Source organism: Pseudophryne corroboree, chromosome 2 (assembly GCF_028390025.1).
Source record: "Pseudophryne corroboree isolate aPseCor3 chromosome 2, aPseCor3.hap2, whole genome shotgun sequence".
Lineage (NCBI taxonomy): Eukaryota > Metazoa > Chordata > Amphibia > Anura > Myobatrachidae > Pseudophryne > Pseudophryne corroboree.
The window spans coordinates 529143809-529287987 of NC_086445.1; the positions used below are offsets into that span (position 1 = coordinate 529143809).

General features: G+C 44.1%; 1 protein-coding gene across 1 annotated transcript; it reads right to left on the reverse strand.

The window, feature by feature from the left end:
- Positions 1 to 7477: 7477 nt before the first annotated feature.
- COL9A2 (collagen type IX alpha 2 chain) lies at positions 7478 to 116937 on the reverse strand. The gene is made up of 32 exons (XM_063954207.1): positions 116706 to 116937; positions 112116 to 112190; positions 87922 to 87954; positions 87426 to 87488; positions 83366 to 83419; positions 80828 to 80863; positions 80705 to 80728; positions 80551 to 80604; positions 76899 to 76952; positions 72159 to 72206; positions 68264 to 68320; positions 68004 to 68057; positions 65096 to 65149; positions 63502 to 63555; positions 62843 to 62896; positions 62416 to 62469; positions 34060 to 34113; positions 32716 to 32769; positions 32571 to 32624; positions 31260 to 31304; positions 28696 to 28749; positions 27132 to 27185; positions 26903 to 26956; positions 23586 to 23657; positions 23332 to 23367; positions 22889 to 22933; positions 18124 to 18156; positions 17893 to 18039; positions 17643 to 17697; positions 12925 to 13113; positions 12574 to 12651; positions 7478 to 12404 (listed from the first exon to the last, which is right to left on the reverse strand). The coding sequence occupies exons 1-32, from the start codon at positions 116775 to 116777 to the stop codon at positions 12208 to 12210; spliced, it is 2061 nt and encodes a 686-aa protein (XP_063810277.1). The 5' UTR covers positions 116778 to 116937; the 3' UTR covers positions 7478 to 12207.
- Between the last annotated feature and the right edge of the window lie 27242 nt (positions 116938 to 144179).

A 144179-nucleotide genomic window follows, 5' to 3' on the forward strand; every position in this document is an offset into this window, starting at 1 on the left:
TTTAAATGCCTTTACAGAGTCTGCCATTACCACCTTCCCTGGCAAGGAATTCCAAATCCTTATTGCCCTAACAGTGAAAAACCCTTTCCTCCGTTGCGTACGGAATTTTGTTTCCTCCAGCCTTAGCGAGTGCCCACGTGTCCAAAACAGAGTTCTTTTAATAAATAATTCCTCTGATAACTCTTTGTAGTGCCCTTTTACATATTTGAAGACATTAATAATGGCTCCTCTTAGACGCCTCTTTTCCAGTGTATACATATTCAACCTAGTAAGTCTTTCCTCGTAATCCAGTCCCTCAAGCCCTTTAATCAATTTAGTAGCTCGCCTATGAACCCTTTCGAGTTCACCAATATCTTTTTATACAGGGGTGCCCAAAATTGAACACAATATTCCAGGTGCGGACGTACCAATGATTTGTACAGCAGCAGGATTACATCCTCGTCCCTTGTCTCAATTCCCCATTTTATGCACGCTAGCACCTTACTTTCCTTCTTTACTGCACTTTGACATTGTATACGGTTAATAAGCCTATTATCAATGAGTACCCCCCAAATCTTTTTTCAAAACTGTTACCCCTAGACTTTCCCCATTTAATATGTAGGATGCAAGTTTGTTTTTAGTCCCAAAATGCATAACCTTGCATTTTTCTATATTTAACCTGATTCTCCATTTAGACGCCCATATTTCAAGTTTAGATAAGTCATTCTGCAGAGACTTCACATCTATTTCTGAATTAATTACCCTACACAGTTTAGTATCATCAGCAAAGATTGACACTGTGCTTTACAGGCCTATTTCTAGGTCATTGATAAATATGTTGAACAGTAGTGGCCCGAGTATATACCCTTGTGGTATTCCGCTGACTACTGGTGTCCAGCTTGAGGACTTCCCATTGACCACTACTCGCTGTACCCTGTTATCCAGCCAGTTACTTATCCATGTACAAACAGTTTTTCCTAGGCCAAGCTCCTTTAATTTGATGATTAGTCTCCTGTGAGGCACTGTACCGAAGGCTTTTGCAAAATCTAAGTAGACCACATCCACTGCTTTTCCCTGGTCAAGATTGTCGCTCACTTCCTCATAGAAGTTAACTAAGTTAGTTTGACAAGGTCTGTCCCTCACAAACCCATGCTGGTTCTTGTTAATAATCTTAGTGGTCTGCAGATACTCCTGTATGTTATCCCTTAGAATTCCTTCCAATATTTTCCCCACTATAGATGTCAAACTAACTGGTCTGTAGTTACCTGGATGATTTTAGGATCCCTTTTTAAATAATGGCACTACCTCAGCTATACGCCAATCCTTCGGTATCATGCCTGATCTAATTGAACTATTGAAAATCAAGTATAGGGGTCTTGCTAGTTGTTACCTAAGCTCTATAAGAACCCTCGGGTGAAGTCCATCCGGGCCAGGTGATTTATTAATCTTTATTTTGCATAATCTCTCCCTGATTACTTCTTCACTTAAACAAGTATCTAACCACGAATCATTACTGTCACTATCGCTATGCACTACTCCCACTGTCAGTTCTTCTCTGGTGAACACTGATGAAAAAAATTTGTTCAGTATTTCCGCTTTTAATTTGTCATCATTTATCAATACTCCATATTCATCTTTTATTGGACCTATGTTCTACTTTTTTAACCTTTTACTGTTTATGTACTTAACAAACTTTTTAGGATTGGTTTTATTCTCTATAGCGATTTGCTTTTTGTTTTCAATTTTAGCTGCTCTTATTGCTTTTTTGCATCTTTTATTGCATTCCTTGTAGTACTGGAATGAATCCTCCTTTCCATTAGATTTAAATGCTTTGAAAGCGCACATCTTTTTATCGATTACTAATCACACACGGCAGCACTTGGCTTTTCCAAATGTAAAACTACGATCTGTATTTGCAAAGTGCCCCAACCCATATAGGGGCCCTGCTGTCTCTTATGCTTTCTTCATTTATTTTAGATATATTATATTAAGATGTACTTTGATGCTCCCCAGATGATAAGCAACAGGCAAATGCCTTCAATGGAATAAGTGCTTTTGCTGTACAGTATGCAGCTCTTTTTGCTAATTTGGTTCTGGATTCACAATTCCAAATTTGATTGGCAGACAAAATAGGTGACAGATGACGGATGTGTGTTATGAAAGATGTATACTTGTCACCTTTCATGAAACTGGCTCCACAAGGGTAACGTCAAGTTGGGAGAAAAGGGGACACAGTGTTGTTAATTGCATCATCATGGATCCACCTCCTTCTATCCAATGGTGAATGTGTAATGAAGCGCTCAGGTTACTCACTTTACTGGGGATGTGATCCAGGAAGCTTATCTACATGCCTAGGTGTCCAAAATGTGAGGGTTCCTGGACATTCCAGGAGAGTAGACAAGTATAGAATGGTTTGGCATGAGAGAATAGGAGTATGGATAAGAACAGGATAGAAGGTAGGAGTCTGGCCTGGCCTACCCATGTAGAGGGATGGACAGTACATGCCACCTTCAAGTGTGTGTATCAAATAGTGTTTTACACTAAATTAAATGTAGACTGACTGAAACATCATAGGAAATCTTACAGGGGTGTCAGCTTTGAAGCTTTGGTGCTAAACATGTCATTTGTGTACCTACCCGCATTTTACTAAAAATGTCCGGGAATTGTGAGGTGTTGATCAGGAATTTGGGAATACTGAAGCACTTAGTGCACCTATAGAAAATACTGTAAATAGATACGTAGCATGGAGAAAATGTTTTCTTGAAAATAAAAACACCCTCACTTACCTTCATTGTCCATTTTATTGTTCTGGGGAGATCCTCATTGCTTTCTGTTTGTGGTCCAGGTGTAAAAAATTGAAATACAATTGGAATGATGATATCCTGCTCCGCAAGGAGATAACATACAAATAACAGGCTGGACACCCTGTCAGCTTCTAATACAGAGTTGCTTCTTATTGGTCAGAGCATTGGAACATCACTCAGTACTGGTCATTGGTGGAACTCCACTAACTAAAGTCAATGACATTGAATCAATGAAGGTCATTGTATACATGGAGTTCATTGGAAAAAAATATAGTGATGGGAGTCATTAATACGTTGTTTATTACCCCACAACCACTACTCAAATTATGTTTGGATAGCTTCCTAGTGCTTAAGAGCTGGACTATAGTTTTCCTGCGGGAAAACTATAGGAGAAAACGAATGATGTTCTCTACATTATATGGTGGACATATATGTAGAGGATGACTACTATTCACTGGGGTGGAGTTGGAGTGGGCGTCCATCTTAGTCTTTGTCCCCAGGTTACAGAAAGCCCTCCCACCCAATAGTTTCTTCTTGCTTTTCCAGTTTCCTCACCCTAGATCAAGATATGCATGAAAGTTAATTAACTTATGACTAAAGTGCTACTGTGCTTCTGATAGGAGGCTAGAGTGTAAACTCCACTGCCTGAACTAGTAGCATACATTTCTACTGTTCCAGAACAATTAGGAGACTCCCAAATGTTGGGTAGTATCCACAGACACCTGGGAGTGCAGGTCATGATAGATGTAAACAAACATTAGAGATTCTTATATAACAACACAGTCATGTGTGTGTGTATGGATAGGAGCAATGCAATGTAATATGTTCACGTATATATAAGTGACTGGGTACTGCATCATTACAGATCAGGGTCAGATTTTCTCATAAAGTCAATTACTCAAGGTGCCACATGGAGCAATTTATTTTACATACACATATTTTACCTGCACTCTCATTGAGCCGTCTTTATCCTATTAGTGTCAACCCCAACATTGATATTCTTCCTGATGGTGGCTCATACCTCCCCAGGGGCCAACCAACTTACCACACAAGCAGAGCAGATGAACCCAGAACAGATCTGTCTCTCCCCTATCCTCCCCAATAGGTCATCCATTGTCCGCTCCTCTTCTTTGCAACAAACAGTGCTGCCTACAGAGGAAATCACCCAGTGATGGGACATTGGAACAATGACCTAGGAGTATGCTAGGAGTGGCTCTGAGCCAGTAATGATGATATACTGTAATTTGCAAGTGGAAGGTAAGGCAGCAGTGGGCTGCCTTATTTACCAGAGGCTGCTTTTTCTGGTGCCACATCAATCAGGGGTTCAGATACATGGAGATAGGATTGGGGCTATAAGCCATTACTGTTAAAGAGGAAATGATTAGGCTCATTTAATTGTTGCTATCACCAGTAACTGTACATACCACCCTGTGCCATTAGAAAATAACCTACATACAATATCTATAATACTAGCCATTGTCTTCAAAATATACCTGTAACAGTGCGCTCAGGTCCCAACCTGTGTCCCCAGAGTATACAAACACAAGTGTACACATACCAACTCTGGATCCACAATGTATATTAACCTGTTCTCACACCTTAAAGCAATTGCTCACCAATGTCATACTTAAACTCTTCCCTGTGTACTATTAATGTGATAATTATGTATCTAAATTAAGAAAAAAATAGCAAGAACAAGCATCAGTGAATAAGGATATATTTGTCCATGTGGCATTCATATTGTTCTGTTGAGGAACAATTTCCACCCATTATGCATCTCACCTTTCTCACCACCTTTGTATGTGTTTTATGATGCTGTCAACTAGGGTGGCCAATCCCGGGCCATTTTTTCAATCCCAGCAAATGCAGCAAATATCGGGAATTTGCTGCATTTCAATATCCCACCCCCCCTGGGGTACGCCTGCCCAGCTGCCGGATCGTGTAGGTCAGCCGGGGGAGGTAAGCAGAGAGAGCAGAGGATGCTCAACACTGCCCGACATACCCAAAACTAGGTTGCTGGCCAATCCCGAAATCTCCGGGATTGGAAGCTCCAATCCTGGAATTGAATCCTGGCCAATTTAGGCCAGGATCCCGCCGACCCCGATCCCGGGATTGGCCACCCTATTGTCAACCATTGTAAGTACATATAAGTAATAGGTAATTGTCCCAGACAAAAGACACTTTAGTCACGTGGTCTCACCTATAGTTCTGGTCTGCTGGGCTGCATGGCCAAGTCATGTGGATACTCTTTGAACTGTATGTTGGTCCTTAGGATGTTCTCTGTACTGTATGGCAGTCACTGGGATGCTCTTTTTTGTTTGGATGTCAACAGAATGCTCTCTGTAGTGCATTTAAATCAATAGGAGGATCTCTGTCTTTGTATTGGGGTCATTGGGCTACTTTCTGTATTGAATGGGTGTTACTGGGATGCTCACTCTATTGTATGGCCATCACTGTACCGTGTTGCGGTCACTGCTTTCTATAGTGTATGGTGGTCACTGGGAAGCTCTACATATTGTTTTGTGGCTAGAGATAACTGGTTGCTAACAACACTTATATTTGTTTGGCCTCATCCACAGTTGAGTTTGCGCCACCTACATAGGGTCACTTTCAGAATATTGTCCAAGGGAAATATTAACTTCCCAAACCCTCCTTCCATTAAAGAACCTGGTAAATTTCCATCATTGAACTATACCACAGTATATTGTACTGGCTCAGCCACCCCCTCTCTCAGAAAGAATCACTTTTCTTAAGATAATATTCCTTCCAAAGTATTATTTTCTATATTTGTTTCTTTATGCTTAGGCAGACCCATCACAAGTAGTGTATGCATTGCTTACCATAGTCTGTGTGACAAATACTCTGTATAGGAGGTAGATATTGGCTGTTAAAGATAAGTAGTGGGAAGATATGCTGTAACATTCACTATACACTCACTTCCCTAGTGATTCACAGCATTTTCCCACAGGTAGTGAGGCCATACTACAATAATAGTATAGCCATACTCCCCATAGTGTACGTGCCACTTGGACTTGCAGGATCTCACCCAGGAAAGGTCTGATTAGTCAATAAATATGCTTTATACATAGGGCTATTTCACTGATATGAGAATGGCACAGCCACCTTTATACTTACTTAGAGTTATTTTGAAGTTGGTACCTTTCATTTTCACATGGGTCAACTCCCAGCTATGGATTTGGGAAAAGACAACAAAAGGATTTCCTCTACCATAAACCGCCTCCATTTTATTACATTTACATAGTTACATTTTATCTTTTGTTTAATTTGTATAAAAGGCGTGGATCTCAGTTAAAAAAGAAAAATATATGGAACTCAAAAAATATATCACATACTAGATGCTGGGAGGACATAAGATGATCTTTAAACTTTAAAGATTATGAGGCCAAAAGTGCACTCATGTAGTTATGTGCCACCTGCCATTGCACTCATTATTATGTTGATCTAATTGGGCTGGGCAGCCTAGATAAATATGGGGTTATCTGGAAGGGGTTGGGTACGGTATCCCACTGAGAATGCCGGCGTTCAGAAGACCAGCACCGACATCCCGGCAGCCACATTACCAACAGTTGTAGGGTAAGTATTGTAACCTTATCCCCTCCCCCACCTTAACCGTAACCCTCCTTTCTGCAGACTAACCCTAACGTCCCCTCCCGCAGTCTAACCCTAACCTAACCCTTATACTTATGTTCGGGATGTCGGCTGTCAGGATTCCGGCGTTGGTATTCCGACAGGTGTAGGGATTCAAGCGCCGGTGTTCTGTCTACTGGCATCCTGAGTGTCGAGAAGCCAACTACATCCCTCTGGAAGATGATTGCGATTGTCAATTTAAAAAAAAAATCAATATTACTGCTCACAGATTATACTTATAGATTCCACAGAACACATAGTCGGCGGGATTCAAACCTTCTGTCCCCCCCTTCCGCCCCCATCGCGCCCGCCGGCAGTATTCAAATGTTGCTGCCGATGGGTGCGATATCAGCATTTCAGCTCACCACCCCAGGGGTGGTGAGCTGAAATGTGCAAAAAGTGACCCGTTTGGATGCCCAAACGGGACTTTTCACGATCGCACCCATGTCTTTAGTCAGGTTTAGCTGCTTTACGCGGCTAAACCTGTCTCTTATGGGTGTGATCAGCGCGATAACGGGGGTCATTAGAATATCGCCCCGCGATCTCCCGTCACTGTAGACGGGAGATCGGGGGCAATAAAACATATGAATCCAGCCCACTGATTGAAAATGTCTGTAAGCAAGCAGAGCACAGTAATTCTTTCATAATCTTTTATCAGACTTTTGAGATTTTTGTATCAATTTATTTGTGCACTTAAATTTCAGTTTGCTTGTGTAATGATTAATTTTGTTTTGCTTTTTGTTAGTAAGCCTGCAAGTGTCCAGTAAAACTTGGGGGTATATTTACTAAAGGTTGATTATTCATAGTTGTTTTTAATCGATGGAAATCAATGTAAATCGATTCTGAATTTCTGGGGCTATAACATACATGTACTAAGAGATGATTTTTATATTAGTACATTCAATGTTAGTACATTCTCCGGAAACACAACATCGATCTAGATTGCCCCCCTCCCCCTTTTCGATTTTAGATCGAGCTTTAGTAAATATACCCCTTGGTATCCAATTACATAAAATGTGTAAAATAAAACTCATAGCAGTCGCAGGACAACTACACCCCAACTTTGCTTTATTCTTCATTTTAGGCAAAAACTATTTTCAGTTATTTATAAAATAATCATTTACACAGATTTACATGAGGAGGAACATTATAGCTTGTCAATAGCCCCATGACACCTCAGGCCAGAGTGAATTTGGTTAGTGTATGTCAGCCACAGACAGGTTAAGGATTTGGGCTTAGAAAGAAAACACAAATAGACTTAATTTACAGTTTAACAAACCAAAACTTTGTCAGAAGCATATTACCTGCAATTTAATTTGGCTAACTAGAAAAGGAAAATAGGATGAGGTAAAATTGCATAATGTGCAGCGTTTAGAAAACACAAACATCTAAAACAGTAAGTTCCAATGTGTGATAAATTTTAAGAATAGTAAAGAACATATACTGACCCCCTAAAGCACAGACTAGCCTCCCATCGCTTCCTAGAAAACAGTATATAGATATATAGTTCACTAAATGACCCCTTCTTATTATACAAGGGCACAGACAACTCCCAGAGTCCCACCTAATACACAAAATAAGCCCTATCCCTATGCCATGCCTAGCATTCATGCATAGGACATGCATTAGTTTACAAGAGACAAAAATGTATCAAGGCCCACATGGGCAGACCTATAATACAGTACCTAGAGTATTTCTAGATGGAGAAGCCATCTTTCAGCATGTTATGCATTTTATTATAATCATTTTCTTGATGACTGATCTCATATAAGCAGATGGTTCCTTATTATGCAGCATATATGGACAGACAGATGGATTACAAAGGAAGCATGGTTCCTGTCTCTGGCATAACACACTTCATATGCACCACATGGCAAACAAACAGGACACATACATGTAACAAGATACTAAAGCAATTTCATGCAAACTCATGGGACTTGTATGTTTAACAATAAACCAAGGACATAAGCGTCAGCACAGAGACATGACGGACAGGTAGCCTACCAAGAGTAGGGGTAGAAACAAGCACAATGGATATATATTTTTACCATATAGACACAAGCGACATGCTAGAATACATTAAAACTGAAGAACACATACATACAGTATAGCAGAGACACAAGAAATACAAATAAAGAGGGGGCCTATTGTATGTAGTTAAAACGTGATGTGGCTAATATACCGCCTGTCGGGATCCCGGCATTCAGGATACCAATGCCGGAATCCTGACGGTGTAATGCCAGTGGTCAGAATCCTGACCGCAGCTCGGTATTCTCGCTACCACCGGAGTGGGAACATAACCTGTGCAAAGCTCGCCACCGGGCCCAAAGCATGGCGAGCACACGTGGGCACTCTCTGCTGGGATTCTGACTGACGGAATGCCGACTGTCACTATATATCTGCCGGTCTCCAGTATGTATTTCATTAAAACAGCTGCTGGACATTTGCCAAAGGTATTACATACTCCAGATTAAATACATACATTATATATATCTTAACAAGCGAGCAAGACATATATCACATATAAAACAAAAAAAATAAAATAAAGACATAATTGTGACAAAGAAATACAACTTTACACTTCTTGTTAATAGAGACATTAGGTACATGCATTGGTGCAATCTCTGTGGGTATTTGTGCTGCCACAGTTCATGACTATGAATGCCATTTCTCAGTCATGTGGGGAAATGGAGGTTACTCAAGCACCCCTATCATTTTAAAATGTTAGTTCCTATATAGATCAATGTACTGTACCACATGTATGTGACATAGAAATAGAATGGACCACATAGCATATATGAAGAATATACAGAGACATAAGGTGAATGCAACGCAAGGCGGACCATAGGTGCAACATATACATGCAGGCAAGAATAATTCATAACTATATACACAAAGGTAGGGGAATGTATGATATTACACACAGACAGGACAAACATAGAATTCTAACAACCAAGGTGAACATACTACATCAAACAACACATCTAATCACTCACAGATTTCAGACATATACTTTTACCAAATTGCACAAAGAACACCACATAGGTGAACACAGAGAAAAGAAGGAAATGGAACATGAACAAATGGGAAGCACACACACCGCAAACAAAAAGAATGTTAGCATCCCTGCAAGCACACACATTAGAGACACACGCTTGTGGCATGATAACAAGAAAAGCCAAATCTCTTAGAAAAGTCATGCAAGAAATGAAAATAGGGGCACATACTGCTAACTCCTGATTCTGTATAATCTAAATCACAGTTCAGGATATGTTCAAAGCTTATTTTGCTAAAGGCATTGGAGGACATTACTAAAATCTGGTGCACAGGAAAATGTTGTTGTAACCCATAGAAACCAACCATGGCCCTCATTCCGAGTTGTTCGCTCGCTAGCTGCTTTTAGCAGCTTTGCATACGCTAAGCCGCCGCCTACTGGGAGTGAATCTTAGCTTTGCAGAATTGCGAACGAAAGATTCGCATAATTGCGAATAGAAATTTCTTTGCAGTTTCTGAGTAGCTCGACACTTACTCTGCCACTGCGATCAGTTTAGTCAGTTTCGTTCCTGGTTTGACGTCACAAACACACCCAGCGTTCGCCCAGACATTCCCCCGTTTCTCCAGCCACTCCCGCGTTTTTCCCAGAAACGGCAGCGTTTTTCCGCACACACCCATAAAACGGCCAGTTTCCGCCCAGAAACACCCACTTCCTGTCAATCACAGGAAGTGGGTGTTCGTTAAGCCGTGAGTAAAATACCTAACTTTTTGGCAAATTTACTTGGCACAGACGCACTGCGAACATTGCGCATGCACAGTTTGCGACAAATCGCTCCGTTGCGAAAACCACTAACGAGCGAACAACTCGGAATGAGGGCCCATGTTTGCTTTCCTTTCATAAGTTAAATAAATGACAGAATTTGCTTGCTATTGTTATCAGCAATTTTTTTTTTCTTGTGCACCACTTTTCCAAAATATCCTCCCATGCTGTAAACTCTAGATACAGATATATGATATAACCATACTTGCCTACTATTGGATGGAGGTCTAAGTGGCAGGTGCAGGGGGGCATGGTGACAAGATTCACTTCATAATTAGGCTTACCATACAATCCCTTTAAATTGGGACACTTATGAATTACACAAGTTCTGTGGCTGGTTTAATTCAAGCCTGCATTCCACCTGGTTTTAATCAGCCACAGAACCTGTGTAATTCATAAGTAGCCCGGTTTAAAATTATAATATGGTAAGCCTAGTCATAATGGCCCGCCTCCCCTGTGTAAAACTGTGATTTGTGGTACAGTATCACAGGGTGCGGAGTGGGGTTGTAATGACATGATTTGTCTCAATATGAGACTCCCTGTTCTCCCCATTTCAATAGGGAAATGGGTGGAATCTAAAATGGTCCATTAGAACTCCTCAAAATTTTGGATACTCCCTTTTTTTAAGAGGATTCCCCTGGACTCCTGGGAGATTAAGTAACCCTTCTGCATCTTGCCTACTTGGTAATGAAATGCATCTGCCGGGGGTTATGACACAATTCTCAATAAATCACTTAATCAGCCTCATCCCTTCTGCTTGATGTTGTGACTGTCAGTATTGCACTGCAGGGGCAGGCAATTATGACATGATTCACCCAGAGACAGAAAGAAGGAAGGAATGAGAGTAAGCTAGTATGGATATATAACTGACTGAGCAAGCAGTAGGAGTTTGTTCGTACTTTTTAGGTTTAGAGTCCATGCAAATACTAGCAAGTAAGTCCCCGATCTGCAGAGCTATTGTGTCCCCTAAACTTGGATCAATGGGAACTCATACATACCAGTAAAAATCAGACTGTGGTGCTTTCAGCTACGTCCACTAGCTGTTATCATAAAGATCTATTATATCTGTAGGAAACGTGTCCTTAGTGCTCACACTGGACAGACATTTCAAGTTACTTTTCTGGAATGTCTAGTGCTTCAGCCTGTTCTGAGTACATGTTTACCATAGAGAGTTTGATGAATACAGTTTCGCAAGGGTGGTATCTGCGAAGTGATTGCAGCTACTGGAGATGCGTCACTGGACATTCTGCTGATTTGTGATTAGTGTGTATGAGTCCTGTGTTTACATGAAGGTGCGTGTGACCTGACTGCCTGGGCCAAATCACTTCAATAACCTGAACACTTTGATGGATGCTCCACGTCCCTGGACCTCAAACACCTAACTTATGTCTGATAGAACACAATACATATTATGACACTATATTTAAACATTTTTCACAAAAAAAAAGTCAAATCACAAATCTTTTTTTTTTTTTATGAAAACTGTATTTCTGGCCAGGTCCTGTCTGGATAAAGGATGAATCTGTAAATGCTCCAGAGCTTCACTGAGGTGTTCCAGCACAATATGTCACACATGTCCACATTATTGCTCTATCTATCCAGTGGTGGCTATGATTCACTGACTATATCTTCTTCAAAGGCAGCAAAGGAGTCAAGCAAGATTCCAATTATACAAAATATATGGAATAGAAAGGACAATGTTGAGGTCAGAGTTTAGGAGGAAAGTGGTTGACTGTGCACTGTAGGCTGGTTGACACATTATTTCCGAACTTCTTTCCCTTGTTCCTCCTTTGGCCATGCCAATTCCAATAACCTCCTCGCTGCTGGATGGACCCTTGGAATGGGAATGATGTATTTGGGGTGTGGGCCCAAGTAGCAGAGAATGGGTTCCTTTTCATGTTACTTTGTATTTTTCAGTTTGTCACGTGTCCTGGGGAGTATTCAAAAGGAACAGTGGAATATTTAACCCTTGACAGCACCAGGTTCAGTCAGAGAGGCTGGAGCATATGCAGATGCTGCCAAACATGCTGCTGCCTCACAAAATCCTGGGAGCCCTGCGGGCCCAGGCAACCCAGGTCGTCCAGCTATTCCTGCTGCACCCTCCGGACCTCTTTCTCCGTCCTTTCCATTGATGGCCTGACCAGGGATGCCAGGAAGACCTGAGGAAGATACACATTTTATATTAATGTGCCAATCAGTTTCTTCTTACTGACCAGTTATTAGTTCTTGGGAATTCTTATTTATTCTTAAAGTGTAACATACATAATAACAATATGAAAAAAAAAGTCAGTTTGAGAACTTACGATACAATGTGCATATTAGTCTCACCTGGAATTCCAGCTGGGCCAGGCAGACCCTGATGACCACGACCTTGTTCCCCTTGGTCTCCCTTTTCTCCTCGTTTTCCTATAAGAATACAGAGAAACATCCTTAATTGTATTTAGTTACATTGTTGTCCTCACTAATAGTATTGTTGAAATAAGAAAATTGTATATACTTGCCTTAATACACTGTTCCTATATAACCTTATTAATTAATTGCACCCTTTACACACTTCTACAAGTCCACTTCATTTCAATGTTATTGATAAATATAACACAGTCACGGTACATTTTGCAGTGATCTTTCCTCTAAATAGATGTATATGTTCTTAAAGTGAATTTTCATATACTCACTAACCTTTGGGTCCTGTATTTCCGATTTGGCCCATGACCCCCACTATGCCAGGGATACCACGTGGCCCTATGTGTCCATGGGGACCCTGTTCTCCAGGTGGTCCTGGTGGTCCAGGCGGTCCGGGTGGTCCCATAACGCCAGCTCCACCTAGGGCTGCTCTCTTAGCACTGACAGCCACATCTGCCAGTTTCTCTTTGATGGAGACAAGAAGAAGAGTTTTACAATTGAACAAAAATTGTTTTTAAAATGATAAAACAGTACATTAATCAACATACAACAACAAGGATGCAAGGTAGTTACCGTCATCTTAAAAATTATCAATATTTTTAATGTGAAACATAGATATAAAACTCTGCCATACATATAGGAAATATATTGGCATGGATAAATCATTAGGAATTGTATATCCTTGTCAGAGCTTCAATGTGTTAGCTGGTCCAGGTGACTTCATAATCTACATCCAGCTATGGAATAGTAATCATTATACAGTGCCATAAACATCTTTACAGCATGTAGATTTTTTAGGTACTGTATATGAGTATAGTAAAACTACTTTCAGCCAGAAGGCACTGACTACAGTGTTCATCCTACAATTTGAATTTGCGGTATGGCCTTTCTGAGTTGAAGGTGGTAAAATTGACCATAAATAGAGATGTGGTTGTGAGCCTTGCTATATTCTACTATACTATCTGTTTTATACTCCTGCAGTGACATTAACACAAAGAAGTGGAGAATCTATAATGGATACAGGCTGTGAGGTGCATACAGGCCCAGGGGAGCCCACATTGCACATATGTATCAAACTCATGTCTCCAGAGTCACCAATCACAGAGAAACAGGCTTGGTGGCCATTTTCCCATAAATTTGTGCATTGCGCAGTAGAGAAAGCACTGGGAACATGGCATAAGTGTCATGTTCCTGGAGACCTCCGCATGCAGATTTCCTGGGTCTGCTCACCTGTGCCATCATCAAGACAGTCTCCGTGCCACCCCTGGCACAAAGGTTCACTAATTCTGATATTACCTCTGAGGAAATTTCAGACATGATTTAATTTGACAATTATTTACTGCCTAATCTACACCACAGATACAATTCACTAGCTTTAACCTTTAAGCTTATATGACTTTAATTCTGAAGCCAAATAAGGATCCACTTTTACTCTCATCTTTTCACCCAATTGCTTTGTTAACTGTCCATTTTAAAATATTTTCTAAAATGAAAGCTAAGAGGTGGCAACAGATTCTTCCACCTTTACTAATGGATCATCAACTATGGTTTGTACATGATTCTCAGCCAGAGGCACACTATCTACATTACCATCTACATGCTTCTCATGACTGGTATTTGGTGGTCTAAGTGGGTACCAGTCAGAGGTACTACATGTCTCATGTCACCAAATCAGGGGATTTGTATATGAGGTCAGTGATTAGATTCCTGTTGCTGAAACCCAGAGTAGACAGAGAAGTGTAGGGAATTATGGATAAGTCAAGTAAAGATAGAAGCAATCCGGAAGTTGAACCATGGAAGGCAGTAGGGTTGGTACATAATGAGTCCAATAAATCAGAGGTACAGGCAAGTATTAAGGATTTCATATGATCAGCAGCAGAGTCAGAACATGGAGAGTCACATAAATCCAGGCAGGGCTGCAGGTTAATCCAATAGCTCAGAATAAATTTACCATAATCAAGCCCAGGTTGCTGGGCTATAATCCCTTAAATTGGGATAAGGTTGTGAGGTCAAAGAGCAGGCCAAAGCAAGCATGAATAAACAGCTGCTGGAATAACCACTGTCCCTATCTTCCTTAGTCTTTAGCAACTCATCCAAGAAGGTGAGTGGCGCTTGTGGCTTCTTCCCTATTGGTTTACTTATCTTTAGATGCATTGTTGAGGGTTTTGCCGGGCTTGCCACTTTTTTGGTTGTTCGGATAGAGATGTAATTAGTTAAGATTTTGAAGATGATCTTTTAATATACATGGTTGAGTCACATTACAGAGTACCCGCTGTGTGCAGCATTGACAGAAGCTAGATGGGTTGATCTGTCATTTTAGACACACGTCTGGTAGCCCCCAGGTTCATTTTGACGGTGAGCTGCTCCACTGTAGAGTGTTGGTCAGCTCTCATGCATCTTCGTAGCCAACGTTCACCTCTCACATCAAATGGCACGTGGTACCCTGTTTCCACATCGGTTATTCACAATGGTGCATCTTGTCCTGTCCCGCAACACCTTCCGTACGTGAACAGTTCACAAATTGCGCTGTTAGAGAAATACTGCCACCCTAGGACCAAAACCCAATAATCATCCCTTTTTGCAACTCGGATAACTCACCCCTTTTACCCATGACAGCGACAAGTGATATATGTGTACTGTGCAGATGGGTATGGAACTGTCCATATATCTGGGTGACTGGGTGAGGTGAATCTTCTGAACATGACATAGTTTCCAAAACTGTTATATCCCTTGCAAATATTACCTCTTCTGCTGTATTGGAAGGATGCTCAGCATATTAATAACTCTTTTTGTGTATTCATACGGTGGAAAAAAAAAATCTTCTGCATCAGTATGACTAAGATACAACAATGTGTTGCAAATGGGGGAATCAACTTTCCAAATATTGTTACTAGTCACGTTGCACATTTTATGCTATTTAAGGGATTGACTTTTCAATCAAAATATGTGCATGTATATGAATACCTATTTGAATGGAGTTTCTTACTGAACATTAGCTTTTTACATGTACATGATCAAGAACTCCCTCCGTGTTGGATAATCCTATTTTAATGTTGGGTCATAAACTCTGGTTTGTTTTGAGATGTACATACATCTTACCCTTACAAAGCTTCCATTTGACTTCTTAGAACAACCCTAACATCCAGCATTGCCTGCAGCCCACCCAATTACTTTGTATATTTCTCAGGGATTGAAAATCGGTAGGTCAACTGCTGGATTATTCACAGAGGAGGCTTTTGTGATATCCACAGGCTATAGAGTGCTGGTATCCTGATCCTATACTTAACCCACATGATCTCGCTTTTTAACATGTCAAACAGCATATTCACAGCATTTTGAATTATTACTTTCAATGTGATTGGAAAAAATTACTTTATACCTTCTTGCTGATGTTGCCAGGCTACAGTATATCTCTGCATTATAATTTTTTTTTGTGACCCCTTAGATCATGCAGAGGTCATGTGAGGTTTGCTGCAATGGCAGGATTATTTTCCAGATTTTTTGGCGGATGGCTTGGTGAGACACTAATATCCTCTATTAAATCACTCCTCGCTCTTGCATAGGTGGATATCTGTATGTGGGCATGTAATATTGTTTGAGGATTTTGGAACCATAGGGCTGATTCATAGTTGTATCTAACGCATTTGCAGCTCCGATCCCGTGTGCAGATACTGTGTAAAAATAGGCAAATGTCTTAGCCGGCAGGATTTGTATTGAGGTGCCCACCGCCTCAGTACAGAGACGCAGCACAATTGCAGATCCTTCGATAATCAGTCTTCAGAGTAACTATATGGTTATGCAGAATGGCCATTGGAAAGTAAGACGCTGGAGCCATCTTTAATGTGTGCAGAATTAACCATTGGACGCACCATCGAAACTTGTAACTGTCCCATGCTATGTGCAGAATCTATATGGCCTCCAATGTAAGCATTTAGGTGTCTGAGTTTGCAACCATTTATGCAACACTCCAATAACATGGCCATTAGACAATGCATCTCTGTGTAACAGAATAGTCACCACCCTGGAATGCCCAATACATTTCTGAGACCATGCGTCTCAATCGCTACATCGAATGTGCGCACACACTATGTGATGCATGTGCTCTGTGATTTTTTAGCTAATCAGACACATCGGCCATTTGTGTGAATATCGGCACTGCGTCCTACTCAGGATCAGACTTTAATTGCTATGTGTTGTTAGATTGCTATCTTATATTTCTCTGTTTGTTCTGAGCATTTCCTGGCTAATAATGACTTCATGCCCCAACTTCAAACTTTCATATTTCCTTATTTTTTAACAGTTAGTTATCTATAATTTTTTCTTGTCATTGCGTGTATTCTACATTGGAACTTGCTCTTGTTTTGTAACAGTAATTGTGATTGTACTTCTCTAGTTTCTAGGTAAAGCCCCATACACACTAAACGAGTCCCCGCCGACGCCGATATTGATGGCGGTGGGGACCCGGTGGGTTTCAAGCATCGGCAAGTGCATATACACTTGTTGATGCCAGCAGGGAAGGGAGCGACAGCGGGTGGGCGGCAGGGGGGGAACGACGCCCATGCTGCATCTGCTGCATGGCTGTCTTTAATGAGGACCTCCCTTGTCTGTTCATGTTCAGACAAGGGAGGGGGTCATTAACGATGCGTGGGAGCATTGAGTTTACACACTACACGAGATTGTAAAAGATCTCGCCCAGATTGGCCCTTCTGAGCGAGATCTTTTACTTTCTTGTCTAGTGTGTATGGGATATAAGAAGGACTGCAATAAAAATGTTTTGTGTACTGTACATATATGCTGATATTTTTAAAACAATTGTCCCACCCATAATAAATATTTAGTGGTAATCACCTCCCTCTTTCTTCCAGACTGAATAGCAGATACTCACGGCCAGATACCTCTGCATTAGCTCAGTCTACTAGAGCTCTCAGTGCCACCAAGCCGGTCAGTACACTACACTGCATCTAGCTTACATGACTGTTCTCATACATACTAACCTTGCAGCATTTTCAAAACAACGTCAATTATGTGTTGATCCCCAGCATCTCTTCCCTGCAAAAACATATAGAAACATTATCAGGCAGAATGTTCAAAGGCAATATCTCACCTTCAAATGCACTTACATGGAAAGATCATTTATTACACTGTTCTAGATGTGATTGCCTGTCTATCTAACGTTTTAATAGCCAAATTAATAGTAATAAATGCACTGATCATTTCTATTGGTGTCTTCTTGGCACTACTCACTGCAACTCCTGGTCGTCCGGGCATTCCAGGGACTCCCCTCTCTCCATTAAGTCCACGTGGGCCTGGTGGTCCTGCTAATCCTTGAATTCCGGGCTGGCCAGGATCTCCAGTGGGACCTGTGTAGCCCAATTCTCCATATACACCTTGCTATGAAGAGACACAAGAAAAGTTTGAACTACAAAGTATTTGATACTTACAGAGAACACGTTTTATCTATGTAGACAAACTTACCTGTCCTTTAGTACCTGGTTCACCAGAATCCCCCTAAAACAGATCCACAAATGTAAAAACAAATATAAGAATACAGAAGTGATATAAAAGATATTTATGATATATGGGCAGTAGTATAATTGGAAATATTTCAAATTAGTCAACCTATTAATGCATACATCCAGCACCTGAATAAGCAGTGCTTAGGGAGGTGCAACTGAGGCCGCCAGGCTCTATCTACCAAGATTCAGTGTAACCCTTTCTGCTGCAGAGATAGGTTGTTGCCAGGAGACAAGTATGGGTGGGTGGAAGGATGGAAGAGCCCATTAAAATATAAGATGTCACCTTGACATATGAGGTTTGTCATGTGATGGGAGGGGGCTTCATGGTGACATGACACAGGTTACCTATAATAGGGATACTGCACTCACAATCTAATGGAGGGAGTGGGTGGTAGGTGGTCACTGAGGGCAGATATGCAATATGAACAGCATTGTAGTCTTCTCTGTGGATATGATCTCTATCTATATGGTTCCATATATGGATATTACAAACACAAGCAACTCTATTACATGGAACACTCTCTGTATTGTGTATTGTGAATTGTTCTCTGTAATGCTCCCTGAACAGTGGATCTCATTATTATTTTCATATCTCAGTAATATGTTGTGGTGTGAAAAGAAAGGCATTTTAACTTGGAAATCAAACCATTTCCATGGGGCTTATTTAATACTAGTTACCAGCCCATCAAAATGCTGGAACAATATAAACGTAATGTCAGTACCAGCGGCTGTGTGCGCCCGAACGGAGCAACACTTGAATTGCTCTGTCGGAGGCCATCTAGTGGCCACCATCATGCAAAACACTTGATTTCCCGCCATAGAGGAGAGGAGTAGCATTATCTTTTTAAAATATAGGATTATGGTTGCTATGGGGTACAGCATGTCATTTCTCTTTGCATAGTGCTATAAAATAAACCTCTATATATAGCAATAACAAAACTTTTCAATGTGTCCTGGAAATATTTTTTCTCATTAAGCATTTGGCTGCAAATTGCTTCATGTTTTATTGGTGGGATTTCTCCTTACGCATTCCCAGTCCTACCATAACTACAGCACACAGAAGAATGAATTTCCCAGCTCTGGTCTTAGCCCATAAAATCTGCGTAATGAATTGCGTCCGCAAAATGATCACTGGAAATAGCTTTTATGCCACAAAACATTATTCAGGTAAACTGTCACTGCATTTATTGTGTTGCGTAATTTGTTTTACACCATGTAAGAATGTTACGATGCACTTGTGTAATACACTATGAGATACAGAAACAGAATGCAGTTACTTTTCCTATAGGCAGATATTTAAAGAAATGTTTTGTGCCAGTAGCAGTAAAATGCAGTATACCTGTTGTAGCATTCAGTGGGATACACTGTTCCCCTGTCATTTAAGAATCACTCAGATAATACATTTGCAAAAATACTTTGTACAGCATTTAAAAATTATCGGACACTATGGGCCTCACTCTAATAGGCCCTACACACTGGGCGATATGAGTGAAAGATATGAACGATCTTGTTCATTAATGAACGAGATACCATTCATATCTTTCAGTGAGGAGGCACCAGCGATAAACGATGCTCGGCTCTGCGCTCGTTCAACGCTGGTGCCCCATCGCTTGTGCATGCAAGCCAATAAGGATGATCTCGTCCATATTTGCCTGCACTGCTATGGAGCCAGGTGATGGGGGGAGTGAAGAAACTTCACTCCCCCCGTTACTGCCCCCCGCCCCCCTGCCGCATTGCCCATCGGCCGTATCCGCCGCCGTGCAGCTCGGCGGCGGATCCCGCAGTGTGTAGGGCCCATAAGTTATCATGCAGAAGCGTCTATTGTTGGTCGCCCGTCTGTAACTTTACACAAATGACCTACAGACCCTTTACTTGAGTACATTTGTGCAACAAAACGTGCAAAGACTGAGGTGCCCACCTTTAGTGTCTGTGCGCGCAGTATTACCATTAGGTGCATCCATTTGGGCTCACCAGTGGCGGCTGCTGCTCCTGGGTTGCAGTGCAGACCATAACTAGCTTGTAGGGGCCAGTTAAAACATATAAACATACCTTTATGGTTACATGTAATATGTGTGTTGGCTGCCTGAACCCAGGGATCCGCAGTGCCGCTGTGTTTCACAGCTCATACTGCATCCGGGATGCAGTGCTCAGCTTCAGTTCACCTCTCTGTATATGCCCCCCCCCCCCCTCCCCAGACTCCCATGGCTAGTTACACAGGAGTCTGGGTACAGGCTTATACAGGACACTAGAAGCTGAGTGCTGCATCCCGGGTGCAGACACGGCTGTAATACACAGAAGCCTTGCTGATCAGGTAGTCAGCACATGTTACAGGTACGTGTAATAATAATAAAGGTTTGTTTATATGTTTTAAATCCCCTTCCCCCCCATGCTATGGGCGACCTACATTGCAACCCAGGGGCAGCAGCCACCACTGGGTCTCGCCATTGAAAATGGCACCAGTCAATGGCAGTTGCAGTTCCTGAGTATGACCAGGGGCTCCTATGCGTGCGACACTGCCTCACCTGCCATATACTTTTTACTCAAGTGTTTTGACTAAAAAAATATGAAAATAATACAAAGAAGATTTTTCTAATATATTTTTTGTATTTTTCATAAACTTCATATAGTCAAAACTCTGGCGTTTACATTAGTATGACAAGAAAGGCGCTGCCTCACCCCACCGCATGACACTGCAGCAGTTAGTAGACACAAGAGGCCCTGTAAGTCTGCAACACATGGATAAATGCTGGACATCAAGCATATTGAAATCAAGGGCTTCCCAAAAAGTGTGGCTCATATATTAATTAAGCAAATACCACAATAACACTTTGGCATAGACAATGCCATAGATAGATAGATAGATAGATAGATAGATAGATAGATAGATAGATAGATAGATAGATAGATAGATAGATAGATACACATCCCTCTCTTTTTCTCTCTCTCTCTATATATATATATATATATATATCACTCTAACCCTTACCTTAATCGCTCCCTCCCGCTCCCACCAAAGCCTAACCCTAATACTAACCAGCAAAATATATGTCAGTAATCTGACTGTCAGGATACCTCTGTCGGTAATGTGACCGTTGGCATCCTGACTGGTGTGATGCTGGCTACATCCCTCTGTAATAAATTTCAACCACCATCAAACAAGTGTCAGATCAGTGATTTTCTCATGAAAGAATGGTGCTGCATCCATCTCCATTCTGGCTGCGCACTGTGGCCCAAGTGACTTTATACTGGTGCTTCCATTAATTTGGCTACTGCCTGTACATATTTCAAAACATCTGTCATCATACATTTTAGAGCAGTAACCATAATATCTGAAACTTCTAATTACCTAAAATGTCTGTTTATTGATGGGGTACTAATATTCTGTATAGACTGATGATGGATATTAATGTTATGTGATTTTTTTTTTAATGAGGAGACTTAATGAAATGTGAGTTATTGGCTTCAATATATTCAACATATTGAATGGGTTATTAATGTCATTTGGAGACTATTCAAATGGGCTTCATATTTTAAATGTGAGTAATCAATGGATGAAATTGGCCTATTTATTAAAAATAAAATGTATTAATGTTGGACTTATTAAACATAGCTGCTACTGATTTAATGTCTATTTGTTAATCAGTTTTCCAGCCGGTAATAACTACCTATCCATTATCCCAACAGGGCTCTAGCATTCAAGGTAAAAGACAAGCATCTATGGACACCAGCAGTAGCAGGAGGTCCAAGCTGAAAGTACAGATAGCAGAACCTTCTGACAACTATGCAGAATCTGGTGGAAAAGTGCGAATTTTGGGGGCTGTCCCATACTGTTATGACTGTCCAGGCTGCATTGACAGACTGGAGATATGCCCCATTTAAAACTCATGTGAAGTGGGAGCTATATATACAGTATCTAACAGTGGTTCATTCCACGTTATTTCTATTCTTGAAGAAATGAAGTGGAGTAGTGAAAAATGGGCTGCAGGACTGCAGCCCCCCCTGGTAAAATCCACCACCCAGCTCACTGTCAGTGAGCCAGATGCAGTCCATGACTGCACTGATCTCACTGTGACTGGCAGTGACTTCCTATTGGAAGTCCTACCTATCAGTCATAGACATTACAGGCAGTCCCGCTGGGAAGTGTTTCTTCCCTCTGGCACTGCCAGACCGGGCTGCAATAAGCTGAGAGCAAACATCCTGTAGGAAGCCACTCCTTGCCTTTCGCACAGCCCTAGCCGGCTTCTAAGGGCTGCAGGCGATGCTGTCCATAGAAGCTGGGGGTTTGCGCATGTGCATTTGCACTGTGGCTTCTGCGCATGCACCATTCCTGGTGCCTGCCAGAACCATTCTGCAAGTGCCAGGACCTGTGGCTGGCTGTCTCCTCTCCAGACACAGTGGTAGCCCTCTCCTAAAAGTGAGTAAGAGCCGCCACTGGTTAGGGGTGGCAGGCTATCACTGTCATAAGAGATAACTATATCTGGCCGTGCTGACCATCCCCACAAAGGCTGTGTGATGTGGTTGTGTGAAGGCATATGCGAGTCCCTACCTAATGATCACATTCATACAATTTTCTATGGGCCCATTTATATACCCAGTATGCTAACGGTTGCACTATTACTTTTATGTATTCTAAACTATGGAGTTAGATTAATATACAAAGATTAAAATACAATATGTGTGTTATATATTGGAGCGATATTAACAGAGAAAGTCAATTTACTCACCTTTTCTCCTTTCTCCCCAGCCAATCCTTCAACTCCTGGATCACCCTAAAACACACACGTTTTCAGGATACACAGCATTAGAGTAATATAAACAAAACTGGACATAGAGTATAGAAAATATATAAATCATATTTTTCTCATATTCTGTAGTTGTTCACACATAATGTCATACCCTCCAACATTTTACACATAAAAATCGGGACAAATTAGGAAAGGGGGCGTGGCCACGGGTAAATGGGGCATGGTCACGTCCCCGTTCCTATACTTTCAATGGGAATTTGGAGAGTCAAAAATCGGTATAGACCATAAACAAAAAAAGATACTATACCTTCCAAAAAGGTACAGCTGGAGGATATGGAATGTATAAATTCATGTGTGTTGTTATTTTATCTGTATGTACAGAAGGTAACACAACAATCAGTAAGCATATAAACCTCACTTACCAATTCACCCTTTGACCCGACCTTTCCTGGGAAACCCTGTGAAGAGCAAGAAACCATGAGTGAGTCTGTTGTGGTAACCCATCACTAACAGCCAGGGTCTGATTATAGCTATCACCTTCCATGGTCCTCTGGGACTGATATAATGCTTATTTATACAGTATATGGAGCTCACAGACTGAGACAAATGTGAGAGCCAAAGTCTATTTTGCTAGTGTTTTTTGTGACTGAATAATCCCAAATCACCAGCTTCTTACCTTGTCTCCTTTTATTCCAGAAATACCCTGTGGTCCTGGTATGCCAGGAGGTCCTTGTTCTCCCTTAGCCCCCTGTTAAAAAAATAAAAAAGTTTAAAGCTCTGTATGCACATATCTATTTTATTCTTCCTTAGACCACTCTAATACTAGTCATAATCTGATCCTCTGATCCTTTTGTTCGTGCCGGCAACAAGATACTTTTACAATTTTGCCACATGTGGGTGGACATATTGCACAGATCAAGCCATATAGCACTTATGCTGGGTACGCAAGATCCGTTCAATTTGCTGGCTGTCGGGATCCCATCGGTCAGGATACCAAAGCCAAAATCCCGCCAGCCAACAATGCCTCCAGCCGGTATTCCGGCAAAACAAGACTATTCCTACCGGTGGGTGTCCACAACACCCATAGATTGGGAACAGATCCTGTGGCGAGTGCAGCGAGCCACCGAGCCCTCGAGGGGATTCTTTACGCTCGCCCTACTGTGGGTGGGATGCCGCTGTCGGGATATGGACAGACGGAATCCCGCCCGCTGGTAAATCATACTGAATCCGGGTACGCTCTAGAGCAATGTGTACCTGGCCTATGTCACGGACCCTGCATTGGCAAGTGAATATACACTTGCTAATGCAGGTGGGCAACAGGGCAACAGGGGATGCTATGCTGCATTTGGCAGCATGGCATTGCTAGCAATGTCTTCTGACTGACCATGCAGCAGGGCCGACCAGAAGACCAGCGTAGAAATCAATACAATCAATCTGCAGCACTCACCCATGGCAAGCAACATGTTTAAAATAAATCTTATGGATAATTCCCACCTAAAAACGCAGATGCCTGTATATATTGTTAGTTCCACTATTGTATGTGTCAAGTTGGTCAACTGCCAAAAAATGGCATCAAGCTGCTTCTTATGTTGTACCAAAACGATGGCGATTACTCAGACACATTGGGCCTGATTCAGAGATGGACGAAAATGCAATGCTGCATGCAAGCAGCTTTGCATTTCCATCCAATCTCCAGGAGGAGTGTGCAGGAGACGTCTCAGCAGAAGAGATGCCTCCTGCATGTAACTGTGATCCCAACACTGCAACCAATGTAGCAAGCTGGGATCCAACATCGCGGAGTCGGCCAGTTGAGCAGCTGATGGACAGAAGCGGAGGCTGCAAGGCCAGGAAGTCTGCAAGGTAACATGCAAACCCCTAGCTCTCCCGTCCTAGAAAATGAGGGTGACACGATCCCATTTCTAGGAACACCGCCCTTCCTCTGCCTCTTCCCCACCCCCTCAGAGCCACTACCTGTCAATCAGGCAGAGGGGAACTGCAGGCAACAAAGCAAGGCCCGCATAACAGACCTCGCATTCAAGACAATCAGGAATCTGGTGTTCATTCCGAGTTGTTCGCTCGCTAGCACTTTTTAGCAGCCATGCAAACACTATGCCGCCGCACGAATGGATCGCAGAGCGGCGGCAAACTTTTTTGGTGCAGTTTTAGAGTAGCTCAATACCTACTCAGCGCTTGCGATCACATCAGACTATTCAGTTCCTGTTTTGACATCACGAACACGCCCTGCGTTCGCCCAGCCACGACTGCATTTTTCCAGGCACGCCTGTGTTTTTCCTGGCACGCCTGCGTTTTTTCAAACACTCCCTGAAAACGGTCAGTTGACACCCAGAAATGCCCTCTTCCTGTCAATCACTCTGCGGCCAGCAGTGCGACTGAAAAGCTTCGCTAGACCTTGTGTGAAACTACAATAGTACGACGCGCGTACGCATTGCGCTGCATAAGCTTGCGCAGAAGTGCCATTTTTTTGCCTGATCGCTGCACAGCGAACGAATGCAGCTAGCGATCAACTCGGAATTACCCCCATTGTCTGTTATCGCCTGATCACAATAGTTAAGCTTCATAGATTTAGCAAGAAAAAACAAGGGACCCTTGAAACCTATTCAGTCTTTCCATCCAATAATTACTGTCCAATGTGATCAAAGCAAGTGTGGCACATACAGATCTATACTAGTTGCCACAAGTGTGACTAGCTTGAGTTCAGGGAATGTTCTGCTACAGTAAGTGTTCATCATTCAGCACTAATATGTATTAGTGTCAGAAATTTGCCACTTATCTACTTTTTACGTTTTTCTATAGTCAGTAAGATGATGGATGTGCACAGTTTGTGTTGGAGAGGTGTAGTGTCTTATACAGTACCAGCAGGGGCGTAGCCATAACTTTGCGGCCCCCGTCCCAATGCTTCTGGAGAGACACTTCTCTGCCGCAGTTGTTAATTGTATGCCCTATAATAGTGCCCTAGTTTATTTTCTGAACCATAGTAGAGCCTTATTTAATGTTATGCCCCATAGTAGTGCCCTAGTTTCTTTTATGAGTCGTAGTAGTGCTTGCATTCAGCCTATGTCACATTTCAGAGCTGCCAGTACATATGATGCCGCACAGTACCCCCAATTCAAATTATGATTATATAGTGCTCCCCATTCATATTGTGCCTCATTACAGTGCCCTGGTTCATATTATATAACATTAAAATGCCCTTAAGTTCATTTTATACCACACTACAATGAGCAGGTCCAGGGGCATACATAGATATATTGCAGGCCCCAATGAAAAAGTTTGAAAGGACCCCTACGTACCACTCAATGGCGAAAAATGTATATAACACATGTAACTTTGACAGGGAAGGTGGCCCCTCTCAGCTCTGGGCCCCATAGCAACTGCACTGCCTGCACCTATGGTAGCTACGCCCTTAAGTACCAGTTTGGCATGTAAAAGAATTCTATATCAATCATGCCCAGTCATGAGTGTGGATGATGTGCTCATGCGCTACTCATCTATTCACCGCTGCTCTGCTATGTAGAACAGCAGTGTCAGAGTGTTTCCCCAACCTCCCCATTGCATGGGGGACACTGCGGCCAGTGGGAGGGACAGCTGGACAGTGCCCAAAAAGCGTGACTGTCACGCTGAAAAAGGGACAGTTGGGAGGTATGCCATATACTTCTACAGGTTGGAAGTTACCTCATGAAAGACGGCCTGGCAAATACAAAAATGCTGTAAATTAAATCAAGATAACACAACCGTTGTGTATTGCCTTTTTACAGTGTTTGATGATTATTATTGTTCATGTTCATACACCGAAAGATTTTTGCCAGTGTATGGCTAGCTTAAAAAACAGTATACTTCAATTCATTATACCTCCTGATCATACTCTTTTTCGATGTTAATATCATTAAATTACATTTAGTTTGTGCATATACATTTACTACCATACATAAATTACATACCACTGATTGTTTCACGAGGCCACAGGGTACTCACCACTTTTCCCACCACCCCAATTGGTCCAACTGGTCCTCTTTCTCCACTGTCCCCCTGCAGATATAAAGTGTCACTTATTATAAGAAAATTTATCACAACAATATGTTCTTCTATATTATAAATACAAATCTTATTAAGTAACAAACTATGAAATGTCATTTTAAATTAATATATTGTACATGAATATAGAGTGCATAATAATAAAGAGAGCAACAAGACAGGCACTTACTTTGACACCTACAAGGCCTCTGGGACCAGCTTCTCCAGGCGGACCCCTTTCTCCCTGACAAGCACAGAAGAATTAGAAGAGTACTGCATACAGGAAGGGAAACAGAACGTACAATATGAGTGTGTGGGCAGACATTTTTCAGGTAGGAGTATGTTGAATGTTCTGTAGAAATAAACCATTAATTATAAGAAAACAATATGCTTTGTATGTCTGGCTCTGCACAGAGACATTTTCCATGATAGATAATTGGTTACTAGGTGGCAGGTCTATTTCTGTGCTAGCAGGAGCGTGCTACGCAGCACTTTACAGGTGCTATTTTTCTCTTACTTTATGTGTTCAGTACGGAGAATTCAGCTCCCTGCAACACTATTAAATGTAAAATCAGCAGGTCCTATAGTACAGTATATTGGCTTTTTTATTGTTTTATAACATAGGGCTAGATTCAGAGGTGGACGCTAATCCCTTCGTGACTGTGTCTTTATACACAGGAGAACATGATGCTAATGGTGTAGACTATGGGGTATATTCAATAAGAGTCGGGTCCATTTCGACATGCAGTTGTCGGAATGGACCCGACAACCCCTATTCAAAGAGCAGCCAAATCCGACTGTCGGATTTGGCCGTTCCCTGTGTCCTGTCCTGCCGGGTGTGCTGACAGCAGCGGTGGGAGGAGCAGAGAGCGGCGGCCGGAGCAGCATGCGGCAGCAGGGGTGATGTCTGCGGTGGCGGGGGAGGAACTACAGGGAGAGAGGTGCCTGGCCGGGGGAGGGACATCAAGGTACCTCTCATCCCCATAGCCCGCCGCAGCGCTCCCCATCTCCTCACCTCAAGCCGACTTGTTTTCAAGTCGGATTGAGTTTGTCAGAAAGGGTGCCAAAACCTGTCGGATTTGGCCCCATTTCCGACAGCAGCAGGCAGATCGGAAGGTATGCCACCAATCCACCTGCTTTCCGCCAGCATTCCGACAAGTCGGGTTTCCGACAAGACGGCAGTTTCCGACTCTTATTGAATATACCCCTATATGTTTTGTAAAGAAACAACTACTGGATGCGCCTCCGGTACGCCACTTGCGTACTAAACTGCACCATCGGTAGCACAGCGGTCGCACCAGGAAACACAAGAGCAAGCCTATAGCTGCTTAGAATGTGTGTCAGAACTAAGACGCCAGAGACAGTGAAACTGTGTCCAAAGACGAAGTCACTGGCTGCGACATGCCCACAAGCGACAAGCGTGCATTTGCCTAGCCATCCCGTTAAACACTCAGCGATTGTCAATCACTCTGCATCCAAATTATCACTATAACGATCACTGGTAACCCATGACGACACATTCACAGTGCGATTCAGATGTATGCACAGTGCAAAAATATATTGGCCAATTGTGCAAACATTGGCACAGCTCCACCTCTGAATCAGGCCAGTAGTGTCATATGAAGAGGGTTTCCCTCACCACGCTCCTAATTACCCAGGTGAGAGTTCATAATATGGTATGTCCTGAAGCTGATATATCTACTTACAAGAACAGTCTGTTGTCCTCCATGCACTTATGCCAGATCAGAACGTACCTGCTTTCCAGGAGCTCCTGAGAATCCTGATTCTCCGCGAGAGCCTGGCTCACCCTGTGAGAAACAAGCAGGTTGCTGGTTATAAGAAGCAGGGACATGTGGTGAGGTAAATGGCTCAGGAGGCATTGGCTAGCACCAGAGCCAGATTTTCATACAATACATGAGCCCAAGGGTGTATGTGGGCATTATACACAGGTGCAGCAGTATATACTGCTGGAAATTTGGTGAGTAATTAACCTACCGCAAAGCCTTTAGACTGTGGGACGTTACTAAAGCCCACAGAGGAAACCCACACATTTACATAGAGAACATAGAAACTCCACACATAACATATGAATCGAAACTCACAGCAACAGCACAGTGAAGCAGATATACCAACCACTGTGCAACTTGCACCATTTAAAAAGGTTGTATATCTAAAAATCTTTTCACAAAATAACACATTTCCATTGGATTTTTAGCAGGTCCGCAAACCACAGTGAGTGTTCAAGGTAGAAATAGCTAAATCTCAAGGCAATGTCATTGAAGCCCCCTACTAGTGCTAGATACGGATTGTGAGGTGAAAGGGGGTAGTCTTTGCTATACTTTGGTTGCCTTACTAAAATTCAGCTTTACATCAAAATATAGAAAGCGTGGTGTGGTATCTGTAATATCCATTACATTCTGTGTTACTTTGTTATCTTAAAAAAGGTTTGCAAATGACCATAACATTATAAATTAGTGACATTTGTGAGTATATTAATATTAATGTGATATTTATTCACAATGTGTTAAGCATTCATCATAATTCAATGACATTATTAATATTTCCAGTGTACTCTAAATCTATAAAAAATAACAGAAAAAAAAAATAACCAACTACAATGCAGCATAAATTTAGAAGCAAGGAGTTTATCTCCATTGATGAAAACAAATTTACTGTAGGCAAAACCCGTAAATCATGATGAGTAGTAGGGTTAAAAACGTTTTTCCCACCGAAAGCCTCCACATTACCTCTACTTTATGACGTTGGTTAACTCAGAAGGACAGATTTTATATATATATATATATATATATATATGTATATAAATATATATATATATATATATATATGTGTGTGTCCATATAACATTCATCTACCTGTGTGCTTGTGCTCGTTCCATGTAGTCCACGTTATGAAATATGCATGTTACTCCAGGAATTTTTCATAAGAATTTTTTTTTAATTCAATGTGATGGTGATATAATAAAACGTCACAAAGTACAGCAAATGCTTATAGCCAATGGCTCGTTTCCGGACCGGACCTATGCTGGTCCCGTCATCAGGACTAAACAGGTGCTGCTGCTGCAGTATATAGTAACTGCTATGCTTCACAGTAAAGAAAATACTTTGAGCGTGATGTATTAAAATACATCGCCGCCCCTCGCAGCGATGTTGATCGCATATGTATTAACATATGCGATTAATATCGCAATGCGGTGACGGAGGCCCCCCGCGATACCTGTGAGGTGGTCTGCGGGGGGTCTCGTCACCTCCCAGGGGTCTCCACAGTGCCCGCATGCTGGGAAGCAGCAGCAGACTGTCCCCGGCACCTCCTCCTCCCCCCTGCAGCCGGAAGGACCTCTGGCTGCGCTGCTAGGGGGAGGTGATGACTACCTTCCGGGTCCACGGCTGCCTTTAGGAAGGTATGCCGGGGGGAGGCGTCTGCGGCGGGTCGGCGATAAGAAGCCCATAGGCTTCTATAGGGTATCACCAGAGATGGCGATACCCTGGACGGCAAAAAAACGGCGGTGGGGTCTTAGTACATTTAAAAATGTTGTACCGCATTTTTCCTTTAGTACATCCCACCCATACTGTGAAGCATAGCAGTTACTGTATACTGCAGCAGCAGCAGCAGCAGCAGCGCCTGTTTAGTCCTGATGACGGGACCAGCATAATACAGACCAATTCATTCAAATAATTGTCAACACTGATGTAAATAGTGCAGTAATAAAAACAATGAAATGGTTTGTTTTTTTCATTAATAACATTTCATATCATATATTCTGTAGTTCTAGTGAATACTGCTAATTATTTTTTTCATTCAATTTGTACATTTGTATTGCATTACTAGAGTTATGTTGCTCTTATTTGCGACCTTTGCCGAGAATGCCATACCACAGCACTTCTGTGCTCTGGGCTACACCCCTTCCCCCGCCCCCCCCCCCCCCCATCCCCCTCTTCCTTCCATGCGTCCAGCACAAATAGGGGGGGATTCAAGTAGCTCCGATTTTGGGTGGCATGACAAATGGGAGGTTTCTGCAATATTTAAAAAAAAAAATCTAGGCTATTCAATTACTTTTGGTTTTTGTGCCTGAAAAAGTATAAATGTTCATGTGAAAACACATAGAATCTCATTTGTTTTCGCTTCTGGATTGGCAAAAATTGACGTTTTATTAGGCATTTTTTTCGGTGCTTGCTGATAATAGCGGCCATTGACCACGCTTTGGATTAACCCTGGAGAATCAATTAACTCATTGTAAATTAGCATGGCTAATTGAATCCCCACCCCCATAAAAGTGAAATTAAATATATTAAATACAAACTTTTTGTCCACTTCCTCCTTTAGCACCAGGTTGACCAGGTAAGCCCTGAAAAAGACAAAACAAGGAACACATGCTGTGTAATCAAGAAGGGGATTCACATCTTGATTCCTCAGTTCATTTTAAATGAGTCTGGCACTGATGCAGTGACGTGCGGTGGGGTGAGACAGGTGAGGCAGAGCCTTTCCTGTCATACTAATGTTTGATTGATGTGTGTTGTGAAATGATTACTGTACTGAAATTGGCTCTCAAAACTTTGCAATGTACAATGGGGTACCTAGTAACTATATGCCCACAGTTAGGATGTACTATGTTTTCCAAAAAGAAAGTAATGCATTCCAGGAATGTTATAATTTTTATATCTACTTACAGAGTTGTGACTGTCTTATCCAATCTTGTTGATAAATAAGTTGAATAAGTCACCTGAATGCAAGTGTACTTCATTATTGTAAGAACAGACAGTTTATTACACTATTTTATATATTTGGATAGTCCTTCATTTCAAATGGTGTGCCCTTTAGTAACTGTTGATGACTAGACAATAACAGCAGACACTAACCAATTTTATTTTTAAATGTTACGATTACCAGGTGAAGCTATTTTAACACAAGACCATGGGGGTTTTTCCGAGTTGATCACTAGCTAAAAATGTTCGCTGCGCAGCAATGATGCAAAAAAATTGCACTTCTGCGCATGCGTATGCGGCGCAATGCGCACGCGCGACGTACTATTACAACGGCCGATGTAGTTTTACACAGGGTCTAGCGAAGCTTTTCAGTCGCAATGGCAGCCGCAGAATGATTGACAGGAAAGGGGCATTTCTGGGTGTCAACTGACCGTTTTCAGGGAGTGTTCGAAAAAACGCAGGCGTGCCAGGAAAAACGCAGGCGTGGCTGGGCGAACGCAGGGCGTGTTTGTGACGTCAAATCCGGAACTGAACAGTCTGAAGTGATCGCAAGCGCTGAGTAGGTCTGTAGCTACCCTGAAACTGCACAATTTTTTTTTGTAGTCGCTCTGCGATCCTTTCGTTCACACTTCTGCTAAGCTAAAATACACTCCCAGAGGACGGCGGCTTAGCGTTTGCACGACTGCTAAAAACTGCTAGCGAGCGATCAACTCGGAATGACCCGCCATATTCAAACATGTGGTTTCATGTCTATGGGTTGTCCAAGTGTTATTAATGCAGAAACTGCTCCAGTATTTTATATACTGTTTGCTGGTAAGTCCTGGTCAAACCCGACTAAGTGCCGAATATTGTAGCATTGGAGGCAAACAAAACCCATTCCAAGCAGTAAGAACATACAGGATACTTACAGATAACCCTTGATGACCAGGAGCACCAGGAATACCATTTTGGCCAGGGCTGCCCTAGACATAAGAGATTTAAGAAAAAAGGGATGACATGAAGACCAGTGTGAAACATGCTGGAGGATAAAGCAAAGACCACACAGGTACTCACCTTTATACCAGGAATACCCGGGGTACCATCCTTGCCATCAATACCGGGGAGACCCTGCAAGTAGAACAGACTTAGAACACAGGTAGAAACTGAAATATTGTCAGACAAAGCAATAGTGAGAATGTTGCTTGTATGTATGCATGTATGTATGTATGTATGTATGCATGTATGTATGTATGTATGTATGTATGTGAAAACAGCTTCTACCAAGCCACCAATGTCATTCATTGTTAATACTAGATATTGACAAATGATATTGTAAATGTTCAATGCCTCACCTTGCAATTACATTGTTCTGAGCAATACAAAAGAGAAAAAAAAAAGCAACAAAAAACCAATTAATTAACTACGGTAGGTATATAAACTGCTGCGCTTGATTGGAACTTTGGAATGGAAGATGTGCCCTCTGGAAGACAATGTCTAGCCACTACTTGCTTTGGCTTCTCCCCTTCTTATACCTCCTCTTGCTTCTCTCCTAGGGGATCTATATACGGGATGCGGTTATGTGACATACTATGTCCCTGCAGCAAATAGCATGATGTACAGATGTACTTTATAAACTTTGCTCAAATCACACCAAACAGCCACAACAGCAAACAGACTTTGTGACATACTGTAGGTGCAGCAAGTGCACTGCCAGAGACTTTGTCTCAAAATATGAGTGTTATTCGCATCACTAATGCAATAAAAGTACAATGCAAGCATACACTGGCAATTGGCGCTGGCACTTCATGTAGATCTGTGTGTGACTAAGTCACTACAAATGGCAAGAGACAGGGTTCCGATACGAGCTACCACACCACGCCTAGGACCACATATAGTTATGCTTAATCTGTGAGTTTCCTTTGCTGCAAAGACACTAATCTAGTGTGCCTGGTACACTGTGCAGGGCTTTGCATGTGGCTACTTTGAGAATAAGATTCAAACAATTATGAATCATTACCCGTGACACCAAGCAGCTCTTGCCATATGGCACAGAAACATGAGGGCAATGAGAACACATCTGTACCGCTGTATACCGCACCAATACATTATGTTCACATACTGCAATTTTACCATGCTGGGGCTCCTCTGGTATGGTTTTCTCCTGCTTACCAGCAGCCTTACTCTGCCAGCAAATGCTTAAGGGATATGAGTATGCATGACTAAAGTCCAAGCATGCGCATATTCATTTTTAAACCAGATGGAACTCAGCAAAGTCTTTCTGGTTTTGCTGGTCCCCAGTGCTGAGTATTGTTAACGCCTGCCTGAGAAAGCTTCAGAAATAGACCCCTAATCTCTTATCACTCATTTTTATTATTCTTTGTTTTTTTTTCTGTATAATATTATACAAGCAAAACTTACATTGTTGCCCTTTGGACCCATTGCTCCAATTTGCCCTGTAATGCCACGTGCCCCCTGCAATAGAAAGAATTGTGGATTAGATGATGACACTCATACTAAACATTTAGGGTACGCCATTCTTACAAAAACAATATGCATGCAAAACTAGGCCTAGCATTATTGTACTCATAGGTGAGTAAACCCTGAAAGTAATTCACTCATTGTGCTTAGGTTGGTAACGTATTAGAGACTGACAAGGCCCTAACCCTATGTGTCCTGTTATGTAAAAGCACTGGTGGTTCTCCTAGGGCAGACTTAATATAAAGTGGATTTGTTACAGCAGACTTGTGACTATTTCCTTTTGACAAATTACCATTGCCAAGTTATACTATTTCTGCAGGTGTGGGGATACATCCTGTGCCCCCCACATTATCTCTTTTCAAAAAGAAATTGTTTTACCTTTTTCATATGGCATGGGTGAAGGTAGTACAAGAAAGGAGGCAAAACCTCCAAAAATTGTTGAAATGTGGGAGAGTTACACATTTACATATTGTGACTCTCTCCACAGATATTCAAACTAAAATGTGAAATTCCATGTGTAACTCTTCCTAGTATCTTCTGTGGGTGGTTGAAGGTGACCCTCCAATTTCACTGTAATCGTGGGGGGAAGGGGAAGCGAGCGAACCTTATTTTTTTAAGTCCCAATTTGATTTAATTGTAACTTTTGTACTTGTTTGTTTGTCACCTATTGGGCCTACTTATGTTTGCTTTTTTCTGTGACTGAATCACCATACATCCATCTATCAATATAACACTCATGCTTAATTGGTCTGTTGTACTCCACCATATTGGGCCTTCCTATCTGTGAAAATGTACACTGTATTAAGTTCAGTGTACTATGATTTATACATTGCTTCAATAATATATATTTTAAAAAATATATCACTTACAGTATGTTTCATTTTGTTTTGCTACAAACTACAGCAAGCCTTATGCCGTCAGACCGACAGATGTTTTATCTGACAGCCTGTAACCCACCAGATACCATGGCCTTACACTGTGATATATCTCACAGTGTAAGGCCACAATATATGTGCTCTTTCCCTGTGGAGGAAACATTTCCCCGGTTAAGGAACAGGGGAAATGTTGTGGAGTCGGCAATGACAGATGTGGAAAACTAATTATCGTATCTTTTGGACATGCTGGACAATTTAGGGATGATCGACATCAATAACACACTGTTCAATTATTGGCACAACCAGCTAATGCTGCTCGAGCTGAAAATAAACAGCGTACAGGTGTGTCCAGCATAAGCAGAATTGTAGCTTAAAAATTAAACATATATGTTCTTATATATATATATATATATACCAACAAATATAAAACCACAGCACTCACCACCTTAGAAGCGGGGTGCAGTGTCTGCACTCACCACTCATAGGGTGGGGTGCATGTAGCCCATGGTCACCTATTTAAAAATATACAAACAGAAAGTTCAGCACTCACCAAAGCAAGCTCACTTATTTTCACAACATCAATAATTAAATGATGGGGGTTTAGTTAGTGAATTGGCCAATGCACGGAAGCCTGCAAACCGCTCGCCAAGGTACCCCATCTTCATGCAGGTCCTACATATATATATATACACTGTATATGTAGGGTTCAGTATGATATCCCTGCTGAAGGGATGCCGGACATCAGAATCCCGTCACCGGCATCCCGACAGCCGCAAAACAGGCTCGCTGCACTTGCCATGCTTTGGGCCTGGTGGTGAGGTCCACGGGTTCTATTCTCCCTTGGGTTGTGGCGTGGACCCACCACCCTAGTAGGAATACCGGGGAGTGGTCGATATTCTGACCGACGGCATTTTTCCACCTGTCGGGATTCTGCCGCCGGGATCCTGAATGACAGGATACCGACAGCCGGTATATATATATATATATATATATATATATATATACTAGGTGGCTCATCGCGCCCTACGGGCGCTCTTCACACCGTCGGAAGGGGCTACGCCCCCTTAACCCTTGCACGCCCTTTGGGTGTGCAACATTTTAATTATATGGAGTATTACCAGCAATTATAATTTTGTGATTGCTTAAAAATTGCAAGGACAAAGGGCGCGTGATGGTTAAGGGGCCTTAGGCCGTTGCGATGGCGTGAACATCGCACGCAGGGCATGATTAGTCACCTAGTAGGTGCTGTGGTTGGGGGAGTGGCGGGTGGGGTAGGGGGTGGGGGAGGGGCGGATGGGGGGGGTGCCGCGGTGGTGGGGTGGGTGTTCCGCGGGCAGGGTAGGGAGTCCGAAGCGGCCGCGGTTTGGGAAGGAGCAGGTGCAGGGTTGCGGCGGATGGGTGAGGGGGTCCAAGGGTGCTGCGGGTGGTGCAGGTGCGGGGGTCTCGGGGGTGGGGTACTGTATTTACACCATACCATTCACACAGGATAGACTATACACATACCCCATGCACACACTGGACACACGACACTACACACACACACAATCTGCTGGAGCTGCAGCAGCAGTGCTGTAGTAGAGTGTGCGTGGTGGGCTTGGTGGAGGGCTGGGTGGAGTGTTTCTGGCTGTGGAGAAGAGGGTGGGGTGGTTGGTGAGGGGGTCAGGTGTGTTGGTGGGACTGTAGCATGTGTGGGCACTTGTGCGCTAGCTGCCTACCTGTTGTAATAATTTGGCTGCTGAGAGAGGGCGCTCCGGCTCTGCAGCAATGTGCCGTGAGCCGTCCTGTGTCAGTTCAGGCCGCGATAGCGGAGTGTGTTGTGGGTCTGGCGCTCGTGTCCCGCTCGTGTTCCCGGCGGTGTGGTGTACTGTAAAGGAGGATGGTGTGACAGACGGAGCGGGCTCCGTCCGAACAGCAAGGGGGATCGGTGAGTGGGTGTTCCGTGTGCCACCACACTGAACATCTTATAGGCCGCCTGGCTGCCAGCACGAACCCCCCCCCCCCCCCCACGTGATACATGCGGGTGCGTTGCCTGGCGTGGGGTGTGCTACCGTGGAGAAGGTGCGGCTGCTGCTTCAAAGTACCCACGCCTCTGTTCCTCTCCCTGATGATCGTGGCCGGAACAGTGTATGGTGCTACCACTGGGCATGATCTAGGTCAGTGTACCTGAATGTGCTGCTGGCTTTGTAGCTTTGTATCTCCGTCCAGATGCAGGTGACTCCACCCAGGTTTGTGACTCCGCCCAGCGTTACGGCCAGCACAGAGTCACAGACTTGGGCTAATATATAGGAGATATATACATATATATATATATATATATACATTTATATCTATATGTATTATATATATATACATAGATACACACACACACACACACACACACACACACACACACACACACACACACACACACACAGTACATGTCTATATATATGTTACTAGTTGATGTACCCAGTTTCAACCAGGCAAAGGTTTGCTGGGTGGAACATTTTACCCCTTTTCACCCCCTTAGGAGTAGAATTTCAAAAAGTCCTTGCTTAGTGAGTGTCTGCAAATAACTGTCACAGTTTCCAGACCACTCAGCAGGTCACATGTTCCAGGTCACCCAGCAGGTGCACAGGGAGAGTTCACAAACATCCACATTTTCCAGAGCAAAATGGTGATGCATTCTTATTGGCAGGTAAATGTTTTGCCACATAACTCCGAAACGAAGCAACCAATTAAAACATCAATATTTTCTGAAAATCTACAGACCGAGACATTTAAGGTGGTAGATGATGTGTCCTGCTCAGATAATGGCATCATACAAATAATATGTCACTCAAAAAAGTCTTCCATCAGCTATTAATATATAGATAGATATTATGTATATTTCTTTCTATTTGGATTGAATAACATAAGAACAGAACTGCACTTACTGTTTTAAACATACAATTTTCATGTCAGATTATTGATTCCAGCAGCACCTCAGCATGACTGGCTAATTATTTTATTTCTATGCATTTTTTACCACAAGACCCAATCATTTTTGATGCCTCAAAGCACTTTTTTCTGTTAGATAAACAGTTGCACAAGTGACTGATCTAATGACTATTCAGTAATTGATGCCACCTCTCCCCCCATATTGACAATAGGGACAGTACGTGCCAAAGGCCTGCATCAAAAAATATTGTGGTGTGACTTTATGGGGTAGGAGCGCGGTCACAGAATAGTACCAATTCACATTACACCGCACAGTAGCGTTCATTAGTCACATTACACGGCACAGTAGAGCCCCTTATACATGTTTCACCATAATAATACCCCTTATACATGTTACACCACACAGTAGAGCCCCTTATACACATTACACCACAAAAGTAACCGTTATACACTTTACATCACAGTAGAGCCGCTTATACATATTACTCCACAGAAGAGCCTCTTATACACATTATAGCAGGTAAAGCCCCTACACATTATGCCATGTAGAGCCCCTATACTGCTACCTGTTTCCTCAGGAATATCAATCCTCTCCCCCAAACAGGGTGCACTTACAAGGTGTACTGTGTGTGTGTGTGTGTGTGTGTGTGTGTGTGTGTGTGTGTGTGTGTGTGTGTGTATATCCACCTGCTGACTTACATTACTGCTGTGCACTCTACATTATCAGCCAGCAGATACCCGGAGGTCCCTCTTCAACACTTCAGAACACCAGGAGGTGGTAGCCGAGCATGGGGCATACACTCCTACCCAGCAGTGCCTACTGTGATGTCTGCAGTGTTGCCATAGCAGGAAGGAAATACGTGCTGCCTGCTGCAATGTTTGCAGCGACGCCAGAGCGCGGGGGGGGGGGGGGGGGAGGGGAGAGAAGGGGGGAGGCAACCACATGAGAGATATACTCTGCTTGCCCAGCACTGCCTGCTGTAATTTCTGCAGCGAATAGCGCTGCAGCTTACAGCACATATGAAGGCAGCCAATCAGGGTGGATGCAGATAGGACAAATGCGCTGTGTGCAAAGCACCGTCTGAACCACACTAGTTACGCCCCTGTTTGGAACTTTAGCATACACCTGTAAGTGCATGCATGCCTTGAACCTTTGTGACATTAACCTTATGTTACGCAGTTACATGTCACCCATAGTAATCAGAACGCCAGCAGCTGCACGGCTCACTTTGATAGTCTGCCATTATCTGCACGACATCAAACTTTCTTGAGCCCCCTTAACTATACCTGATTGGCTAGCACCTATAAGCATACAAAGTAAGGTTTGAGGTAAAAATATGGTAAAAAAGGGGCAGACTAGATGGTCCAAGTGGTTCTTATTTTTTAAATTCAATAACTTTTTATTTGAGTTTTTGATTTTGCATTAACAAAACACACAAAACAAACCTAAGACTACAAACATACACAAAGTACACATAAACAGCTGTACATTCACGAGGCACATGGTACAACAAGCGGATAACATATCGCATAAATCACACAGTCGCAAATCGTCGGCGTCTGGGAGTAACATACCCAAACACATCACTTCCCATGTAAACATAAGCTTAGCAGAGTAAGCGCAGTATATCGAAATACAGCATAGCAAAGCAAGGCCGGCCGCGAGGGTATCCACCTCCAAAACATCCCAGAATAAAATAAGAAAAGAAATACAAGTCTAAACATTATCTATCCTGAAAATATCTAGACTCCAACCACCTGCCCCATATTGTAAACAGTTTCCTCTCCACCTTCCTAGCCAGGAACACAAATTGTTTGTGTGCAATAGTTTCGTTGACCAGGGATATCCAAGCCTTTGGTGCCGGGGCCTCACCAGCCAGCCACAGCCGGGCTATGCAGACCCTAGCCAGGGGCACATAAATTGATGACATATCGCCTGCTGGGCGGATCTAAAGCTTCCTCGTCCACAACCAGCAATGTACACAGCACAGGCGTACATATAGAAGAGGGAATACCCGTATCAATTATGGTACGTATAACAGCCTTCCAGAACAGAGACACGCTAGGGCACAACCAAAGCAGATGCCAGAAGTCGGCACCCATGGCTCCACACTTAGGGCACCGTGAGCTATGAGACCCCCCAGTATGCGCTAGCCTCACCGGGGTCATATACACCCTATGCAGAATATATAATTGTATTTGCTGGTATCTAACAGAGGAAGTGGAGATCCGATGGGATCCCAAAGCAGTGTTCCATGCATCATCAGATAACACACCCACATCCGACTCCCATCTACCCCGGAGACAAGTTAGAGGGTCACTATGGTGCATCTGGAGAATGCGACCATATATCTTAGAAACTAAGTGTCCCGAGTCCAGTGTCCGCAGCATTAATTTGACCGGGGAATCAACGAGGACCGGAGGGCCATTCGGAAACTGGGCGGCGAGAGCGTGTCTCAGCTGAAGGAATCGAAAGAAAAACCCAGAGGGGACATTGTGCGCCTGTTGAAGTTGTTGGAATGAGTTAAGGGTCCCATCGCTATATAAATGGCCTAAAGAATACACTACCCAATTTCCCAAGACCTCCCGGACTTGAAGTCGACACAGCTCCGGCAGCCCATGAGCATTATCCAGTGGGGTATCAGGATCAACACCGTAGCCTCGCATCACAGAGTGCACCAATTTCCATATTAGGATGGATTGTTTAATCAGTGGCAGTGAGGACATTTTGACGCTACCGCAAAGGAGTAGCTGTAATGGGGAGCCACCAGGATAGTCATGGCGCATCATCAGCGAGTGTAAGGCCAGGGCATCGAGGTCGTTAACCCACTCCCAGACATGTGTCAGTTGCGCTGCATAGTAATAAAAACGGAAGTTGGGGAGGGCCAAACCCCCCAATTCCCGTGACCTGGTCAGGGTATCCGGTCTCAAACGTGCCCGCTTACTAGCCCACACCAGGGAGGAAAGCAACCCATTTATTTGTTTAAAAATCTTCTGTGGAATGTAAACGGGAGAGTGCTGCAGAACATACAGAAGTTTGGGCTGAAAAACCATTTTTACCATGTTAACCCTTCCCGTGACCGTTAAAGGTAACTTCCACCAGGCCTTCACCCGGCTACGGAGATACGTAATTTGAGGAGTAATATTGAGGGAGGAGAATTTCTGAGGATCATTAGACACCCAAATGCCCAGATATTTGAAAGAGTCCACCCACCGCAACGGGAGAGCTACTAACGGGGCGGAAGGAACTTCGCCCCGAAGTGGGGTGATAAAGGATTTCTCCCAATTAATCAGGAGCCCAGAGTATCGCCCGGACCCAATAATAATTTCCAAAATCCTAGGCATAGACTCAGCATAACGATCCACAAACATCAAAATATCGTCGGCGTATAAGGCCACCCTATCCTCACGGGCACCTACTTTAAAGCCAGAGATCCCCATGTCCGCCCTCAGGAGGCATGCAAGGGGCTCAATGGCCATAGCAAACAGAGTAGGAGACAGTGGGCAACCCTGTCGTGTACCCCTAGATAGGGGAAAGGAGTGGGATACAAAACCATTTACCGCTACCCTCGCCGAAGGAGAGGAATACATTAATCGAACATATTTAATAAAGTTTGGGCCTATACCAAATGTGCGCATAACTTCCCACAAATAATCCCACTCCACAGAATCAAAAGCCTTAGCGGCATCCAACGAAACGACTGTAGAGGAGGAGGGGTCCTTACGGGGAATTTGTAGGAGAGTAAACAGACGTCTAAGGTTAATGGAAGTCAATTTAGTGGGCATAAATCCCGTCTGATCCGGGTGTATTATATGGGAAATAACTGCATTTAATCTGCCCGCCAGCACCTTGGCCAAAATTTTTATATCAGTGGGTAAGAGGGATATAGGGCGATAGGACTCAACTTTCCTAAGATCCTTGTCAGGTTTAGGGAGAACCACAATCACTGCCTCCGCCATAGACGGGGGGAGAGACTCCTGTGCAAAGATTTGGCTATACAACTCAAGTAGACGAGGGACAAAGAAATCCAAGTGATGCTTATAGACCTCAGAAGGTATGCCATCCAAACCCGAGGCTTTACCACTAGGTGAGGCCTTAACAGCGGCCATAATTTCATCAGAGGAGACAGGCACCTCCAACAGGTCACAAGCCTCGCTGGACAAGGTGGGGAAACAAACACCGTCTAGATAATCGTTCAGTTGCGACGAAGTACAATCCAGTTTGGATTCGTACAAACGGCTATAGTAGGATACAAATTCAGCCACCATTTGAGGAGTCTGGGTCAGGGGAACACCAAAGAGTTCACAATCTCAAGCACAACACTAGTAGGTCTATCACCCCGGGCCAGGGAGGCCAGGTATGACCCCGGCCTATCACCAGTAGCGTAAAAGGTATGGGAGGAGAAAAGGAGTCTATGCTGAGTCTTTTCCATTAGGTAATCTTTCCATTCCCTCTGAGCCGATAACCAGGCTAGCTTAGAACTGTTCAAAGAATCTTGTAAGTATTGTAATTCTGCAGCGACACTCTGGACCTCCAGCTCAGCCTCCCGTCGCCTATAGAAGGACTTCAAATTAGACACCCTTTTAATCAAACTCCCCCTCAGAAAGGCCTTAAACGTGTCCCATAAATTAGAGAGAGTTTTTTCGGCACTGTTCAGTACAAAGAATTCCCGCCATGCAGCCACCAAGTCAGAGCCATCCCCCATATGTACAAGCCAGAATGGATTAAATTTCCATACAGCTTGGCCTCTAGAGCAGTTAAAGTCTAAAGTAAAGGACAAGGGGGAGTGATCTGAGATACCCCTAGTCTCATACCTAATACTACCAACCCGGGGAACCATACCGCTCGAGAGGAGGGCCAGGTCAATCCTGGAGAACGAAGAATGAGAGTGAGAGAAACAGGAGTATTGTTTAAGAGACGGGTGTCTCAATCTCCAAGGATCAACCAGGCCCAACCCCGACACCACATTTGCAAAAATGGAGTTCCCAGGACATGCAACGGATGGAGACATAGAGAGCCTGTCCTTCGCCGCATCTAACACATTATTGAAGTCCCCCAGGCAAATAACAGAAATCCCGGGGGAATAAGGCCATGAACCCAGCAGCCTTCTTAAGAACATCAGGAGAGTAGGGAGGGGGCACATAAACAGCTAGAAGGAGGACAGGGACATAAAATAGTCTACATTTCAAAAACACATATCTCCCCCAGGGATCCGTTTGTATAGACTCCAGCACAAAGGGGACGGTCCGCCTAATAAGGACTGAAACACCACGAAAGGCAGAAGTGTGCGTGGAGTGGTACGCCCATCCCACCCAGGGTCTTTTCAAGGATAAAATCTTACTACCCACCAAGTGAGTCTCCATGAGGCAGACAATATCAGCGGCATAATGTTTAATCTGTCGGAGTACCAGGGACCTCTTAACTTTATCATTGAGCCCTCTCACATTCCATGATAACATTTTAAGCCCAGCCATAGGACGTCAAAAGTGTAATAAGCGCAACGCCCCACGGCCGGCCAAGTCCGCCATGCATAAGTGCAGTCACCGGACACCATTGCTTAAATAGTACAGCAGCAAACCATGTACATCCACAACATAAACTACCACACAAAAAATAAGTACAACCCAAAACCGTCCCCCGCCCCCATCCCTGTATACCACCCCCAACATGCAGCATACTTGGATCCCAAAACTAAGTGCAAATACCTAGAAATAAAAATAAACAAAACTTCGTAGCACCATTAACTTGTGCAAGCGCACCTTAATCGGGGCCAAGAATATAATGACTCTCGGGAGAAAAAATAGAGGTAGCCACCAGCCACCAACTACCCCCCCCCCCCCCCCCCCCCGAAAAATTGAGGGGAAATCATAGAGATCCACCCCCTAGGTCAACCCAATACACAAAGCGAAACATATACGGATATCAGAGAACCAGACATATCAAACCATATATACAGCCCCCCCCCACCCCCCCAAGAAGAGACAAACATAAAGAACAAAAAACATAACAGAGATATCAGAGCAGGCAAGCGAATAACCATATAACCTGCCTAAACCGCGGAAGCAGAATAGCGGGGAGTAAAATGGACATCAGTATCAATCAGACCCTCCCACATCCTATCGCTTTGCAGTAAATAGCTTATATAGGCACTACAGACAGAATAAACAGCAAGGAAAAAAAAAAAACCGGAGAAAGTCTGCCTCCAGAGTTAGGCTGGTAATTCAAGGATCCGCAAGGGCACGCCTCGCCGGGAACCGTCTGTCCAGCCATACCATGGCCTCACGAGGAGTTGTGAAAAACTTTGTTTCCCCATCAGCCTCCACCCGCAGTCCAGATGGGAAGAGCATGGCATACGGCAGGTAAAGTTCACGGAGTCTCCTCTTAACAGGCAGGAATTGAGCCCTATCTTTTTGTACATCCACCGCAAAATCCGGGAACACCGATATGGGCGACCCATTCCATTTCAAAGGGCCTTTGGTACGAGCCAGCCGTAAAACTATGTCACGGAAATGGAGGAACTTAGCAATAAAGGTGCGGGGTGGAGCCCCTGGGGGCAGCGGGCGCATCGGAACTCTATGATCCCGTTCAACAGAGAAGTAGGGCGAAAACTCCTCAGATCCAAAGGCATCCCGGAGCCATTTTACGAGAAACTCCTCAGGAGCGGAGCCCTCTTCCTTCTCGGGCAGGCCAACGAAACGGACATTATTGCACCGCAGACGTCCATCCATATCTGTCAGCTTTTTGCGAACATCTGTCATCTGAGATTCCAAAGCATCGGTGCGACGGCCCAGCGGGGCGACAGAGTCTTCAACATTGGATATGCGGGTCTCAGCCTCTCCCACTCTCTCTCTCACCCGCTGAAGGTCCTGATGAATAATGGAGAGATCAGACTGCACTTGCCCGATTTTATCAGCCAGACGCGCCTCGCTGGCGGTCACTGCATCCAACACTCTCTGCAATGCGGCATCTGGAGGGTCAGAGGAGGCGGAACTATACGCAGGAGATGGGGGTGATGCCTCAGACCTTACAGTCTCACCCCTCTGTTGTTGAGAACCAGGATTACGGACAAATTTATCCATCGCTCCCGCCGCCGCTCCAGTCTGGCGGCCTCTCACCATTTTGGACAGCACGGTGTCACTCCCTCCAGCCAGCAGGATATATCAAAGCAAATACAGGCAGAGGGGGGCGCCCGCTCCACCACCCTACAGATAGGCCAGCGGGCGTGAGAGAGAATATAGATATGTATAAATAGACAGCAGGGCCAGAGTCTCCAAGTATAATGCAAAGTGTCCGCTTAAGGTATCAGGGGAGCAGGGACCGTCACCCTCAAACAGAACCATGGGTTACAAGGGATCAGTCCCCCGGCACCAACCTTCAGGCACAGCAGGGAAGCTCACGCCACATATGATGGGGGCAGGGTCGGCGAGCCAGAGTAGCGAAGCAGGAGGAGGGGGGAAAGGGTACATGCAGCTCAATGACCTCCCGGTCGGCACAGGTAAGACTCCAAATATTAATACTCCCCGCAGCAGTAAACTTGTTTCCCATATATCCGGGTCCCAGTCTGGAAGGGGACGCACAACAGCCAGGGGTCCGGAAAATGGCCGCTAAGGCAGGCAGGGAATATACCTCAGGATGGCTGCACTGTGTGTCCTCCAGGGTTCACCCACAGCTAGAGGGCCGGGTGATGTGGTCCCGCAGTGCGTGTAGCAAAGCCCCCGGTCGGCGGCGGATAGCGAGAGCCGCACCTCCGGTTTCCCGGGCAGCGCGAATCCGCGGCAACGCTGGGCAGTGCAAGCAGCCCCACACAGGACTCCCCCCGGGTGAATCAGCAGGCCGACGGGTCGGCAGATGAGAGCCCCGCGCTCCCGTCCTCCAGTGATACGGCTGGCCGCAGCGGGCGGCTGTGCGCGACAGGAGCCGGACTTCCGGGTACAGGGAGACACGAGGCAGCGGTCCCACGCGCCGGGCTCAGCATGGATCAAGGCCCGCCGGGCAAACAGGGCTCCAGGACCCCAGGTAACAGCGGCAGCCGGCTCAATCTAATTCCAGGGGGGGGCAGGAGACATTCACAGATCGATGGTCTCGACATTAGACCCAGGGGGGGAAGTACAGGATGATAAGGCAGGATCAAGTGGCTTAAGAGCTGCACACTGCAAGTGCTACTCCATGCCCGTCCAGGCCACGCCCCCAAGTGGTTCTTATTTGCCATCAAATTCTATGTAACACAAATATGTTTTATCACCCACCTCCCCCCAACTTTTGTTATTCCAAATTCATCTTCATTATTGGAGCATAACCATTGTCTCACACACACACATACCTTATATTATCCTTAGAAACTATTTGAAGCCATTTTACAGAGCAATGATTACACAAGTCAAATTGTAAAACAACTTTTCCTTTTATGTGCTGAGTATTGTGATAACAGTTTCATGTTGCTGTATTCCATACGTTGATGAATACCTCTGCACAGTATGTCCTTTAGCACAGTATGTCCCTTTGCAGAGTATGTCAGAGAGCAAGTCCATGAGGATATTTCCTCATCATCAGTTTGAGCTTCTTTGGATTTCCTAATTATTTCTAGACACATTTTAGTCTTTTGTCCTTTTCTTCTTTTTCTTGCTGAAGCTGCATTTTATGTGTAACCATTTCATCGTTCTTTTAGATAGTTCAATTTCAATTATTGTAGCCCTTTTATTACTTTATGTTTCCATCAATGCCGACAATTCTGAAATTTTGTGCTGAAATCTGATATCCGTGTCTTTGCAGTTTTATGGATTCATTTATGCAAAACTCTAATCATGATTTTATTTCCTAGTGAAAAGATTCTTATATGGCCTTTCCATCTGCAATCTCAATTTGCTTGTGTTGATCATTATTCTGTTTTGTATTCTTCTAACATTCTCCAGCTGGACATGTAACCTCTCAGCTTCAAGAACTTTACACTTCTTGCATCCTTTTTTCATCCACTTGTTTAGCAACTTATTGCTGAACACATGATAGGTGAAGAAAATAAGCAGCAGGATTGGAGTCATATTGCATTAAAGTTTGCTCACAGGTCTTCAATTAACTTTTGCGTTACTCCAAACACAAGATTTGTGTACATGGGCTACCCAGGGCCGACAACAGAAATCTTGGGGCCTGGTACACTGAAGTCTATGGAGGCCCCCCCGTGCCTTGACCCCACCACCCTGATCCCAACACCCTTAACCCACCCCTCCCCTGTGTGTGCCAATAGCTGAACCACCAAATAGAAAGGAATTAAATAAACTAAACACACTTGTGACTAGTGATGAGCGGATTCGGTTTTACTCGGTTTTACTCGGTTCTCAAAACCGAATCTTATTGGCTCACTGATGTCACGTGTTTTGGATATCCAATAAGATTCGGTTTTGAGAACCGAGTAAAACCGAGTAAAACCGAATCCACTCATCACTACTTGTGACTTAACTCACACTGTGTCAGTGAAGATGTGTACTTCTTGTGGACTGTCAATGACACATTCGAATAGGTGCCCCACTGCTGATCTGCCCCCAGTGTTTACTTCTTGTTGTGGCATGGTAACGGATCTGCTGCTGTGTTTGCTTTAAGGGGGAGTAATGTGTCTGCAGCGCTATGTCAGGCTCCGGAGCCTTGCCTCCGGTGGGTGCTCCCGCGGGTTGCCGTCCCGCTGGCTGGCATGGCTGCGGCGGCAGAGAGCTGCTGGCGGCGGGTCCTCCTGGAAGGATGTGCGGCTGCCAAGGGCCGGGGGCCGAAGGTCTGGAGAGCCGGGCGCTGCGGCGGGGATCGCTGCGGTAAGGTCCTCTAGTGGTGACACAGTATAGTGTGTCAGAGACAGAAGCTGGCTAAAGTGTTGTGCTAACAGCTAAGTATGTCTCCTGTGCTGAGGGCAGCCATGTTGGAGACCAGAGTATTACCAATGAAGTTCCCAATCTGTGTCCAGCCAATCCTGCGTGTTCTCCCCTTACAAAAGGGGGCTGGCTCAGAGGGAGAGTGCCAATGCTTCAAGTTACCTCCTTGCGAAAGGTTCTCCAGCTTTGTGTTTCCAGGTTACTTCTTGGTTCCCTGGTCCTGGTTGCTCTCATCTATCGGTTACCTAAACGCTGCTGCAGTACTGCTGTCTAAGTCCGTTGCCACTCATGGAAGCGCTCACGAGGTCCCAGGTCGAGGTCCAGGTGCTAACGGCGGTTCCCGCAGAAGTCTTCATTTCTTCAAAATACAAGTTCTTCAGCCTCGTCTTTCAATCACAAACCACAGTCTTCATTTCTTCAAAGTCCAAGTTCTTCAGCCTCGTCTTTCAATTACAAACCACAGTCTTCATTTCTTCAAAATCTAAGTTCTTCAGCCTCGTCTTTTAATCATAAAACACAGTCCTCAGTTCTTTACCGGAGTTCTTCAGCTTCACTCTTCAAGTAATTTAACCATAGACTCTAATTCTTCCAGTTTCTTCTATTTCTCCAATATTTGTGTACAGCCTGATTATTAATTAAAACTACAGTTATCTTCCTACAGAGTCCTCCTTTCTTTACGCCCTCCGGCCAACGTTAACACTTAGTTTGGCTTCTACCCCATGAGGAGGAATTACATTCAGCCACCTCGTTTACTCTCCTCACAGGTAGCTGTCCCTTCAGCCAAAACTCGGTTGTCGGAACCTCAACTTACGCCGAGCGTGACAGTAAGCACTGGCCCAATGGATCCGGCAAGTGAGCAGGCTACCCGGGGCAATGCCTCTGTGGATATTCTGTCTCGTCTAAATAAACAGAAGGCCATGCAGGCACAGATTGTACAGTTCATGCAGAATATGTCTACTCATTTGGATTCTCTTCACGCAGCCATTTTCACATCTTGGACTCCGGTTCCAGCTTCCAATCCGCCAGCACCTAATCCTCTAGTGTCAATTCCAGTTCCTCGTTTAAAACTACCGCCACCCAGTAAATTTGACGGTGGTCCAAAGCAACGTCGAGGGTTCCTCAATCAATGCGAGATCCAGTTTGAGCTAGAGATGAGCGCCGGAAATTTTTCGGGTTTTGTGTTTTGGTTTTGGGTTCGGTTCCGCGGCCGTGTTTTGGGTTCGACCGCGTTTTGGCAAAACCTCACCGAATTTTTTTTGTCGGATTCGGGTGTGTTTTGGATTCGGGTGTTTTTTTTTTTGAAAAAACACTAAAAAACAGCTTAAATCATAGAATTTGGGGGTCATTTTGATCCCAAAGTATTATTAACCTCAAAAACCATAATTTACACTCATTTTCAGTCTATTCTGAATACCTCACACCTCACAATATTATTTTTAGTCCTAAAATTTGCACCTAGGTCGCTGGATGACTAAGCTAAGCGACCCTAGTGGCCGACACAAACACCGGGCCCATCTAGGAGTGGCACTGCAGTGTCACGCAGGATGTCCCTTCCAAAAAACCCTCCCCAAACAGCACATGACGCAAAGAAAAAAAGAGGCGCAATGAGGTAGCTGTGTGAGTAAGATAAGCGACCCTAGTGGCCGACACAAACACCGGGCCCATCTAGGAGTGGCACTGCAGTGTCACGCAGGATGTCCCTTCCAAAAAACCCTCCCCAAACAGCACATGACGCAAAGAAAAAAAGAGGCGCAATGAGGTAGCTGTGTGAGTAAGATAAGCGACCCTAGTGGCCGACACAAACACCGGGCCCATCTAGGAGTGGCACTGCAGTGTCACGCAGGATGTCCCTTCCAAAAAACCCTCCCCAAACAGCACATGACGCAAAGAAAAAAAGAGGCGCAATGAGGTAGCTGTGTGAGTAAGATAAGCGACCCTAGTGGCCGACACAAACACCGGGCCCATCTAGGAGTGGCACTGCAGTGTCACGCAGGATGTCCCTTCCAAAAAACCCTCCCCAAACAGCACATGACGCAAAGAAAAAAAGAGGCGCAATGAGGTAGCTGTGTGAGTAAGATAAGCGACCCTAGTGGCCGACACAAACACCGGGCCCATCTAGGAGTGGCACTGCAGTGTCACGCAGGATGTCCCTTCCAAAAAACCCTCCCCAAACAGCACATGACGCAAAGAAAAAAAGAGGCGCAATGAGGTAGCTGTGTGAGTAAGATAAGCGACCCTAGTGGCCGACACAAACACCGGGCCCATCTAGGAGTGGCACTGCAGTGTCACGCAGGATGGCCCTTCCAAAAAACCCTCCCCAAACAGCACATGACGCAAAGAAAAAAAGAGGCGCAATGAGGTAGCTGTGTGAGTAAGATAAGCGACCCTAGTGGCCGACACAAACACCGGGCCCATCTAGGAGTGGCACTGCAGTGTCACGCAGGATGGCCCTTCCAAAAAACCCTCCCCAAACAGCACATGACGCAAAGAAAAAAAGAGGCGCAATGAGGTAGCTGTGTGAGTAAGATAAGCGACCCTAGTGGCCGACACAAACACCGGGCCCATCTAGGAGTGGCACTGCAGTGTCACGCAGGATGGCCCTTCCAAAAAATACTCCCCAAACAGCACATGACGCAAAGAAAAATTAAAGAAAAAAGAGGTGCAAGATGGAATTGTCCTTGGGCCCTCCCACCCACCCTTATGTTGTATAAACAGGACATGCACACTTTAACCAACCCATCATTTCAGTGACAGGGTCTGCCACACGACTGTGACTGAAATGACGGGTTGGTTTGGACCCCCACCTAAAAAGAAGCAATTAATCTCTCCTTGCACAAACTGGCTCTACAGAGGCAAGATGTCCACCTCATCATCATCCTCCGATATATCACCGTGTACATCCCCCTCCTCACAGATTATCAATTCGTCCCCACTGGAATCCACCATCTCAGCTCCCTGTGTACTTTGTGGAGGCAATTGCTGCTGGTCAATGTCTCCACGGAGGAATTGATTATAATTCATTTTAATGAACATCATCTTCTCCACATTTTCTGGATGTAACCTCGTACGCCGATTGCTGACAAGGTGAGCGGCGGCACTAAACACTCTTTCGGAGTACACACTTGTGGGAGGGCAACTTAGGTAGAATAAAGCCAGTTTGTGCAAGGGCCTCCAAATTGCCTCTTTTTCCTGCCAGTATAAGTACGGACTGTGTGACGTGCCTACTTGGATGCGGTCACTCATATAATCCTCCACCATTCTTTCAATGGTGAGAGAATCATATGCAGTGACAGTAGACGACATGTCCGTAATCGTTGTCAGGTCCTTCAGTCCGGACCAGATGTCAGCATCAGCAGTCGCTCCAGACTGCCCTGCATCACCGCCAGCGGGTGGGCTCGGAATTCTGAGCCTTTTCCTCGCACCCCCAGTTGCGGGAGAATGTGAAGGAGGAGATGTTGACAGGTCGTGTTCCGCTTGACTTGACAATTTTCTCACCAGCAGGTCTTTGAACCCCAGCAGACTTGTGTCTGCCGGAAAGAGAGATCCAAGGTAGGCTTTAAATCTAGGATCGAGCATGGTGGCCAAAATGTAGTGCTCTGATTTCAACAGATTGACCACCCGTGAATCCTTGTTAAGCGAATTAAGGGCTCCATCCACAAGTCCCACATGCCTAGCGGAATCGCTCTGTGTTAGCTCCTCCTTCAATGTCTCCAGCTTCTTCTGCAAAAGCCTGATGAGGGGAATGACCTGACTCAGGCTGGCAGTGTCTGAACTGACTTCACGTGTGGCAAGTTCAAAGGGCATCAGAACCTTGCACAATGTTGAAATCATTCTCCACTGCGCTTGAGACAGGTGCATTCCACCTCCTATATCGTGCTGAATTGTATAGGCTTGAATGGCCTTTTGCTGCTCCTCCAACCTCTGAAGCATATAGAGGGTTGAATTCCACCTCGTTACCACTTCTTGCTTCAGATGATGGCAGGGCAGGTTCAGTTGTTTTTGGTGGTGCTCCAGTCTTCTGTACGTGGTGCCTGTACGCCGAAAGTGTCCCGCAATTCTTCTGGCCACCGACAGCATCTCTTGCACACCCCTGTCGTTTTTTAAAAAATTCTGCACCACCAAATTCAAGGTATGTGCAAAACATGGGACGTGCTGGAATTTGCCCATATTTAATGCACACACAATATTGCTGGCGTTGTCCGATGCCACAAATCCACAGGAGAGTCCAATTGGGGTAAGCCATTCCGCGATGATCTTCCTCAGTTGCCGTAAGAGGTTTTCAGCTGTGTGCGTATTCTGGAAAGCGGTGATACAAAGCGTAGCCTGCCTAGGAAAGAGTTGGCGTTTGCGAGATGCTGCTACTGGTGCCGCTGCTGCTGTTCTTGCGGCGGGAGTCCATACATCTACCCAGTGGGCTGTCACAGTCATATAGTCCTGACCCTGCCCTGCTCCACTTGTCCACATGTCCGTGGTTAAGTGGACATTGGGTACAACTGCATTTTTTAGGACACTGGTGAGTCTTTTTCTGATGTCCGTGTACATTCTCGGTATCGCCTGCCTAGAGAAGTGGAACCTAGATGGTATTTGGTAACGGGGGCACACTGCCTCAATAAATTGTCTAGTTCCTGTGAACTAACGGCGGATACCGGACGCACGTCTAACACCAACATAGTTGTCAAGGCCTCAGTTATCCGCTTTGCAGCAGGATGACTGCTGTGATATTTCATCTTCCTCGCAAAGGACTGTTGGACAGTCAATTGCTTACTGGAAGTAGTACAAGTGGGCTTACGACTTCCCCTCTGGGATGACGATCGACTCCCAGCAGCAACAACAGCAGCGCCAGCAGCAGTAGGCATTACACTCAAGGATGCATCGGAGGAATCCCAGGCAGGAGAGGACTCGTCAGAATTGCCAGTGACATGGCCTGCAGGACTATTGGCATTCCTGGGTAAGGATGAAATTGACACTGAGGGAGTTGGTGGGGTGGTTTGCGTGAGCTTGGTTACAAGAGGAAGGGATTTACTGGTCAGTGGACTGCTTCCGCTGTCACCCAAAGTTTTTGAACTTGTCACTGACTTATTATGAATGCGCTGCAGGTGACGTATAAGGGAGGATGTTCCGAGGTGGTTAACGTCCTTACCCCTACTTATTACAGCTTGACAAAGGCAACACACGGCTTGACACCTGTTGTCCGCATTTCTGTTGAAATACTTCCACACCGAAGAGCTGATTTTTTTGGTATTTTCACCAGGCATGTCAATGGCCATATTCCTCCCACGGACAACAGGTGTCTCCCCGGGTGCCTGACTTAAACAAACCACCTCACCATCAGAATCCTCCTGGTCAATTTCCTCCCCAGCGCCAGCAACACCCATATCCTCCTCATCCTGGTGTACTTCAACACTGACATCTTCAATCTGACTATCAGGAACTGGACTGCGGGTGCTCCTTCCAGCACTTGCAGGGGGCGTGCAAATGGTGGAAGGCGCATGCTCTTCACGTCCAGTGTTGGGAAGGTCAGGCATCGCAACCGACACAATTGGAGTCGGACTCTCCTTGTGGATTTGGGATTTCGAAGAACGCACAGTTCTTTGCGGTGCTACTGCTTTTGCTAGCTTGAGTCTTTTAATTTTTCTAGCGAGAGGCTGAGTGCTTCCATCCTCATGTGAAGCTGAACCACTAGCCATGAACATAGGCCAGGGCCTCAGCCGTTCCTTGCCACTCCGTGTGGTAAATGGCATATTGGCAAGTTTACGCTTCTCCTCCGACAATTTTATTTTAGGTTTTGGAGTCCTTTTTTTACTGATATTTGGTGTTTTGGATTTGACATGCTCTGTACTATGACATTGGGCATCGGCCTTGGCAGACGACGTTGCTGGCATTTCATCGTCTCGGCCATGACTAGTGGCAGCAGCTTCAGCACGAGGTGGAAGTGGATCTTGATCTTTCCCTAATTTTGGAACCTCAACATTTTTGTTCTCCATATTTTAATAGGCACAACTAAAAGGCACCTCAGGTAAACAATGGAGATGGATGGATACTAGTATACTTATGGATGGACTGCCGAGTGCCGACACAGAGGTAGCTACAGCCGTGGACTAACGTACTGTGTCTGCTGCTAATATAGACTGGATGATAATGATATGAAATCAATATATATATTTATGTATATATAATATCACTAGTACTGCAGCCGGACAGGTAGATAATATATTTATTAGGTAATGATGACTGATGACGGACCTGCTGGACACTGTCAGCTCAGCAGCACCGCAGACTGCTACAGTAAGCTACTATACTATAGTAGTATGTACAAAGAAGAAAGAAAAAAAAAACCACGGGTAGGTGGTATACAATTATGGATGGACTGCCGAGTGCCGACACAGAGGTAGCTACAGCCGTGGACTAACGTACTGTGTCTGCTGCTAATATAGACTGGATGATAATGATATGAAATCAATATATATATGTATGTATATATAATATCACTAGTACTGCAGCCGGACAGGTAGATAATATATTTATTAGGTAATGATGACTGATGACGGACCTGCTGGACACTGTCAGCTCAGCAGCACCGCAGACTGCTACAGTAAGCTACTATACTATAGTAGTATGTACAAAGAAGAAAGAAAAAAAAAAACCACGGGTAGGTGGTATACAATTATGGATGGACTGCCGAGTGCCGACACAGAGGTAGCTACAGCCGTGGACTAACGTACTGTGTCTGCTGCTAATATAGAGTCTAGACTGGATGATAAATTATTGATAATGAGATGAAATCAATATAATATCACTAGTACTGCAGCCGGACAGGTACTATATATATTTATTATGTAATGACTGATGACGGACCTGCTGGACACTGTCAGGTCAGCAGCACCGCAGACTGCTACAGTAAGCTACTATAGTAGTATGTATAAAGAAGAATGAAAAAAAAAAAAAACACGGGTAGGTGGTATACAATATTATATATATATATATATATATATATATATATATTATATACAATTATATATATATATATATATATATATATATATATATTAAACTGGTGGTGATTGATTATTAAACTGGTGGTCAGGTCACTCACGTTGCAACTTGCAACTAGTACTCCGAGTCCTAAGCAGACAATCACAAAATATATTATTATACTGGTGGTCAGTGTGGTCACAACAATGGCAGTGTGGCACTGACTCTGGCAGCAAAAGTGTGCACTGTACGTTATATGTACTCCTGAGTCCTGCTCTCAGACTCTAACTGCTCCCCACTGTCAGTGTCTCCCCCACAAGTCAGATAATACAATACACTTACAGTCACACTATCTAATCTATATCACTTCAGCAAGTAGTATAGTAGTATAGTAGTACTCCTCCTAATAATGCTCCCCAAAATTACTACTACTGTGTCTCTCTCGTCTCTACTGTGTCTCTCTCTTCTCTAAACGGAGAGGACGCCAGCCACGTCCTCTCCCTATGACTCTCAATGCACGTGTGAAAATGGCGGCGACGCGCGGCTCCTTATATAGAATCCGAGTCTCGCGATAGAATCCGAGCCTCGCGAGAATCCGACAGCGGGATGATGACGTTCGGGCGCGCTCGGGTTAACCGAGCAAGGCGGGAAGATCCGAGTCGCTCGGACCCGTGAAAAAAAACATGAAGTTCGGGCGGGTTCGGATTCAGAGGAACCGAACCCGCTCATCTCTAGTTTGAGCTTCAGTCAGCTAACTTTCCGTCAGATCGGAAAAAAATCGCATACATCATTTCACTTCTGACCGGACCAGCTCTGGATTGGGCTTCACCCTTATGGGAGAGACCTGATCCCATACTCTCTAATTACCCAGAATTCGTGGCAACTTTTCATAAAATCTTTGACGAGCCAGGCCGGACCACCTCTGCCTCTTTGGAGATTCTGTGTCTGCGTCAGGGAACCCGTTCCATTGCCCAATACGTGATCCAATTCCATACTCTGTCTTCCGATGTGGGCTGGAATGAAGAGGCTCTCATTGCCGCCTTTTGGAATGGTCTCGCTGGCAAAATTAAAGATGACCTGGTCACTCAGGATGTGCCAGCTAAGCTCGATCAGCTAATTTCTTTATGTAACAAGACTGATCTGAGATACAAGGAGCGCTGTCTTGAGAGAACAAGGTTCGAGTGACCCAAACCTCGGGCCTGTCCAAGACCATGTCCTGTCCTATACCATCCTCACCATCTAATGAAGAACCCATGCAGGTCAACCGCTCTCGTCTCACCAATGTGGAACGTCAAAGACGCAGACAGTGTATCCTCTGCATGTACTGTGGGGCGGCTGACCACTTTGTTAAGTCTTGTATTCAACGACCGGGAAACTCCCGCTCCTAGCTTACGCAGGAGAGGTTAAGCTAGGAGCATTCCCCAACCAATTTACCAGGAAGGAATCACTGTTGGCTGTATGTCTGGAACTTCCCTCTACCTCCCTTCATTTTGCAGCACTTTTGGATTCTGGAGCTGAAGAATGTTTCAATATGTCCGCCTTAGTCCGACAGTCTGAAATACCAACCATTTGTTTGGAGCGAGCTATTTCTATCACCGTGGTTGACGGAAGATATATCCCTGAAAGGATTATCGCCCACAATACAGTTCCTACGAAGATGAAAGTTGGTATTCTCCATTCTGAAGTTATCTCTTTCCTATTAATTCCTAAAGCCTCTCAAAAAATAATCCTAGGATTCCCGTGGTTACAGGAGCACAACCCCCGCTTGGATTGGCAAACTATGGCTGTACTCGCTGTGGGGGAGTCGTGTTCTCGAAGCTGTTTATCAACCGTCAAGCCTATCATCCCTTTCTGGACATCTTCAGTAAGCAAGGGGCAGATACCTTGCCTCCCCACCAAAGTTGGGACTGCCCTATCGATTTACTGCCTGGTAAAACACCTCCCAAAGGCCGAACGTACCCTTTATCTCTCCCGGCAACCCAAGCGATGTCTGAGTATATGCAGGAGAATTTGGCCAAAGGGTTCCTTCGCCCTTCCTCTTTCTCCAGCTGGGGCAGGGTTTTTTTTGTTACGAAGAAGGACGGGGGCCTACGGCCTTGCATCGACTACCGGGGCCTCAATGAAGTTACAGTTAAGAACAGATACCCCTTGCCCTTGATTCCCGAACTATTTGACCAAGTAAAGGGGGCAACCATTTTTACTAAATTGGACCTGCTTGGAGCTTATAACCTTATACGCATTCGCACAGGAGATGAGTGGAAGACTGCGTTCAATACTCGCGATGGGCATTATGAATATCTGGTGATGCCCTTTGGCTTATGCAATGCTCCAGCAGTCTTCCAGAATTATGTCAACAAATTATTCCGAGATCTCCTCTATAAGTACCTGGTTGTGTATCTGGACAATATCCTAATATTTTCCAAAGATCTGAAAATCCATCGGGAACAGGTCAGAGAAGTCTTGAGATGTCTAAGGGAAAATCGACTCTTTTGTAAAGAAGTGCACATTTGAGGATTCCTCCATCCCTTTCTTAGGTTACATCATTTCCAGGAGGGAATTACAGATGGATCCTGCCAAACTCCAAGCAATCGGAGATTGGACCCTTCCTACCACTCTGAAGGGAATCCAGCATTTTTTAGGCTTTGCCAATTTCTATAGGAAGTTCATTAAAGATTATTCCTCCATCATTGCCCCGATTACAGCACTAAAAAGAAAAGGGTCTAATTCTGCAGCTTGGCCACCTGGGGCACTAAAAGCCTTTTCGTTTCTGAAAGAGGCCTTCATGTCTGCTCCTATCTTTCAGCAACCTGATCTCAGCCGGCCTTTTCAGGTAGCGGTGGATGCTTCTTCCGTAGGAGTGGGGGCCGTCTTATCCCAGTACTTCGAGGATCAGAAAGCTCATCCTTGTGCTTATTTTTCCCAAAGATTCTCTCCGGCAGAACAAAACTACGCCATTGGAGAACAAGAATTGCTTGCCATAAAACTTGCTTTTGAAGAGTGGAGGTACTTGCTGGAAGGAGCTCAGCGCCCAATCTCAGTAACCACGGATCACAAAAATCTTTTATATCTTCAGACCGCCCGATGTTTAAACCCACGGTAAGCCAGGTGGGCACTGTTCTTCTCCCGTTTCTCTTTCAGTTATTGTCCAGGGTCTCTTAATCGGAAAGCAGATGCGCTCTCTCGTTCATTGAATTCAGATGAGTCCGCAGATCTTCCTGACATACAATTCATCCTAGATCCTGCCTCCTTTGCTGCAACTCATACTACTTCACTTCCTCCACCGGGAAAAACCTTTGTTGCACCAGAACTCCAAAAAGACAGCTCACGTGGGCTCATACATCACCTTGTATGGCACACGCAGGTAGCCTCAAGACTCTTAAGTTCATCCAAAGCTCCTATTGGTGGCCTCATCTGAAGACGGATGTTTTGGAATTCATAGCTGCCTGCCCAAAGTGAGCCCAACATAAAAGCCCAAGAAGATCACCAGCGGGTATTCTTCATCTGCTATCAGTTCCACAAAAACCCTGGAGACACATCTCCATGGATTTTATAACTGACCTACCTGTCTCCAGAGGACGAAACACCATTTGGGTCATTGTGGACCGATTTTCCAAAATGGCGCACTTTGTCCCACTCACAGGTCTTCCAACCGCTCCACAACTATCAAAATTGAACATATCAGACATCTTACGGTTACATGGACTTCCACAAGAGATAGTTTCCGATCGAGGGCCACAATTTGTGGCTAAATTCTGGAGAGCACTGAGTTCAGCTCTTGGAATAGAATTAAGTTTCTCCTCTGCATATCATCCCCAAACAGATGGCCAGACTGAGAGAGTGAACCAAGACTTAAAGACTTTCCTATGACTCTTCATGTCTTCTTCTCAGGACGATTGGCTGGACTGTCCTTCATTTGCTGAATTTGCTCACAATAATCTCTACCATTCCGATACCCATTCCACACCCTTTTATGTGAATTATGGACTTCATCAACATGTTCCTGCTTTCCAATCTCTTCCAGCTCTCGAAGTACCTGCCGCAGAGTTAGCCCTTCAGCAATTCACTAAGATGTGGAGACAAGTTCACGAGGCTCTGCTTAAAACATCCAATAAATACAAATTTTTTGCAGATCGGAAACGGAAGGCTGTCCCTAGTCTCAAAGTGGGTGATCAAGTCTGGATTTCTACTCGAAACGTAAGACTCAAGCTTCCTTCCAAGAAATTTGCCCCCAGATTCATTGGACCATATCCTATTGAAAAAGTATTGAATCCAGTAGCATACAAAGTGACTTTGCCTCTGTACTTGAAGATCCCAACTGCATTTCACATCTCCTTACTGAAGCCTCTCATACTTAACCATTATCGGGCTGCACTCCCTAGACCTTCCTAGGTGCAAGCTGCTCAAGAAGAATAATTTGAAGTTCATAGGATCCTTCACTGTCGTAAAAGATACGGTCGTCTCCAATATCTTATTGATTGGAAGGGATATGGACCGGAGGAAAGGTCCTGGGTTTCTGAATAGGACGTCCACGCTCCAAGATTAGTCCGGGCCTTTCAAACCAAGAATCCAATGAAAGCACAAGGGTGTTCAGAGCCCACCCTAAAAAGGGGGGGTACTGTCAGGCTCCAGAGCCTTACCTCCGGCAGGTGCTCCCGCGGGTTGTCGTCCCGCTGGTTGGCGGCAGAGAGCTGCTGGCGGCGGTTCCTCCTGGAGAGCCGGGCACTGCTGCGGGGATCGCTGTGGTAAGGTCCTCTAGTGGTGACACAGTATAGTGTGTCATAGACAGAAGCTGGCTAAAGCTGTGTGCTAACAGCTAAGTATGTCTCCTGTGCTGGGGGAAGCCATGTTGGAGACCAGGGTATTACCAATGAAGTTCCCAATTTGTGTCCAGCCAATCCTGCGTGTTCTCCCCTTACAAAAGGGTAGCTCAGAGGGAGAGTGCCAGTGTTTCAAGTTACCTCCTTGCGAAAGGTTCTCCTGCTCTGTGCTCCCAGGTTACTTTTGGTTCCCTGGTCCTGGTTGCTCTCATCTATCGGTTACCTAAACACTGCTGCAGTCCTGCTGTCCAAGTCTGTTGCCACTCATGGAAGCGCTCACGGGGTCCCAGGTCGTAGTGGAGCTCCAGGTGCTAACGGCGGTTCCCACAGAAGTCTTCATTTCTTCAAGGTACAAGTTCTTCAGCCTCGTCTTTTAATCACAATCCACAGTCTTCATTTCTTCAAAGTCCAAGTTCTTCGGCCTCGTCTTTCAATCACAAACCACTGTCCTCATTTCTTCAAAGTCTAAGTTCTTCAGTCTCGTTTTTCAATTACAAACCACAGTTTTCATTTCTTCAAAATCCAAGTTCTTCAGCCTCGTCTTTTAATCATAAAACACAGTCTTCAGTTCTTCTTTACCGGAGTTCTTCAGCTTCACTCTTCAAGTCATTTAACCATAGACTCTAATTCTTCCAGTTTCTTCTATTTCTCCAATATTCGTGTACAGCCTGATTATTCATTAAATTTACAGTTATATTCCTACGGAGTCCTCCTTTCTTTACGCCCTCCTGCCAACGTTAACACTTAGTTTGGCTTCCACCCCATGAGGAGGAATTACATTCAGCCACCTCATTTACTCTCCTCACAGGTAGCTGTCCCTTCAGCCAAAACTTGGTTGTCGGAACCCCAACTTACGCCGAGCATGACACACTACTATGCAATCCGCATGTTGCTTGCAGCTTGGCCTGTTTCGTCCCAGCACTTTCTTGCTCCTGCTCATCTTAGGTGACTGTGGCGGCAGGCAAGGGAGGCAGGAACACAGACGGACTGGCACGGCATGGCACAGCATCATGTCACTGATAACTATGGCGCACGTGCAATGGGGTGGGGGTCCAGATTTTGGAGGATTTTTGGGAGGTTCACTTAGTTTTTTTAATGCTATTGCGCCGGCAGCAACGTTCCCTATATATATAAATATACTGTAGGTAGTTGGTTTTGCAGCCCCCAAAGTGTTTTGGGCTCATCCAGCCCTTGTCCCTACCCCTCTGTCACAGGGCCTGAGGCTACCGGTATCTCCTTCCAAACTCCCCCAGCCACAACAGGCCTCATTTTTATTTTAATCGACACAGCATTAGAAAAAAAATCACACAGGGTTCACCCAAACTAATAATAGCACAGAAGTCTACTAGACAAGACATACAGTCACACAGACTTTCATCAGAAAATGGTTTCTTTTGACTAGATTACCCCAACATACTTCTAACACTAGATGATGCCCACAGCTAAAGTCAAAGTTGGTGATGGCGGTTCTCCCTCTGCAATAGATACATTAATATCAGATGCATTCTGCTCGCATTGGGTATGGTATGCCGGTGGCCGCAATCTAAGTCCTTGTGCATGCCCGCCAAGCGGTGTGCGCACATGCGCAGAAGTGAGGAACTTGCTAAATAGCGTTTTCCGCACTTCTGCTAATGATGCTAAATCAGGCCCAAAAAACAGACAAGGTATGTGTTGATACCGAAAATTTGTTTCTTAGACTCTCTCCTTCACCCTTCAAACCAGTGTTTCCAAAACTTGGTCTCCAGTGACCCCTAACAGTGCATGTTTTACAGTTCTCAGCATCACAAGTGAAATAATTAGCACCACCTGATCTTTTAAAATGTGCCAGCCAGCAATGAACCTGTGCACTAACTAGGAGATCTGGAACATGCACTGTAAGGGGTCTCTGAGGACCAAGTTCGGAAAACACTATTATAGACCATCGATAGTATAATACTCTATTAAATACATTATCCAATGTATAAGGAGATCTATGTACACATATATGTCCAGTGCCGGTGCTCTAGATTTCCAGGCTTGCTCCAATGATCCAACTATCAGCAGAGCAGGGGACTTGGATGGTGCCCACATCCATAAGTAGAAAAAATTCAGCCTAAGCTGTCTGACACCACTGCCACATCTAATGGCTTACTGTGTTTGCTAGCCCTATATGAAGTATTGCATAGGGTTGGAGGAGGTGTACAAAATATTGGAGCCTAGGGCACCGAGTCTTGGTCAGACATCTTGTAGTGTTGGCCAAAGGGTGCCTAATGTTAGAGAGAGATCTTGGGGGTAAATGTATGAAGCAGTGATAAGAGTGGAGAAGTGAGCCAGTGGAGAAGTTGCCCATGGCTCCGGAGCCTTACCTCCGGCAGGTGCTCTGTATAATTTTATAGTATACAAATTATAAATGTTACTTCAATGCTGATTGGTTGCCATAGGCAACTTCTTAACTGGCTCACTTCTCCACTCTTATCACTACTTCATACATTTACCCCTTGGAGAGACTTGTCTCCCGGTGATGGGGATAGTAATGGCCACTGATGGAATAACACACTTGCATATCAGTCAGTATAGTCTGTTTACAGAGATTAACAGCAATTGTTGAGTTACAAGGCTCAGCATTATTCCGTACAGTGGGTATATAGTTCTACAGCTGATTTTAGCTCATAGGTTGCCTAAGATGGATTTTGCTATGCATGTATGTAGACATACAGTATTAGCATGCCTATATGTGGAACATATTAGCACCAATATGTGGGCATATTGGCATGCATGCATGTCAACCATGAACAATACACTAAGATGATGTTTTGATGATGTTTTCATGTATCATATACAGTAGTTATATATTGATATTAAACAAAAGAAAACTGACTCACCTTGTCTCCTTTCTCACCCGGTTCCCCTGGAGGCCCTTTCGGTCCCTCCTCACCCTGAAACACACATGGAAAAGTGAAAGTTCTGTATGGCCAGACTCATTAACGATAGTAACCACCATAAGTGTATTTTAATTGAAACTGTTTGCTCTCCAGGGGATTCTGTAATGAGGACTGAGAAGTCTGAACTAACAGGATGGGGGTTTTCACCTTTGACTGTGTGCATTGCAAGGAATGTAATGCTCTGTAGGTTGTAGCTAACCCATGAGAGATTCATAGAGTAAAATACTGCACAGTAAGCACAGACTAAAACACTGCAGTTCATCTGACACAGTTCATACAATTTGTATACCAAATCTGAATGATTTATAAACTACTGTACCAAATATAAGGTGAGGTGGGGGAGAATAGTACTTTTACTTCAACTCACAGGCTTTCCTGCTGCTCCAACCGATCCGATCATCCCTTTATATCCGGTGGGTCCCTGACAAATGTAGAGAGGAAAACAATTAGTGCTAGAATGAATCTCAGAGTAACAAAGACTGCATATTCATGGGAACAACACAGTGATGATGTCATCATTCTATGCCCATCATTAAGGAATTAAGAAGAAGATGAAGGATACTGTTTATGCTACAAAAAAATGGCCACCGCTCTCCAGCACACTGATGGCTATATGAGTAGCCATGTGCTCAAGGCTGTGTGATGAATTAGGGTTTGTTCCCAAGGAAGTGTGCTGATTTACTGGAGCTGTGTACTCCATTACACAGTGCAAGTGTTTCATTACATGGAGGTACGTTGTGTTACATGTGGTGTGTGTTGCATTACAAGGGTTCTGTGCACAAGTATATTACAGTAGATTTATGAGGAACTGCACGAACCAGGTGGAAGGGAAAAAGTTAAAGGGGGGCATGTAAGAAAATAGTAGAGTACAGTATATTTTTAGTGCACAGTCATGTTATTGAATAATTATAACTTGTAGACTTGCCAGACTGTGTACAGGGCTGACCCTATCATAAGGCAAGTTGTGTTGTAATAATCCTCTAGAGACGGTCCCATAAATAATATTCTGTCCACATTGCCACTTACTGTTTCTCCTTTGGGTCCACCAATTCCTGTATAACCGCGGATACCTATTGGTCCCTGTGTTATAGATATAAAAAATAGTTATAAGAAAAATCAAGTTTATGACTTAACATTAACCACAATAGCGACCATTTTTGTATATTGCATTATAATTATTTACCTAGTATAAATCTATAATATATAAAAAATGAACTGTTAATATTGTAATCTGCTGCTTTCTTCCTCCTGCCATTCATAAGGGCATAGAACCAACCATACAATTTGGGGGAAAAATTTTTGCCCAACTAAAAAAGCACTCATTTAATATACCTCACATTGGTTTGTCCCTACTATTTCACTTATTGCACAAAACATACTGTACTGGTTGCCTAGAAAAGACTGCCACTTACAGGATGAAAGTAGAGTAAATATAGTCTATCTCAGGAAATTCAGCCAAATATTTGTAGAATTGACTTATGTCTTTAAAAAAAAAAAAAAAATAAGAACATTCAACAATGCTGTCGGTCTTAAATACATGTCCCACTGTACTCTTATGTGAGCACCTACTTCTTCTCCCATCTTCACTACCATTTGTACTGCAAGAAATACATCATTGCCTCCACAAAGTAGCAACAAAACTCCTAGTAATAAATTAACAAATTCAAAGGCTATTACACATAAGGCAGAGGTTCTCAAACGCGGTCCTCAAGGCAGCCCAATGGTCCAGTTTTTAAGTTTATCCATGCTTGGCCACAGGTAACTTAATTAGCACTTCAGTAAATTTGATTCAACCATCTGTGCTGAGCCATGGATATACCTAACACCTGGACCTTTGTGGTGCCTTGAGGACTGCGCTTGCGAAACTCTGACATAAGGCAACCAGTGATATGTGTCTATGAGTATATTCTTATCAGACTCATGTTAAGTGAAGAATATACATTCTTTTAGTATGAAAAGATAATTCTAGTGTTTATATTACTCTTGACAAGAAAGCACAGTCTTCTAAGCTACTGTACACCCAGTATATTTATACTAAAGGCATGGGTTAAAGTTCTGTAACCTGATCCCAGAACTAAGTTTATAGAGAACCATGGACTTCGGACTTGAAGATTCATAAAAATCTCATCTAATAACTTAATATTAAATCATCTAATTTTGGCTATAGATGTACTAATCTCTTGATCACTGAGGAGTTAAGGGGGGTACACACGGGGAGATGTGTGCTGAGCGATCTATCACAGACCGCTCAGAACACATCTCTCCCACCGCTCAGCACTTAGCGCGATGTTTGCTGAGCGAGGGGGGGAGGGGCGGGGTCGCCGCTCTCTTCACACAGCGGTGAAATGAGTGACCTGACTAGACTAGGCCAATCTAAAGTCAGCAATAGCGACGCGCGGGGCCGCGCATCACTATCGCTAAGGGGCATACACACAGATCGATGTAATCTAGTCAGATTGCTTAGAAAATAAATTATGCAAAAATTGCTCTGTGTGTACCCCCCTTTACTTTTACTGTTTGTTAAGTCCTTAGGCAGAGCATTTATCTAACGCTTCTGTCTACATACTTATGTATATATTTGCAACGCAATTCATTTATGTAGTTACGTAAAATACTTTACCGGGGGTCCTGGAATTCCTTGTTCTCCAGAAATCCCAACATCTCCATTTGGGCCCTGAAATTGAGAAGGAAGAATGCAATTTATCTAGTGGAATGCATGTAGTGTATTACTGGATATAATGAAACATATTACTAACTATAACAGCTATAACACAAACAGTTACAATTAATATTGCACCAAAATGTGACTCCAGTTGTGGCTACATTTTATTTATCAACATCATGGAATCAAACTGTTTTTTTTTCTGTAGTTGCCGGAGAAAAGAAACAGTTCATAATATAATCAAGGAATTTGATTGGGACCCTTCAATACATTACTTTTTTTTTTTACATTTAACCCATTCACTGCAGAGAATGAGTGCTTTCTTTGCATATATCTTATAACTGCAAGGGATGAGTTCTTCACGGCGGTAGGTGAAATAAAAAATAAAACTACCTTCTCCCCATCAGTTCTGATGACCAGTGGGCAGTACAGAAGGCTGGGGAGGAGAGTCTGGCAGTGATGTAGTCACAAGCATAGGAAGATGGGGCACTCTCATTTGGAAGAGTGGAGTGCAGCTGTATAAGTTATTGCCTGAAATACAGTGTGCATAAAAATCATGGAGTCTAGGGATGGGGTGGACCTCATCCAACCTGGCTTCCATAGATTCATGGGTATTCACATTTGAAAGAGAGGGATTCCCTCTGTGAAATGATAGGGTCCTTAGTACTAATTGTCTGATGATCACATGTCATCACCAACAATAATACCCTGCAACACGGAAAACATAGGTTTTAATTTGTGCCCTATGACATCTAAAATGTCTATAACATGTCAAATGTCATCACACATTGTAAATATATATATATATATATATATATAGAAAGCTGGAGAGATAGGGTTCGGCGCTCAGTGTTGCTAAAAAATGGTAAATTTAAAAGCCAAAAAATATATAAATGTATAAAACTTATTTTATAAAATATTTGTTTAATATATATGAGAGTAAAAATTTTTTTACACAGTACATAAAAACATAAAAGTATGGACCAAGTAAATATTACAAGGATAAGGAGATCAACTTAACTTAAAAAACAGCAGGGGATTAGTGCAGGAAACCCAACGCGTTTCGTCTCATCAGACGCCTACGTGAAGGCCACACACACTACTGAGCCTCATTTTGACTTGTTTTAAGGACATTATATCAAAGTTGGATCAGCCTGTAGTGTGTTTTTCCACTTTAATTTTGAGGGTGACTCCAAATCCAGACCTCCATGGGTTAATAAATTTGATTTCCATTGATCATATTTGTGTGATTTTGTTGTCAGCACATTCAACTATGTAAAGAACAAAGTATTTAATAAGAATATTTCATTCATTCAGATCTAGGATGTGTTATTTTAGTGTTCCCTTTATTTTTTTGAGCAGTGTATATATATATATATATATATATATATATATAGACATTAATGGATATGCAAAGCACACAGTTACCAAAGGAGTTCCATGCTAGAGCACATGTGACTTACTTAGTATCTCAGTCAATTTGATTTAACCATCTGGACTCAAAGATGGATATCCTTAAAACCTGTACTGTAATGGCGGAGTTTGGGAAACTGGTATAGCATTTTTTGTAGTTTGCTACTACAAATCTCTTTTGCTTTATACAGTTTATAATATACAGTACACCCCTAACTAATAGGATTGTAATTATAGGTATTGCTCTACCTCTCTAAAATATTTTTTGTAGCTGCCAGTGATACTAAAGGCCTCTAAGTGGCCTCCTTTGTTGCATGGATGCTTATATTAGAGAAGTGGTTCTTAAACGCGGTCCTCAGGACCACAAACAGTTCATGTTTTCAAGGTCACCTGTCAGGTGCACAGGTGTATTTATAACTCACTGACACATTTCAAAAGATCCACAGGTGGAGGTAATTATTCCACTTGCGATTCTGTGGGGAGACCTGGAAAGCATGACCTGTTTTAGGTCCTGAGGACTGAGTTTGAGAATTTATGTATTAGAGGATACATGATCTTTGAAAAACTCTCAGTTGTACAATATTCTCTATCATTTTCTTATGATAGAGCACTCAGAGATATAAAAAATCTTTTTACTCCTTTTACTTACACTTTATTGGAGCATTTCAATAGCCTGTACTGGATTTTGCTTTAAAAACCATTTGATCTTCATGATGAAGCTTCTTTTTGACAAAGCACATGCAACATTTTTTAAAGGACGATGTATTTAAATTAAACAGTTAGTTAAGTGACCTCTGAAGACAAGTGATTGCACCAATATTTATTTAGATGTATTTAAACAACATAAGGATATCCTTACATAGAAATATGGATCAAATAAGGTTTGAGGTAAAAATATGGTAAAAAAAGGGGCAGACTAGATGGGCCTAGTGGTTCTTATCTGCCGTCAAATTCTAAAAGAGTGGATACTTCTGTAATCAAATTTTGTCTTTTGTTTTTTATTTGAAATTAGTAAATTGGGATTTTTTTTTTAGAAAGAAGAAATAAGGTTTGCTTGGCACTTAGGCCAGGTACACAGTATAATGATATCTTCACAGTTTGTCATATTGGAACGACAAATCGTGAAGATAGTTCAGTGTGTAGCAGAATTGCGCACTCCCACAGGTCGTGTACTGATTGCTACATGTGGCGCTGTGTGTACTGGCAATCTTGCATGGTTCGGGGTGAAGGGAATTCGTCCCAACCATTGGCAAGGTTATCTGTTGCTCTAGTATGTACCCAGCCTAAGAAACATAATTTTTTTTAGATTTTAACATATTTGACAATAGTTGCATATAGGATCATATCAGTCAGAGATAGCGACAATTCTCCAGAGCTCCACTGTCTTGTTTACTCAACAGCAAAAATCAGCTGCATTTATAATGGTTATCAGTGATTTAGAAGATATACTTACAGATTTCCCCTGTTGTCCTGGCTCACCAAGAGGACCTGGACGCCCTTTGTGCCCCTTAAAAATAAATAATCTAGTCATCAAAATAGGATGCACATCCCCATTTGCCCACCTTTAAAATATCTACAACACAGTAATGTTAACTTTGGAGAGCGAGAAATTCAATGAAGAGGACAAGGATGACACAACTGCCTGACATAGATGATAAATACTAAGATAGAAAGATCAGACTGGAATATATTACCGCTAGGAGAGTCACTCACCTTCACCCCTTGTAGTCCTTGAGGGCCCTTTGGACCTGCTGGGCAGTTTGTTGGACACTACAAAAATACCACATTACTGTACATTAGAACATTTCCAATAGTCTACAATATAGTGTACAAAATAGATAAATATGAGACCAGAGGGACAAACTTGTGTTGACTCCCAGTTCATGTTTACTGTTCAATATATTAATTTACTGAGCTAGCAGGAGATGCTCAGCACACACTTTCAATCCAGTGTATGTGAAGAGACAACAGTGATGAAATGTGGAGAAAACACAGGCATACTCCTACAATGCTAAATAGAGAAACTGGCCTTGGGATTACATAAGCAATTCGACCTTTATCATTATCAGCACCTAGTGGGAATTGTATATGAAGGTGGCAAAGACAAGGGCAGGGCACTGAGGCTGTTTCATCCAGCTTTGTGACATTGTGCTCCCAGGGTTGTGTCTATAACGAGGGAACCTGATACAGCTGTCTCATGCATTATGCTTTTGAGGTCAGCAAAGTCATTTATTATTTATTCTCTTATGCAAAAGTCTAAATTAGTGCTTGTTATCTTTTCCTGGTAGATCAAATAATGCCTTTAAACGAACATGTTTGTCTGAGGTTGTACAAGTGCATAAAGCTCACATACTAATGTTTAAGGTATTTTGTATAAAGGATTTTAGGAGCTGAAGTCCAGCTGCTGCCTCCAGTAGAGTAGGTAGGCTCCACTCATGCCTATGCTTTGCATTGATTAGTATGGCAGAATAGCAGCACTTGTGGAATAGGGATGCAGTCACCATGGCAACAATCACAATGTCAACAGTCATCATGTTAATGCCACAAATTCTGCAGGAGATGATGTGGGAACTTGGCACAACAGATAATGGTGCTCCTGGCTTTACCCACATATGGAAATGGAGTTTTAATTTTGCATGTCCAAATACTCTAACAATACAGAATCAATTATTGTGCGCAATTAGAGGCATGGTGATAAACTGAAGTCCGCAATAGTACTACCACCTTGGTGGAAGTTATAATTCAGGCAATATCTATTGGACTCGTTTTAGTTAGCCCATTGGCATTTTATAAGTTAATCATGTTGACATAACTAGTATTATAGTTATTGATATAACATTTTAATAATACAGGTTGAGTATCCCATATCCAAATATTCCGAAATACGGAATATTCCGAAATACGGACTTTTTTTGAGTGAGAGTGAGATAGTAAAACCTATGTTTTTGATGGCTCAATGTACACAAACTTTGTTTAATACACAAAGTTAGTAAAAATATTGTATTAAATGACCTTCAGGCTGTGTGTATAAGGTGTATATGAAACATAAATGAATTGTGTGAATGTAGACACACTTTGTTTAATGCACAAAGTTATAAAAAATATTATCTAAAATTACCTTCAGGCTGTGTGTATAAGGTGTATATGTAACATAAATGCATTCTGTGCTTAGATTTAGGTCCCATCACCATGATATCTCATTATGGTATGCAATTATTCCAAAATACGGAAAAATCCCATATCCAAAATACCTCTGGTCCCAAGCATTTTGGATAAGGGAGACTCAACCTGTAATACTTTATTATTTTAGAGGAAAAGTTGTAATAATGAAGTGGTAGTCCACACGTGACAGCAAGCTGTACTGTGAGCTAAGGATTATACTTTTGCAGAAGTGCCTACAGTGATGAGCCCAAAACCTTAAAAATGTGTGAGAGGTCCCGCCCCGGTAAACGCTGTGAACAGTCCCTGGGTGTGATACTTGTTATATTATAAGGTGAGATTTTCTATTTTCATGTTGTCCTGACGAAAATGCCAATATAGTGGTCATTGAAACATTGGGGGTCAATCCGAGTTGTTCGCTCTGTATTTTTTTCTCGCAACGGAGCGATTAGTCGCTAATGCGCATGCACAATGGCCGCAGTGCGACTGCGCCAAGTAAATTTGCTATGCAGTTAGGTATTTTACTCACGGCATTAGGAGGTTTTTTCTTCGTTCTGGTGATCGTAATGTGATTGACAGGAAGTGGGTGTTTCTGGGCGGAAACTAGCCGTTTTATGGGTGTGTGCGAAAAAACGCTACCGTTTCTGGGAAAAACGCGGGAGTGGCTGGAGAAACGGAAGAGTGTCTGGGCGAACGCTGGGTGTGTTTGTGACGTCAAACCAGGAACGACAAGCACTGAACTGATCGCAGATGCCGAGTAAGTGTGGAGCTACTCAGAAACTGCTAAGAAGTGTCTATTCGCAATTTTGCTAATCTTTCGTTCGCAATTTTGATAAGCTAAGATTCACTGCCAGTAGGCGGCGGCTTAGCGTGTGCAAAGCTGCTAAAAGCAGCTTGCGAGCGAACAACTCGGAATGACCCCCATTGCTCTTCAAAATGCTGTGTCGAGTCTTCATTGCTCTGGAGTGCCGCTACCGGTGACTGTATTACATTATCTACTAAGCAGGCACCCAGATAAGTATATCTTTTACTAGGAGTGCCGGGCCTATGGATGTTTATTTATATGTATATATATATATATATACATACAACTGATACACACTGATCATTACACACTGACATTACATGCCTCGTGCACACAGGCCATACTAATATCACACACCTGATACACACTGATCACTCTGATGAAATCGCACTGATATGATATACCTGAAATAGACTGTTCACTACATTGACCTGACCACTGTCCGTAGCTCATCTGTAATATGCTACATGTGTCTAGCTCTCCGCTGTATACTACATGTGTCAGGCTTCCTGCACAGCTCTGTCAGTATCTCTCAGCCTCAGCCCCATGTTGCTGAACAGGAGGAGTCAGAGCAGATTGTGCTGAGCCGTGACTGGAGGTACTTAGCACATGCTCCTGTGACTCCTATGATTAGATGAGATTACAGAGAGCGCTGTGCAGGAAGATCTACCACTACTATATTGTCATTTGAGCAGAACTGTCGGGCTTGCAGCCTTCCTGTGCCCAAGTGCTGACTTGGCAAAACTCTATAATCTAGGACCTGTAGTCTACCCTATCCCTGGAATTTTTCATTTGGGCACATGGTGGGCCCATAGGGCCATGGGCAGTTGGCTATGATGCCTTGTGGAAAATCCACCCCTGGTTCCATGCAGTTCTAATAAGAGCAAGTGTCTGGAAATATTCCACCTGTGATCTGGATACAAATGCATTACATTTTCACATGGCTTTGCAGTTACTGTTTATACAGGTTGGGATCGGGTGACCGGCTGTCGGGTTCCCGGCAGTCAGAATACCAGCTTGCCAGCGAGTGAGGCAAGTGTAACAAAGCCCCTTGCGGGTCCGCTGCACTCATAACACAGCAGCCTCTGTGGTTTGCTGCGCTTGCCACAGGTCCTATTCCCACTCTATGGGTGTCGTGGACACCCACGAGTGGGAATAGTCCCTGTCAGTCGGCATGGCGACTGTTGAGATTTCCAGGGGCCGAGATTCCGGCGTCTGTATACTAACAGGTGGGATCCCGACCGCCAGTAACATGATTACATCCCGTTTATACAAGAGTATTTTCAGATCATTATGCTATTATATTTGACTCAGTGCTTCTTTACAGCATACACACATTAAAATAATTCTATCTATAAGTCTACTACACCTTTTATTTGTCAAAGGTGTCATAGACGGCCACTTGACGTGCACTGTAATCACTAATATCTAAAACTTAAATAGTGTGCCGTATATAGGTCCTCTTGAGTCACTTGGTTAATTTGTTGGCCTCATCAACTCATTATAATATATATTACACTAAATTTGTTAAAATAAATTGCAATGCCTTAAAAAATATATTTTGGGCATAGATTCATGAAGACAGGTAGATGTTGCCCTGGTTCAGAAACAATTGATTGAGCTACCCCCACATAACGCACTCACCAAGAAATCAGCACTGCCTTCCAAGCCTTGGATGTTCGCTGTAGGACCCTGAAATGCAGAAGATGTGAGACTTTATACTGCATGTCATTGACTGAGTTTGCAGGACAAGTTCACTGTGAAATGTTTTTGTCTTATTAGCTATTTCGGCTCTGTGCTCGTAAATTCCCATAATTACACAGACTCATCATTTACTGTTCATTCTCTAATTTAGGAACTGCACAGGGACAATGTGTTATACTGATAGTACAGAGTGTTACAGCTTATAAAAGAGAGAAGAAAAAATGGATAATAAGTTTAATAATGTATGTCAATGCAAATTGCAAAATACAGCAGGGACTATAGGAAGAGACACATATTCTCTGGAAAAACAGATCATACCCTGAAGGTAAATGGAAAAAGGTCACACTCTTATAATAAATGTGAACAATATGCTAAAATAAGCTATATGGAGGTAAATTTATTAATGGCAAGTTCAGCAACCAAATTTCCCTGTGCTACACTGGCCCCCTAATTATAGTCAAAGCAATAGACACCAGGGACATTTATAAAAAAACACACTTAAAAACTTACCATGTCACAAATGGATTAGAGATTTGAGAATAACTAGTAATGAGCATTCTGGAGCATTAGTCGTAAAATTGTGACTTTTGTGTACAGATTTTAATATACGTGCAACCTTCAAACCAACTGAAAATAATTCCATCACCTTCATCATCAGAAACAGCAACACTTGCACCTGCCTATGAGACATGCAGAGATACATATCCCAAATGTGCAGTATATCTGTAAGGGGCATGGTTGACTTGCTTCTCTTACATTTTAACTTTAGCAGTGGTGCAAGTAGAATTTTTTTCTTAGTGGTACTAGGGGAGTGACTACATGACAATAGAGGCATGTACACATTATGCCAAACACCGTAATGCCCATTACACATTATGCCACACACCGCAATGCTTATTACATATTATGCTACACACCATAACACCCATTACACATTATGCCAAACACTGTAATGCCCATTACACATTATGCCACACACCGTAATGCCTTACATATTATATCACACACCGTAATGCCCATTACACAGTATGCCACACACCGTAATGTCTATTACGCATTTTGCCACACACCGTAATGCCTGTTACACATTATGGAACACACCGTAATGCCTTACATATTATACCACACACCGTAATGCCTATTACATATTATGCCACACACAGTTATGCCACTGACACCATTTTATGTCCCACACACAAACATGCCCCATATAAATGATGCCCCAACGGTGGGCTGGTGGTACGTTTCTTAATGGTACTCCATACCATCCGGTACCACCCTACTTTCAGCACTGAACTTTAGTATATCATACATTTATATCTTTGAATGATTAGATTTTCATTTTATATATTATATATCGTTTAATATTTTCCATCCTTATTTCATCGAAAAACTTCTACTTCTATCATCACTTTTATGTCCTAACCCCTTTTTCTCCAGTAATCTTAGCTATCCCCATCATATTCAAATACCCATACATGTCTTCTCCGCCGGTCACCTGACTACATCCAATTATGGGTTGGGGCTGGGAGACCGGCGCTGGGGATCCCGGCGGTCAGCATACCGACCCCAGGATTCCGGCAGCAGAATGCAGGCAGGGCGGAGGCGCAACCGCAGCAAAGCCCCTTGCGGGCTCGCTGTGCTTGCCGCAGGTTCTATTCCCACTCTATGGGTATTGTGGACACCCAAGAGTGGGAATAGCCCCTGCGAGTCAGCATTCTGTGTGCCAGCATTTTGATCGATTGGGATCCCAGCGTCGACATGGTGAATGCCGGGATCCCGAGTGCCAGTCACATGACCACATCCCCCCATTACATCTCCACTACTAAATATCTCAGCACAGCATACACCCGTTATATGTATGTACAACATTACACTACTATATAAACTCTAGTCTACTATATAATCTACAGTCTGTGTTGGTTGTAACCTGCACTAGAAGTCTATCTGGCTACTTTCTACACCCTGCACTGGGTTACATACTACCATCACCCTTCTTCATCTAGACTATACTGATCTCGGATGCTCCAACCTTCCTGAGGACAAAGACTCCTGTACAACATTATCACAACCACCACCAACAGCGATCCGCGGCCACGGACATATAGGTATTACTCAAATTCAAAATATGGGCACAGAATGTGTGTAGATATACAGTGCCACAAATTATATGCAAGGACAGATGGAGCACTCCAAAGATTAGGGTTCATTGATCTTTATGACTTATGCTCCTTCAGTACTCACAGTCATAGACTATGCTGAATGCCCAGCTTTCAGCCTGAACACTTGTACTGTGGGCGCATTCTTTGTATGGCTCAATGACTGTATTCAAAGGTGTGTCCAAGCTGTGCTTGTCATGATTTTACCTCCGTGTACCACGTTCACGTGAAATCTACTGTACCATATTTGTATTTTCTAATGTTGCAGCTTGTATTGCCATAACTACTCTTCTACACCTCTACCTCTCAACAGTACTACGTCTCAAGTGTGAGTCGGCTGCAGGGTAGTTCTATAACAGATTGTTTGGTATAACTTGTGGGATTTCTCTCCCTGCATGCTCAGCAAACAAATGGTGGCTTGTGTGCATTTGACACACTCCTTGTGACTAGAGGGGCAGAAAAGGGAAGGAAAGGTGTATTATACAGTACGTAACATAGGCAGAGTATAGTAATGCTGGCCATACATTAGTGCCGCAATTCCCTTATTCCCTGATCCGAGCCGCCAAACAAATACATAGACTTGCAGCCACTGATTATCGGTGATCCACAAGGGAATTGGGGAAATTCTGCATGGTAAAAATCCCCAAATCCCCAATTTGCCAATCCCAATAATTTTCAGTCAAAATGTCAAATCAGGGAAATCCAATATGTTGGATTTCCACAATTCTCCAACCCTGTCAGAAGCGTAAATTGGGGCAATACATTGTAGATATATGGGCTCCATAAGTTCATGCAGATACCAATCCTACACACCAGCAGTTTTGTATTTCTGCCTGTTAGGAGGTGTATCTTATGTACCTGCTACCGTGCAATAATCACTTTTAGTAAACCACTTGTAGTAAACCAAGGGCCAAATGTAATAGAGTGAGAGTTTCAAAAAGTGAGAGATTTGGTAACGTTTTTCAGGTTTTTTTTAAAGTGGTAATCATTTACACTGCAAAACCAGGTTGATCTTGCTGTGTAAATGATTGCCACTTTTAAAAAAAACTGCAAAACCTTACCAAATCTCTCACTTTTTGAAACTCTCACTCTATTACATTTGGCCCCAAGTGTATATGCTTCCATTCTTGAGTTGGATTCATCCCAAGGGGATGCAGTCAGGATCCCGGCTGTCGGGAACCCAGCTGTCAGAATCCCGACACCAGTCTGACTGCTAACACCGGCATCCAGAAAGGGAGCAAGATCCCAGCGTCGGAATCCTGACAACCGGGATCCCGAATGAGGAGACACAGCTGCAGAGGTAAGCTATGGGGGGGTTAGGTGTAGGCTGCGGGGGGAGGGATATGGCAAGGCAGCGTCCCGGGGGATAGGGTTAGGCTGCCAGGAGGGGTGTTAGAGTTAGGCACCCCACTCGTGGGTTAAGGTTAGGCTATGGGGAGGGAGGGTTATGTTTAGGTTGTGGGGAGGGGGGGTTAGGTTTAGGCACCTCTGGGGGGTGGTTAGGATTAGGCACAAAGGGGGAAGGTTAGGGTTAGGCTGCAGGGAGGGTAAGGGTTAGGGGGTGGAGAGAGTGTAGAACACCCTTACCTCACACCTGTCGGTCTTTCTAATTTTGGTATCCCAGCGTCAGTATTTTGACCGCTGGATACCACACAGCGGGATATCATACTGATCCTATCCCAAGATGTGTACTGACCTGCATATTGGCGGAAGCATGCTGCTTTTCCAGCATTTTTTTGTAACAATAATTTGCATCCATTTTGACAACAATACTGCATAAGCTCCTTTGTGTATATTTGTTTTAGCACACATCCACTTATCAGAGTTTACCTCCTGATTAGTATAATCATGCCACTAAAGGTATAAAGTAACAAAACACTATTGCTATTAAACTTAGTCATAATAATCTATATATCTATATCAATAGTGTTGAGCATTATTGCCTCACAGGCCTGAGGTCATGAGTTCAAATCCTGTCCCAAGAACTGTCTGTGTGGTGTCTGTATTATTATTATTATTATTATTATTATTTTTACTACCAGTTATTTATATAGTGAACACATTTTCCGCAGCGCTTTACTGTATGTAAAGTTCTGTGTACTATGTGGACGCTATATGTAAATAACTTTTAATAATAATAAATGCTGACCACCTGACGGTGTTTAGATAAATAGCACCTAATTAATAGCTAACTTTTAAGTAGAAAATGAGGAACATAAAGTAACAAATCATAATATAAAGAAAACATATTTAACTTCAAAGTAAGCTAATATCCAGTGTATCTCTAATTTTACCTAGTATTTACTCATATTTACTCACTAAAGTAGCCATTCATCCTAGCCAATAGGAATAAGGCAAACAGGCTTTACTTACAAAATAAAAATTGCAATGTACAGACAGAAGAGTTTCTGGAAAAAAAATGTATTCTAGGCAACATGAGGCACACAGCTTAGCACTCTATATCAAAGTTTCCATATTCTTAGTCAATATAAATTATGCATACAATTATTGATATACGTACAGGTTTCCCAGGGGGTCCAGGGGGTCCAGAAGGCCCAAGAGGCCCCTTTATGCCCTAAAAGAAAAATATAACAGAATCTGAGAAAGCAGATTTTATAAAAAGAAAAGAAGACACCATAAACATGTATCACTATTTGCATTGACCCAATAATGCACATGGCTGAATGTGAGGATATAAAACTTGCACTGTTGGCGTAGTGAGCTGGAGGGGATAAAAAAACCACAGTAGGTAAAAGTGTATGATAGAACTGATATACTGCTGTATTCATATGAGCACTGTTCCACCCAAATTATTATAAGGCAAGGGCTAAATGTACTGCATGTACTGTACAGTACACCGGGCCTAATTCATACCTGATTGCTCCTCTGCGAATTTGCAGAGGTTCGCGATCAGATAGTCACCGCTCAGACAGAGTAAAAATCTGCCCCGTGCAAGTCTGCGTACGCTTTGCGAAAATCTCTGCTTTGCGAAAAATCTCTGCTGGTCAGCTGCAAATCCATTCGCAACTCACTCACCATCAAATGATTTTTCCAGTCTGTGCGTAGCCTAGGACCTACTTCTACAGTACGATAGAATCAGGCTGATAGGGGCCATGGCTGACGTCACACACTCTCCATTAAAACGCTTGGACTTGCCTGCGTTTTTCCTGACACTCTCAGTACACGGCCAGTTACCACCCACAAACGCCGGCTTCCTGTCAATCAACTTGCGTACGCCTAGCGATCAAAAAAAGTTGCTGGATTTTTTCGCAGTTTGGCCTTGCGCATGCGTATTACAATCCATACACATGCGCAATCGATCGATAATTGGCCGCCTTGCGAATTCGCACAACAGCGATCAGGTCTGAATCGGGCCCACTATTTTAAAAATACAGATGCCTGAGCCTAACATTTCCGAAAATGAATAGAACCTCTGGGTTGCTTCTTTGGGGAGAACTAGGTACAACAAGAACCATGGTAGGATTACAAACAACCTCTAGTTAGTCAAGCCTGAATAATACATTAGGAAATCCAAAACAAATGCAGCACAAGAGTCATGCTATAAAGCGTCCATAACGTTATTGCAATTAACCATATGTACAACTTATTTAACTATCTTATCACTAGAAATAACCACACGGCTAACATACATTACGAGCATGTCCGCAGGGACAGATGCCCAGAGTCTTCCAGCAGAGGTAGGCCATACTAGCTGCCCTTCACAGGGTATGTGCTCCACAACGGCTTCTTACACCTTATGTGGACACTGGTTTGTAGTGCCTTTCCGCCCAAGGCACCATATAAACAAAGAGTTAGTACGAACAGAATGAGTAAGAGGAGAAAAATGGGGAGGGAGGGACAAACACCATCCTGCAAGATGGATGCCAAGCTCACACCAGCCTTGTGAGACAACACATAGCCACTTCTTATGGTTCCCTGATAGGCCAATCCTGACCAATCACAAAAATTCCCCAAACCTAATCTATCTAGCACAGTTTAAATATTCCAAACCAATTGCAAAAAAACTGAGGCCTCTTATATAGTCTTGTGCCTATACGTCTTATTTTATGGCAGAACAGTTATTTGCTGGGGATACATACTGTATGATATCCCAGCAGACGAGGTGCCGGCTGTCACTATACCAACAGCGGCATACCGTCTGCTGGAATCCCGATGGTGAGGTAGCAAGTACGCTCACAACGCACCATGCCCGGTGGCTTGCTTCACTTGCACAGGTTTTATTCCTACTCGGTTGGTGCCATGGAGCCACCAACCGAGTGTGCAAACCCGGCGGTGGTCGGGATTCCGGCTGACGGTATATCACCAGCAGGCGGGATTCCGACGTCTGTCTCCTGAACGCTGCAATCCTGACAGCCGATATATTGACCGCATCCCATTTGCTGAATATGCTCTTATTTTTAGGTGAGACAACATGACGTCCATTCGGGAGTGATTCAGTGATGCGCCAGTCTATGCACACAATCCCCCAAAATAAGAAGTAATATGTTACCAATCATATAGCCATGGAGACAGGAGCGAAGCACAGTTGCAGGTGATCCTGATAGAGTGGAGCTCTGCAAAGCTTTATTAGCTGCTCAAATGGCCCTGAATCTATAGCACCTGGTAGATGGTGGAGTCAGTATTTTGCATTTCAATCACTTCATTTTCAGGTGCACAACAATTGAACTACCCGCATACTATAAATATGTAAGCCAATCTTTTTACTATGATGAATTCTAAGTATGCAATCTGAGATAAAGGTAGCCTGGGGGTCCCCGTACTTTCAGGAGCTTCATGAAACTCAGATGAAGGTCAAGCAAATACTATACTGGGAAATAAAAGGTTGTGCTTAAATAAATTATGGTTGTACTGCTCCTTGCAAATAATTATTTAATAAATTCACTCAACTGTGTGTCTCACAGTGTCTGTAAAAGAATTATATACAATAAATAAGGCATAGTTGGTGTATGGTTAGCCTTACACATCACTGAGGTGCTGGATTGCGTGGCTTTCTCCCTGGTTACCCGGAATATAAAAATATACTGGTAGGGTAACTAGCACAGCGGTCGCAGTAAGAATTTGGATGCAAAGTGATTGACAGTAAGGGGCAGATGTACTAAGCCTTGAAAAGTGATGAGTGAAAAAGTACCAACCAACTAGCTCCTAACTGCCATTTTTCAAACACTGCATCTGTAGTCCGCTGCTTGTGTATAAAGTTCGCACACCGTACGTCCATTAGTCGCACATTAAACATCTGAGCAAACCTATTGCTGCTCAGAATGTTCGTCGGAAACTAAGCCGCTGGAGCCATCACAACTGCGTATGAAGACACAATGGCTAGCTGTGATGCCCACAAAGCAGTTCCGACATGCCTGTGGTTGCCCAGCCACTCCCCCATTACTCCCATAAATGCTCACTTACTGTCATACACTCTGCATCCAAATTCTCATTGTGCCCACTGCTGATGTATAACCACAACACATGTGCAGTGTGACGCAGACACGTGCAGTGCACTGGCGTAGTGTCCACATTGGAATCACGCCCTCAGTTGTGAATGCAACTGCGTCTACCCCTGAATCAGGCCTAGTGTCTGGTTCTGGAATTCTTCTAAACATGCCCTCTGTGGCTGCGGATCTTTGGGAATGCAGCCTTGTTCACTGATATGCTCGTGACACTCCTATAATACACCCATGAGAAGAGAGCAAATGTATGGGAAGGGTGAAAAGACTGCAGATCTGAGCTGACTCTTCCCCTGCTTCCACCTGAACCATTGCATCCGCAATGTGTTGCGTCCCGCTACTTATTGAGTACATACTGGTGGTAATAACACTGGTATGTACTTGGAAATGGGATTAACATCGCAAAGGACCAGCTAAGATAAGAGCTGTCATTTGCGATAGAAAACGTCAGCGTTTTAGGACCTGGGAGTCCTTATGTGCATGTGCCGTGCGTGACGCAGGGGGGTGCTGTGCGGATACAATTGGATCCCTCTTAGGGGACATGCAAAAAGAATCTCATAGGCTTCTATTGGGTAACGCCACATAAAGATAGCATTACCCACCGGGTTGGTACATATGGAAATGCGGCTAAAACTCTGAAAACAGGATTTTCAGAGTTTTGCCGCATTTTTGAATTTAGTAAATCCCGCCCTATATAATTAAGAAATATCTCACCTTTGGTCCTGTGGCTCCAATTTCACCGGGAAGCCCAACTGGGCCTGTGTTACCCTAAATTAAAATAATACATTGTCAATCTTTTTGCATATTATAATGTTTAATATTGCATGTTATCATTTTTTCAATAAAATGAGATACACTTTATACTTACAGGAAGACCAGCAACGCCAGGTCCCTAATACAAAAATGATAAGAGAATCAGTTGTCAACATCATATCAGGAAAGTATATAAAACTAAAAAGAAGAGACTGGTGTGATGAATAATTATACTCACAGGCTTTCCTGGTGGCCCTGGTAGTCCAGGCTGACCCTACATAAAAGAAGAGTTTATGGCATAGTCATATATTAATCAATATGATCATAATATATGATTTCCTGCATATACAGATGTGGAAAATAACCTAATCTTTGAGGACATCTCAAATAATCAAAGATAATATTTACTACCATAGCCATGTTGGGACATTCCTCATCCATGCCAGGGAGCTACAAATCAAATATCCTTCAGCTTTGTTCATAGTGTCTGTGTCTGCTCAGATAGACAGTGAAATGGGAATGCAGCACAACCTATACTGCTGACCTAGTGGTGCGCTGCTGCAGCACTTACCCAATATATCAACATTCTAACTAGTAGATTCAGATGATACAGGATGACAATCTTCATTTCTGGTTACAGGACTGCTCTGTGACTTAAACCATCTGCCCCACAATTTGGTGGCTATTCCTGGGTTTTAAACAGATGTGTATCTAAGGGTTCAGATGGGATTCGTGCCCCATAGTAAACACTGCAGTCCAGTGAGAGTTGTATAGCAGCTGCCCCACATTGCCAGTCGGCATTCTCTGTTAGTGTGAAGCTACTGGGACCTGATCAGGAGCAGCAGCAGAGCAGAAAGGACACTGGCCAACACTGGATCATGATCAGCCTGTCCCCCAGTCTCCGCTGCCAACAGGCTTATATAGGCTAGCTTACCTTCTACCGCACCCAGACTATTTGTCATAGATAAGGCAGGCAGAAGGTTAGCTAGCCACTAGATGTCTGTTGGCAGTGGATGTGTGTGGGGGGAGGATCATCATGATCCAATGCTGGTCCATGTCCTATTTGCTCAGACAGAACTACTATGTGATTCTTCCTGCTGCCCGAGCAGTGACCCCTTTCCTGGCAAGTGGCATCTTGGCCAATAGGGTAGATATGCCCCTGGTACTAAATATTTCATGTAAGAATATCCCTTAGTCAAGTGTTAGATGGGATACAGCTGTATTTTATAGCATATAATACAGGTATGGGGGTTGATTCTGAGCTGGGAGCACAGCAGAAAACAAAACAAGTAACTTTCCACCTGCACAAAATAATGTTGTACTGTTAGGGGTGCAAATACTTTTTTTTCTGCCAATGTACTGGGTCACAGGGCACCAGTCAATGCAGGGACGGATGTAACACATCGGTTTTATTGTGATAAATTTAGGAAAGCAGCCGGCTTTGCATTGCATGATGGCTTCTGTAGTCCAAGAGCGAGGCTCAGTGCACCATAGTGATAAGGTCCTAAACTTACGCCAAACTGCAAATCTCAGCAGCACACAGGTAACTGTCCTCCTCTTCTACCAGGACTTTTTGGATACCTTGGGTAGGATGTACTAATGTGAAAATGCAGCCAAAAGCCAGTTTTTGGGCTTTGGCTGCATTTTTGATATGTATTAATTTAACACCCGTAAAGTTAAGACGAAAAAGAGAATCAGCTTTCAAAAAGGTGCACTTGTTCCCTTCCACACATTAATAATGTGCGTGTGTTTGTATTGTATTTACCTTTATGAATTACTTTCTGTGTTATTAGAAATATCAACACCCATATGAAGTCTATTTATTTTATTGTGCTAGTATTTTCACATGGTGTGTCATATGTACCCAATAAGGGTTGCAGCAAGCGAAATAACTAAAATCTTTTAATATTTATAGAATAACGTGAGAAATTAAATGAAAATAGTGTGACGATAAATAAAGAAAATAGCTTGAAACCAAGGTCATGTGTTGTCTGTTATTCTGCACTGTATCAATTTTATAATTATTTATTCCAGTATTGTGTTAACCACAAATAACTGTTGTACCTGGTTCTAAAATTCGATAAGGAGTATCATACAATTGTCCTCCTACAAATATGCACACTGTTATTATCAAATGTTTCTATTATGTGTGCATCTTCTTTGCAAACTCCTTATCAAACTTTGCATACTCCTTATCGAATTTTAGAACCACGTACAACAGTTATTTGTGGTGAACACAATACTGCAATAAATAATTATAAAATTGATACAGTGCAGAATAACAGACCACACACGACCTTGATTTTAAACTATTATCTTTATTTATCTTCACACTATTTTTATTTAATTTCTCACGTTATTCTATAAATATTAAAAGATTTTAGTTATTTCGCTTGCTCCATAATCTGCAGTAAAAACAAAAATAAGACTTAAAGCTCTGAAGAGCTACTTCTAACAAGGAAGAATATTATGCAATAGTGACTAGAGTGAAGAGTAGAAGGTATTTGAGGGGAAAGGATGATTCCAAAATCTTCAACGGAGTATATTTTTGCTATTATGCATGAGGTTAGCGAATATACTAATGTTTACTTTGTGATACTCACAAAGTGTCACTGTGAGAAGTGCTACTACAGATAGAAATTAAGAGGCTAATGCTTGGTAAAATAATACAAAGAGAATACAAAGTGAAAGTAAGATTATATAAAGAAAGGTTCTAAAAAACAGCATGATGGGAAGAGGTACAGCACTCACTGACAGACTACCATCACTCACTTACTTTTGAGCCTGGGCGACCTGCTGGTCCAGGGTCTCCTTTGGCTCCTATTAATCCCTGTGAAGAAAGTATATTTGTGGTCAGCACAAAATTCTCTGTGTTAGATATTGTAGTACAGTAAATTAAATTCAGAATAACCCTTCTCTCTACCATCATCATGCTGTTTATTTGTATAGGGTTCATTCACATCTATACACTGTTCATGGTTATTTTGTTTTTTTGTCTACTTTGATGTTTTTTTCTTGTCTCCTTTGAAAACATAAAAAAATACAGTACACTATATTTCTATTGAATGGAATAAATCTCTGCATTGACAGTATAACCCAGTGGTTCTCAAACTTTTTTGAATCACGGTGCTCTAGAGTATCAGAATTTTTTCAATGCGCCCCAAGGCAAAAAGTTTCTTACAGAGGAATTTAGAAATAAATATTAAATTATGTAAATTGTGTTTATACGTGGTGAGGGACAAGATTTGCTTCTCTTTGTCCACATATTATATGACTGACAGCCACCAGAACTGGTGTTGCCTATTACATTGACTACAAATAAATTGATTTGGGTGTGGACCACCAATCCAAGGCACCCCTGCAAGTGTCCTAAGGCATCCCAGGGTGCCACGGCACACACTTTGAGAACCACTGGTATAATGCATCGCATTAACCTTTTCCCAGCATGCATCATTGAGGATACACTGAGATTACACTGAGGATAAACAAAATAAAACAAGTAGGATGGAGAAAGAGGAGTATACATCCATTAATACACATTTTTTTACTTGATACCAACACTATTTTCACACATACGTTTCAATGTGGGAGGAAATAAGTATCATTATTATATATGTATTTGAGGTATTATCAACTTTGAAAGATCGTCTCAAAGAACATTGGGGCAGATGTATCAACCTGGAGGAGGCATAAGGAAGTGATAAACCAGTGATATGTGCAAGGTGATAAAGGCACCAGCCAATCAGCTCCAATATGTAAATTAACAATTAGGATCTGATTGGCTGGTGCCTTTATCACCTTGCACATATCACTGGTTTATCACTTCCTTATGCCTTCTCCAGGTTAATACATCTGCCCCATTGTGTGTAATACATTATGCTGGAATAAAAGCCCTCATTTAAAATAAAAATGCGAAAGAAAGAAAGAAAGAAGGATACATTAATTGGTTTTAGCTGATGTTTATTTATGACTGATTAAACTTGGAGTGCAAGTAATTACAATTTATTTACAATATGCTTATGTCTGTGGGGTTTGTCACTCATAGATGAAATTATGCTGCACACAGGGGAGCGCTAAATCAGAAATCTCTATGTTTACTCTCTAACCTGTACTACCTACGTAAAGGCCCATATAGACGGGCCGATGTGGGAGAGATGTGTGCTGAGCGAACCGCTCATAACACATCTCTCCCGCCACTCAGCACAGCGCTATCTGTGCTGAGCATGCGGGGGGGGGGCGCTCATTTCACCCAGCGGGTGAAGTGAGCGACCCGTTGCAGGCCAATCTAGCACCAGCGATAGCGATGCGGGGGCTGCGCATCGCTATCGCTGTAGGGGGTACACACGGAGCGATCAGGCTTAAATTCTAAGCAATCTAGTAAGGATTGCTTAGCATATCGCTCCGTGAGTACCCCCCTTAAGAATGTCCCAAAGCAGCCGAGTTATGTACCCCTGCGTGTGACTGCATTGCCCAAACACTTTCCTACACTTAGCACTGGAGAATGCACAATGCACAGTGTGAAAACATTCAATGTAACCTCAGCAAGCCAGCATACTTTCAACTCAAAGTTGAAAGTATTCTGTGTATCAGCATGAGGCACATAGTGCGTGGACAGATTTTTTCAAAGACTCATTCGTTAGGAGATTGTGGGCCTGAATCAGAGATGGACCCTATAGCATTTCCACAGCTGATGCGTCTTTGTACACAGTGGCTGCGCTAATATACTGTATGTAAAAGCAGCAGGAGGCATCTGTAGTAGATAGACACCCAATGCAGGCTTTTGTGATCCACTGGTGCATCCAAACATGTAGCATTGGATCATCTGCGTGAACATTGCTCATCTGAGTAACCCTCAGATTACTCAGGATGGCTGGGAAATTCAAATTGCTGAATCCAGCGAAGCTGCATCCGAGAACACAACCACTTCAGCATGCTCAGAAATTGCAGCTGACATTCCCACTTTTTTCTGCAACACTCCCTGCTGTGGCATTGGGGGCACAGCAAGCATTATTGTTGCCTTGGATCTGCACATATGCAGTGCGGCTTCTGCGCATTTGCCAATCCAAAAACATAAGAGATGTATGTAAACATCGGGTTTCCGTACATCTCTGAATTGGGCCCTGTGTCTGATGAGTAGATCTGATAATGAGAAGCAAGCTTTAGCATTTCCCCTGCAGACTTGGATTAAGGACCCTATTCAGCACGGATTGTAGATTCTGCTAAAAAGCACAATCTGCAATCCCTTCTGTAGTGTGCTGGGGGACACCCATCATGGGGCAAGGCCGCCCAGCATGCTAACTCCCACCCCGCGGCTGCGTTCGCAATCCAATTGCGATCGCAATCGGATTGCAGCAATTGTGGATGACCCCCTGCAGCCGCTGCTAGGCTGCGTATGCAGGAGGTCCACCAACATTTTCCCATTGGAGCAGCTGCATGTGACATCATGCAGCTGCACTGAAAATGCCACTAACCTGTCCCTGTTTTCCCCTTTCCGCCCCCACAATGGTTCGTCACCACCCTCGCCCACCCCGCAAACGCCTCTACCTGTCAATCAGGTATAGGTGTTCGCAGCAAATGCGATGCAATCACATTGGCCAGGCAATGCGTCCTGCACGTGCTCACTTGCACTGGGAACGGGATATTGCGGTTGCATCACGTTGCGATGCGACCTGAATAACCCCCTAAGTCAGTTTATTGTTATGGCATATATAATATAACGAGGAATACAGTATACTAGCTGGCCCCAGAACTTCACATGCAAAAATCTCATACACATGAGGTATTCAAACCTAAACTGGTCTATATTTGACAATGGGAGCATGGGCCATAGGTGGATCCCACAGTGTGTCTTCCATCTGATTTTTCTGCTATTCTTTTCAAGCTACCTTGGGCAGGATTCTGAGTCTTACACAGTGTTGATAGAACACACAGTTGGCCGAGCATGCATCCCAGTCACACGGCGCATGCGTCCTGATTGTTAGAGCAGAACAGATTTGGATGCTCGTTCTGTGAAATTCGCGGCCATGTTGCTGTAAGTGGCTGCACCCAAAGACGCACAGCCACTCACACAGGAGGCCATACACATGTGGAGACAGTGCAAGTGCCATATGGGCTGGAGCAAGTTTTGATGATGCGTCCAATGGTGCATCTACAGACGCACCAAGACAGAACTACACCACAACAAGACACTAAAGTGAGTGTCTCGGTATTAAAGCAATCAGCCACAGCAGTAACGTGAGATGCAGACGTGCGACTCAGAATCGGCCCCCTTGTGTGCTGCAAATAAACACCAGGGACAGAACTACCCTCAGTGCAGCAGTGTGCATGCACTGGAGGGGGGTGAGGGGCAGTGTGTGAAGGGTGCCTGTCCTACTTTTTCTATTTTTACTTGTGTTTGTCACCACAAAATTGTTTTCATTGTAAAGGGTATGTGCAAATCTGTTAAGTATATAGGTAATCAAAAACAAGACACAAGTACCCATCATGGAAACAGGACAGTTAATACAAGGTTATAATAACAGTGAGATGTTATAGGAATATTTGAATTTTGTATTATATCATGCAGTAATGACTTGTTCCCTTATGGCACTTTTCTATCCTTCTCTATATTATATAAGTAAATTTGTTTAATGCAGTAAGGCACGTGCTCCCTCAACAGACTATAGATCCATTTAAGATATAAACAAGAATTAAACAGAATTACATAATTATAAACTGCCCTTTGGAACTCGAGGGGGAGTCTGGTGACTGGTCTACTGTATATGGCTTAATCCAAGACTGCTACCCTTGAAGATACAACTAATAAACAGTCACTAAGCAATTTGCAGTCTACTCACATCAATTCCAGATTCTCCAGGGCGGCCATCTGGCCCGGGAAGGCCTGGGTCCCCTTTTGCGCCCTAAAAAAGAGAGGACATTAGAACTTGGAGAGTTATAATGGATTTAGCATTGTGCAATGCCTATAATACACAGAATATTACCATTGTAGTTTCTTCATTTTACACTCAATAAATTGCTATAATTCCTAAGTCATCAATTTATAATTTTAAATATTCTTTAATAAAATTAAAATTTGAGATTATTTCCATGTGTTTTTTTTAATTTTAGCTCCATAGTAAGCGCAACATAAAATGAGTTGTGAATGGTTAATTAAAACAGAAACTGTATTCTGTTCAAGATAGTGACTCTTTGTTAAAACTAAAGTAATTTGTAAAATAATAGGAGATTCCACAAGTAGTTCAGTCAGATTTCCATAAAAAGAGGGGCTTTAATCAGCATGGCAAGCCTTTCCGTATACTGAAGGATTAAACCTTTTATTTAATTGGTACTCACCGCAGGTTGAATTCCTGGAGGCCCTTTGTCACCCTGTGGAGAAGTAGAGCTCAATTAACAAACCATCTCTTAATTCTTCCTGATTGCTCTCAGTGTAACTGTACACATAATTTATCCAACAGAAGTTTAGACACATTGTAATGAAATGTTGGTTGACTCAAATATTTTCATGTAAATTAAGATCAAGCTATTTTGTAACTTGTATTTATAGTAATAACAGATATTTAGCCAGGTTTCTAATGAATAAGATATTGTCAAAAGTCTACTGTAATCTAGCAAAGCAACAATTTAAAATATATCAGTGTAAAGATTCAGCAGATGTAAAAATACATCTGGATAGCTAAAGGGGCAAATCTCCTGAGCAAAATCTGGCTGGACCCACCTGATATCTCCACCCATTCATGAAACAAAAAACTCATGGGGTTAACCAATTATCCGCGGTCAATTACCATGGGCGATTGTATCGCCTTGGGCTAGCCAATTAGCCTCAATAAACTAGTGCTTTTCCCCGGATGCTGGTATTTATCGGAGATTATGCTTCATGTGCCTGAGAATAATCCATGATAAATGCCTCTACTTCTACCCGCGAAAAGTGCAGCGAAAATACATAGGTCCACGGCTTTTCATGAGACCTATGTATTTTACACATGAACAGCTGGTGTTTTTCGCACGAGATAATTAGATTGAGGAGACAAAAAATGCAAAAAACACCAAGGCAAGGCACTATCACAGGTAATTGTAAAAACTTATAGTGACTAGTGTGTCATGCGCTGTATGTAGATACAAATTGAAATTCTAGATCTGAATCCTTACATGGGTTGGGGATAGAATCCTGGCGGCTGGGATCCCGGAGGTCCGTATACTGACACCGGGATCCTGACCATCAGAATGCCGGCAGCGGGCGAGTGATAGAAAGCGCTCGCCACAGGTTCTATTGCCACTCTATGTCAGTCGTGGACACCCACGAGTGGGAATAGCCCTGGCGCAGCTGTCAGCATTCTCATCGGTTGGGATCCCAGCATTGGTATTCTGACCGCCCGGTTCCCAACCGCCGGAATATTAACTACATCCCCCTTACATGAGCATTGTGCAATAATGTGCAGTGTTCCCATAAAATCTCCAGTAATTGCTAAAGGGGATGTTCTGGTGTTTTCATGGCCAGAAACAGAGAGAAAACGAGAAAAGCAGCCAGAACCTCATAGCATATTGGGATTGCAGTAGGGGTTCTAGTGTGGTGCTACATCTGTTACCACTATTGATAACCCAGCATCTTAGTGTCATTGGGATTACTGCATCCTACTTATGTTCTCTAGTTTGTCCACCCACACACCATGTTTCAAATGAGGATGCATGGATATATAAACAAGTTCAATAGAACACAGGAACTAACTTGTACTCATCTAAAGCTCATTAGCGAGAAAAGAGAATCCATCTGTGCAATCTATAAATATCTCCAATCCATGTAGTTTTACTACAGCACAGAAAGAGATCTTTAGAACAAGGTTGCAAACTAGTCAGCATTGCCAATAACTAGGTCATTAGAGGAAATTATTCTCTTCTTATATTGATACATCTGTTGCATGGCTTCTTTGTTATTAGTTTACATGTATCTATGCCACATGTTTGCACAACAAAAAATGTAGGTACAATATACAGCATTTATGTGTATTAAGTTCAACTCTGCCATGCAACACATACATTTCAATGTCCACTGCTAAGCAAGTGACCCTCACTCACATGTACTGCAGCGGATAAAATCAGCACATAAATTGTAAAGGTGGCATTGCCCACAGTGGCCCAATAACCGTCTACTATGGTTATGGGAATATCCTTTATGGTACATACTTCATACATCAATACCCCATAATGACAATGTGAAAAAGTTTTTTTGAGATTTTTGCTAAATTATTAAAAAGTAAAAACTAAGGAATCACATGTACATAAGTATTCACAGCCTTTGCTCAATACTTTGTTGATGCACCTTTGGCAGCAATTACAGCCTCAAATCTTTTTGAATATGATGCCACAATCTTGGCACACCTATCTTTGGGCAGTTTCTCCCATTCCTCTTTGCAGCACCTCTCAAGCTCCATCAGGTTGGATGGGAAGCGTCGGTGCACAGCCATTTTCAGATCTCTCCAGAGATGTTCAATTCAAGTTCGGATTCAAGTCTGGGCTCTGGCTGGGCCACTCAAGGACATTCACAGAGTTGTCTTAAAGCCACTCCTTTGATATCTTGGCTGTGTGCTTAGGGTCGTTGTCCTGCTGAAAGATGAACCATCGCCGCAGTCTGAGGTCAAGAGCGCTCTGGAGCAGGTTTTCTTCCAGGATGTCTCTGTACATTGCTTCAGTCATCTTTCCCTCCATCCTGACTAGTCTCCCAGTTCCTGCCGCTGAAAAACATCCCCACAGCATGATGCTGCCACCACCATGCTTCACTGTAGGGATGGTATTAGCATGGTGATGAGCAGTGCCTGGTTTCCTCCAAACATGACGCCTGGCATTCACGCCAAAGAGTTCAATCTTTGTCTCATCAGACCAGAGAATTTTGCTTCTCATGGCCTGAGAGTCCTTCAGGTGCATTTTGTCAAACTCCAGGTGGGCTGCCATGTGCTTTTTACTAAGGAGTGGCTTCCGCCTGGCCACTCTACCATAAGGCCTGATTGGTGGATTGTTGCAGAGACAGTTGTCTTTCTGGAAGGGTCTCCTCTCTCCACAGAGGAATGCTGTAGCTCTGACAGAGTGACCATCAGGTTCTTGGTCACCTCCCTGACTAGGGCCTTTCTCCCCCGATCGCTCAGTTTAGACGGCCGGCCAGCTCTAGGAAGAGTCCTGGTGGTTCCGAACTTCTTCCATTTACGAATGATGGAGGCCACTGTACTCACTGGGACCTTCAAAGCAGCAGATATTTTTCTGTACCCTTCCCCAGATTTGTGCCTCGAGACAATCCTATTTCGAAGGTCTAAAGACAATTCCTTTGATTTCATGCTTGGTTTGTGCTCAGGCATGCACTGTCAAGTGTGTGACCTTATATAGACAGGTGTGTGCCTTTCAATATCATGTCCAATCAACTAAATTTACCACAGGTGAACTCTAATTAAGCTGTAGGAACATCTCAAGGATGATCAGTGGAAACAGAGATGCACCTAAGCTCAATTTTGAGCTTCTTGGCAAAGGCTGTGAATACTTATGTACATGTGATTTCTCAGTTTTTTATTTTTAATACATTTTACAAAAATCTAAAAAAAAACTTTTTTCACGTTGTCATTATAGGGTAATGTGTGTGGAATTTTGAGGACAAAAACGAATTTATTCCATTTTGGAATAAGGCTGTAACATAACAGAATGTGGAAAAAGTGAAGCGCTGTGAATACTTTCCGGATGCACTGTATATATAATATAGCTATTTTGAGAGATATATATATATATATATATTTCTCTATCGTCCTAGTGGATGCTGGGGTTCCTGAAAGGACCATGGGAATAGCGGCTCCGCAGGAGACAGGGCACAAAAAGTAAAGCTTTTCCGATCAGGTGGTGTGCACTGGCTCCTCCCCCTATGACCCTCCTCCAGACTCCAGTTAGATTTTTGTGCCCGGCCGAGAAGGGTGCAATCTAGGTGGCTCTCCTAAAGAGCTGCTTAGAGAAAGTTTAGCTAGGTTTTTTATGTTACAGTGATTCCTGCTGGCAACAGGATCACTGCAGCGAGGGACTGAGGGGAGAAGGAGTCAACTCACCTGCGTGCAGGATGGATTGGCTTCTTGGCTACTGGACATCAAGCTCCAGAGGGACGATCACAGGTACAGCCTGGATGGTCACCGGAGCCGCGCCGCCGGCCCCCTTGCAGATGCTGAAGACAGAAGAGGTCCAGAATCGGCGGCTGAAGACTCCTGCAGTCTTCTAAAGGTAGCGCACAGCACTGCAGCTGTGCGCCATTTTCCTCTCAGCACACTTCACACGGCAGTCACTGAGGGTGCAGGGCGCTGGGAGGGGGGCGCCCTGGGAGGCAAAATGAGTACCTATAAAGGCTAAAAATACCTCACATATAGCCCTAGAGGCTATATGGAGATATTTAACCCCTGCCTGATTTCTCAAAATAGCGGGAGACGAGCCCGCCGGAAAAGGGGCGGGGCCTATCTCCTCAGCACACGGCGCCATTTCCTCTCACAGCTCCGCTGGTCAGGACGGCTCCCAGGTCTCTCCCCTGCACTGCACTACAGAAACAGGGTAAAACAGAGAGGGGGGGCAAATTTATGGCGATATTTTTATATAACAAAGCAGCTATAGGGGAGCACTTATTATAAGGCTATCCCTGATATATATATAGCGCTTTTGGTGTGTGCTGGCAAACTCTCCCTCTGTCTCCCCAAAGGGCTAGTGGGTCCTGTCTTCATTAGGAGCATTCCCTGTGTGTCTGCTGTGTGTCGGTACGTGTGTGTCGACATGTATGAGGACGATATTGGTGTGGAGGCGGAGCAATTGCCAAATATGGGGATGTCACCTCCTAGGGGGTCGACACCAGAATGGATGCCTTTATTTATGGAACTACGGGATAGTGTCAACACGCTAAAGCAGTCGTTTGACGACATGAGACGGCCGGACAATCAATTAGTGCCTGTCCAGGCGACTCAAACACCGTCAGGGGCTGTGAAACGCCCTTTGCCTCAGTCGGTCGACACAGACCCAGACACAGGCGATGACTCCAGTGGTGACGGTGACGAATCAACCGTATTTTCCAGTAGGGCCACACGTTATATGATTTTGGCAATGAAGGAGGCGTTACATTTAGCTGATACTACAGGTACCACTAAACAGGGTATTATGTGGGGTATGAAAAAACTACCTATAGTTTTTCCGGAATCAGAAGAACTAAATGACGTGTGTAATGAAGCGTGGGTTGCCCCTGATAAAAAGCTGATAATTTCAAAGAAATTATTGGCATTATACCCTTTCCCGCCAGAGGTTAGGGAGCGCTGGGAAACACCTCCTAGGGTGGACAAGGCGCTAACACGCTTATCTAAACAAGTGGCGTTACCCTCTCCTGAGACGGCCGCACTTAAAGATCCATCAGATAGGAGGATGGAAGATATCCAAAAAAGTATATACACACATGCAGGTGTTATACTACGACCAGCTGTAGCAACTGCCTGGATGGGCAGTGCGGGGGTAGTTTGGTCAGAATCCCTGATTGAAAATATTGATACCCTGGACAGGGACAATATTCTACTGTCGTTAGAACAAATAAAGGATGCATTTCTTTATATGCGTGATGCACAGAGGGATATATGCACACTGGCATCACGGGTAAGTGCTATGTCCATTTCGGCCAGAAGAGCTTTATGGACGCGACAGTGGACAGGCGATGCGGATTCAAAACGGCATATGGAAGTTTTGCCGTATAAGGGGGAGGAGTTATTTGGAGTCGGTCTATCAGATTTGGTGGCCACGGCTACAGCCGGGAAATCCACCTTTCTACCTCAAGTCACTCCCCAACAGAAAAAGGCACCGACTTTTCAACCGCAGCCCTTTCGTTCCTTTAAAAATAAGAGAGCAAAGGGCTATTCATATTTGCCACGAGGCAAAGGTCGAGGGAAGAGACAGCAACACGCAGCTCCTTCCCAGGATCAGAAGCCCTCCCCGGCTTCTACAAAAGCCTCAGCATGACGCTGGGGCTTCTCAAGCGGACTCGGGGACGGTGGGCGGTCGTCTCAAAAATTACAGCGCGCAGTGGGCTCACTCGCAAGTAGATCCCTGGATCCTGCAGATAATATCTCAGGGATACAGGTTGGAATTAGAGACAGATCCACCTCGCCGTTTCCTGAGGTCTGCTTTACCAACGTCCCCCTCCGAAAGGGAGACGGTGTTGGAAGCCATTCACAAGCTGTACTCTCAGCAGGTGATAGTCAAGGTACCTCTTCTGCAACAAGGGAAGGGGTATTATTCCACTCTTTTTGTGGTACCGAAGCCGGATGGCTCGGTAAGGCCTATTCTAAATCTGAAGTCCTTGAACCTGTACATAAAGAAGTTCAAGTTCAAAATGGAGTCACTCAGAGCAGTGATAGCGAACCTGGAAGAGGGGAACTTTATGGTATCCTTGGACATCAAGGATGCGTATCTCCACGTTCCAATTTACCCCTCACACCAGGGGTACCTCAGGTTCGTTGTACAAAACTGTCACTATCAGTTTCAGACGCTGCCGTTCGGATTGTCCACGGCACCTCGGATCTTTACAAAGGTAATGGCCGAGATGATGATTCTTCTTCGAAGAAAAGGCGTATTAATTATCCCATACTTGGACGATCTCCTAATAAGGGCGAGGTCCAGAGAACAGCTAGAGATGGGATTAGCACTGTCTCAAGAAGTGCTAAAACAGCACGGGTGGATTCTGAATATTCCAAAATCCCAGTTAATGCCGACAACTCGTCTGCTGTTCCTAGGGATGATTCTGGACACGGTTCAGAAAAAGGTTTTTCTCCCGGAGGAAAAAGCCAAGGAGTTATCCGAGCTTGTCAGGAACCTCCTAAAACCAGGAAAGGTGTCTGTACATCAATGCACAAGAGTCCTGGGAAAAATGGTGGCTTCTTACGAAGCGATTCCATTCGGCAGATTCCACGCAAGAATTTTCCAAAGGGATCTGTTGGACAAATGGTCAGGGTCGCATCTTCAGATGCACCTACGGATAACCCTGTCTCCAAGGACAAGGGTGTCTCTTCTGTGGTGGTTGCAGAGTGCTCATCTATTGGAGGGCCGCAGATTCGGCATACAGGATTGGATCCTGGTGACCACGGACGCCAGCCTGAGAGGCTGGGGAGCAGTCACACAAGGAAGAAACTTCCAGGGAGTATGGACGAGCCTGGAAACGTCTCTTCACATAAACATTCTGGAACTAAGAGCAATATACAATGCTCTAAACCAGGCAGAACCTCTGCTTCAGGGAAAACCGGTATTGATCCAGTCGGACAACATCACGGCAGTCGCCCATGTGAACAGACAGGGCGGCACAAGAAGCAGGAGGGCAATGGCAGAAGCTGCAAGGATTCTTCGCTGGGCAGAGAATCATGTGATAGCACTGTCAGCAGTGTTCATCCCGGGAGTGGACAACTGGGAAGCAGACTTCCTCAGCAGACACGATCTTCACCCGGGAGAGTGGGGACTTCATCCAGAAGTCTTCCACATGCTGGTAACCCGTTGGGAAAGACCAATGGTGGACATGATGGCGTCTCGCCTCAACAAAAAACTGGACAGGTATTGCGCCAGGTCAAGAGATCCGCAGGCAATAGCTGTGGACGCGCTGGTAACGCCTTGGGTGTACCAGTCGGTGTATGTGTTTCCTCCTCTGCCTCTCATACCAAAAGTATTGAGAATTATACGGCAAAGAGGCGTAAGAACGATACTAGTGGTTCCGGATTGGCCAAGGAGGACTTGGTACCCGGAACTTCAAGAGATGATCACGGAAGATCCGTGGCCTCTACCTCTAAGGAGGGACTTGCTTCAGCAGGGTCCCTGTCTGTTTCAAGACTTACCGCGGCTGCGTTTGACGGCATGGCGGTTGAACGCCGGATCCTAAAGGAAAGAGGCATGCCGGAAGAAGTCATTCCTACTTTGATTAAAGCAAGGAAGGAAGTAACCGTGCAACATTATCACCGAATTTGGCGAAAATATGTTGCGTGGTGCGAAGATCGGAGTGCTCCGACGGAGGAATTTCAACTGGGTCGATTCCTACATTTCCTGCAATCAGGATTGTCAATGGGTCTCAAATTGGGATCTATTAAGGTTCAAATTTCGGCCCTGTCGATTTTCTTTCAAAAAGAATTGGCTTCAGTCCCTGAAGTCCAGACCTTTGTTAAGGGAGTGCTGCATATACAGCCTCCTGTGGTGCCTCCAGTGGCACCGTGGGATCTAAATGTGGTTTTGGACTTCCTAAAATCTCATTGGTTTGAACCACTAAAAAAGGTGGATTTGAAATATCTCACATGGAAAGTGACCATGCTTCTAGCCCTGGCTTCTGCCAGGAGAGTGTCAGAATTGGCAGCTTTATCTTCCAAAAGCCCATATCTGATTTTCCATTCGGACAGGGCAGAACTGCGAACTCGTCCGCATTTTCTCCCTAAGGTGGTGTCAGCATTTCATCTGAACCAGCCTATTGTAGTGCCTGCGGCTACAAGTGACTTGGAGGACTCCAAGTTACTGGACGTTGTCAGAGCATTAAAAATATATATTGCAAGGACAGCTGGAGTCAGAAAATCTGACTCGTTGTTTATATTGTATGCACCCAACAAGATGGGTGCTCCTGCGTCTAAGCAGACGATTGCTCGTTGGATCTGTAGCACAATCCAACTTGCACATTCTGTGGCAGGCTTGCCACAGCCTAAATCTGTAAAGGCCCACTCCACAAGGAAGGTGGGCTCATCTTGGGCGGCTGCCCGAGGGGTCTCGGCATTACAACTTTGCCGAGCAGCTACGTGGTCAGGGGAGAACACGTTTGTAAAATTTTACAAATTTGATACTCTGGCTAAGGAGGACCTGGAGTTCTCTCATTCGGTGCTGCAGAGTCATCCGCACTCTCCCGCCCGTTTGGGAGCTTTGGTATAATCCCCATGGTCCTTTCAGGAACCCCAGCATCCACTAGGACGATAGAGAAAATAAGATTTTACTTACCGATAAATCTATTTCTCGGAGTCCGTAGTGGATGCTGGGCGCCCATCCCAAGTGCGGATTATCTGCATAAGTTGTACATAGTTATTGTTAACTAATTCGGGTTATTGTTAAAGGAAGCCATCTTTCAGAGGCTCCGCTGTTATCATACTGTTAACTGGGTTTAGATCACAAGTTGTACGGTGTGATTGGTGTGGCTGGTATGAGTCTTACCCGGGATTCAAAATCCTCCCTTATTGTGTACGCTCGTCCGGGCACAGTACCTAACTGGAGTCTGGAGGAGGGTCATAGGGGGAGGAGCCAGTGCACACCACCTGATCGGAAAAGCTTTACTTTTTGTGCCCTGTCTCCTGCGGAGCCGCTATTCCCATGGTCCTTTCAGGAACCCCAGCATCCACTACGGACTCCGAGAAATAGATTTATCGGTAAGTAAAATCTTATTATAGTGATATATATCAAATTCATGTGCACATACGTAATGCCCCTTGCACCATAATAAGCCACCACAGTAATGCCCCTGACACTGTATTATGCCCCCACAGTTATGCCCTTGTCACCATACTATGCTCCCACAGTTATGCCCCCTGTCACCCATATTATGCCCCCCCCCCCCCCCCGCCCAGCAGTTGGCGCTGTGACTCTACTGGCTCCCTCTGAACTGCAGGAGGACATTTTCAATACAGCAGGGGCCCTCTCAGTAGTGGGCAGTGGTGGGCAGCAGTAGGCAGCATGCCGTCCAGGCCCTACACTCTCTGTCAAAGCAGCAGGGCCTGGGACAGTTGTGCCCCCAGCACCCCCACTGATGGCGGCCTTGCTGGTGGCAAAAGAAGTGGGTATCACCATTGATTGCAATGTAACAAGTTTTACTACTAATGGGCATGTTTATGGCATTTACTACAGAGTAGCATGTTGGCTATTTACTACCGAGTGGCATTTTAGCAGCATTTCCTTATCTAATGACATTTATTACCAATGGGCAGGCTGGTGACATTTTACTACTGAACAAATTACTGGCATAATACTACATATAGAAATAGTGCTACCAGTGTCAGACTGGGGCATGAAGAACCCAACGGGGGAATTAAGTGGTAGTTGCCGATGTGTAGAGGTGTGGCCAGTCTCTAGAGAGAGTGTGGCCAGCCGCCACAGAGGATTGGCTAACCATTAGAGAGTGCATGTTTGGACCCCTTGATAAATATATATAGTAAATACCGATAGCGCATGCATGATAATGTACCAGATTAATAACAGCAATGCATTGTATTAAATACACCATATTCCTGTGCAGTATAATGTACCATATGAATAATGTATATTTCAAGTGTACAGTCTGGAACCAGATCCCTAGAGGTGTATGTGGGTCTCCAGGCATTGGGGCCCACCGGGGGGGGGGGGGGGGCTGTACCCCTGTGGGCCAGTACAACCCTGGTTGCTACTTTTGATAAATGCTACCTCAAAGCTGATTGGATGCTATGGACAACTTCTCCACTGGCACACTTCTCCTTTACATACATCTCCCCCAGGGAGGTATAATATGTAAAAATTAACCTTTGCGCTACATAGTTACCATGCTTTTATATATAATTATACATACAGTATGAGGTCTGATAACCACAAGTAGCGCTCTGTGAGGATAAAGGGGACTCATTAAGTATGTATGCACTGGAAGCACTATACTGTCTTGTACCACCACTGAAGATCCCTTATGCAAAGTTGTATTACTTGTGACGGTATACAACAAAGTAACAGTTGGGTTTTACTGCTGCCAGTATTGGACACAGTGGAATTTATGAGATACTGGGGGATATTTATTATAGCTCAGCGAGAGATAAAGGGGAATACTGTATCAAATTACTGCCTTGCGCCGGGTGATGGAAATCCTAGTTTCGGCCCTGATCATGTATCAAAGTTTTGAGAGAGATAAAGTGGAGAAAGATAAAGTACGAACCAATCAGCTCTTGTCATTTTTCAAACACAGCCTGTAAACTCTACAGGACCTGATTGGTTGGTGCTTTATCTCTCTCCACTTTATTTCTCTCCAAGTTATGTGATAAATCTCCCCCTAAACTCTGTATACTGTAACTGCAGCCAATGGAGTTTTAGTAAAGTTTGTAAGGGTATTAGTGAAGAGAGTCAGAGACAGTGAATGAAGTACAGATTTGTGTTAGGCAGGGTACACACCAGACAGACATGTCAGTGGACCCACCATCGCGCTGACAGAGTGGCCAATTCAGGTAAATACAGTATACACACTTACTGATCGGCCGCTCGAAGAGTTGGCCAGGACACCCACTTGGGCAGGCAACTGAATTTACTTGCCCAGCTGTGACGTCAGCCCCTGCAGCCATGTACACACAACCAGATATATCTTTAGAACGTTATACACACCCACCGATGGACGCGCGGTAAATCAAATGACCAATATAGCACCTAGTGAGTACCCAGCTACAGTTTTGTGGTTTGTGTTGGGAAGTTAGTGTAAAAAGTGGGGAACACTGCAGTAGGTGGAGTTTAGTGATGTACCGTATGTGTGTGTTAGTGTAAGCAGTGATCATACTTTGTAATCAATTAGCATAATTTTACAATGCCATTTCCCATTGCATTTACATTATTACATTATGGCCCCATGTGCCATCTTTATTCTAACCAAAAATCACCAATGGTGGGCAAATAGTCGAACTACACTGTCATTTTCTATGCAGTGACCCAAAATTACAGCTTCCCTAATGCAGTGTGATTGGTTATCCTGATGTCGTGTGACTGATTACCAATCCAATTTGGAGGATGGGGCAACATTTTGTAATGTCTTTTCTAGCATGTTGTAGCCTTTGGAGGAGAGGAGGCATCTGAAGCACAGAGCAGGATCATTAATTTCATAGTGACTTAGCCAGGCAGCTGTCTACCAATGTGTGCAAGGGAAGGAAGCCATGGATGGATGGCTTTTTCTGTAGCTTACAGGGAGGACATAACGGAAACAATGGAAGAAAGTTTTTAGTGAGCGACAGTGGAAAAGTTGGTGTAAGGCATGTGACTTAGCAGTGTATGAGAAAGACTGGAATCTATGGGTTTAGAGGCATATGCTGGGGTCTTAAGGCCCATACACACTAGAAAATTTTGAGCTCAAAGCAACTCACTTTTGGCATTTTGAGCTGCTTTGAGCTCAAAATCTACTGGTGTGTATGGGCGGGCGATGAGCGATAAGTGCTGATGTGCGCTCCAGCATCATCGCCAGCGAGGTGGGCAGGCGTGTGTTTTGCACACAATATTTTGCCCACCTCGATGCTTGTTCATCCATCATCGCTCAGTGTGTACGGCGCCGAGCAACGATGGATGAACTGTCCTCGGCACTCCGGAGTCCGGCCCCGCCCCGCTCCCTCCCGGCTCCCACCCCAACTCATAGAGCAGCAGCAGCACCACGATATTCAGCAGGAGTGCTGCAGTGACCAGGTTTCCAGTGGCCACCAGATTGCAGTATGTTTGCCAGTAATATATATATATTGCTGGCAGAGGCCAGCAATATATATATATATATATTACTGCCACCACTGGCCACCAATGATTATTTATGGCAGTAATATATACATTGCTGGCAGAGTCCAGCAATGTATATGTTCTGGCACCACTGGCCACCAATGTATATGAATAAGCTGGTAACATATACATTGCTGGCACAGCCTATTATGTAAATAGCCTTTCTAATGAAAGATTTTCAACAAAGTCTTTCATAAGTGTAGAGAGAAATTGTGCAGACATACCTACATCTTCACATGTGTATAGCTCTGTGTATCTGCAGAAATACACTGTTTTTAAGTGCACTTTTCTGGAGCAATTTACGCCCATTCAGAACTAGAATCAGCTTTATTGGCCAGGTGTACTCATGTACACTAGGAATTTTTTGTGGTACAATGCATCAACAAGCAGCAACATGAAGGGGTAATACATAGCATAAAAAGGGGGAAAAACGTAGAATACAATACAAACATTACACGTATGAGTTCATACTGCACATTGCAACTGTACGATACTCGACATATTAGACATATTATACATGTTGAACTTTTTGGTATCTGGACTCCAGGTCGACAACAAAAAGATCGACACACCTTAGGTCGACGCCAATTGGTCGACACACCCTAGGTCGACATGTACAAAAGGTCGGCATGGACAAAAGGTCGACAGGAACAAGGTCGACATGGAAAAAGGTCGACGTGAGTTTTTCACGATTGCTTTCTTTTTTGGAACCTTTTCATACTTAACGATTCACGTGGACTACGATTGGAACGGTAATCTGAGCCGAGCGAAGCGGTAGTGGAGCGAAGGCACCATGCCCCGAAGCATGGCGAGTGAAGCGAGTCATGCGAGGGGACGCGGTGCACTAATTGGGGTTCCCGGTCACTCTACGAAGAAAACGACACCAAAAAAACATAAAAAACTCATGTCGACCTTTTCCCATGTCGACCTTGTTCCTGTCGACCTTTTGTCCATGTTGACCCTTTGTCCATGTCGACCTAAGGTGTGTCGATCAATTGGCGTCGACCTAAGGTGTGTTGACCTTTTTGTTGTCGACCTGGAGTCCCAGACCCAAACTTTTTATATACTGTTCAGCTGGTGGACAGCTAGTTGGAAGAAGCTTTTAATGGATCTGGTCGACTTCGCGGGAATGGACCTGTAGCGTCTGCGTGATGGAAGCAGTTCAAAAAGTTTGTAACCTGTGTGCTGCATATCTGCCACGATTTCTCCACTCACTTCCTGACCCTTGACTGGTATAATTCCTGGACGGGAGGGAGGTCAGCCCCAAAAATCTTTTCAGCTGTCCTCACCACCCTTTGCAGCTTCCGTCTGTCACTCTCATTGGCAGCTCCACACCAGACTGTGACCAAGGAACATAGGACCGATTCTACGATCACTGTGTACCAAACCTACCAAATGTGTGAGGTATACTGTTATGTGCAAATATAGTAATATTGGGCCTAATTCAGACCTTATCGCTGTGCTGCAAATTACAATGTCGGATAGTCGCCGCCCAGGGGGAGTGAAAATTCTCCCTGTGCAAGTGTGCAATTGCATGTGTGCGCTGTGCAAAAATTCCCCTCAGTCAGCAGACAGCTGCAAAACCGTTGGCATCACACTCACCATGGAATGTTTTTCCCATTCTGTGCAGTGTGTGCAATCTGTGCGTAGCTCAATACTTACTCCTCCAGTGCGAAGAGATCAGGCTGATCAGGTCCGGAGCTGACGTCACACATCCGCCCTGAAAACGCTTGGGAATGCCTGCGTTTTTCCAGACACTCTCAGAAAACGGACAGTTACCACCCAAAAACGTCCTCTTCCTGTCAATCACCTTGCAAACAGCCGTGCAATCGAAAATTTTGCACCATCCTGTCGCTGTTTGGCGACGCGCATGTGCATTGCGGTGCATACACATACACAGTAGTTCAATAATCGCCCACTTTGCGAAAATGCACAGCAGTGATCAGGTCTGAATCGGGCCCATAGACAGTAGAGCCATTGGTGTAATGTATGGCTAAACAGTATATGATTAAGTGTTATTATAGTAGACACAATGCAGTATGTGTGTATACTGGTGTAGGGGAAGGGTTGTCACTGACATTTTGCTTCTTTAACAACATGACTTAAATTAGCAGCAGATCTTTTAAACAGTTCTGTTCCATATTAATGTTAAATGTATATTTTACAGAGCAAATGGGATAGTTTTTAGTTGATTTTATTTATTTAGAGTGGATTTGTAAATAATCTAAATTATATATGTAATTCTAATAAGAATTGTTAGTTGCCGAGTATAAGATGAGTGTTCAGTGGTGTGTCAATGAATACTATTGTAGACAGTGTTGTATATAGAGTTAACTGTGGAGTTTGATTGTGCATACAACAACATAATTACTGTAGAGAAGATACTGTACATACAGATCTAGTGATGTGTATAGATCCCAGTTTACAGATGTACTTCATAGCTACTCTCTTGCATTGATGTCATATCTTGCATTGATGTCATAGTAAGCCTCAAGTGAGAAGGTGGGTTCCATATAGGTTTTTAATCTATGAAAAGGTGTGGCTTGATAAAGTACCAACAAAGGGGTGGAGCTGGTGGTTCTAAATTGGCAGGAAAGCAGAGCAACACCTGGTCAGAATGAATCATGCATCAACAAGGGTTGTTGGGATATCAACCCATGACTGATCTGCAAGTGAGCACAGTTATCAGCCAATCACATTAACTGTGCCAGGATGATCTGTTCAATTTACATTGGACCCCAGCAGCGACCAGATCTATATATGCATACCTCCCAACATGACCCTCTCCAGGAGGGACAAAATGCTCTGCTTCTGGACTTTTCTCTTAATTTATGTTTATATACACATACCACCCAACATGACCTCACCAGAAGGGTCACAATGCTCTGGTCCTAGGCTCCCCTCTTAATTTATGATTGCCGGCATCTGTGTTGAACAAGTTAATGGATAAGAAAGGTGTTTCAGCACAGGTGATGGCAATCATAAATTAAGAAGGAAGTCCAGAAGCAGAGCATTCTGTCCATCCTGGAGAGGGTCGTGTTGGGAGGTACAAGTGAAAGTAAAAAAAGTAGAATATCATGCAAAAGTTCATTTATTTCAGTAATTCAACTTAAAAGGTGAAACTAGTAAGTTATATAGACTCATTACATGCAAAGTGAGATATTTCAAGCCTTAATTTGTTATAATTTTGATGATTGTGGTTTACAGATTAAGGTAACCCCAAATCCAAAATCTCAGAAAATTAGAATAATACCTAAAATCAATAAAAAAAGGATTTTAAATACAGAAATGCCGGCCCTCTGAAAAGTATAATTATGCATATGTACTCAGTACTTGATTTGGGCCCTTTTTGCATGAATTACTGCCTCAATGCGGCGTTGCATGAATTCTATCAGCCTGTGGCACTGCTGAGGTGTTATGGAAGACCAAGATGCTTAAATAGCGGCCTTCAGCTCTTCTGCATTGTTCGGTCTCATAACTTATCTTTCTCTTGGCAATGCTCCATAGATTCTCTTTTTTCTTTAGTCCAGGTAAAATGCTTCTGACGTTGTTTGTTGTTCAGGAGCGGCTTGACAAGAGGAATACGACATTTGAAGCCCATGTCCAGGATCCGTCTGTGTGTGGTGGCTCTTGATTCACAAACTCCAGCCTCAGTCCACTCCTTGTGAAGCTCCCCCAAGTTTTTGAATGGCCTTTTCCTGACAAGAAAAAGAGAACTGGTCTGTTGCTCAGTGGTCCAAAGTCCTCTTTTCTGATGAGGGCAAATTTTGCATCTCATTTGGAAACCAAGGTCCCAGAGTATGGAGAGGAGATGCTTGAAGTCCAGTGTGAAGTTTCCACAATCTGTGTTGATTTGGGAAGCCATGTCATCTGCTGGTGTTGGTCCACTGTGCTTTATTAAGTCCAGAGTTAACGCAGCTGTCTACCAGGACATTTTAGAGCACTTCATGCTTCCTTCAGCAGACAAGTTTTTTGGAGATGCTGGCTTCATTTTTCAGCAGGACTTGGCACCTGCCCACACTGCCAAAAGTACCAAAACCTGGTTCAATGACCGTGGGATTACTGTGCTGGATTGGCCAGCAAACTCGCCTGACCTAAACCCCATAGAGAATCTATGGGGCATTGCCAAGAGAAAGATGAGAGACATGAGACCGAACAACGCAGAAGAGCTGAAGGCCGCTATTGAAGCATCCTCGTCTTCCATAACACCTCAGCAGTGCCACAGGCTGATAGAATCCATGCCACACCGCATTGAGGCAGTAATTCATGCAAAAAGGGCCCAAACCAAGTACTAAGTACATATGCGTGATTATACTTTTCAGAGGACCGACATTTCTGTATTTAAAATCCTTTTTTATTGATTTTCTGAGATTTTCGATTTGGGGTTATCTTAAGCTGTAAACCACAATCATCAAAATTATAACAAATAAAGGCTTGAAATATCTCACTTTGCATGTAATTAGTCTACAGTATATATTAGTTTCACCTTTATAAGTTGAATTACTGAAATAAATTAACTTTTGCATGATATAAATAAATTAACTTTTGTACATCATCTTACAATAATGAAAACTCACAAAACTTGTTTGGTATTTGAAACAGAAAATAGACTAGATATACACATATGTGATTATAAAAATGAAAATAAACATGTAAAATAAATTTGATATGGAAGACAAGATTACTGTGTGCTGCATGCTATGGGTAATTTAGTATTTTCATTTGAGTTGGATATCATTCTTTCATACTTGCTGATGTGCTGTTACTTAAAAGCATGTCAATTTCTCTATGAAAACCTATGGCTACATAGCTTGACAGTTCCAACACATAGAATGATTTAAAAAATGTGAGCAGGAGTAAATTGAAAATATTGGACAATTTGGGAAATTGGTCTAAAGAGCGGAGAGAGCAATAACAACATGAGAGATTTCTTGAGAATACAGCAGTTATTAAGATTAATGTGTTTGTAAAGACTTGAACGTTGAATGGTATCTTGGCTCAGTATTGCCTTACAGCAGCTGAACACCATCTGGATGTAAAATGCATGTTCCTAAATACCCCAAATTTAGGAGGCACTGTTTTAAGACAATGGCCCAGATTTATCAAGCCTTGGAGAGTAATAAATTACACGGTGATAAAGTATCAGCCAATCAGCTCCTAACTGCTGTGAGCGCCTGTGCAGAAGACAGTAGTGGCTCTGGCACAGTGCTATCTTCTATGCTGCACCAATAACATATTTCTGGGAGGGGAGAGCTGAAAAAATTCTCTGGGGGAGTGCTGAAAAATATAGGCATCCCTACATTTTTTGATGCACCTTGGATAATTAGCTCATGGAAAATTTGTCCCACTATCTGTAATCAGGGTACCACATATATATTGCACATAAGCTTTGAGATTTGAGATTATTAGGTATATGCAATTGCGGTCGAATTCCGGCTGGAATTCGACCGTTTTTAAATTCAACACAATTCGACAGTCGAATCCCGGCTGCCGGGACCGGAATTCGACATATTCAATAAAAAACGGATTCGACAGTCCCGCTGTCGAAAAACGGACCAATTGACGGATATGTGCGTCCTGGATTCGACTTTTTGGACGGCACAAAAGTGTTTAAAAAACCCCGAAAAAAAATGCGTGGGGTCCCCCCTCCTAAGCATAACCAGCCTCGGGCTCTTTGAGCTGGGCCTGGTTGTAAAAATACGGGGGGAAAATTGACAGGGGATCCCCCGTATTTTTAGAACCAGCACCGGGCTCTGCGTCCGGTCCTGGTGCAAAAAATACGGTGGACAAAAGACGTAGGGGTCCCCCGTATTTTTAACACCAGCACCGGGCTCCACTAGCTGGAGAGATAATGCCACAGCCGGGGGACACTTTTATATCGGTCCCTGCGGCCATGGCATTAAATCCCCAACTAGTCACCCCTGGCCGGGGTACCCTGGAGGAGTGGGGACCCCTTCAATCAAGGGGTCCCCCCGCTCCAGCCACCCAAGGGCCAGGGGTGAAGCCCGAGGCTGTCCCCCCCCATCCAAGGGCTGCGGATGGGGGGCTGTCAAATAAAAGGGTATTGTTTTTTGTAGCAGAACTACAAGTCCCAGCAAGCCTCCCCCGCAAGCTGGTACTTGGAGAACCACAAGTACCAGCATGCGGGGGGGAAACAGGCCCGCTGGTACCTGTAGTTCTACTGCAAAAAAAATACCCAAATAAAAACAGTACACGCACACCGTGATTGTATAACTTTATTACATACATGCCGACACACAAATACTTACCTATGTTGACACGAGGTTCGGTCCACTTCTCCAAGTAGAATCCACGGTGTACCTGAAAATAAAATTATACTCACCAAAATCCAGTGTAGCTGTGTCCTGTTCTTTTTTGTAATCCACATACTTGGCAAAAAAAGAAAACGCATTACCCGGACCACGCACTGAAAGGGGTCCCATGTTTACACAAGTTCCCACCATTGAAGATAATGGAGCGGCTGTGCGATGTGTCGTCTGACAGCTCAGACGCGCACAGCCAATCAGGAGAGTGCCACGACGTGGCGCTCCCTGATTGGCTGAAGGGACCCTCTGTGACAGGAGTCACGGGGGGTCTCAGCAATCGGGGAAAGGGGTCCCATGTGTAAACATGGGACCCCTTTCAGTGCGTGGTCCGGGTAATGCGGTTTGTTTTTTTGCCAAGTACGTGGATTACAAAAAAGAAGACGAGAAATGCTACACTGGATTTTGGTGAGTATAATTTTATTTTCAGGTACCCCATGGATTCTACTTGGAGAAGTGGACAGAGGTCGGCGTGTGAACATAGGTAAGTATGTGTGTGTCGGCATGTATGTAATAAACTTTTACTATCACGGTGTGCGTGTACTGTTTGTATTTGGGTATTTTTTTTGTAGTAGAACTACAGGTACCAGCGGGCCCGTTTCCCCCCGCATGCTGGTACTTGTGGTTCTCCAAGTACCAGCTTGCGGGGGAGGTTTGCTGGGACTTGTAGTTCTGCTACAAAAAACAATACTCTTTTATTTGACAGCCCCCCATACGCAGCCCTTGGATGGGGGGGGCAGCCTCGGGCTTCACCCCTGGTCCTTGGGTGGCTGGAGGGGGGGGACCCCTTGATTTAAGGGGTCCCCACTCCTCCAGGGTACCCCGGCCAGGGGTGACTAGTTGGGGATTTAATGCCACTGCCGCAGGGACCGATATAAAAGTGTCCCCCGGCCGTGGCATTATCTCTCCAGCTAGTGGAGCCCGGTGCTGGTGTTAAAAATACGGGGGACCCCTACGTCTTTTGTCCCCCGTATTTTTTGCACCAGGACCGGACGCAGAGCCCGGTGCTGGTTCTAAAAATACGGGGGATCCCCTGTCAATTTCCCCCCCCCCCGTATTTTTACAACCAGGACCGTCTCAAAGAGCCTGAGGCTGGTTATGCTTAGAAGGGGGGATCCCACGCATTTTTTTTTCTTGATTTTAACCCATTCCCACCCCTTCCCACTGAAAACCATGCTCTCTCTATTTTAGTCAGTTAAAAAATATATATTCTTTTAAAAAATATATAAATAATACTTGTGTCTCCTAATAGACAAACCAAGTACATAATCCCTTCTAATATAAATAGATATGCTAGTAGCAATAAAAAAAAACACAAAAAAAAAACATGTTTTTGAAAAATTTTATTAGATTCCGCCAGCAAAGTGAGGAGGAATGAAATTGACGAAATTACTGTCGAAAAGCACTGCTGTCGAATCGACATTCTTCAATTGAATATACTTTTGTCGAAAAGCCGCATTTTTACCATTGCAGACATGTCGAATTTGACAACTGTTGAATTTCAAAAAGTCGAATCTGAAACGTCCTTTTTTTGTCGAAAAGTACTGTATTGCATTGTCGAAAAAACATTTTGTGTCGAAAATGCCTCGTTTTTCGACATTTGCGGCAATTCGACCGCAATTGCATATACCCCTATGTGTCTCATGTAAGTCTTTGTACAGGGGAAATGTGGTTAATATCCCGACGGATACCGGCACCCATTATACCGGCGCCAGCATTCCATTACACAATGCAAGCCCGATGACGGAATACAGAGAGGGGACAAAACACCAATGCCGGAATCCAGACCAACAGGATCCCGATCGTACCCACAGAGGACAGGGTAAGTACTATTGTTGGGGATGGGAGGTTCAGGTTTTGACAACCCCCGGGGGATTTAGGGTGAGGGGGATAGGTTTAGGGTGCGGGGTGGGGTGGTTAGGTTAAGGTGCCACCTTGGGGGGGGGGTTAGGGTTGGGCTGCTGGGTGGAGGGAGACAGGGTTAGGCACCTAAAAGGGAGGGTTAGGGTATAGTACGAGGAGGGTTAGACCACTTATCAATCCCTGTCACGATTCGGACTGCCAGGATGTGCTGTCGGTCTTATAACTGCCGACATCCCGACAGCCAGCATTTCATACCCAACCCATACAGGGTGTTTAATAAAAAAAGGTACCTGAAACTTGTATATGTGTCTTATGTATCACACCACTCGTGGAACATTATTTCCAAAGTTACGGGACAGGAGGAAATGATGGGCCTACCCAGGCAACCGTAATAACTGGGTTCCAGGACAATTTCCATAGACTTGCACCACCAAACAAAACTATCCTTTCTTGTGTGGAAAATATTCAGGCAGACCCTGCAGTACCACGAGCAATGTGTGAGAATGGAAAAAACGTTTCACTTACCTTTTTTTAAATACCCTGTACAGTAGCTTGGCAATGTAACTTTCTAAACTGTTGCAGTAATGCCCCATTCCATATAAACATCTGTCATTCTTAGGGGCAATACAATGAGCGGTTTTCCCTCCTGTAATTACCTGCAATATCCACAGCACGGGATCCGGTGTCTAGGTCGACAAGACTTAGGTCGACACTGTCTAGGTCGACCGCTATTGGTCGACAGTAAGTAGGTCGACTTGGTTTCTAGGTCGACAGGGACTCTAGGTCGACATGTACTAGGTCGACATGACAAAAGGTCGATATGAGTTTTTCATATTTGTTTTCATGTTTTTAACTTTTTCATACTTTACAATCCACGTGGACTACAAATGAGAACGGTAACCTGTGTCGAGCGCAGCGATAGTGGAGCGAGGCACCTTGCCCGAAGCATGGCGAGCGAAGCGAGCCATACCAGGGGACGCGGTGCACTAATTGGGGATCCAGGTTACTCTACGAAAAAAATGACACCAAAAAAAGTAAAAAAACTCATGTCGACCTTTTTTCATGTCAACCTAGAGTCCCTGCCGACCTACTTAGTGTCGACCAATAGTGGTCGACCTAGATACTGTCGACCTAAGTCTATTCTATCTAACATACCACACCCCCACAGCACATGGTTCAGGCAAGCCTTAATACCCCTAAAACTTGCTATTCCCACAATGGGATTTCTTGAGGTATCTGTGGTACTTTGATGTTTGTCTTTTGATTTGTTTGACATGCTTGATGATGTTCTATAAACCTCTCAATGCCCTTACTTATACGTGGCTTGAACATTGCATTGATCGACCATTGAAGATGACAATGAAGCATTTCCCTTATGTGAACACCTTCTATACAGCTGCCCCTCACTACTGTACCAAAATTTGTAAACGGGTTTGCCACTAATACCCAAATGAGCCACTTAATTGAGTAAGTATTTTATGTTGGGTACTATTGGACATAAACTTAAAATTTTCATAGGTGCACGTCCCAGAGTTATTTTAATTACGATTATTTATTATTTTTGTGATACTGTTTCATGACAGTCAGACAGGACAAAACTAGGGCAAAACTGCAATAGAGACAATACTTGCATTTGCAGATATTGGGGCTAATTCAGGTTGGATCGCAGTGTGCGATCCAACCGCAAAGAATGAGAAAAATTGCTGGCGCATGCGCAGCCCTCGTCCTGCACATGCGCCCGCATTTTCTGCGGGGGGTGGGGGGTGGGGGGGGGGGGCAGAATATGTGATCGCCTCTTCCTGTCAATCAGGTAGAGGTGGTCGCGAGGCAGGGGCCAGCAACACTCCGTTTCCAGGGTGGAGACGTAGCGTTACGGGAGCGGAGGCTGGCAAGCGGGGGCGGTGCAGCGCGAATGGGGTCGTGATCATGGTGGCTGCGTGACATCACTTGCAGCCGCCACGATTGGAAACATGGCGGCAGGCCTCCTGCGGGCGCAGCTATGCTGCGTCGGCAGGGGGCATCCTTATTTTCTGCTAACAAGCAGAAATTGTGATGCGATTGCAATTTCTGCTTGTTGTAGAGGAGAAGGCGGTCAGCATGCTGGGCGGCCTTGCTCTGCGATGGACAGCCTCCAGCATGCGAAAAGAAGGATTGCAAATTCTGAAATTTAGCAGAATTTGCAATCCTTACTGAATTAGCCCCATTGACTCTAATTACATTATACCATTGAAAATGGGCACAATTTAACATGCCTGTGCTGATAATCAGATTTATCCAGCATTGTGACATTCTGCAAAATATTTAAATTAATGGTTGTAATGGGAGGGGGAAATGGGCGGAAACGGCCCGCATTGAATAGTGACGTGTCGGATCCTCTCCGCCGGGGAGGATCCGACTTCAATTGAATATCCCCCTATATGTAAAAGTAATTTTTCACTAGATGTAACCAGGGAAGCGCAGATCCAAGCTGTATATCTCCTATGGTGAGTTTCACCCTAAAAACATTCTGAGGGCATTGCAATTAAATGAGATTGGAATGGTCCATTGTCGCCAGCAACATCTTTAGTCTTTTGCGCACCTCATAGAGGGCACAGGAAAACTAGCAATGTTGCAGGTACAGTAACGTTGCAGGTGGATATGTGTGCAGCCAAGCATCGCTTGCAATACTACAGTATGTGTCCCATACAACCAAACTGAATTGCCCCTCTGTATATGTATCTTTCTTATGTTTATCAAATGGTATCTAGACAGTTTTCTCACTGCCATTTCTAGGGGCGGGTGAGCCGTACAATGGAACGGGATATTCCAACCCCTGCTGCCACTGGCAACTAGATGGACTGCCCTGGCCATCCAGACAGAGGCGCAAGCAAGTAAATCCGGCACTCTGTTTGGTGGAAGGGGTTACAGTAAGATGTGACTGCATCCTGATGTCATTGCATCTCACTCCAGGAGTGCACTGCAGCCCTGGCTTATGGCAGCAGCCCCTATCCCTCCCAGTAGGTGGGTGGCTGAGAAGGTGGGGTACTGGTTGCATTTTGCCTGTGCAAGACTTGGGAGGGGACAGCACCCCTTTGGCTTTGGGTGGGCAGGGGGGCTCTGATAGCCTGGTAAAGTGAGCAGGAGCTTAATGCTGGTAATATCAGGCGTGGGGGTGGCTGGTGCTGTAAATGCGGGGGAATGCAGGATGCAAAACTGAGGTGTAAGGTCATCTTACCCAACAAGACCATCTCCCTTGTCATGAGACCACACCCCTTTATTCGGGCGTGCAACATCAGTGCATGCAAGGTCCCATCCTATTCTTCCCTAAAGTTGGAGGGTATGATACATTTTTACATTTCTGATGTGAGGGGGGGGGGGCATTTTGACTGTTCGCACTGGGAGCCATATTGTCTAGAAACTTCATTGAGTTTTCCTATATTCTGGATAATGCGCATAGTCATCATTACCAATATACTTTTTCACCCTTATTTATTCCATTTTATTTGGCTACTTCAAAATATATAGAGTATTCATTTTACATTAAATCTTTGTAATAAAATATCTATTATAAACATATGATCAAAACGAACAACTGTTAGCCATATTAATTAAAGTTTCAAATGGACTGGTTATTCCTACAATAATTGTAAGTATTTATTCATTTTTGTATTAAAATACTTTATTAAGTCTTATATGTTCACAATGTATTTAAGTCTATGCAGTAGAATGTGCGCTTATAGTATACACTGTCAATGCCTGCCATCTAGAGGTGGTTTGTAGGAAGTGTTCAGCTTCTCAGTCTAGCACACACAGAGGTTCTTTGTTCCTAGATTGTATACTCACATCAATGCCATCTGATCCTGGGATCCCTGGTAGGCCTGGTGGACCAGGAGGCCCTGGTGGACCTGGAGGACCCGTCTGCAGGAACAGACAATATATTAGTGATCAAGTCAAATATATCATGGTAAACAGACCATTTACTTAGAGGCAATGATATAAACACTCTACAGTCTATTTTCAAAGGTAGTGATCACATATTAATACATATTGAGTTAACTTTCTGGTGTTACAAAGAAGCAGGAAGAACATGTATTTAATGCACACATATAAAAACTATAAATGCATTTTTTAATCAACACAGCAAGTGCCAAAATCCTACAATTACTGCATTGTCAGATATGCATTATTAATTATGTGGGAATGTGTACACCATATATACTGTACATAATACATATTGTTTACACTTATGCACGTGTATAAAGGCTTAGTATATGATTTTTCCTAACTATAAGCCAGCAAAATATAAAAACACTGAAAAAGATAACAAAAGACTATTAAACATCATTTTCATACTGCAGTTAAGACACCTGGCAGCTATATGCATACTTGTCAGGAGTTGTCCCCTTATTGTGAAGATGGAGCTAGTGGGGCCTTTGCATGATGTAAATACTTGCTGTTCCTCCACCGGTGACAATAGTATTATTATACCTATGGCAGATGCTGGTGACTTACAAATCATGGCACTGCAACAATAGGGGGGAGCGATAGGCTGGCATACACCAGGTATGTTACTAAGTAGTTCTCCTCCCCTTTCCATGATATGTAGCACACTACTGAAGCAGATCGGACCGTCATATCGGGCACATCATCTAGTGTGTACCCACTATGTCACTGAAGATGCGTGCTAAAGCGGGTCGTCAGTGACATCCTCTGTCGGCCCTACATGCCGGGCCGACGGGGGACGTTGTTAGCAAGGGACATGATGCCGAATGCAGCATGGCCCCTGCTGTCGCTCCATCACTGCCCACATCGGCAAATGTGTATGCACTTGCCGATGCCGGCTTCCCTGCTGGGTCCCATTGCTGCCAATGTCGGGCTGGGTACACATAGCATAGTGTGTACCCAGCTTAATACTACACTAAAACATCTCCTCCATGACAAGTGCAAATAAAGCTGAAATATAGCATGTATGGAATTGGAATAACCAGACCCCTTGTTCCACAAAGGCCATCTTGATGCTGCCCATATGTCATTGTATGAATGCAGATCTGTAGTAACACTGATGATGTAAAGGCAATCGAGTCTCTCCTTATGAGCATTTTCCTTCTGTCTCCTGATTTAAACATTTCAATATAGTGAACAGTGGGTCCCCCAGCATTTTAAGTCACATGCCTCAAAAGTTAAAATTCCTACATTAAATCAGACTGCTCATTGCATGTATAATATGGGACAATATGGCTGCTTTTATACTAACAGAAGTCACAGTGACAGAAAAACACAATAGTGTAGGACACATACAGTACCAGGCTATTTCAGGGCCTAGTGTCATCCATGACATTGTTTTAAATGTATTACATAGAAACTTAAATTACTCATGAAAGGTGTTATCTCTGAAGCATGCTAGTTTAGTCTATGAATTGCCATGGTGACATGATCTTCTATTAATAAGAAATGCAGCCTCTACTTTCAGGTACAGTTTCCAGACTAAGATGGAGGCACGTAAATTATAAAGTATACTGGCCAAGTGATTTAAAATGACATTAAGTAGATGATGTATACCAGAAGGAGCATAGTGTTTTATTGTGCCGTAATCCTATAATTGATACATAACTAGTATTTCCTTTGCACCAGAGCAGAGTCTCATAAAGTCTGTCCTGCAAGTAAAGGAAAGCAATGCAGAGGATAAGGCAACCATTAACTTCTGCCATGATATTATGTGATTAAGCAGCCTGCAATTGGACACAAGACATCGCAGTATATTAAATAATACCCCTTTCAGACATAAAACACCCGCTTCAACCCAGCTTGGACCCGGGACACTGAGCATGGGTTGAAGCTGGGGCTTTCTGTATTTCTCCCCATTCACATATGGGTGCAGAGTGCAGACCCTTCACGTCGGACCTGGGTCTTCCAGTTACCAGGGTCTTTGGCTTACAGTGGGCACTTGGAGGTGATGTCATCTCCAAGCGCTACTGTTTCCCACCATGGAATTTCTTTTAGGCATGACCTTAGTCATCAAGACCCAGGCCATACCTCTCAGAAATGAGCCAGGGCCATGACCCAGGTTGCTATTCCCAGGAATAACCCTTGGACTGTCAACCCAGGTAGACCCTTTCAGACATAAGCTTGTCCTGGGTCAATGCGCGTTCACAGAAAAATTTTCTTTTTTTGGCTTATGTCTGAAAGGGGTGTAAGAAAATAAATCATGCACACCTGTAAATACTGTAAACCTAATGCAAAGCATTCCTATCCCTGGATCTGCAATTACAAATAATGGTGCTTTGTTCATGAATAATACATCAGTAGACTGTTTTGGGCCCATAGCTCTGCTGGGCCTAGAAGCAGTTCACTGATAAACCTCTGACAGACAAGTCCATTGCTACAGATATATACCGATAATTTTGCATGTCAAATTTTGTTAAACAATGCTCATTTCACTATCTTGTGCTACATATTTAGCAAAGTATAGGAAGAGCATTATTATTATTATTATTATTATTATTGTACAGTTTAACAATATAGAAGAGAGAATAAACACTGCTATTAATAATGAATATTTGTTGAATGCCGTTATACCACATAACACCAATATTAATGGCTTTATGCACTCCAGATATACCAATATCCTTAGGACAGTAAATACAGTATCCAGAGCTGCAGCAAGAGTTTGGTATGAGTAATATTATACTCATTTGTAGATGGGTAACAATGGGTGCAGATTGCAGCAATGGTAAGGACAGCAAACTTAGTACAGCATAGCTACTACTAGTGTGCAGACATGTACATAAGGCAGTGAACATGCTTTGCTAACAAAACAATGAGATAAAATCCATAAATAGCAATAAAGCCATAAATATTAGTCTTACTGATATTACTAAAGCGGATAAAACTTTAATGACATTCTAAGCCCAGAATTCTTGCCAAAGTGGGTCATCGCACTATGACTGTTTTCTTTGTAAATGCATTGCTTTAATAGAGAAAGAAGTTGGATAAACATTTCAGTATTTGCCTATGAAACTAACAATCTAATGTTTGATGCCTCCCATGCAGGCTGCTGTTAGAATGACTAGTTTAGCATTAATGTCAGCAAGCAGCAGACACTCTGTCCATTCATTTGTTTGTGTTCAGGGGCTCTGTGAGTGTGTGGGGAACAGGATCAGGCTCCTGAATGGCAAACTTTGTTCTCACATATGAATGCCAAATGTCTCAGGATCCTACATTCCTCCTGCCGCTTGCCTTACAAACACCTTCACATATCCAGCTCACTCCCTCTCTGAGCTTCAAACAGATCCTATACAAAATTCCAGCAGATATGAACCACAGGTACTATATCTATAGCCTGTTATTTATCTTGTGTGGAGTTCCATCCCTCTATGTGTAGCTTATACATTCAATGTAGCTCACAAAAGCCTATGATGACTTAAAAGTCTCTACTGTCATATTTTCAACCTATAGCCCTATTTATCATGTACAATGTTCTGTCTCTTCTTTTCTGTCATAGTTTTAATTTTCAAACCTCTTTACTCTTAATATTATCAACCTCTAATGGGAGATTTAAACCTCTATAAACTTTACAACCGTAGCACTAAATTCCTATTTCTCATAACTTTTCTTAACTTGTTGCTCAATAGGCCCAATCTGCCCCATAACCTTATACTCCTCATAAGTAGGACATACATGTCCTTAACATGTTCTCAACAGTTACATGCAAACCTTAATAGATAATAGTTTGCCAAGGCTATCAACAAAATATTGATAAAAGAAATTTAGGTAAATGAGACATAAATCAGAAAGATTAATACAATTCCAATTTTTTAAAATTATTTTGTTAGCCTTTTTTGATCACTTTAAGTCAGGAAAAAAGGACGGTGCTTTATATCGATAAACCGAAACCTCACTCTATCCAAATCACATACATACATATATATATGTATATATATATATATACACACACAATATATATATATATACACAAAAAAACAGTAGTGTTGACTAATCTACATCACCAGATGTAAAGTAATTGACAAATAAACACAACTTTTAGAGTTACTGTACATATGTGCACACAACATAACTTTATTGAATAAGCCCTTTATGCACCTATCACTGAAATCTGTGACTGAATACTCCCTAGCAGTCCTGGGCCTTCATTCTCTGTGATGCCTTTGCTCTAATGACTTTGGGACTGATTCTATTCCTCATATTCACTGTTCTCTGCACAGCACTATTGTGTGAAAAGTACCCATAAGATGTTATTTTTGTGTTACTTTCCAAAGCATGAAAATACAATTATACACAGATCAATTTAACCTAAAGTTGCTCCATTTATCCAGTATGACAAACATTTCCACAACCATACAATAACAAGATAAAACAAAGTTTCTTTTTTACGCCTTAACATAAAGATGATCCAAAAAGTTAAAATAAACTTACAAACTGTGCCAGGGAAAAGCAGATGAGATGAAGAATCACAGAGAGCCGCAGGCTTCCCCATACACTGACCATGGTGCTAGGTTCTTGTTGCCAGAGGATCTGCAGGGAGGGGAGGGGAAAGCCACACAGGCTTTAATAAAAATCCTACTAGCTAGGTATGAGCTCCAGCTAGCCCTGTGTTGCCAGACCCCAAATACAGGAGGATGTGGGATGCAGCCCCAGACTCACTCAGATGTTGTAAGGTTAGAGAGAGGAGGAGAGTCCATGAATATGTAATAAGCTGCTAGGTGGAAAAAAATGGGCAATTGGCTAGTGGGCAGAAAGGGACCCTCCCTCCTCAAGTGAAGACACCAGGTAAGATGCCTTCATTTCCACAGCTTACTTATGTGTTCCTAAAGTAAGTTTAATATTCGTTTATATTCATATTACACTGGGGACTTTCCAAGCACTAACTTTCTGGTAGGGTTAATATATGTCCAATGAAGTATTAGATTTTGAATAAATTCATGTATCCAAGATTGCAGGCATAATTACAAAGCATGCAAGGGAACAGGACAGTACAAAGATATCACAAAATAGTGAGTTCCATTTTCTTACAGGGAGAAAATCTAGTTCATTACAGGACACTTCAATAATATCTAGTGCAAGAGAAAAGTGTAGATGTAAGCTAAGCTTCTAGTACATCTCAGCAGGAGGCAGAATGGAGTGAATGGGCTGTTGTTCATTGCAGACAGTACTCCTCTATACACCTCATGCTCTCTTTCCCCTTATACTGAAAGCTTTCCTGTTATAATAACAGCAGCCAATAATAGGCTCTGTTATCTGCTCTGACTTAGGACATGAGACAAAAACATATGTAACTCTTTATGTGCTTAAAAAGGAACATGTGAGAGCTGAAGCTGGTGGGATAGAAATCTCAGACTGTGGTACATTATATTAGGATAACAGTGTTTCACTAGAGGGCAGTCAAACTCCCTTAACAACATTGTATTCACATCATTACCTCAGTGCGTGTTGTACAGTTTAAATTGCTTAGTGCACAGAATTCCTCATGGTATGACAGTCAATTTGCTGCAAGGCCTTATATTGTGTCATCTGAACTGACGAGGGATTCCATTTATGAATGATTCTTATCTTTTTTTGCCCAGGAACTAAATGACATCTGAATATCATTTCTGAGCTCTACAGATCTTTTCAAATAATATGTAGATTCATTTTACTTAGACTGGGTTTTCTTCAGAGACGATTATACTGTATAATAGTAATAAAACAGCTGTAAATCATGCTTTTCATCCATTGTAAACAGCTATTGACATCACTGATAATTGTGACATGATAGGCTGGGATATTGATTCATCACATGATGGGTACACTGTAAAGGCCCATACCCTGGGCGATTTTGAGCTCAGTGTAACTCACTTTTGGCATTTTGAGCTACTTTGAGTTCAAACTCGGACAGTGTGTATGGCCGGGCGATTAGCGGTGAGCGGTGATGTGCGCTCCCGCATCATCACTGGCCGCCGCTGTCCATCGGGCTGTTTGTACAGCCGAGTGAAGCACTTTCCACAGTCTCCTACTGTGGAAAGTGCTTCACCCCTCTGTGAACATCGCTGGGCACACGGAAAATTGCGCAGTGTGTATGCACTGAGCTATTTTCCTGCCAGCGATGTTCACATCATCGCTGTGCATACATGCTGGGCAAAAACAGTGTCTATGCACCTTAATAGAACACAAAATGTAACTAGGAACTCATAGACGTACATCACAAATAGTATTAAATAGCCAATGACCCCCATTTTAAACATAGTTGATCTTGGATAATAGTTGCCAATACCTTAAATATGCAGTCCAGGGCATATCAGAAGGTAGGTGCAAACAAAAATGCAAGTTACATAGTGCAGCAAATCGCATAAGTATTGGCCTGCCCAGTGCCCCCTCACTGTACAGTGCCATAAGCTGTGGGAAGAGCTAACAGGGGAACATTGCAAAGGAGCTCTATTGGCATAATAGTTGAGATTAATGGTTATCTATTTAAAATGGGATACAGTTATTAATATCATTACTAACAGTTGCTTAGATAGCGCCAGCATATTCCATTGCACTTCACAATTTGGATCAAAGCGGTAATTAGACAGGGTCAGTGCTGTAACTAGACATTTTGGTGCCCTCTGCCAGAAAAAATAAGAATTTACTTACCGATAATTCTATTTCTCGTAGTCCGTAGTGGATGCTGGGGACTCCGTCAGGACCATGGGGATTAGCGGCTCCGCAGGAGACAGGGCACAAAAGTAAAAGCTTTAGGACTAGGTGGTGTGCACTGGCTCCTCCCCCTATGACCCTCCTCCAAGCCTCAGTTAGGATACTGTGCCCGGACGAGCGTACACAATAAGGAAGATTTTGAATCCCGGGTAAGACTCATACCAGCCACACCAATCACACTGTACAACTTGTGATCTGAACCCAGTTAACAGCATGATAACAGAGGAGCCTCTGAAAAGATGGCTCACAACAATAATAACCCGATTTTTGTAACAATAACTATGTACAAGTATTGCAGACAATCCGCACTTGGGATGGGCGCCCAGCATCCACTACGGACTACGAGAAATAGAATTATCGGTAAGTAAATTCTTATTTTCTCTGACGTCCTAAGTGGATGCTGGGGACTCCGTCAGGACCATGGGGATTATACCAAAGCTCCCAAACGGGCGGGAGAGTGCGGATGACTCTGCAGCACCGAATGAGAGAACTCCAGGTCCTCCTCAGCCAGGGTATCAAATTTGTAGAATTTTGCAAACGTGTTTGCCCCTGACCAAGTAGCAGCTCGGCAAAGTTGTAAAGCCGAGACCCCTCGGGCAGCCGCCCAAGATGAGCCCACCTTCCTTGTGGAATGGGCATTTACAGATTTTGGCTGTGGCAGGCCTGCCACAGAATGTGCAAGCTGAATTGTACTACAAATCCAACGAGCAATCGTCTGCTTAGAAGCAGGAGCACCCAGCTTGTTGGGTGCATACAGGCAGTGGCGGATTTAGGGGGGGGGCACTCGGGCCCGTGCCCCCCCTGTCATTTGGGAACACCCCCCCCCTGTGCCGCCGCCGCCGCCGCATAGGGAGATGACGGGCGCCCGCTGAGATTGTGTTACCAGCGGGCGCCCGTCTCCCTGCACAGCGGCAGCCGGAGGCAGGAGCTCAGTACTGAGCTCCGGCTTCCGGCGCTGTCACTGTGCGCTATGGGAGAGACGTCAGTCATGACGTCTCTCTCATAGTGCTGAGTGACTGAGGAGCGGACGCCAGGAGGAGGACTGCAGCGGCGCGGGAACGGGGCTCAGTAAGTATGTTTTTTATTTCCTTAATGCATCTACCGGGGGCTAACTATGGGGGACATTACTACTGGGGGCTAACTATGGGGGACATTACTACTGGGGCCAACTATGGGGGACATTACTACTGGGGGCTAACTATGGGGGACATTACTACTAGGGGGCATCAACAAGGGGCATTACTACTGGGGGGTCAAACTACTGGGGGCATTATAACTGGGGCATCTACTGGGGGCATCACTACTGAGGGGTCATCTATTTGGGGCAGCTACTGGGGGCCATCTACTGGGGGCATTACTACAGGGGGGTCATCTATTGGGGCAAACTCGTAGGGGGGCATTACTACTGGGGGGTCATCTATTGGGGGCAGCTACTGGGGGACATTTTTCCTGGGGGGCATCTACTGGGGGCATTGTTACTGGGGGACATCTACTGGGGGCGTTACTACTGGCGGGTCATCTATTGGGGGCAAACTCCTAAGGGGCATTACTACTGGGGGCAAACTACTGGAGGACATTATTACTAAGGGGCATCTACTGGGGGCAAACTGCTGGGGGACATTATTACTGGGGGGGCATCTACTGGGGGCCAACTACTGGGGGACTATTACTGGGGGCCAACTACAAAGGTGCTAACTACTGGCGGTGTAACTACAGGGGCATTACTACTGGCGGCTTAACTACAGGGGCATTACTACTTGGGGGCTAAACTAAAGGGGGGGTAAACTACTGGGGTCATGACTGCAGGGGAATTACCACTGGGGGCATAATGACTGGGGGCATTACTACAGGCAACATTACTACTAGGGGCAATACGGCATTGCATAAGGGGCACCACTACTATGTGGTCTATATAAGGGGCACTACCAGTACAGTGAACATTGCATAATGAGCGCTACAACTGTGGGCATTGTATAAGAAGCGCCACCTCACATGCACCGAAGCCGCACGCAAATGTACTTGCCCCTTCCATGGTGCCCCCCCTATCATTTTCTTCTGGATCCGCCCCTGCATACAGGATAAACAGCGAGTCAGTTTTCCTGACTCCAGCCGTCCTGGAAATATATATTTTCAGGGCCCTGACAACGTCTAGCAACTTGGAGTCCTCCAAGTCCCTAGTAGCCGCAGGCACCACAATAGGTTGGTTCCGGTGAAACGCTGACACCACCTTAGGGAGAAACTGGGGACGAGTCCGCAGTTCTGCCCTGTCCGAATGGAAAATCAGATATGGGCTTTTGTGAGACAAAGCCGCCAATTCTGACACTCGCCTGGCCGAGGCCAGGGCCAACAGCATGGTCACTTTCCATGTGAGATATTTCAAATCCACAGATTTGAGCGGTTCAAACCAATGTGATTTGAGGAATCCCAGAAATACGTTGAGATCCCACGGTGCCACTGGAGGCACAAAAGGGGGTTGTATATGCAGTACTCCCTTGACGAATGTCTGGACTTCAGGAACTGAAGCCAATTCTTTCTGGAAGAAAATCGACAGGGCCGAAATTTGAACCTTAATGGACCCCAATTTGAGGCCCATAGACACTCCTGTTTGCAGGAAATGCAGGAATCGACCGAGTTGAAATTCCTCCGTGGGGGCCTTCCTGGCCTCACACCACGCAACATATTTTCGCCAAATGCGGTGATAATGTTGTGCGGTCACCTCCTTCCTGGCTTTGACCAGGGTAGGTATGACCTCTTCCGGAATGCCTTTTTCCCTTAGGATCCGGCGTTCAACCGCCATGCCGTCAAATGCAGCCGCGGTAAGTCTTGGAACAGACAGGGTCCTTGCTGAAGCAAGTCCCTTCTTAGCGGCAGAGGCCATGGGTCCTCTGTGAGCATCTCTTGAAGTTCCGGGTACCAAGTCCTCCTTGGCCAATCCGGAGCCACGAGTATAGTTCTTACTCCTCTCCGTCTTATAATTCTCAGTACCTTGGGTATGAGAGGAAGAGGAGGGAACACATACACTGACTGGTACACCCACGGTGTTACCAGAGCGTCCACAGCTATTGCCTGAGGGTCCCTTGACCTGGCGCAATACCTGTCCAGTTTTTTGTTGAGGCGGGACGCCATCATGTCCACCTTTGGTTTTTCCCAATGGTTCACAATCATGTGGAAGACTTCCGTGTGAAGTCCCCACTCTCCCGGGTGGAGGTCGTGCCTGCTGAGGAAGTCTGCATCCCAGTTGTCCACTCCCGGAATGAACACTGCTGACAGTGCTATCACATGATTTTCCGCCCAGCGAAGAATCCTTGCAGCTTCTGTCATTGCCCTCCTGCTTCTTGTGCCGCCCTGTCTGTTTACGTGGGCGACTGCCGTGATGTTGTCCGACTGGATCAGCACCGGCTGACCTTGAAGCAGAGGTCTTGCTAGGCATAGAGCCTTGTAAATTGCCCTTAGCTCCAGTATATTTATGTGGAGAGAAGTCTCTAGACTTGACCACGTTCCCTGGAAATTTCTTCCCTGTGTGACTGCTCCCCAGCCTCTCAGGCTGGCATCCGTGGTCACCAGGATCCAATCCTGAATGCCGAATCTGTGGCCCTCTAGTAGATGAGCACTCTGCAGCCACCACAGAAGAGACACCCTTGTCCTCGGAGACAGGGTTATCCGCTGATGCATCTGAAGATGCGATCCGGACCATTTGTCCAGCAGATCCCACTGAAAAGTTCTTGCGTGAAATCTGCCGAATGGAATCGCTTCGTAAGAAGCCACCATTTTTCCCAGGACCCTTGTGCAATGATGCACTGACACTTTTCCTGGTTTTAGGAGGTTCCTGACTAGCTCGGACAACTCCCTGGCTTTCTCCTCCGGGAGAAACACCTTTTTCTGGACTGTGTCCAGAATCATCCCTAGGAACAGCAGACATGTCGTCGGGATCAGCTGCGATTTTGGAATATTTAGAATCCACCCGTGCTGTTGTAGCAGTACCCGAGATAGTGCTACTCCGACCTCCAACTGTTCCCTGGACTTTGCCCTTATCAGGAGATCGTCCAAGTAAGGGATAATTAAGACGCCTTTTCTTCGAAGAAGAATTATCATTTCGGCCATTACCTTGGTAAAGACCCGGGGTGCCGTGGACAATCCAAACGGCAGCGTCTGAAACTGATAATGACAGTTCTGTACTACGAACCTGAGGTACCCTTGGTGAGAAGGGCAAATTGGGACATGAAGGTAAGCATCCTTGATGTCCAGGGACACCATATAGTCCCCTTCTTCCCGGTTCGCTATCACTGCTCTGAGTGACTCCATCTTGAATTTGAACCTTTGTATGTAAGTGTTCAAAGATTTCAGATTTAGAATAGGTCTCACCGAGCCGTCTGGCTTCGGTACCACAAATAGTGTGGAATAATACCCCTTTCCCTGTTGTAGGAGGGGTACTTTGATTATCACCTGCTGGGAATACAGCTTGTGAATTGCTTCCAATACTGCCTCCCTGTCGGAGGGAGACGTTGGTAAAGCAGACTTCAGGAACCTGCGAGGGGGAGACGTCTCGAATTCCAATCTGTACCCCTGGGATACTACCTGTAGGATCCAGGGGTCCATTTGCGAGTGAGCCCACTGCGCGCTGAAACTCTTGAGACGACCCCCCACCGCACCTGAGTCCGCTTGTAAGGCCCCAGCGTCATGCTGAGGACTTGGCAGAAGCGGTGGAGGGCTTCTGTTCCTGGGAAGAGGCTGTCTGCTGCAGTCTTTTTCCCTTTCCTCTACCCCGGGCAGATATGACTGGCCTTTTGCCCGCTTGCCCTTATGGGGACGAAAGGACTGAGGCTGAAAAGACGGTGTCTTTTTCTGCTGAGAGGTGAGTTGGGGTAAAAAGGTGGATTTTCCAGCTGTTGCCGTGGCCACCAGGTCCGAAAGACCGACCCCAAATAACTCCTCCCCTTTATACGGCAATACTTCCATGTGCCGTTTGGAATCCGCATCACCTGACCACTGTCGTGTCCATAAACATCTTCTGGCAGAAATGGACATAGCACTTACTCTTGATGCCAGGGTGCAAATATCCCTCTGTGCATCACGCATATATAGAAACGCATCTTTTAAACGCTCTATAGTCAATAAAATACTGTCCCTGTCAAGGGTATCAATATTTTCAGTCAGGGACTCCGACCACGCCACCCCAGCGCTGCACATCCAGGCTGAGGCAATCGCTGGTCGCAGTATAACACCAGTATGTGTGTATATACTTTTTAGGACATTTTCCAGCTTCCTATCAACTGGCTCCTTGAGGGCGGCCGTATCAGGAGACGGTAACGCCACTTGTTTTGATAAGCGTGTGAGTGCCTTATCCACCCTAGGGGGTGTTTCCCAACGCGCCCTAACTTCTGGCGGGAAAGGGTATAATGCCAATAATTTCTTAGATATCAGCAATTTTTTATCGGGGGAGACCCACGCATCATCACACACTTCATTTAATTCTTCTGATTCAGGAAAAACTACGGGTAGTTTTTTCACACCCCACATAATACCCTTTTTTGTGGTACTTGTAGTATCAGAAATATGCAAAGCCTCCTTCATTGCCGTGATCATGTAACGTATGGCCCTACTGGAAAATACGTTTGTTTCTTCACCGTCGACACTGGAGTCAGTGTCCGTGTCTGTGTCTGTGTCGACCGACTGAGGTAATGGGCGCTTTAGAGCCCCTGACGGTGTTTGAGACGCCTGGACAGGCACTAACTGACTTGCCGGCTGTCTCATGTCGTCAACAGTTTTTTGTAAAGTGCTGACACTATCACGTAATTCCTTAAATAAGACCATCCAGTCAGGTGTCGACTCCCTAGGGGGTGACATCACTAATACAGGCAATTGCTCCGCCTCCACACCATTTTCCTCCTCATACATGTCGACACACGCGTACCGACACACAGCACACACACAGGGAATGCTCTGATAGAGGACAGGACCCCACTAGCCCTTTGGGGAGACAGAGGGAGAGTTTGCCAGCACACACCAGAGCGCTATATATGTATAGGGACAACCTTATAAATAAGTGTTTCTCCCTTATAGCTGCTATATATGTTTTTATATGCCAAATTAGTGCCCCCCCCCTCTCTTTTTTACCCTGTTTCTGTAGTGCAGGACTGCAGGGGAGAGTCAGGGAGACGTCCTTCCAGCGGAGCTGTGAGGGAAAATGGCGCTTGTGTGCTGAGGAGATAGGCTCCGCCCCCTTCACGGCGGCCTTTCTCCCGCTTTTTATGAGGTAAAATGGCAGGGGTTAAATACATCCATATAGCCCAGGAGCTATATGTGATGTATTTTTTACCATAAATAGTGTTTTCATTGCGTCTCAGGGCGCCCCCCCCCCAGCGCCCTGCACCCTCAGTGACCGGAGTGTGAAGTGTGCTGAGAGCAATGGCGCACAGCTGCAGTGCTGTGCGCTACCTTTCTTGAAGACAAGATGCCTTCTGCCGCCGATTTCTGGACCTCTTCACTCTTCTGGCTCTGTAAGGGGGCCGGCGGCGCGGCTCCGGGACCCATCCATGGCTGGGCCTGTGATCGTCCCTCTGGAGCTAATGTCCAGTAGCCAAGAAGCCCAATCCACTCTGCACGCAGGTGAGTTCGCTTCTTCTCCCCTTAGTCCCTCGATGCAGTGAGCCTGTTGCCAGCAGGACTCACTGAAAATTAAAAAAAAAAACCTAAGTCTATACTTTTATTCTAAGCAGCTCAGGAGAGCTACCTAGATTGCACCCTTCTCGGCCGGGCACAAAAACCTAACTGAGGCTTGGAGGAGGGTCATAGGGGGAGGAGCCAGTGCACACCACCTAGTCCTAAAGCTTTTACTTTTGTGCCCTGTCTCCTGCGGAGCCGCTAATCCCCATGGTCCTGACGGAGTCCCCAGCATCCACTTAGGACGTCAGAGAAATAAATGGTGCCCCCTCTCCTTGCACATTTAAAACAGGTAGGATGGATAATGTAAATGAACAAAATTATGCGCTCCAGTTATACAAATGCAGCCAGGATTTGGGTGTAAACCTGGATCACCCCTTGTATATACAACACTCAAAAAATAGACCGGCGCAAAAGCAATTAGGCTATAGACAGATGGTTTCCTATTTATGTTGTATAATAACCAGATAATAATGTCTCATGCCTATTAATAAAAAGGTGGAGTCTTGTTCAAAGTCACATATGAAAACAATCAGTTTTCTTTCTTATCTCTCCAAAAGTCCTCTTCTTATTAGCCCAGCCATATTCACACTTGTCTTCTCTGTCTTACTGGTACTTGAAAAATGTTCCCTTTAGTATAAGACTTCTCCCATTCATATATAACACGTATGGAGAAAGAGAAGGTCGCAATAGTGTGATAACGTATTTAATTCAATAAAAAAGTTTGTTTAAAATTCACATGTAAAGCAGCATACCATAATTTGCGTTGTATAATGCATACCAAATCATGTTTAACAAGCAAAAACTTTCTCGGGTACCTCCCTGGACCAGAAATCCACCTCAAGAGTCCTGGCGTGTTGGTATCTGCCCTGGATGTGTCTCCTTTCCAACGCGTTTCGGCTTATAGAAGCCTTTATCAAGGTGTGCTGGGCTGCACTCACTGATGGTTTATTTATCCCTCTTCCTGATCTCTAATTGGTGGGTCCGGTCAGGGGAGTGTCCAGTACAATTAAATGTTTAAATTGGGAAAAACATCATTTTTGATTGTCCATATTCAGAGCTATAATTTATATTAATCTCACTTTATTAAATAAATGGATTTTAAGATGTAGAAACGCTTTAAAAAAACCAATTAATAGTGTATATTGATTAACTTCCGGTTGTTTTCTGCAGGAAGTAGCGTGTCTTCTTCAACATCTCCCCCTGGCTTTTAATAGCAGGTTCCCCCTTTCACTGGCGCTTCTGAGCCGCATAGCGGCTTTCCCCGGAAGTGCGTCACTTCACTCCCGCTTTTTGCGTTCCACCACTCGTGGAATGCAAAGCGCAACTTGCTGTTTGCGTTCCAGCACCAGAGATACGGAGCTGGAGCGAGGGGCATAGTTTTCTTTATACCAAAATAGCACAAGGGGTACATATTAAGTCTTACATATGCACTTAAAACACCTGAAAGAACTAAATCTATAAAAAATAATGTGCAATTAAAAAAATGAGAAAATAAAATGTGATTTCGTTCCATATAGTCTCATAAAATAATATATGGTACTTTATATGCAATGATTGAGTATGGATGTGGCTACATTGATGTATATACAGGAAAAAATTATCCCATTTGATTTTAATTTCTTTGTAAAATTGATTTTACAGGAACCATTTCAGTTCAAAATCAGTATTAATTCCTGAAGAACAGAGGCGTAGCATGGTGACATGACACCTGAAGCAGGGCCATGTCACGGCGCCCCCACCCACCACCACACATACATATATACATACATAGATTCACACACATTAAGGCACAGACATACATAAACACACACACACATATACACAGATAGATATATATATATATATATATATATACACACACACACACACACACACACACACACACACAAACACACACACACACACATAAATACACAGATATACATAAACACACACATATATACACACACACACACACACACACACACACATATATACACACACAAATATACACAGATATATATATACACACACATAAATACACAAATATATACACAGATATACATAAACACACACATATATACACAGATATATACACACACACACATATACACAGATAGAGATAGATAGATAGATAGATATATATATATACACACATAAATACACAAATATACACACAGATATACATAAACACACACATATATACACAGATATACACACACACAAATATACACAGATATACAAGGACAAACAGACAAACATAAACACACAAATGCAGATATATACACACTCATATATACACACACACACACACACACACACACACACACACACACACACACACACACACATAAACACACAAATATACACACAGATATACAGACATACATGAACACACACATATACAGATATATACACACACAAACACAAATATACACACACATACTGTATACAAAGATACATATACATAAACACACACATACATGTATACCAGTGGTTTCCAAACTTTTTTGAATCACGGCACCCTAGAATATCAGAATTTTTTTCACGGCACCCCTAGGCCAAAAATTTCTTATTGAGAAATTTAGAAAGAAATATTACATTAAGTAGATTGCGTTTATATGTCATCCTTAGGGTCAGTTGTGTGGTGAGGGACAAGATTTGCTTCTGTTTGGCCACATATTTTATGATTGGCAGCCACCAGCACTGGTTTTGCCTATTATACTGACCATGAATAATTTGAATTGGACCTGCACCACCAACCCAGGGCACCCCTGCAAGTGTCCCGAGGCACCCTAGGTTTGGGAACCTCTGATGTATACACATAAACACACATATGCACACAGACATACTGTACACACATATTTACAAACAAATACATTTACACACACAAACACAGACATATACACATAAACACACAGTATACATAGACATAAACACATACATGCACATATACACACATTAATTCTCACCAAGTGGGCAGCAGCAGAGCAGCTCCTCGTTCTATCCTGGAGGGGCGGAGCTTCTATGTGACTGAAAGGCTGGGCCTCCGTGGATAGAAGGAAAGGACTGAGGAAAGGGAAGTGGTGGCCACCACCCTGCCTGCATGTTCCAGATCACTGAATGCAGATACCTGACAGCCAGGAAGCTTCTTCTGACAAACCTCCAAACCCCCCCCCCCCCTCCCTTCCCTAACAACACACCACACTACACTGCACTGGACTCTCTGCACTGCAATCAGTGACATGGAACATGCAGGCAGTGTGGTGGCCACCCCTTCCCTCTCTTCTAGTCATCTCCTCCTACCCCGAGATCCCGGCTCTCAGCTGTGTTACAGGGAGCTGGCGCCTTCTGTCCCCAGCGGCGCCTGGAGCTCAAGCTCCACTTGCTCCACCCTCCCTACGCCCCTGCTGAGGGATATAGTGTTTTTAACTCATATATTGATCTCATTTCCATCTTTGCAAGGTTATTTTCTATTCCTTTTTTTCTCCAATGTTTTTCTGCCTGTTTTATTCCGAGAATTCTTTTAATGCCTTTGATTGAACTGGCATATTTATCCTTGAAGTGTAGTGATAAAGAATGCTTCTCATACCCTTTTTTGATGTTTCGGAGGTGTTCCGCCCATCTTTCTTTCAATGGTCTTGATGTACGACCTGTATATTGGAGGCCACACTTACATTCTATAATGTACACACAGGTGGTCATTCTGAGTTGTTCGCTCGTTGACGTTTTTCGCAACGGAGCGATTAGCAGTGCCGGTGCAAGGTTTCTCGTCACCCTAGGCAAAACTTCTGCCCCTTCCCCCTACCCACCCTTCAGATGAAAGGCATGCTGCTCTCACCCCTCCCCCCTACTCTGTTAAATGTCTGCTGTTCTATCCCCCCCAAAATCTGTGTTCATGCTGCTGCTCATCCCCCCAGACTGTGTGCATGCCAGCTCCTTATCCCCCCCACCCCCCCCCCTCACCACACCGTTGCTCTCGCTCTCTTTCTTTATCAATGCAGAGAATGCACTGTGCAGTCACCTTACCTGCAGGCTGCAGTGCACAGTTGGAACTGAGTAGTCTGTGAAAGAGCCTGGAATGAAGAGCAGTTCTCCATGTCAGCCCCAGCCAGGACTCCAGGAGCTGTCAAAGTTACTGCCTGTGCCGGGTGGAGGTGGAGCTGGAAGCTGCAATACGGGAGCTTAGCAGTCATGGCTACTGTAAAATACGCATTCTGGGGGATTGCAGTGGCTGTGAAAGGAAGGACTATGCTACCTTTTTAGGCAGCTGTAGCAGGCCGCCTCCTCAGGTCCCGGCGCCCCTAGGCAGCTGCCTAAATCTGCCTAGTGGAAGCTCCGGCCCTGGCGATTAGGTAGAAAATGCGCATGCGCATGGTACGCAGCGCGCATGCGCTTAGTTATTTATCACAAAACTTAGTAGATTTACACAGGCTCGAGCAACGTTTTTTCAACGCTCGAGTGATTGTAGTGTGATTGACAGGAAGTGGGTGTTTCTGGGCGGCAACATGGCGTTTTCATGGAGTGTGCTAAAAAACACAGGCGTGCCAGGTAAAAACGCGGGAGTGTCTGGAGAAACGGGGGAGTGGCTGGCCGAACGTAGGGCGTGTTTGCGACGTCAGACCAGGACCTAACCGGACCGAGCTGATCGCAATCTAGGAGTAGGTCTGGAGCTACTCAGAAACTGCAAGAAAATATTTAGTAGCAATTCTGCTACTCTTTCGTTCGCTATTCTGCTAAGCTAAGATACACTCCCAGGGGGCGGCGGACTAGCGTTTTCAATGCTGCTAAAAGCAGCTAGCGAGTGAACAACTCGGAATGACCACCACAATTCCTACTATTGCAAGTGATGAAGTTGGTGATATCATATTCCTGTTTAGTGGCAGTTGAATGGTATTTCATCAGTGTTACTCTCTTGTTCTTGATGATTTCTACATGCGATACATAAACCGCACCTATGGAAACCCTTTGTTTTGATTCTGCTCTACCTTTGTGGTGGCACAGTTCACTATTTTATTCTTGAGATTTGTAGCCTTTCTGTATATGACATATTTTTATTAGAGTTCGGTTCTCTGAGAATCGAACCCTACCGAACTTCACGTGTCAAACACGGGTCCGAGCCAGGCTCGGTTGTTCCCGCCTGACTCGGAAAACCTGAACGAGGCAAGACGTCATCATCCCATCGCGAGATTCGGATTCCATATAAAGAGCCGCGTGTCGCCGCCATTTTCACTTGTGCATTGTAGAGGGTACAGAGAGGACGTGGCTACGTTCTCTCAGTGTCAGTTCTAAGCATCAGTGCTTATTGCTGCTCAGTAATATTAGTACAGTGTCTCTCTTGTGCTGCATCTTGCTGCTATAGGGTGCTCTGGTAGTAGTGTCCTGTGACTGCATCGGTCATCATCATTCCAGTCACAGTGGTATCTGGGGGGGTGACAATTCCAGAGTGCTTTTGTGCTGCTCAGTAATACTAGTACAGTGTCTTGTGCTGCATCTTGCTGCTGTAGGGTGCTGTGGTAGTAGTGTTCTGTGACTGTGTATCGTGTATTTGTGCTGCTCACTAATACTAGTACAGTGTCTTGTGCTGCATGGTGCTGCTCAGTGTCAGTTCTCCGTATCAGTGCTCAGTATCATCAGTGCTCAGTATCATCAGTGCTCAGTATCATCAGTGCTCAGTATCACTGCTCATTGTCTTGTGGTGCTCAGTAATACTACATTAGTAATACTAGTACAGTGTCTTGTGCTAATCATGCTGCTCAGTGTCAGTTCTCCGTAGTATCATCAGTGCTCAGTATCATCAGTGCTCAGTATCATCAGTGCTCAGTATCATCAGTGCTCAGTATCATCAGCGCTCAGTATCATCAGTGCTCAGTATCATCAGCGCTCAGTATCATCAGTGCTCAGTATCAGCAGTGCTCAGTATTAGCAGTGCTCAGTATCACTGCTCATTGTCTTGTGGTGCTCAGTAATACTACATTAGTAATACTAGTACAGTGTCTTGTGCTAATCGTGCTGCTCAGTGTCAGTTCTCTGTAGTATCATCAGTGCTCAGTATCATCAGTGCTCAGTATCAGCGGTGCTAAGTATCACTGCTCATTGTCTTGTGGTGCTCAGTAATACTACATTAGTAATACTAGTACAGTGTCTTGTGCTAATTGTGCTGCTCAGTGTCAGTTTTCCGTAGTATCATCAGTGCTCAGTATCATCAGTGCTCAGTATCATCAGTGCTCAGTATCAGCAGTGCTCATTATCAGCAGTGCTCAGTATCATTGCTCATTGTCTTGTGGTGCTCAGTAATACTACATTACTAATACTAGTACAGTGTCTTGTGCTGCATCTAGGTGCTGTAGGGTGCTGTGGTAGTGTCCTGTCACTGTGCATAGGTCATCATCATTCCAGTCACAGTGGTATCTGGTATCTATCTAGTGGTATCTAATTCCAGACATTACTGCCATCTAACTCCAGATATATTACTGGCATATAATTCCACACATTAAAAAATGGAGAACAAAAATTTGGAGGGTAAAATAAGGAAAGATCAAGATCCACTTCCACCTAGTGCTGAAGCTGCTGCCACTAGTCATGGCAGAGACGATTAAATGCCATCAATGTCGTCTGCCAAGGCCGATGCCCAATGCCATAGTAGAGAGCATGTAAAATCCAAAAAGCAAAAGTTCAGTAAAATGACCCAAAAATCTAAATTAAAATCATCTGAGGAGAAGCGTAAACTTGTCAATATGCCATTTACGACACGGAGTGGCAAGGAACGGCTAAGGCCCTCTCCTATGTTCCTCATGACTAGTGGTTCAGCTTCATATGACGATGGAAGCACTCATCCTCCCGCTAGAAAAATGAAAAGAGTTAAGCTGGCAAAAGCACAGCAAAGAACTGTGCGTTCTTCTAAATCACAAATCCCCAAGGAGAGTCCAATTGTGTTGGTTGCGATGCCTGACCTTCCCAACACTGGACGGGAAGAGGTGGCTCCTTCCACCATTTGCACGCCCCCTGCAAGTGCTGAAAGGAGCACCCACAGTCCAGTTCCTGATATTCAAATTGAAGATGTCACTGTTGAAGTACACCAGGATGAGGATGTGGGTGTTGCTGGCGCTGAGGAGGAAATTGACGAGGAGGATTCTGATGGTGAGGTTGTTTGTTTAAGTCAGGCACCCGGGGAGACACCTGTTGTCCGTGGGATGAATAAGGCCATTGACATGCCTGGTCAAAATACAAAAAAAAAATCACCTCTTCGGTGTGGAATTATTTCAACAGAAATGCAGACAACAGGTGTCAAGCAGTGTGTTGCCTTTGTCAAGCTGTAATAAGTAGGGGTAAGGACGTTAACCACCTAGGAACATCCTCCCTTATACGTCACCTGGAGCGCATTCATCAGAAGTCATTGACAAGTTCAAAAACTTTGGGTGACAGCGGAAGCAGTCCACTGACAACTAAATCCCTTCTTCCTCTTGTACCCAAGCTCCTGCAAACCACACCACCAACTCCCTCAATGTCAATTTCCTCCTTAGACAGGAACACCAATAGTCCTGCAGGCCATGTCACTGGCAAGTCTGACGAGTCCTCTCCTAACTGGGATTCCTTTGATGGATCCTTGAGTGGAACGCCTACTGCTGCTGGCGCTGCTGTTGTTGCTGCTGGGAGTCGATCGTCATCCCAGAGGGGAAGTCGGAAGACCACTTGTTCTACTTCCAGTAAGCAATTGACTGTCCAAAAGTCCTTTGCGAGGAAGATGAAATATCACAGCAGTCATCCTGTTGCAAAGCGGATAACTCAGACCTTGACAACTATGTTGGTGTTAGACGTGCATCTGGTATCCACCGTTAGTTCACAGGGAATCAGAGAATTGCTTGAGGTAGTGTGTCCCCGGTACAAAATCCCATCTAGGTTCCACTTCTCTAGGCAGGCGATACCGAGAATGTACACAGATGTCAGAAAAAGTGTCCTCAGTGTCCTAAAAAATGCAGTTGTACCCACTGTCCACTTAACCACGGACATGTGGACAAGTGGTGCAGGGCATACTAAGGACTATATGACTGTGACAGCCCACTGGGTAGATGTATTGCCTCCCGCAGCAACAACAGCAGCGGCACCAGTAGCAGCATCTCGCAAACGCCAACTCGTTCCTAGGCAGGCTACTCTTTGTATCACCGCTTTCCATAAGAGGCACACAGCTGACAACCTCTTACGGAAACTGAGGAACATCATCGCAGATTGGCTTACCCCAATTGGACTCTCCTGGGGATTTGTGATATCGGACAACGCCACCAATATTGTGCGTGCATTACATGTGCGCAAATTCCAGCACGTCTCATGTTTTGCACATACAATTAATTTGGTGGTGCAGAATTTTTTTTTAAACGACAGGGGCGTGCAGGAGATGCTGTCGGTGGTCTGAAAAATTGCGGGCCACTTTCGGCATTCAGCCACCGCGTGCCGAAGACTGAAGCACCAGCAAACACTCCTGAACATGCCCTGCCATCAGCTGAAGCAAGAGGTGGTAACGAGGTGGAATTCAACCCTCTATATGCTTTAGAGCAGAGGTTCTCAAACTCGGTCCTCAGGACCCCACACAGTGCATGTTTTGCAGGTCTCCTCACAGAATCGCAAGTGAAATAATTAGCTCCACCTGTGGATCTTTTAAAATGTGTCAGTGAGTAATTAATACACCTGTACACCTGCTGGGTTACCTGCAAAACATGCACTGTGTGGGGTCCTGAGGACCGAGTTTGAGAACCTCTGCTTTAGAGGATGGAGGAGCAGCAAAAGGCCATTCAAGCCTATACATCTGCCTACGATATAGGCAAAGGAGGGGGAATGCACCTGACTCAAGCACAGTGGAGAATGATTTCCATGTTGTGCAAGGTTCTCCAACCTTTTGAACTTGCCACACGTGAAGTCAGTTCAGACACTGCCAGCCTAAGACAGGTCATTCCCCTCATCAGGCTTTTGCATAAGCAGCTGGAGAGATTGAAGGAGGAGCTAAAATGGAGCGATTCCGCTAGGCATGTGGGGACTTGTGGATGGAGCCCTTCATTCGCTTAACCAGGATTCATGGGTGGTCAATCTGTTGAAATCAGAGCACAACATTTTGGCCACCGTGCTCGATCCTAGGTTTAAAGCCTACGATGTATCACTCTTTCCGGCAGATACAAGTCTGCAGATGTTCAAAGACCTGCTGTTGAGACAGTTGTCACGTCAAGCGGAACATGACCTGTCAACAGCTCCTCCTTCATTTTCTACCACCACTGGAGCTGCCAGGAAAAGGATAACATTTCCAAAACCACCCACTGGCGGTGATGCAGGGCAGTCAGGAGCAAGTGCTGACATCTGGTCGGGACTGAAGGACCTGCCAACGATTACTTACATGTCGTCTACTGTCACTGCATATGATTCTGTCACCATTGAAAGAATGGTGGAGGATTATATGAGTGACAGCATCCAAGTAGGCATGTCAGACAGTCCATACGTATACTGGCAGGAAAAAGAGGCAATTTGGAGGCCCTTGCACAAACTGGCTTTATTTTACCTAAGTTGTCCCACCTCCAGTGTGTACTCCGAAAAGAGTGTTTAGTGCAGCCGGTCACCTTGTCAGCGATCGGCGTAGGAGGTTACTTCCAGAAAATGTGGAGAATATGATGTTCATCAGAATGAATTATAAATTCCTCCGTGGAGACATTTACCAGTAATTGCCTCCAGAAAGTACAGAGGGACCTGCGGATTCCAGTGGGGACGAATTAATACTCTGTGAGGAGGAGGTTGTACACAGTGAAAGGGGTGAGGAATCGGAGGATGAGGATGAGGTGGACATTTTGCCTCTGTAGAGCCAGTTTGCGCAAGGAGAGATTGATTGCTTCTTTTTTGGTGGGGGCCCAGACCAACCAGTCATTTCAGCCACAGTCGTGTGGCAGACCCTGTCACTGAAATGATTGGTTTGTTAAAGTGTGCATGTCCTGTTTATACAACATAAGGGTGGGTGGGAGGGCCCAAGGACAATTCCATCTTGCACCTTTTTTTTATTTATCTTTGCATCATGTGCTGTTTGGGGATTCGTATGCGTTTTGGATTCGGGTGCGTTTTGGATTCGGGTGTTTTTTTTTTTAAAAAACCCTCAAAAACAGCTTAAATCATAGAATTTGGGGGTAATTTTGATCCTATAGTATTATTAACCTCAAGAACCATAATTTCCACTCATTTCTTGTCTATTCTGAACACCTCACAATAATATTTTTAGTCCTAAAATTTGCACTGAGGTCGCTGGATGACTAAGCTAAGCGACCCAAGTGGCCGGCACAAACACCTGGCCCATCTAGGAGTGGCACTGCAGTGTCAGACAGGATGGCACTTAAAAAAATAGTCCCCAAACAGCACATGATGCAAAGAAAAAAAGAGGTGCACAGAGGTCGCTGGATGACTAAGCTAAGCGACCCAAGTGGCCGGCACAAACACCTGGCCCATCTAGGAGTGGCACTGCAGTGTCAGACAGGATGGCACTTAAAAAAAATTGGCCCCAAACATCACATGATGCAAAGATAAATTAAAGATTAAAGAGGTGCAAGATGGAATTGTCCTTGGGCCCTCCCACCCACCCTTATGTTGTATAAACAGGACATGAACACTTGAACAAACCCATCATTTCAGCGACAGGAAAAAGTGTAAACTGGCGCTAGGTGTTTCCCCAATAATTAAAACTGTGGATTAATTTCAATAAAATAATATGTAATTTATTAATTACTTAACTAAACATAACATGCTAAAAAACAGGAATAAATTCCAATGAACACAAGTGGTTAGGGCATTGATGGAGCTCAATAAAATTTTTCAATGATGGCTGCTAGTGAGTGTCCACAAAGGATCCCGGACTGAAATGATAAGCAGAGTTCCCTGGGGAGAAGAAATGCAAACAGCTGGTGTTACCCTTTTCGATGGAGGCTTCCAGAAAGTTGCAATTGTCAGCAGGCAAGCTGTGCTGTTGATGTGAATACTGGGTCCCTCCAAACGGTGCTGTATAAGGTCAATCCCACAAAGGAAACTTTTCAAAGTAGTTTGTTCAAAAGTCCATATCTGGATCCATTTGAAGAGCAGGACACTAAAGTGTGTATGCTGCTACTACATCAGTGTCCTGCTCTTCAAATGGATCCAGATATGGACTTTTGAACAAACTACTTTGAAAAGTTTCCTTTGTGGGATTGACCTTATACAGCTCCGATTGGAGGGACCCAGTATTCACATCAACAGCACAGCTTGCCTGCTGACAATTGCAACTTTCTGGAAGCCTCCATCGAAAAGGGTAACACCAGCTGTTTGCATTTCTTCTCCCCAGGGAACTCTGCTTATCATTTCAGTCCGGGATCCTTTGTGGACACTCACTAGCAGCCATCATTGAAAAATTTTATTGAGCTCCATCAATGCTCTAACCACTTGTGTTCATTGGAATCTATTCCTGTTTTTTAGCATGTTATGTTTAGTTAAGTAATGAATAAATTACATGTCATTTTATTGAAATTAATCCACAGTTTTTATTATTGGGGAAACACCTAGCGCCAGTTTACACTTTTTCTTTGCAATTTTTATTGGGACTGACAATCCCTACTGGCAGCTGTGACAGCGCGTCTGGGCCTGTTCCTTTGTTTTGGATTTCAGCGACAGGGTCTGCCACACGACTGTGACTGAAATGACTGGTTGGTTTGGGCCCCCACCAAAAAAGAAGCAATCAATCTCTCCTTGCACAAACTGGCTCTACAGAGGCAAGATGTCCACCTCCTCCTTATCGTCCAATTGCTCACCCCTTTCACTGTATAATCCCCCTCCTCACAGATTATTAATTCGTCCCCACTGGAATCCACCATCTCAGGTCCCTGTGTACTTTCTGGAGGCAATTGCTGGTGAATGTCTCCACGGAGGAATTGATTATAATTAATTTTGATGAACATCATCTTCTCCACATTTTCTGGAAGTAACCTCGTACGCCGATTGCTGACAAGGTTACCGGCTGCAGTAAACACTCTTTCGGAGTACACACTGGAGGGGGGGCAACTTAGGTAAAATAAAGCCAGTTTGTGCAAGGGCCTCCAAATTGCCTCTTTTTCCTGCCAGTATACGTACGGACTGTCTGACGTGCCTACTTGGATGCGGTCACTCATATAATCCTCCACCATTCTTTCAATGGTGACAGAATCATATGCAGTAACAGTAGACGACATGTCAGTAATCGTTGGCAGGTCCTTCATTCCGGACCAGATGTCAGCACTCGCTCCAGACTGCCCTGCATCACCACCAGCGAGTGGACTCGGAATTCTTAGCCTTTTCCTCGCAGCCCCAGTTGCGGGAGAATGTGAAGGAGGAGCTGTTGACGGGTCACGTTCCTCTTGACTTGACAAGTGTCTCACCAGCAGGTCTTTGCACCTCTGCAGACTTGTGTCTGCCGGAAAGAGAGATACAACGTAGGCTTTAAACCTAGGATCGAGCACGGTGGCCAAAATGTTGTGCTCTGATTTCAACAGATTGATCACCCATGAATACTGGTTAAGCGAATTAAGGGCTCCATCTACAAGTCCCACATGCCTAGCGGAATCGCTCCGTTTTAGCTCCTCCTTCAATCTCTCCAGCTGCTTCTGCAAAAGCCTGATGAGGGGAATGACCTGACTCAGGCTGGCAGTGTTTGAACTGACTTCACGTGTGGCAAGTTCAAAGGGTTGGAGAACCTTGCACAACATGGAAACGATTCTCCACTGCGCTTGAGTCAGGTGCATTCCCCCTCCTTTGCCTATATCGTAGGCAGATGTATAGGCTTGAATGGCCTTTTGCTGCTCCTCCATCCTCTGAAGCATATAGAGGGTTGAATTCCACCTCGTTACCACCTCTTGCTTCAGATGATGGCGGGAAGGTTCAGGAGTGTTTGCTGGTGCTCCAGTCTTTGGCACGCGGTGGCTGAATGCCGAAAGTGGCCCGCAATTCTTCGGGCCACCGACAGCATCTCTTGCATGCCCCTGTCGTTTTTTTAAAAATTCTGCACCACCAAATTCAATGTATGTGCAAAACATGGGACGTTCTGGAATTTTCCCAGATGTAATGCACGCACAATATTGATGGCGTTTTCCGATGTCACAAATCCCCAGGAGAGTCCAATTGGGGTAAGCCATTCTGCGATGATGTTCCTCAGTTTCCGTAAGAGGTTGTCAGCTGTGTGCCTCTTATGGAAAGCGGTGATACAAAGCGTAGCCTGCCTAGGAACGAGTTGGCGCTTGCGAGATGCTGCTACTGGTGCCGCCGCTGCTGTTCTTGCTGCGGGAGGCAATACATCTACCCAGTGGGCTGTCACAGTCATATAGTCCTGAGTCTGCCCTGCTCCACTTGTCCACATGTCCGTGGTTAAGTGGACATTGGGTACAACTGCATTTTTTAGGACACTGGTGACTCTTTTTCTGAGGTCTGTGTACATTCTCGGTATCGCCTGCCTAGAGAAATGGAACCTAGATGGTATTTGGTACCGGGGACACAGTACCTCAATCAATTCTCTGATTCCCTGTGAATTAACGGTGGATACCGGACACACGCTTAACGTCAACGCAGCTGCCAAGGCCTGAGTTATCCGCTTTGCAGCAGGATGACTGCTGTGATATTTAATCTCCCTCGCAAAGGACTGTTGGACAGTCAATTGCTTACTGGAAGTAGTACAAGTGGTCTTCCGACTTCCCCTCTGGGATGACGATCGACTCCCAGCAGCAACAACAGCAGTGCCAGCAGCAGTAGGCGTTCCACTCAAGGATCCATTGGAGGAATCCCAGGCAGGAGAGGACTCGTCAGACTTGCCAGTGTCATGGCCTGCAGGACTATTGGCGTTCCTGTCTAAGGAGGAAATTGACACTGAGGGAGTTGGTGGTGTGGTTTGCAGGAGCTTGGTTACAAGAGGAAGGGATTAAGTTGTCAGTGGACTGCTTCCCATATCCTCATCCTGGTGTACTTCAACAGTGACATCTTCAATTTGACTATCAGGAACTGGACTGCGGGAGCTCCTTCCAGCACTTGCAGGGGGCGTGCAAATGGTGGAAGCCGCCACCTCTTCCCGTCCAGTGTTAGGAAGGTCAGGCATCGCAACCAACACAATTGGACTCTCCTTGGGGATTTGTGATTTAGAAGAACGTACAGTTCTTTGCTGTGCTTTTGCCAGCTTAAGTCTTTTCATTTTTCTAGCGGGAGGATGAGTGCTTCCATCCTCATGTGAAGCTGAACCACTAGGCATGAACATAGGCCAGGGCCTCAGCCGTTCCTTGCCACTCTGTGTCGTAAATGGCATATTGGCAAGTTTACGCTTCTCATCAGACACTTTTAATTTTGATTTTTGGGTCATTTTACTGAACTTTTGTTTTTTGGATTTTACATGCTCTCTACTATGACATTGGGCATCGGCCTTGGCAGACGACGTTGATGGCATTTCATCGTCTTGGCCATGACTAGTGGCAGCAGCTTCAGCACGAGGTGGAAGTGGATCTTGATCTTTCCCTATTTTACCCTCCACATTTTTGTTCTCCATTTTTTAATGTGTGGAATTATATGCCAGTAATATATCAATAGCAATGGCCTACTGTACCGTACTGCTATATATATACTGGTGGTCAGCAAAATTCTGCACTGTTCTCCTACTGTATACTGCGCACAACTACAATGCAGCACAGGTATGGATGGATAGTATACTTGACGACACAGATGTAGAGCAATGGCCTACTGTACCGTACTGCTATATATATAATGGTGGTCAGCAAAATTCTGCACTGTCCTCCTACTATATACTGCGCACAACTACAATGCAGCACAGGTATGGATGGATAGTATACTTGACGACACAGAGGTAGAGCAAAGGCCTACTGTACCGTACTGCCATATATATACTGGTGGTCTGCAAAATTCTGCACTGTCCTCCTACTATATACTGGGCACAACTACAATGCAGCACAGGTATGGATGGATAGTATACTTGACGACACAGAGGTAGAGCAATGGACTACTGTACCGTACTGCTATATATATACTGGTGGTCAGCAAAATTCTGCACTGTCCTCCTACTATATACTGCGCACAACTACAATGCAGCACAGGTATGGATGGATAGTATACTTGATGACACAGAGGTAGAGCAATGGACTACTGTACCGTACTGCTATATATATACTGGTGGTCAGCAAAATTCTGCACTGTCCTCCTACTATATACTGTGCACAACTACAATGCAGCACAGGTATGGATGGATAGTATACTTGATGACACAGAGGTAGAGCAATGGACTACTGTACCGTACTGCTAAATATATACTGGTGGTCAGCAAAATTCTGCACTGTCCTCCTACTATATACTGCGCACAACTACAATGCAGCACAGGTATGAAAGGATAGTATACTTGATGACATAGAGGTAGAGCAATGGACTACTGTACCGTACTGCTATATATATACTGGTGGTCAGCAAAATTCTGCACTGTCCTCCTACTATATACTGCGCACAACTACAATGCAGCACAGGTATGGAAGGATAGTATACTTGACGACACAGAGGTAGAGCAATGGACTACTGTACCGTACTGCTATATATATACTGGTGGTCAGCAAAATTCTGCACTGTCCTCCTACTATATGCTGCGCACAACTACAATGCAGCACAGGTATGAAAGAATAGTATACTTGACGACACAGAGGTGGATCAAAGGTCTACTGTACCATACTGCTATATATATACTGGTGGTCAGCAAAATTCTGCACTGTCCTACTATATTCTGCACACAACTACAATGCAGCACAGGTATGGATGGATAGTATACTTGACGACGCAGAGGTAGAGCAATGGACTACTGTACCGTACTGCTATATATATACTGGTGATCAGCAAAATTCTGCACTGTCCTCCTACTATATACTGCGCACAACTACAATGCAGCACAGCTATGGATGGATAGTATACTTGACGACACAGAGGTAGAGCAATGGACTACTGTACTGTACCGTGCTATATATATACTGGTGGTCAGCAAAATTCTGCACTGTTCTCCTACTATATATTGCGCACAACTACAATGCAGCACAGGTATGGATGGATAGTATACTTGACGACACAGAGGTACAGCAATGGACTACTGTACCGTGCTGCTATATATATACTGGTGGTCAGCAAAATTCTGCACTGTCCTCCTACTATATACTGTGCACAACTACAATGCAGCACAGGTATGGATGGATAGTATACTTGACGACGCAGAGGTAGAGCAATGGACTACTGTACCGTACTGCTATATATATACTGGTGGTCAGCAAAATTCTGCACTGTCCTCCTACTATATACTGCGCACAACTACAATGCAGCACAGGTATGGATGGATAGTATACTTGACGACACAGAGGTGGAGCAATGGACTACTGTACCGTACTGCTATATATATACTGGTGGTCAGCAAAATTCTGCACTGTCCTCCTACTATATACTGCGCACAACTACAATGCAGCACAGATATGGATGGATAGTATACTTGACGACACAGAGGTAGAGCAATGGCCTACTGTACCGTACTGCTATATATATACTGGTGGTCAGCAAAATTCTGCACTGTCCTCCTACTGTATACTGCGCACAACTACAATGCAGCACAGGTATGGATGGATAGTATACTTGACGACACAGATGTAGAGCAATGGCCTACTGTACCATACTGCTATATATATAATGGTGGTCAGCAAAATTCTGCACTGTCCTCCTACTATTTACTGCGCACAACTACAATGCAGCACAGGTATGGATGGATAGTATACTTGACGACACAGAGGTAGAGCAATGGCCTACTGTACCGTACTGCCATATATATACTGGTGGTCAGCAAAATTCTGCACTATCCTCCTACTATATACTGGGCACAACTACAATGCAGCACAGGTATGGATGGACAGTATACTTGACGACACAGAGGTAGAGCAATGGACTACTGTACCGTACTGCTATATATATACTGGTGGTCAGCAAAATTCTGCACTGTCCTCCTACTATATACTGCGCACAACTACAATGCAGCACAGGTATGGATGGATAGTATACTTGATGACACAGAGGTAGAGCAATGGACTACTGTACCGTACTGCTATATATATACTGGTGGTCAGCAAAATTCTGCACTGTCCTCCTACTATATACTGCGCACAACTACAATGCAGCACAGGTATGGATGGATAGTATACTTGACGACACAGAGGTAGAGCAATGGACTACTGTACCGTACTGCTATATATATACTGGTGGACAGCAAAATTCTGCACTGTCCTCCTACTATATACTGCGCACAACTACAATGCAGCACAGGTATGGATTGATAGTATACTTGACGACACAGAGGTAGAGCAATGGACTACTGTACCGTACTGCTATATATATACTGGTGGTCAGCAAAATTCTGCACTGTCCTCCTATATACTGCGCACAACTACAATGCAGCACAGGTGTGGATGGATAGTATACTTGACGACACAGAGGTAGAGCAATGGACTACTGTACCGTACTGCTATATTTATACTGGTGGTCAGCAAAATTCTGCACTGTCCTCCTACTGTATACTGCGCACAACTACAATGCAGCACAGGTATGAAAGAATAGTATACTTGACGACACAGAGGTGGAGCAATGGTCTACTGTACCGTACTGCTATATATATACTGGTGGTCAGAAAAATTCTGCACTGTCCTACTATATACTGCGCACAACTACAAAGCAGCACAGGTATGGATGGATAGTATACTTGATGACACAGAGGTAGAGCAATGGCCTACTGTACCGTACTGCTATATATATACTGGTGGTCAGCAAAATTCTGCACTGTCCTCCTACTATATACTGCGCACAACTACAATGCAGCACAGGTATGGAAGGATAGTATACTTGACGACACAGAGGTAGAGCAATGGACTACTGTACCGTACTGCTATATATATACTGGTGGTCAGCAAAATTCTGCACTGTCCTCCTACTATATACTGCGCACAACTACAATGCAGAACAGGTATGGATGAATAGTATACTTGACGACACAGAGGTGGAGCAATGGACTACTGTACCGTACTGCTATATATATACTGGTGGTCAGCAAAATTCTGCACTGTCCTCCTACTATATACTGCGCACAACTGCAATGCAGCACAGATATGGATGGATAGTATACTTGACGACACAGAGGTAGAGCAATGGCCTACTGTACCGTACTGCTATATATATACTGGTGGTCAGCAAAATTCTGCACTGTTCTCCTACTATATACTGCGCACAACTACAATGCAGCACAGGTATGGATGGATAGTATACTTGACGACACAGAGGTAGAGCAATGGACTACTGTACCGTACTGCTATATATATACTGGTGGCACTGGCCATTTCTAGCCAATTTGGCTCCCAGTGCGAAATTTAAAAATGCGCCCCCCCCCCATTCACATAAAAAAAAATGCGCCCTCCCCCATAGATATAAAGAGTAAAAGCATGTGAATGCCGAAGGCGCGCACGCTCCCGGCAAGGGGGCGTGGTCTCATTAGAATGGGCA

Coding starts and splice junctions, on each gene's coding strand:
- COL9A2 (XM_063954207.1), bottom strand. CDS start 116,777: ATGGTCAGTGTATGGGGAAGCCTGCGGCTCTCTGTGATTCTTCATCTC. Junction 68,058..68,263: donor AAGGACTACAAGGGGTGAAG/GTGAGTGACTCT, acceptor TTTATTTTTAAG/GGGCACAAAGGGCGTCCAGG. Junction 62,897..63,501: donor GTGGACCCAAAGGAGAAACA/GTAAGTGGCAAT, acceptor TACATTTGTCAG/GGACCCACCGGATATAAAGG.